The sequence below is a fragment of the Pan paniscus genome, chromosome 15, assembly GCF_029289425.2.
Source record: "Pan paniscus chromosome 15, NHGRI_mPanPan1-v2.0_pri, whole genome shotgun sequence".
In the NCBI taxonomy this organism is placed as follows: Eukaryota; Metazoa; Chordata; class Mammalia; order Primates; family Hominidae; genus Pan; species Pan paniscus.
The window spans coordinates 83751129-83895307 of record NC_073264.2 but is presented as its reverse complement, the minus strand read 5'-3'; the positions used below and the strand labels follow the sequence as shown (position 1 = coordinate 83895307).

Sequence of the window (144179 nt, the reverse complement as noted above, 5' to 3'; positions counted from 1 at the left end):
GATATGTTCCCAGAGGAAATAATTCCTACCTCATGATTAGGAAATCACTGAACTTTTCAAAAAATAATCAAATGTTTATACTTCATTTGCTTTAATTTAATTTAATCTTGGTAACAAATATCTTCATTTTAAATTTTATCCCCTTGGGTATTTATGATTTTCTGGCTTTTCTGCTACAGGAGTAATTATCTGTGATATATTAGAAGGGCACTTTACTATAGTAATAAGACCATCATTATCAAGCCTCATCCAGAGGTATCTTTCAGAAAGAACCAGTAAGCATTTTGCAATCGACACATAAAACTCCAGTGGAATGCAAAGCTGATCATAAACATGATTCACTCTTCCAAACCCAAATTTTTAAACAGAAAACACTTGCCAAAAAATATTATTTGATGTATATGCCTTCTTTGGTAATTTTATACAAATCTCTATTTGAATCTGTACATGTTTACCTCCCATAGACAATTTGGAGACCTCTTTAGGGAAATACTCTTGTCTTCACTTTTTTCTACATACTGCATTAGCTGAAGTAAAGACATAAACTTTCCAGATTGTTTAAACGTGACTTCGGAAAATCTCTTGAGTATGGAAAATAATACCTATATCCTGAAAGTCTGAGTAGCAACATCCAGATTACATTGCTCTTTACTCAAATAGGATATTTCTTTTTTTTACCTCAAGGAAAATGTGAACAGGAGGTAGGAAAGTGTGTTATTTTTGAGATCCCATTACTTCAGATGACAAAGATTTATTTTCAAATTTATAGTGCATAAAAATGAGCTGGGTGCTCGCTCATCCTCTGTACTTCTAGGAAAATCCTTCCCTATACATACTATTTTACTGAGAAATTCAGGCATTCTGAACCCTTTGGTCAACCTAGTATTTAGAAGAAGCCTAGTGAGAACTGTACAAAAATGTGGATGCCTTCATATGTTCAATGGAGGAAAAATCCTCTCTAGAGAAGTGTCAGGTCACCTGAGTCTAAACGGTAACACTGCCACTTACTACTTATACAAAAATCAGTCAAGATACTAAGATTCTCTGAGGCTTACTTTTCTACTATTATATCATTTACAATGCTTTTTGCTGCGTGTAAGAGAACACTTTTCCTGTTTGAAAAGTGGCTCAAACAAGAGTGTTTTCTATTATTTGTTTCATGTAACAAGAAGCCTGAAGAATGAAGCCTCAGAGTGGGTTCAGTACCTGTGTCCAACTTCATCATCCAGTGCCGTGGCTCTTTCCACCTCTCTGCTCTCCATTCCCATTGTGCTGTCATTGTCACCCTTTGTGGTCTGAAACTGGATGCAGCAGTCTATATATCACATTCTCACAGAAAAGCCAGAAATGATGGCTTTCACTTTCTTATTTGACATCTTTGTTCCTCTTTTTTTAATCGGGGAAAAGACTCATTTCCAGGATTCTGAAGGAAAGAATGGGATCACATGGTCATCCCTAGCCACAGGAAGGCTGGGAACAAATCTGCCATTGTTAGCCATGACAATACAAGGTAAGCTCTGCCCACAAGGCCACAGGAGGAAAGAGATGTCTACCCCAAATGCCTGGTCTACATGGTAGAGGGGAGGCTCAAACAGATCACATACTAAATCACTTAGTGTACTGTCTCAAACAGAGCAAATATTATAACTACATAAATAATATGATAATATAAAGTATAAAAATATTTAAAAATCACAAAATCTGAGTGGATTTTGCGGTGATCTGAGATTCAGTTTCAACAACTATTCCACCGGTAATTGTCTTATTCCTAAGCTCGTACATGTGCATGTTATATGCCTCAACTCTGAAGTCATTTGTGCTTGTGACCCACTATAGTAAAATTTCCTGTGTATTTTTAAACAATTTATTAATTTTTATAAAAGAACAGAGGAAGAAGTTACATTGTTTTTGAACTTTAGTTTTATCATTTATAAAATAGCAATAATAATACCACCACCACCTTTAGGTTCACCTGAAGACTATCTGTCTTAGATTAAATTTCCTAGAGACAGAGCCTGACGAGCAAGTTCCTGTGCCAGGGGTTCGTAGAGAGAGAGTTTTCAGAAGGGTCATGGAAATCAAGGATAAAACAGGAAAATATAAGTTAAGTAAGAATACAGTCGCAACTTGAGCTTCAGCCTCGGTCTAATCCCATGGGAAGCTTAAGGGCATGAAATATCCAGAGTTGGTCCCAGCCTGAGGAAGATGGCTGACTTTGGTAACCTAGTCAGTCAGTCATTGGCTGGGGGTAAAATAAGGGGTGGGAGTGAGCAGTGTGTAACCTCAAAAATGAGGTGGCTCCCATTTGATGGAGGACACCTCTCTATTAGCTATTAGCAGCTCACATATCTTTATTAGCTCTCACAGCAACTGGCGGTGGTAACTGGGCCAATAAAGGGATCTGGCTGGGACATCAACAGTGTCCACTATAAGAAATAAGTATTATTATGCATGTAAAGCATAGGCATAGTATCTGAAAGAGGACATATTCAATCAATATTTCTTTTCTTTTTTTTTTTTTTTTTTTTTTTTTTTTTTTTTTTTTTTTGAGACAGAATCTCACTCTGTTGCCCAGGCTGGAGTACAGTGGTGAAATCTTGGCTCACTGCAACCTCCACCCCCTGGGTTCAAATGATTCTCCTGCCTCAGCCTCCTGAGTAGCTGGGACTACAGGCACATGCCACCACACTCGGCTAATTTTTGTAGTTTTAGTAGAGACGGAGTTTCGTGATGTTGGCCAGGCTGGTAACAAACTCCTGACCTCAAGTGATCCACCCGCCTCAACCTCCCAAAGTGCTGGGATTACAGGCATGGGCCACCGCGCCCCATCTCAGTCAATTTTCGATGAAACAGTAAATAGATTAGTGCAGCTACAAGGGAGAGTTACTTGAGCAGGGATAATTGCTGCACCTCAAAGTTTGTTCTTTCTTCTGAGTGGAGTGTTCGGAGTCAGACAGAGAGACAGTCAAATTTTAAGCAGAAGAGTGATATAATTATATTTGAATGTTAAGAAAGAAAACTCCAGCTACAACATGGAGAAATGTTTGAAGAGGAGTGCACTAGGAGCAAGGGGAATGATTAGGAAATGATTATGGAAGTCTGGGAAAGACATAATGTAAGTCTAACTTAAAGTGATGAAAAATGCCAAGAAAAGGGAAAAACATCAAAGCTTACAAGGACCATTTTCTAAGCTAATCTATTTAATATATACTAGTGTGAGAGGTGGCAAATAATCAACATAATCAATGATTATAACAATATGATATTTTGCTAATGGTAAGCACTCTGGATGAAGAAATAATTTTCTAGTGTTTATAACACATTTTAATAGTTTATTTGGTCTCATTTCTTATAAATCTGTTTCATACACTAAGGTCCAGAATCAATACAATGTTGAAGAATGATAAAGATTAGGCCTATCCTACAGAAATCAAGAAGTTCTTTGAAGCTGATATGAACAAGGATACAACATACCAGAATCTAACACAGCTAGGGCAGTGTTAAGAAGGAAATGTATGGCACTAAATGCCCACATCAAATAGTTAGAAAGATCTCAAGTTAACAACCTAACTTCACAACTAATAGAACTAGAGACCTAAGAGCAAAGCTAGCAGAAGAAAAGAAATAACCCAAATCAGTCCTGAACTGAAGGAGATTGAGGCACAAAACACCATTCAAAAGATGAACGGATCCAGGAGCTGTTTTTGAAAAAAATAATAATAAAATAGATAGACCAGTAGCTGGACTAATAAAGAAGAAAAGAGAGAAGATTCAAATAAACATAATCTGAAACAAGGGGGATATTACCACTGACCCATAGAAGTAAAAATTTATTCCATCCGTCCCTTATTTCATCAGAGACTACTGTGAACACCTTTATGCATATAAACTCAAAAATCTAGAAGAAATGGATACATTCCTGACACATACACCCTCCTAAGACTGAAACAGGAAGAAATTTAATCCCTGAATAGACCAAAAATGAGCACTTAAATTTAGTCAGTAATAACTAGCCTACCAACAACAACAAAAAGCCCAGGACCAGATTTACAGATGAATTCTACCAGATGTCCAAAGAAGAGCTGGGACTATTCCTGCTGAAACTACTTCAAAAAATTGAGGAGGAGGGACTCCACCCTAACTTATTCTATGAGGCCAGTATCATCCTGATACCAAATCTGGAAGAGACACACACACAAAAGAAAATTTCAGGCAAATATCCTTGATGAACATGGATGCAAAAGTACATATGCACTATGGAATACTATGCCAAAAACAAAGAACAAGATCATGTCCTTTGCAGGGACATGGATGGAGCTAGAGGCCATTATCCTTAGCAAACTAACACAGGAACAGAAAACCAAATACCACATGTTCTCCCTTAGAAGTAGGAGCTAAGTGATGAGAACATATGGACATGTAGAAGAGAACAACACACACTGGGGCCTTTGGGAAGGGTGGGGGATAGGAGGAGGGAGAGGATCAGGGAAAAGAACTAATTAATACTAGGCTCAATACCTGGATGATGAAATAATCTGTACAACAAAACCCCATGACACAAGTTTACTTATATAACAAACTTTCACATGTACCTCAGAACTTAAAATAAAAGGTAAACATAAATAAATAAAGTATTACTATTAAAAAGAAAGAGAGGTTGAGACTATTCTTCACACTAAAAGAACATAATGACCTCCAGTTCTTACAGGTATCTAATTCATTTAACCAGATGACTGGTTTTAACTTTCTGTCATTCACTGAATTCATTGATATATTGATTAACCATATACCCTCTGTTCTCTATAAAATACATATTCAGTAATGTTTTCTGGACAATAGTAATTATAAGAAAAATTTGATCACTTTTAGTTTATTAATAAAACTATAATCATAGTTTCTGAAACCATTTTCAAGGTCCTCATCCCTGTGTTGTCATTATGGAATATTCAGGTCTCCATTTAGATACACACCCCTCCCTATCACTATATCCCTTCAAGACATCCCTGTCTTGCTCATTTATTTGATTCCGATATCTCTCTAACTTGAATCTTAAAAAAAATCCTAGGCCAGGTGCGGTAATCCCAGTACTTTGGAAGGCCAAGGTGGGCAGATCACAAGGTCATGAGTTCGAGATCAGCCTGGCTAATATGGTGAAACCCCATCTCTACTAAAAATACAAAAATTAGCTGGGTGTGGTGGTGGGCACCTGTAGTCCATCTACTTGGGAGGCCGAGACAGGAGAATCTTTTGAACCTGGGAGGCAGAGGTTGCAGTGAGCCGAGAGATCGCGCCACTGCACTCCAGCCTGTGCGACAGAGCGAGACTCCATCTCAAAATAAAAAAAAAAAAGGATCCTATTGAGAATGATGTGTGTCCCCAACATCTAAAGTTTGAGATAAATCTTGAACACTTTTAAATTTTAGACAAGCTTTTCTTCAACCATTTTTCTGGGTGAAATATTTGATTTAGCTTCATGCTCTGTCTAAAGACCAAGGGAGGGGCTCAATTTTTATTTACCTGTGCATTTGATGTCTAAAAATTAAAAAAAAAGTTTGGTTACACTGCATGTAATTTAACAGGTAAAATGATAAATAAATGGCAGAAGTTTTGTTTTGAAAAAGAATTGCTTCATCTGAGTTGAAATTTCCTTCATAAGTCACCAAGGTATTGAGGCGTTTTGTGGAAATCTAAGTTATTTCATATTTAATAGGTTATAATATCAAATTACATCAACTGGAATGTTCAGTTCTTTTGTTACTAATTTATTGCTTTAAATTTCTAGTATTTTTTTTCCTATTGCTATCAGAACCCAAAAGATAAATGCTTTATTCATAAAGGGAACTATATTTACTAGCCCTGCATTTGTCAACCATAATTGACTCTCTCCAGCTAGTTCTCAAGATCTGACCTTTTTTATACTGCTCCTGGAATTAAAGTCATAGGACATTTGATTCATGAAGATTTACTGAAAATGGCATCCTGAAATCTATGCTGGGTACTACTGGGATGCAAAGATGGATGAAAAACACTACCTGCTCCCAGTTATATTAAAATTTATTACTTGTGACAAATACATAAAACAGAGCTGGACAGAGTAGGAACACTGGAAACACACCTGGTGCTATAAGAACCGAGCAAATGATCATAATCCCTTGGAGGAATTGAGAAAACGCTTCCCACATAGAAATGATAGGGTTTTCAAGAAAGTTTTGAAAGGTAGAGAAGGAATAAAAGAGGAAATCAGAAAGAAAAAAATGAGCAAAGACATAATTTAAAATATCTTTGTAGAGAATGACAAAACAGAATGAAAATAACAGCTTAAATATTTTGATTTTATTTTATTGTTTTGAAAGCTGCTGAAGTTTCATTTCTAAGGATGAGAAAATCAGAGAAGTTTAAAAACATGTTTGATATCTGATATCTATTTGATATTGTTACATCAAATCATCTAAGCATTTAAATAAAGTTTTGTTCATTATCTGGTTATTTGCTAAACTATAAACACAGCTTGAATCATAAACTTTCAATGTATAAGGTAGCAATATTTTTATTACTATTTCCCAACCCTTTTATTCGCCTTTCAAAAATAATACTATTAAGACCTATGTTTTTAAAAGTAATGTTTATGAGTTCAACAATATAAGAATAGGTACTCCTCAGCATTTCATGATTATAAACTCACAAGATAAACACTGTAGTGACCCATATAATGTTGGTAACCCTGTCTTTAAGATAAAGTAAAAACACTTGTTCGAAAACTTTGCAATCTCTAAAACGTGAGGATTGCTTGATTCTCACAAAATTGGCAACCAAGAATAAAAGCACTTTTGTATGCTAGGAATAATGAGACATTGTAAATCTATCATGATTTTATTCAAAAATTTCCAAACCTAAATATTTTCTTTTTCTGTAATATATATGGGCTGTATATTTTTCTTTTACTTTTATATGGAGAGAAATTCATGTTCTCAAGTACATTGCCAGGGCTATGACTATACATATGAAACCATGTGTTCATATGGCAAAATTGGATGGTGACGTAGATTTAAAAATACACCTTCATTTGACTTTGAAGTTTTTGTTTTCGAAAACTGTGTCCTGTTCATTAGAGATTCTATACCCTGTTAAAGACCAAACTATAACACTTCACAATTATATATGAAGCATCTAGGACATGCAAAACGTACTTATTAAAAAACTACTGAGTGATGGGCATGTCTCAGTATACAGGATACACTATGTACAAAATCCAGAATGTGGAGAAAGAAAAAAATGTAAGTACTTAACAGAAAAAAAGCAATTAAGATCACAAATATTAAACAAAATGACAGAGACACAATCATTAAAATGTAGACACAGAAAACACTACAGAGCAATTGATCCACGTTCTTCAATAAATAGTAATATGTTGCAAGAAAATAAAATGAGACAGTTGGAAGAAGACCTGTAGCTTAAGAGATATGTAAGGTATAGCAACCAATCATAATATGTTCATATATTTAGATGTCTATTTAAACCAATAAACTATCAAATAAATTTGAAATAGAAAAAGAAACTAGATGAGTCAAAGACTGCCACTTTGAGGGAGTGATATTTGGATTCCATTGTAAAGGATGAAAAACAACCAATCATTTAAAAAGCAGAAGTTGGAGGCTGGGTTGGGGAGGGAAGGAGTGTTGCCAAGAGATGCAACAGTAAGTGAAAACTCTGGGCTCTGGAGATGTATAGAAACATCTATACATTTGTTCGTTAGTTCAAGAGAAGAATGTGGTCAAGTTAGAACTTGAAGGACGTGGAAAGAAAATTGGAGTTTGCACTAACGGCAGTGAGAAGTTTTGAGAAGAATATATGCAGAGAAATATTATGATTTGGCTTATAGTAGGTACTAAAATAACTTTACTGAAAATGATGAATTAATTCAATGAAAACTTTTTATGTTATACTTGCATTTTACATGATAATTATATTTCATTTATATTTTATCTCTTATTTAAGAGAAATCTGCTTCTGATTATAATATCTATAGTTGGACTAGTTGCTTTTTTTCATACTAACATTTGGTTAGGACTTCTGTCTCAGAAACAACAAACAACTAATCTGAAATAGATATGAAAACATTTTTAATAGCATTTAATCATAAGGTTGGTTTCACTTGAACCCACTTAAGCATTCATGTTAATGTCATAATTTATTTAACAAAAGTTTCCTGTTTAAAAAAAATGATTTCTACTACGTAAGAGTATCATAATTTAGAGATTGCAAAATTTTCAGGCAAGTGACTTTACTTTATCTTAAAGACATGGTTACCAACATTATATAGGTCACTATAATGTTTATATTGTGAGTTTATAATCATGAAATGCTGAGAAAATTGTGTTTTTATTCCAATAGATCAAAGGATCCCACAAAGTCTGGAGATGGCAAAAACTGTCCAGGGCAGAGGAACAACTGAAAAACAACAAGAAATTATACTTATTTCATTGGAACTCATAACACATTACAAGTGAATTTATCTCTCTTTTATATTCTCCTCTTGCATACTTTTTATTCCTAACAGTAATGGAAAACAAGAAAAGAATTTGCCAAAATTTCATGCTGTAGAGGGATGCCAAGTTCAGAATTTCATCCAAATAACTTGTACACCACATTCGAAACATTGTGTTACTACAGTTCATATGAAATATGCCTGCTTTATTGATTAAAGTTGTTTGGTTTCCCTTCACTTGATGAAATCATCCTCATTTCTTACCCAGAATAGTATATGCCTTGCTATTCGAACAGACTAAAAATAACTCTTTGATTCTGCAGACCTAATTCCAGAATGGATATTAGGATGGCTAATCTAAGAGATTATGATGGCCATAGCACACATGGATTATCTTTATTTTACATAAGGAAATATGATTAATCCTAGCCACGGTGGTCCTCCAGTCCCCACAGCTATGGCCACTTGTTACAGGTCAAAAGTTGCCTCAGGCTCTGGGATTAATCCTCTCTTCAGCAATAATTTAAACTCTAATAAATAAAATCTGAGCAGAATGGACCATGTCTTAGCTAGAGACCAAGATCTATTAACTTGATTTTTTTTATACCTATGAATGGATGTTGAGCTTTTACTCAGTTCTATTGGAATAAAAACACAGTTTTTGTTCCAATAAAGCAGTTTATCTTCTTGAAAAATTGCCAGATTCTCAGTCATGCCAACACATCTCTCTGAATATTAAGACTACCAAACTCCCCTTCTCATATTTTTTACTAATAAATTCTGCTAATAAAATAAAGCATCTGAAAATCTAAGTACAATTACCCCTGTAAGCATTGCTTCCTAGGAAAATATGTTTACTCTGACCAAGTTAGCATACTCTCTAGACCTTCTAGGTCATTCTCAGATAAATACTAGGATTGAAAATGATTTTCTATATAAATAGATAGCATTGTCCGTGGCAAGGACTAACCACACACATAGGACATGGAATGAAAACATTCAGACCACTGGGGAGAAGTGCCCCTTGCACTCTCTAAGAGTGGCTACAGTTGCTGCTTGGACAACTGCAAAAAACACGTGAAACAGAGGAGAGAATGATCTAATGTTCAGCCATGTCTCCACGGAAGAGGGCATCGCATTGGACTTGTTCCAAACCACCTGAACAAATAGGCTCCAGTTAGATTTATCTCTTTGCACCGAAGTATAGGAAACAAAACTGAACTTTAAGACTGACAAAAAAGGAGAAGACATTTCTGAAAAGAGTTTGGTAGTGCTAATGTGAGGGAATGAAGGGTTAGAGATACTGGCTCAATGGAAAGTACTGACTTCAAGATGAAGGAATACATGACAAGGGTACACTTCATAAGAGACATTTTTTTTTTTTTTTGAGATGGAGTTTTGCTCTTGTCGCCCAGGCTGGAGTGCAATAGAGCAATCTCTGCTCACTGCAACCTCCACTTCCCAGGTTCAAGTGATTCTCCTGACTCAGACTCCCTAGTAGCTGGGGTTACAGACACTCGCCACCACACCCAGCTAATTTTTGTATTTTTAGTAGAGATAGGATTTCGCCATGTTGGTCAGGCTGGTCTTGAACTCCTGATCTTAGGTGATCTGCCCCCCTTGGCCTCCCAAAGTGCTGGGATTACAGGCATGAGCCACCACGCCTGGCCAAGGGATACTTTTCTTCCTTCCTCTCCACTCTCTTCCTTTCTCTCCCTCCCTCCCTCCCTCCCTCCCTTCCTTCCTTCCTTCCTTCCTTCCTTTTCTTTGTACACTTGTCACTTTTCCTCTAACCTGGCCTCCTTTTCTTTTTCTCTGATGTTCTGAAGATAACGAATAATCCATCTGAAAGGACACATGCAGGAGCCAAATCCTAGCCTGATTTGCTGTACCAGCATTAATGGGATTTCTTAAAGACCCTCATCAGGGCACAGATTCTTTATGCAACCTTTTCTCTCACTGTCCCATATTCTCCTTTTATTCTATTATCCATTCCCAGAATCTTCTAGTTTGATCCACTTCAAGTATCTGCAATTAACCAGGCTATACAGGCTCTTGTTTACAAAGGCACAAACACTAGAAGTCATAGAGGATCATAGTCATTTGTAAACATGACAAGAAACAATGAGTTTTTAAAGACTTTAAAATAAATTATAGGTTAGCATCCATTACTGGTTAATTTGCTTTTTGGAAATTTATATTTACAAAATATTAAATCAGATTCACTGTTACCTTTTTTCCTAATCTCCACCATGAACTTCTTATTTAGCTCTGTATTTCTCATGTCTAGAATAGTACCTGGGCTATAGTAAATACTGAATAAGTATTTAAGAGAATTAAATTGAAATACACGATATTTAAAATATATTTTGTGATTTTATTTCGTATCCCATCTTCAAAAATAGAAATATCCTTAGTAGCAGCTCATAATAGGCAAAGTGAATTATATATTTGAGTTAATTTTCTAAGCAATTTGAGATTTTATCCATCTCCCTCCCTCATAAAATGCAGTAAAAGAATCCTCCTTAAATCCCACTCTATTTTTTTACACAGACTTTAATAAAGAAGAATTTAGTGTCCATACAGCTTGAAACAGATAATACTTTGAATTTAGAAAATTGCAAATATAAGGCAAAGGAAAAGTATGTGTGAAAAAAATCAAATTAAAACTTTCATTCTACAAAAGTTTAAAAACTATATACAGAGGCAATTTTTTGTCAGTAGTGGGGACTCACTCTAGTTGCTAGGGAGACATTTAGGGAATAAATACTTGATGTGAGCACAGAAGAGAGACATTTGATGCTGCCTGATGAGTTCATAGTGAGATGGAGTTTGCTCATGCCCAGCACTTTTCATAAAGGACAATAAAGGGTGGAGTAGGGAGAAGGAAAGAGTAAGGTTATTCCAAAGAGAGGAACAGCATCCACAAAGTCCAGGAGCATTGTATAGTCAGGAAAATGCAACCAGCACTGTGCAATCAGATCTTGAAATTCTTGTAAGAGCCAAGCCTAGAGGAAGGGACAGAGTAGTAAGTCAGAGTCTAATCCAGATGGAGTGATTGTTTGCCATCAAAAAGGAATTAAGGTCACAGGACCCCTTTTTACAACTTGCTCTTTGCATGGGACCACACTTACCCATGCAGGCAGAGTAAAGAGCTGACAACACTGCGTGATGCCAGAAATTAGGGAGATGGTTTCTTGCTTAAATCTTTATCCCTTTGTCACCCTGCTTTTGTGCTTTACTCCGAACACTAGAGACTCATGAAAATCTTCTTTAGGACAAACAGCAACAAAACTTTCCAGAAAGTAAAATATTAAATTCCCTGCCTTTTAAATCTTATCTCTTCCCAACTAATCATGGAATTAAAGAGAGGAATGATTTTAGAGGCTAGGGCACTCTCTGCAAAAGTCATTCTAGGATGCATGGCAGAGAATTGGTAAATTGGAAAGTCCAGGGCTGCAATCACCCAGGCAGGCAGGTACAGGGTCAAATGGACACGAGTAAACAGGAGAGACTCACTAAAAAATAAAGTCAAGGAGGGCTAAAAAGCAAAACTGATTTAATAAGCATCATTAATGTTTATTCTGAATCTTGTGAAAAGTGCTGCTAATTATGCAAAATTGCATGGGGCACAGCCACTGCCCTCAAATCACAGGCTCTCTGTACTCAGAAAAATATCTGGACACCTAGCAACTGGAAGTCTCAATTGTCAGGTGTCTAATTTGGTCTTACGGTTTTATTTCTACATTGTGTGACCATCACTAACTTCTTTAGAGAAAGGCCTGTACTGCTTTCTGCAGAGTCACTTTGGAGCAGGGAATAAGTCGTGGAATCTGGCTGTGTTACTTCTCAGCTGTGTTACTTCTCAGCTGTTTGATCCTAACCAAACAGCTTAACTGTTCTTTGCCTCCGTTTTCTCATTTGTGACATGAGAGATATGGAAGCATCTCCCTCACAATGTTGTTGGAAGAGCTAAAAGTTTTAATGCTTACAAAGTCCTTGGAAGAGTTAGGCCGGGGGCAGTGGCTCAAGCCTGTAATCCCAGCACTTTGGGTAGGCCAAGACAGATCATGAGGTCAGGAGTTCAAGACCAGCCTGGCCAAGATGCTGAAACCCCGTCTATACTAAAAATACAAAAATTAGCCAGGTATGGTGGCATGCACCTGCAATTCCAGCTACTCGGGAGGCTGAGTCAGGAGAATCACTTGAACCCATGTGGCAGAGGTTGCAGTGAGCCGAGATCACGCCATTGGAATCCAGCCTGAGTGACAGAGCAAGACTCTGTCTCAAAAGAAAAAAAAAAAAGAGTTTCTGCCATGTGGTAAGTCTGCAAAAGTGTCAGCTGTTATTACTTCATCCAGGAATTGCAAAAATAAAATGAAGCAACATGATTTTTATTAAAATGTTTTTATTAAAAGTAATGATTTTTATTAAAAATCATTTAATAAAGAAAGATGAGTTCAATTTTTTAAAAAGTCAGCCTCTTGTAAACATTGTACATGATGGAAATTTAATATCTTGCATAATAACTTTTTAAAAGATGATGTTTTACCACTCAGGCCTTGACTTTTGCTGTGGCCATCTAAACAGTAAAACAAAATAATAATAATAATAAAACAGAACAAACAAATATAAAGAGTATGAGCCCCTGACAAACGTCTACTTGGTAAGAAAGTTGAGTTGCTAGAATAATCATAGTTCAATTCCATTAATGTAACAATGTCTTATTATTGATTTTTATTTTATGTTGTGTTGAATTTTGCCCCAGGATAGTCATTACTTCTTATTTTATCAGCAGAAGAACCTTCTTTCCACTTGTAGCTCAGGAGGCCACAAATGAGTCTAGGAACTCTGCCCAGTGATGATTAATTTGCTCAGCTAATTTTGCGTTGTAGTGAGATTCTGATAGAGATAGCTTGGATCAAAGGCCCCTACAACCTATGCAAACTGCATTAATCCACACTCACCATTCTCCAAAAGAACATCTAACAGTTCTCCAGACATGAAGAAGGCTCTGGAGGAAAACATTCCTCTTTATCCTCTCCTTACCCCCTTACCTCTCTGAGCGGACTCAGCTCAACATGCGGTAGTGGGGAGAAGAGGTGCTAACATGTTGCTTGTGTAGCCATTTACATGGATGACTGGAGCTCAGGGTCATTTTGAGTTTGCTCCACATTTGCTGCTCTTTCTTTGGAGATCTGTTGAAAATAACAGCCAATGTTTGTATTGATTCATGATGAATCTTGGTAGCCTCACTGCACTTACATTTGTTTTATTAAAATTAAAAAAATAAAACTCTGCTACATTTCTGGCTTGCTTTGTATGTTTTTTTTTTTTTTGGAAAGTCTGACATCAGTCTAGTTCTTTTCAGTTTTATTTTCTTCTTGTCCCTTCTCCTCTGCCCTCAACCCCCCAGCAAAGGCCTTGAGAATTTATATTTTATCTTTCAAATCAGTAGACCCACTATAATATTTCTCAGAACTGATTTTTTAGAATAAATTTTCCTACATATCCAGTGAAATTTTACAATATGTAAATTTATGTCTTTTTTGATTTCTGAAAGCTTTTCTTGAATTGTAATTTTAAATATCAGTTCTGTTCTATTGTTCCATGTTTCTTTATTTTTAATTTACACTGAGCCCATAATGGGTTTGTGTTTATTTTCATTTGTTTGTCTTGTGTTTTCTACTTCAAAGAGAAAGTATCTTTAACTTAATTCATTGTATACAGAGAAAGAACCCAATAAACAAAGTATTACTTACTCACTAATGGATATTTAAAACTTAGAAACTTTAGAAAAGCATTTGCAGCTCGAAATAAGTTCCTAATTAGAGCACTGTTAGCCCTCATAAAACTAAATCTTTACGTCGGGCGCGGTGGCTCACGCCTGTAATCCCAGCACTTTGGTAGGCTGAGGTGGGCGGATAACGAGGTCAAGAGATCGAGACCATCCTGGCCAACATGGTGAAACCCTGTCTTTACTAAAACTACAAAAATTAGCTGGGCATGATGGTGCATGCCTGCAATCCCAGCTGCTCGGGAGGCTGAGGCAAGAGAATCATTTGAACAAGCATGTTGGAGGTTGCAGTGAGCTGAGATCACGCCACTGCACTCCAGCCTGGTGATAGAGCAAGACTGCATCTCAGAAATAAATAAATAAATAAATAAATCTCGAGTTTCTATACCTGAAATGAATTGGAACACAGTTATTGAGGAGTGTCCTGCTACTGAATGAATATAAACAACTTCCTCTCACTAAAGGTTTCCCAGCAAGAATGACCAGAAAAATACTCAGTCTTCTGGCTAAGATTCTTTGCAGCATTTAACATGGTTTTTCCTGAATACATCAACAGCAGTAGCTAAGAAAGCCTGGACCCCAGTAAAGTTCTTGGATTATATGAAGATGATGAGGCAATGGCAAAAGATGTAATTTTTTTTTTTTTTTAAATAGAGCATGTTCCAGTGCATCTGTGTTCCTTGCCTAACTTGTTTACTAACTTGGGCACAAATCTTCAACTAGTCTTCAACTATTCTCAATAATTTTTCTAAAATAGTCTCTTAATGTTGAATATTTTACCTTTGCATTCTCTAGTCTAACATTCTTCTTCCTGTATCACCATTTCTGGGTTCATGAACACAACCATGGATTCAAGAAAATCACACCGACCAATGATCAAAAGGTATTATCCTACCTTTAATGAAGGACTACACATTCATATTTTATCACTAACGCTGTCAGGCCTCTGAGCCCAAGCCAAGCCAGCACATCCCCTGTGACTTGCACTCATTTGCCCAGATGGCCTGAAGTAACTGAAGAGTCACAAAAGAAGTGAAAATGCCCTGCCCCACCTTAACTGATGACATTCCACCACAAAAGAAGTGTAAATGGCCGGTCCTTGCCTTAGCTGATGACATTCCAGCACAAAAGAAGAGAAAATGGCCGGTCCTTGCCTTAAGTGATGACGTTACCTTGTGAAAGTCCTTTTCCTGGCTCATCCTGGCTCAAAAAGCCCCCCCACTGAGCACCTTGCGACCCCCACTCCTGCCCGCCAGAGAACAAACCCCCTTTGACTGTAATTTTCCTTTACCTACCAAAATCTTATAAAACGGCCCCACCCCTATCTCCCTTCGCTGACTCTCCTTTTGGACTCAGCCCGCCTGCACCCAGGTGATTAAAAGCTTTATTGCTCACACAAAGCCTGTTTGGTGGTCTCTTCACATGGACGTGCATGAAAAACGCCTCTTTCTTTTCTCTCCCACGAGTCAGGGGCTTTTTTTTGTTGCTATTGTTCCACTACAACAATCTGTAGAAATGAGAAACAATCACAGAGAGAATAACATTGAGCAAAATGAGACCTTTCTAACAGCGGTACATGACAGTGCTTATTGTCATTTTCCTCTCAGAAAATTTAGGAGAAGAAAATGCTGTCTATAGTAGATGACTTCAGGGACAACATTGGTGTAGCCCAGATTTATGTCTTAGCCAACCGCCACCGGCACTTCTTTCCACAGAGTTCTGAAGAGGCTCATTAAGTTTCATGATCCTGCTAAACAAGTATCACTGACTTAAATCCCTCACTATATTCCTGTTAACTTCTCTAATCCTTGTGGTATAAAGGCCTCAAAGACTACATGTAAAATAAAACCAAACTAAATAGTACCTATCATTATAAATGGAAAATTACCCTGGGAAACAGCAGCATGTTTTAAGGACAAAGGGTGAATACTCTGGTCACTGGAGACTGTTCTCTTTCTGCTCATATCAGAATCAGGTTGTTATAAAGATCATGCTTCCCTGCAAACCTTTCAGTAGGAAATGTGTCCCGCTCAGGGGAATCTGCGCAGCAGAAGTGTGAAATACTTTTACACTTTCATAGAAACTCCCCGAATGCTTTGCTACCGCTCACACTCTGTTTACTCACACTTGCACTAAACTTTTCTAATTGTATTACACTTCACTTGAATGGATTTATATGAATCCATTCGTATTTAAATTCTTTATACTTACATAACTTTTACAACCTTCCATGTGATTAATCAACGCATGCATACAGATGTCTGTTTTTGTTAAGCTATTTTTCTGTCTTTAGATTTAGTTCTAGCCAAAGATTTCAGCCTATTTGACACAGGTGAAGGGGAAAAAAGGAGTAGAAAGAATAGGAAAAAAGTACTCTGTAAAAGGTAAGGCCAAGAAATATAATATCACAAATTTTCAAGTTGACATTCTTTATCACTCTACTACTGGAAATGTATGAGATAAGCAAGAATGGTTACTAACTTTTCCCAGACTATGTTTCTTAAACGTTACTACAGAGCCAAAATATCTCATCCTTCAATTTATCTCAGAACTGAATACAATTTTGGAGTTCTTACATTAGGACAACTAAAAATTGACAGATGTTTTTAACCATTACAGATCCTTGATGATTTTATAAATGTGCTCCTTGTTAATGAAATAACATATACAAATCAGTCATTGTTCCTGAATTTAGCACTCTCGAACTACAAAGGAATTAGTCTAGTAGGTAAAGGCTTTCCATCGGTGTTCTAAAATAATCATCAATTTTCTTTTTAAATTACAATCCCTGTAACATTATATTTAGAGAATATGTACTCCAAAAGGAAATTGTTCACATTTTAATTTGACACAAAATAAAAACATAAGATCCTATCACTATCAGTAAAAAAATTCCAAAATAAACTATTTATTGCTATTTTGTTTGTATTTCATTTCACAATAAGACTTGAACCAACTATCTTCCAAAGGCTGCTTCTGATAGCTAGAAATGTTCTCTCAGGGGAATAATTATCTACCTTTATTACTTGTTTGCAGTCTTCAGTGAAGACTAGTATATTTTCCATTTGTTTTGAAAAGTAGGATATAAAATTTTCTAGTTGATGTTATCAGTATAATTCAATTCCATGTTAAAATCTCATCCTCTTATGTTCATTAAACAATATGTTATTTTATGCTGGAAAGGGGAATGAGGCGAGGATTACAGTAAAGATCATTAGCTATACCACTGTGTTTTCCAATCCCCAGCCCCCTCAGCTCCCAGAATTCTATCAGAAAATAACACATGCATTTTAGAAAGAAAAGTTATGATTCTATATAGGCTTCTAAACTGAAGAGGAAAGTATGGAATCTTTCAGAATCCCTGGCAGTCTTGATGCCCAAGTTATTCCCACACATAAACAGAGCTTCATTTTGATTGCAATTAGAAAAGTATATTGTTCAGGGTCAGAAAGCACTTTCTGACACTAGCAAATATTTTCAGGGAAAGCTCAACTGATTTTCATCCTAAAAAATATGTAATTGCAAAATAGCAAACCTAGATAAGAGGGTATAGGATGACTGCAGTTGAATGACTTACGCTTTCCTGTCTAAACATTAGTGATGCTTCCCTGGACAGACTTGACAACTGATCATAAAAAGATGCTCACTCTTGGCAGGGGGAGAGGTAAAACATATGGCTGAATAGATTTTGATGCACAAACAGGGAAGTCAATCACCTTCAGACTGGATTGTTTGGATTTGATGCCAAGTGGAAATTTGCAGATCTGATTATTAAAATGGCAAAGCAATCCTTTATGATGACCACAGGGATAAACATCATTTGGAAAATAGGGCACAAGCCAAAGTTTTAGTAATGCATAATTTTTCGGAAACTCAATCCACTTCCTTCAAAGTCAGAGGTTAGTATATACGTAGTCTTGCTTCCCCATAAACCCCACCAAAATTATTCCTGACCCTGAGAAATGTGGCTTTTTAAATACAATGTCCACACTGGTAGCCTCATGACCAAAGCTGGTGTTTGAAGGAGCTTTTTATTTGGAGATCATCTTACAAGGTTCTGAAAGGCAAATAACCACTTTGACATAAGGTAAATTAACATTAAAAGCATTCAGACAAAAGAATGAGAAGAGGTGTAAAATAATAGTGAGAATGAATATTAGGTTAGTGGAAAGTAGAGGTGTGGCAGATTGAAAACTCAAAGTATCTTTAGTTTGTTACTTAACTGCACCTAATTTGTTTTACATACATATAAACATATAAAAAATAATGCACCAAAATAAGTAAAAGCAGTTACATTGGAAAGATCTATTTGAGAATTCCAGCAACATCACTTGTAGAAATACCTCGGGGACAGTTTGTTGAGGTAAATGAACAAATTTTTCCCTCTAATTTAGATTCATGTCTTGCTTTTGATCTAATATAACAATTTTTTGTAGGTTAGGTTTTTAAGAGTAGCTTTAATCTTTAAAGTTGCCTGTATAGGTGTGTATTTCAGAGAATTCTATTACATGTTAAAGGGGAATATAATGTGTTAAGGAGACTTAATTTATAGAACTTCTCTATAAATCAACAGATATATACATTAGCATGTATATTTTCCCATGGAAAAGCAATTCAAAGATGTTAAGCTTCGCTTAATATTGCAAGTGTAAACATTGTCTAAAGACCGTAATTCTGGTGATTCTTTAATAGTTTTCTTCATTTGCTACTGACAAGCATGTTGTCCATTTTGAGTTCTTTATATGGTCCTTATATAAAAGGAATAATTAGATATTTAAACAGATTCTGTTTACATAAATAAAAAAGCTATAAAGGAATTTATACTCCCAACTAGTTGAAAGGTAAAAGTTGAAGGCCTTTTAATAATTAGTCCTTAATGATATAATACTGGATATAGTCTTATACTTTCATCACATACCTTGCCAATTCCTATTCTGATGTATAAAAACGTTAACTATACTATTAATTAACTATTATGACTGGACGCAGTGGCTCACACCTGTAATCTCAGCACTTTGGGAGGCCGAGGCGGGCGAATCACTAGGCCAGGAGTTTGAGACCAGCCTGGCCAACATGGTGAAACCCCATCTCTACTAAAAATACAAAAAGTTAGCTGGGCTAGTGGCAGATGCCTGTAATCTCAACTACTCGAGAGGCTGAGGTAGGAGAATCGCTTGAACCAGGAGATGGAGGTTGCAGTGAGCCGAGATCACGCGGTTGCACTCCAGCCTGGGCGACAGAGCCAGACTCCGTCTCAAAAACAAACTAACAAACAAATGAAAAAAAAACTATTGCATGTGTTTGGATTGAAGCATAAAATATGTTTTAGAACAGGGGTTGGAAAAATTATTTTAACCCAGCAAATAGTAAATATTTTAGGCTTTTCAGGCCACAGGATCTTTGTGGCAGCTGCTCAACTCTGCCGTCATACTTTGCAAACAGTCAAAGGCAACATATAATGAATGAATGTGGCTTTGCTGGAACAGAACTTTATTTACAAAAATTGGTGAGAGGCCAGATTTGGTCTGAGGAGTGTAGTTTGATGACCCATTATTTAGGAAGTGAAAAGAGCAGTTTGCAAATAACTTCTGCTGTGAAAAACTTGCAAATATACAGTACTTCTTTTTAGAGTACGTCTTTTTAGATTCGGTGAATTAAGATTTTCTCTATAGATTTTTTGTATCTGCTCTGGTCATGCTGAAGATAGATTATATTATGACATCATTTCCCACAATTATTCCCCAGGAGTATCTTCAATGTGTCCTTATTTTGTTTTATGTTACAATTATGCTCTTTTTTATTGATACATAATAATTGTACATATTTATGGAGTACCAGTGATGTTTTGAGACATGTGTACAGTAAGTAATGATCAGGTTAAGCTAATTAAGACATCCATCACTTCAAACATTTATCATTTCTTTGTGTTGAAAACAGTCCAAATCTTCTATTCTAGCTATTTTGAAACATACAATGCATCATTGTTAACTGTAGTCACTCTACTGTGTTATTGAACACTAGAATTTATTCAGTCTTTCTAGCTGTGTTTGTACTCATTAAATAACCTCTCTTCCAAACCCGTCCTTCCTTTTCTTTCCAGCTTCTGGTAACCAGCATTCTACTTGCAACGTTTTTACCTCCCATGTATGAGTAAGAACATGCAATATTTGTTTGTCTGTGCTTGGCTTATTTCACTTAACATAATGTCTTCCATCCATGTTGCAGCGAATGACAAGATTTCTTCTTTTTTACAGCTGAATAGTGTCCTATTTTGCATATATACCACATTTTAAAAATCCACTTATCCATTGATAGACACTTACCTTGACTTCATATCTTGGCTATTGTGAATAATGTTGCAATAAATATGGGAGTGCAGATATTTCTTTGATATAAACATTTCTTGTCTTTTAGATATATACCTGGTAGTAGGATTGCTGAGTCATATGTTAGTTTTATTTTTAGTGTTTTGAATAACCTTCATACTGTTTTCCATAGTGGCTAAACTAATTTATACTAATTTACATTCCCATCAACAGTATACCAATGTTCCCTTTCCTCTGCATCTTCATCAGCATTTGTTATGCTTTGTCAGTTTAATAATAGCCATTCTAAGTGGGATGGCATGACATCTCATAGTTGTTCTAATTTGCATTTCCCCGATGATTAGTGATGCTTAACATTTTTTCATATATCTGTTGCCCATTGTATGTCTTCCTTTGAGCAATGTTTAGTCAGATCATTTGCCTATTTTTTAATCTGATTATTATTATTAATTGCTTTTTTGCTATCAAGTTCCTGATATATTTTGCTTATAAATACCCCATCAGCTAAGTAGTTTGCAAATATTTTCTTCCATCCTATGGGTCATCTCTTCATTCTGTTGTTTCCTTTACTGTACAGAAGCTTTTTAACTTGATGTAATTCCATTTTTGCTTTTGTTGCCTGTGCTTTTGAGGTCTTAACCAAAAGGTCTTTGCCTAGACTAATGTCCTGATGTGTTTCCCTAATGTTTTCTTGTAGTAGTTTCATAGTGTCAGGTTTTACATTTAATATTTCAGTCCATATTGACTTGATTTTTGGGAATGCTGAGAGCAGGGGGGTCTAGTTTCATTCTTCTGCACATGAATATCCAGTTTTCCCAACACTATTTATTGAAGTGATTGTCTTTTTCCCAAAGGATGTTCTTGGCTCCATTGACAAAAATGAGTTGGTTGTGAGTGTGTGGATTTATTTCTGGGTTCTCTAATCTGTTCCCTTGCTCTATGTGTCTGTTTTTATCCTAGTACCATACTGTTTTGGTTACTACAGCTTTGCCATATATTTTGAAGTCAAGTAGTGTGATGCTTCCAACTTTGTTCCTTATGCTCAGGATTATGTTGGCTATTTAAGGTCCTTTGTAATTCCATACAAATTTTATAATTATGTTCTATTTCTGTGAAGAATATCATTGGTATTTTGGTATTGAGTCTGCAGATTGCTTTGGATAGTATGGACATTTTAATGTTATTAATTCTTCCAGTCCATGAGCATGAGCAGAAGATATCGTTCCTTTTTTGTGTGTCCTCTTAAATTTCTTTCATCAGTGTTTTACAGTTTTCATTGTAGAGCTTCTTCACTTCTTTGATTAAGTTTATTCCTGTGTATTTTATATTTTTGTCATTATTGCAGATAAAATTACTTTTCTGATTTCTTTTTGATATTGTTTGTTGTTGGTGTATAGAAATGTTGCTGATTTTTGTATGTTGATTTTGTGTCCTGAAATTTTACTGAACTCATTCTTTGGTTCTAACAGTTTTTTTTTTGGTGGAGTCTTTAAGTTTTTCTTAAGATAGGATCATGTCATCTGTAAAAAAGGGTAAGTATCCTTCTTCCTTTCCAGTTTGGCTGTCCTTTATTCTCTCTTTTGCCTAATTGCTCTGGCTGGAACTTCCAGTACTGTTTCGAATAAAAGAAGTGCGAATAGGTATCCTTGTTTTGTTCCAGATCTTAGAAAAAAAGCTCTCATTTTTTTATTGTTCAGTATCATGTTAGTTGTGGGTTTGTTCGACATAAATGACCCTTATTATTCTGAAATATGTTTCTTCTATACTCAGTTTGTTGAAAGTTTTTATCATGAAAGGATGTTGAATTGTATTGAATGCTTTTTCAGCATCTATTGAAATGATCATATGTCTTTTGTTCTTAAATCTGTGTACAATTATCTTACTTTTATTATTGGATTTCTAGCATCTCTATAGCCTTTTAGGTAAAATGCAGGTATCTTTATTGCTTCAGCATTGTTGTGGAGATACAATTTCAATTCCGTACTATATATCTTAAATGTTTTTACCATTTTTGAAATGAGAACCAAATATAATCAAGGTTTTCACTACAATTACAGCATTCAATGACTGCTGCTTTGCATTCTCTTTGTCCTTTGGATATGAGCCAGGACAATTAGCAAGTTGTTTTTCTAGAGATGAAACTGGAATCTAACAAGTTTAGGATGCCTTGCCATGGCCACTCACCCTGTTAGTTCAAAGCTTTCCAGTACTTTTATCCTCTGCTTTATCTAGTGCTGGATCTCCATTATTTTTCACATCTATTTTTACTTATACTCTCTTACTAAAATGCATCTAAGTGTGTAAATGAAAGTAATTACACAGAAGCCCTGGCCCATGTCCAAGCCTTAAGAACTTTCTCAAGCAGAAGATACATTCTACCTCGACCTTATCAATGTACAGCTAAAAAATAAAAAGAATGCCTATAGATACCAAGTTTTTGTTCCTTTTTACAGTATAACACAAATCCTCTTCCCTTATGTTTTCTTTATTTTGGGGTCCAATTGCCTCCCCTCCACCTTGGTCCTCCATAAGAGTAAATAATGCTTCAGCATCTCTAATTTCAATCAGGTAATAGCTTAGAAAGCAGAACTAACATTAAGCTGAAAATTGACTTTTTTGCTTCTCTCACTGATAACTCCACCCTTAAGTATGAAGACCACACATGGATGCTCTACAGGCTCCTCTTATTGCAAAGGAGCTAGAAAAGAGGAGGCAAGGTTGAGGATTTTCCATGACAGGAATTATAACAGTATGTTTCATTTTGTTTTGTATTTTTTGAAACAAGGTCCCACTCTGTTGCCCACACTGGGGTGCAATGGTGCCATCACGGCAGCCTCAACCTCCTGGCCTCAGGTGATCCTCCCTCCTCAGCCTCCTATCTGGGACCACAGGTATATGCCACCATGCCCAGCTAATTTTTGTGGTTTTTGTAGAGACAGGGTTTCATCATGTTGCCCAGTCTGGTCTTGAACTCCTCAACTCAAGCAATCTGCCTGCCTCAGCTTCCCAAAGTGCTGGAATTACAGGTGTGAGCCACTATGCCTGACCTTTCTGTTTGTTTGTTTGTTTTTTAACAAAGAAAGGAGAATATTTGCAACCTAAAGGAAAGTCTTTAGAATTCACAGTTAAAGAATGAGGAATGGAATTAGTGGTGCCTATATGGTCTTTCTTTTACTTAATTGTTGGTTCAAGAAACAGTTTTTGCCCTGATGGTTATAATACACTAGAGCTAATCCCTGGACAACAAAAATAGATCTATAAACATGGCGTCATGGTGTGGCTGACCTCGGCCTTAATTCTCAATTTGTCATCTATCAGTCAGTTGTGTGGCTATAAGGAAAACATAATTTGTTGCATTATAGGCTGCAATTTCTAGAAAGAAATATAACAATATCTACTGTACTTTTATTGTGGTGTTTTATGGGCAAAAATATGATACTTCAATTTAAAGGATAGAGTCAAGGATAAAAAGTTAAATGACTATAAAAATTTATAGCATACAACAGAGTTTTCAGTTTATGCTATTCTAAAAATCTAGGGCTTCTTTGAGGTTCATCAATGCTTGTAGGTGGTATGGGAGAGTTAAGGTCAGGCATCAGGATCCCTAGCCACCACTCAAACAAAGCATCTCAGTATCAGTCTCATTTGGGGGTATTTATTAAGTTTGCTTCCCAAATGGGCATCTATTACATTAAAAAGTTAAAAATCATTTAAGAATCAAAAATTAATTATGAGTCAGCAAATCTATAGTTGAGTAAAAGGTTCAGAACTTACTAGCTATATCACCTCAAATCTATCTAAAAATGGCTCTTTCCCATGCTAACTCTGTAATCTTTGATAGTTTAGCTCAGAATGCATTTTTCCCAACTGTAAAGTGTTTTCCCCTATAGTTTTAGGCTCAAATTTTTACTGGCCATTCTGTCTAATTTTTTTTCCCAGTTTCTTCTTTTTCTAAGGTAAGTCTGCATTTCTGAAGCTCCATGCACTCTTACCTATGAATACACACATACATACACTCATGGAAGAGACAGCTTTAATCTTATTTGTGAACTAGTGATATTTGTAATGAACTTTACCACCTTCTAGAGAAAGTTTTTCAGAAATACTATTAGATTATGTGTAGAGTGTAGGGAGAAGAAAGAGAGATCAGACTGTTACTGTGTCTATGCAGAAAAGGAAGACATAAGAAACTCCATTTTGATCTATCTTTGTATCAATCATATGGATTAATCATATTGATTAAATACAAAAAAAATTGTTGTAAGGAAACAAATATGAAGTCAATTAATTCATGTCGAAAGTAGCTTTACTTCAATATGGGTTATGTAGCTGCTGATATAGACTTTACACCTTAATCTTGAGAGGCAGGGTCAGCAGGCATTTTTATCATAACAAGTTATCTAATCATTTTGAGCTCTATAAAACACAAAAGTGATTAGACCATCATTTCTTTAAAAATATGCATTGTTTCTAAGCAAAATGCATGGCTTTTATCTATAAAGATCAGATTATTTCCTTCTAGGCAGATGGTATTTAATTTTGTCATGAATTTGAAACAAATGCTACAAATAGTGAGGCTAATTACCAGAAAGAATTGCTAACATTGAGTGCTTATTATAGACTGGTTACTATGTCCAGCAACTTACATGGATTATCTCATTTAATCCTTGCAGAAGCTCTTTCAGATGGATATTATTACTATAATTTTACAGAAAGGAAAGAGGTTGGAAGCCGTTAAAAAGTTAACTAACATCTCCCATCTTGAAGTAGGTGGGAGTGGGAAAGCTCAATCACTGTGCTTTCAGAGCTTGTACAAGGACTCCTCTGACATTTAATTGTTTTTATGCCCAGTAGCTTGACACAGTGGGATATGTCACATAGGAAGTTCATTTTATCCAACATCAGGGAGTTACACTTCTCAAAATTAGGTGTCTCATGGCTAAAAGACTGCAATTTCTCTATTGCCGTTGTGAACACTGGTAACGACTGAAGGTTTGCTGGCAAAAATTCCTCCTGCATCCAGCCAGAGCATCAGAGAACTGAGATATATATCTTTGATGTGACTATATTGTCCTCTCAGAGAGCTGATTTCCCTGAAATGGGGTGTTATGTTGTGTCTATAGCTTATAGTTATTTCATGTATTGTATAGATGAACATAGGGATGGAGGATACTTTATCTCAGTGTATCTTTCCTATAAAGGGGAAAAATGTTTTTGAGACCTCAATATCAAGAAAATCTGCATATACTGAGTAGCAACTGTGGGTGGGTATGTTTTTGTGTGTACCTGTGAATATATGTGTGCATGAGAATATAAGTGAATACGTGAAAGTCAGAGAGAATATACGTGTGCGTGAAACGATGTGTGTCTAAATATTAATGGATGTGTTATTAACAGCATGGGGAATCTCAAAACTAATTATGCCTTTTACTTGGATTTGGCTACTAAGATACTCAGAAGTAGATTTTTGTTTAATGTGCAGTAACTGTACACTAACACATGATATAAATTTCATGAACTAGTTTTACCTTTACTTTTTCTCACAGTACTAAAGTTATTTGCCTAATTTATCCTGATTTTCTTATATATTTTTAATTTAATGTGTTGTCTTGATTGCTGTACTGAATCTTACTTTTTTTAATCTCTGGGTGAAAAAGTCAACTTCTAACTGAATAAATAATTTGAGATGCAGCATTCTCTTTAAAATTAAAATAATAAAATATGCTGGGAAGGCAACTGAAACAGCTGAAAAATTTTTGTAAATAATTAAACTTTATTGTATTGTACAGAATCATTGCTTCACAATTCTTGGATACATTGTGACACTCTATTCACAACTTTGGGACACATTCTTGATCTACAGCCTTTATTCAGCATAATAAAAATAAACACTTACTAGTGTTTACCACACCTCAGGTACTGTTCCAAGTGTCCTATATGAATTAACAATCCTACAAGGTAGATATTGCAATTATCCCCATTTTAAAGATAAAGAAACTGAGGCACAAAGACATTCCAATAACTTCTCTAATTTCAAAAAGCCAACACTTGATGAAGCCATAATTCAAGATCAGTACTTTTAGCTTCTTTACATGACTTTGGTACTTGTACTTGTTATTTTTAAAACAAACATTAACTTTCCCTTTTTACTATAATTTTTATTTTACCGTTACAGGATTACAGTTTTTTGAGTTTAATTTCAAGAGTATATTTTAATCATGATATTCAAATCTGTCATCCTAAGGCTTATATTTTAAGTGTCCATCAATTAGATTCAAGCAGAATATTTTTCTCCTTTCACCAAAGACACTTTACTTAGTTTTAGAGGCTGAAATAAAATAGACTCCAAATGGCATGTATAGAATGTAGTAGTACTATTTTTAAGAGCTCAAACTAGAAACAATCCAATGCCCATAAGTCATGTAATTAAAGAACTAAAATATGATATATTCATACATTAGAATTCAATACAATCCATGACCTACAACTACACCCAAAAATACGAATGCATCTAACTTGAGAAAGAAGCCATATCAAAGAGTATGCATAGTTTAATTCTATTTTTTTGAAGGATGAAATAAAGTAATGCCATTAAAGGTCAAAATAATGGATACCTTTGAGTTATTTACTATAAAGTGTCAAGAAGGAGGCATCTGTGGGTGCTGGTAGCATTCTGTTTCTTAGTCACATTACTAGTTAAAAGGGGTCTTCATTTTGCAAAAGTTCTTCAGGCTTTACCTTATGGAATGTATACTTTTATTAGTGCATATTTTAGTTCAATAAAAAATTAAAGAAATAAAGTGACATTTTCTTAAACTCCATTTTATTCAGGCATTTTCTCCTATTTGGAAGTAACTAACTTAAATAGGCATTCAAATCTGTTGTGTTGGGAAGTAAACGCTTTAATGAGTGTGCTGATTGTGAGAGACTTCTGAGAAGGTAAAGACTTGGTAAGCCACTTCTCTAGTTAACAGTCATGAATGCGGCTTGGTTCTAAAGCCAGAGCTAACAGTAGTATCTGGTGAGAGAAGAGAGACGAGGAGTGATTACTGTTGGCCTCCAATGACTTATGTGATGGAGGTACTGAAATCAGGGGCTGAGCAAACATGCTCTTCTGCTTTTTGCCCTTCAAAGGAAAAGATTAAATACATGAGACCTGTGCATCTACATGACACACTCAAATTGCCCCTCCAGCCTGAAGGAGAGGAAGTTGCATTGACTCCCTGACATTAAGTGAGGCTCCGATGGTTACACATCCTCCTTTTCCTCTTTCATTCATAGAGAAAAGTCCTTAAAATGATTTAGTGTGGTACCTGCCATTGCTTTCAACAAGGCCAAATACAGCTAGCTCAGCCATTGCACAAGCGAGAATTTAAACCATTTCATTGCGTGTTGACTTCTGGTGGAGTACTGGGGTGTAAGGGATCAGCTTATTGTGATCAACAGCACATATCAGGCCCTTTGTTTGAGTTCCAAGGCAACAAACAACAGAGGAACACTGACTAGCTGCCAGATCTTTGAGAATGACTTTAAGATTACTAAAAACAAAGTCACATTTTCTTAATAAAAAAGATCTTAAATATTATAAAGAAAGGACCAGCAGCCCAAGAAATAATGAACCAAGAAGATGATCGCAAAATGTTTAAATAATCACTGATTATATAATATTCAAAGAAATTTGAACAAAAGAAACAATAATATATCTATAGATTGGTCCATTTTATACATTTGGTTAAAAAAAATAGAGAGTTATGAACATGTGCTGATACAGAAAAGATATGTCTTGTAAGCAATTAAGTTAAAAAAAAAGAAAAAAAGAGGGGCACGGGGAAGTGAAGGCATTGTATTAAAAAACTAGATTGATCCTGTAATCCCACCACTTTGGGAGGCCAAGGCAGGCAGATCACGAGGTCAAGAGATCGAGACCATCCTGGCCAACATGGTGAAACTCCATCTCTACTAAAAATACAAGAATTAGCTGGGCATGGTGGTGGCTGCCTATAATCCCATTTACTCAGGAGGCTGAGACAGGAGAATCGCTCGAACCCAGGAGGTGGAGGTTGCAGTGAACAGAGATCACACCACTACACTCCAGCCTGGGCGACAGAGTGACACTCTGTCTCAAAAAACAAACAAACAAAAAACTAGATTTATTATATATATATTTCTTACTCTCCCTTTGAGATTCGTTCTGAGGGTGTTATCTTTCCCAGCTAATTTAAAAACTAGTCTACAAACTTGTACTTCTCTGCTCACTTGTAGATAATGCAGGCATTTCTTTTATTTATTTATTTATTTATTTATTTATTTATTTATTTATTTATTTTTTGAGACAGAGTCTCACTCTGTTGCCCAGGCTGGAGTACAGTGGCACGATCTCACTGCAAGCTCCGCCTCCTGGTTTCACGCCATTCTCCTGCCTCAGCCTCCCAAGCAGCTGGGACTACAGGTGCCGGCTACCACGCCTGGCTAATTTTTTGTATTTTTAGTAGACAAGGGGTTTCACCGTGTTAGCCAGGATGGTCTCGATCTCCTGACCTCGTGATCTCCTGCCTCGGCCTCCCAAAGTGCTGGGATTACAGGCGTGAGCCACCGCACCCGCCCGATAATGCAGGCATTTCTACAATCACTTTTAATCAGTCAAACTATCAATTGAAATTCCCAACTTGACTCAGTGTTAAATTCTTCCTTCCTACCCATCTAGGACCCTGTTCGGCCCGGACACCGACAGTGGAGATAGAGGGGGGGTCCTGCTGCTTCTCTGCTCTCTCCTGCGCGCCTTTCACAACTTCTGGCTGCAGTGTGGGGGCCAGCAGGGGATGAGATGTAGTGATATATGCAGCACCGTTGGCCTGGGTGATGGTGTAATTTTACCATTTCTCAGGCCCCTGAGCATCGTTAAATACTCCTGCAGTGTTTATCTGCTGGGTTACCTTTTTATAGGACCCTAGGTGACCCTAAGCTAATTATCTCACTTGAGTGCCCATCATCGCCAAAGAAATCTCTTCTCCAATATCCTGACAATATTCTCTTCACTTTCTCAATCCTTCTGTATTCTCTAGGTGGGTGATGGGGTTCCTGCTTCTAGCCCATATGTAGTGGTAGTTGTGTTTGTATTATATTGACTTGAATATTCTATCTAGCCTCTATTGTATGAACAACTCATCAGAAACAGAGGCAGAGAAAAGCCAATGCTAGTATATCTTGTTGGGTAAAAATAATTGCCTACATGTATTCCACTACAAAGCTTTGTGGTTACACTGTTAATATTGGTTACATGAGTCATGTTGGACAAAGGTTGCAGCACCCAGGATAACTTTTACTCTAATGTAAGTTTGAACTTTTACAATTATTTTTTAACCTTGAGTATCTGTTATTGTAAGCATCATCATCATCATCATCATCGTCTTTATCAACATTTCTAAATAAAAATAAATTAATTAATACAAATATAATACCACAGCATTTCTAGCAATTCTTACACTTTAGGCCTCAAAATTATGCTGATGTTCAGAGCTTCTATCCCGTGCTACTTGGTGAAGGACTGCAGGACTGTATAGTGTGTTTCTCTGATCTTCTTCCAGGTTAGCAATTCTCCTTTCACTCCTCATGAGAACCACCAAGACAACAGATAGTAATAGTATTTCTCTTTTCCCCTCTTGGATGACACATTCCTCTTCCTCTGTTGCATGTCTTGACTTCTTCACCCGACATTCTCATTCAACCAGTTCCAGCAACTGACTTTCACATTTTACTCACTCTTAGGTACATCAAACATTCTATAAACACTTTAAGTTGGTCAAAGATATTGATTGAGATTCCTAACTTGACTCAGTGTTAGCCAGGTTTTGTAACTCTGGAAAATGTATGAAACTCCATGGGACCTGGTGAGATGATACTAGAAATAATATCAATAACATAGTTATATGTGGCAAGCACTGTTCTAAGCACTTTTCTTATACTGCTCATTTAATCCTCATGTCAAACCTATGAGGAAATAAATTATTTTCATTTCTTAGGAGAGACCAAGGAATAGAGTGATGATGCACCTTCCCCAAGATCATAGAGGTTGTAGACAGAAGAGATTCCCAGCAGATACAGGCAGTTCTGCTACAGAACGCTTTCTTTCCACATTGACGTCATACTGTCACTCAACATAGGGACACTGTGAATGTACTTTCCCTAACAATAAGAAGACATGTAATGAGTATTTAATTCAATGCCACCATCGAATGACATACCTTTGTGCTTAATGTTTTTCCTTAAATTATATATGTAAATATATCAAGTCTTTAAAAAGCCAATGCAACAATAATAAGTAGCAGTTTCCTGACTCTAAGTTTATATCTCTTATTGTATAGAATGACTAATTGCAAAGCTTATGAATAGCACGTGTAGATTTAAATCATGGAGACCTATAGTTTCAGTGATAATCTGACATGAAAAATGTTCCCAAAAGTTTGACATAATTACAAATAAGGTATCCTTTAAATCATTGATATTAAAACTATTTTTATGAACTTTGTTTTCCTAGTTGTTTCAATTTTTCATAAATAAGCAAAATTACTGTGATGATTTTTGCATTTATATGTTACTGATTTATTCTTTACTTCATTACTGAGATCAACCCTTTTCAAACAATGTCATTGATCAAATCAATTATTTCATCTTAATCCACTTTTAGTCCTCTTGACTGTTTTACCTATCTGTCCTATGTTGTTCTATCTGACTAATCTGTGGGATAGTTAAAGTCTGGTTTTGAAGCCAGCTGTTTTTCTCCTGTCACCTGTCATGGGGAATTCATTTACTGTCAGTGCTAGTTTCCTCATTCATAAATTTCCTTATTCATAACTACCTTGCAAGATGGTTTTAGTGTTTAGGAATCAACTAGCAGATACTATCACCAACAATGTTAGCCTCACCACAATCACCATCATTTTCATCACTATTATTGGTTGAAACTAATTTGTTTATTATACTACAAATACAAAAGGTTCTGATTTCATGAAAAATAATGATGTAAAAGAGAGCTATTTATTCATTATATTTCTAAATGTGGATTTCAAATCATTTCAAAAGATTAAGAGCAGTAGTGTATGCCTTATTCTAACCTCCTTACTGCAAGAATCAGGGAAGGCCTGATAAAATTATATAAGTTGGTCAAAACATATTGATACTGTGCTGAAAACATCAAACACCCAATTGGGAAACATTTAGCTATCCAACTAAATCTTTTAATTATTTCTGCTTTCAAATTCATATAATGTAAACAAAATATCAGCTGCATGAAAGGTTTTATGTGACTTAAGAACAATTCTTGAGACTACAGCTGAAGGTGAGATTTGATTATATCATTTTAATTGCAGAGAGAACATGAAAATATTGTGCAGGTTAATTTTATACAGATGCAATTGACTTGAATGTTAGAGTTATAAAATACAACCAAGCCAGAATGTTTAACTTAGTATTTTGAAGCTCTTCTGGGGCATATAAGTTTTTCATGTTCATGTACATTCAGTTAATGATTATCTAAGGCTTCAGACTATATTTCCCACTTGGCACCTGCCCTTTAAGTATCTTTTTATGTAAATTACCACTATTGAGAAAATGCTGTTTATATTTTAAAATATTTTCAATAGAGATACATAAGTTTGGCTATAGGGATAAATACCGATATTTTAAAATTTAAAATAAAAACATTATTTTTATTTTATTTGTGTGTTTGTGTGTTATTTTATTGTGTGATTTGGTATTCCTAAAGTCTAAAATGAGTATCGAGGTGGTACTCTATAACTTGCAAAAACCCTTAAAGGATATTGAATCAAAACAAATAAACAGCAAGAAAAATCTTTCTTCACTCCAGAACACACAGATCATTTCTTCCTATTGGCTTTGTTCTGCTGGTCACAGTCCCAGATGACTTCATAAAATGGTTATTCTTATCTTTTCAAAATCTCTTTATAACCATTTAACTCATATTTCTTCTTCTGCAAATTAGTAGATATTTACTGATTGAAAAAGAAACAACCTTGCCTAATGATTGAATTAAAAGGTCATGTGTTTCTAATATAATAAATTGTATGCAAACCCTTACATCTAGAAGAAAGCATAGCCATGATGCAGACAACTGAAAGAGGGATTGCTGGGAATTCATGATTCACTTTTGGAAAAAGTGGGAAAATATTTTCATTGGAACATATCTTATTTAAAAGGAAAGCTAGACTTCTAATTACATATATATCACTATTTACTTAAAACATATCTCCAACTCGGCCGGGCATGATGGCTCAAACCTGTAATCCCAGCAGTTAGGGAGGCTGAGGCAGGTGGATCACCTGAGGTCGGGAGTTTGAGACCAGCTTGACCAACATGGGGAAACCCCGTCTCTACTACTACTACTACTACTACTACTACTACTACTAATAATAATAATAATAATAATAATAATAATAACAAGAATAATACAAAAATTAGCTGGGCATGGTAGCACATGCCTTTAATCCCAGCTACTCAGGAGGCTGAGGCAGGAGAATGGCTTGAACCTGGGAGGCAGAGATTGTGGTGAGCCAAGATTGCACTCCAGCCTGGGCAACAAGAGTGAAACTCCATCTCAAAAAAAAAAAAAAAAAAAAAAAAAATCTACAACTCTATTCTTAAAATGTTTCTGGTTTAAATCTGTTAATTCTATAATGTAATGTAAGTATTGAACCTAATTTAAAATACAACAAAATAAAATTTAGGTGATAGTTATTATCCCCTTTCTAAGAAAAAAAATAGATCATTATCATCTATTTTCAACAATTCCTTTTAAAAATTAAGTATTTTAGGATAATCTCTATTTAAAGGAAATTCTGTGCAATCTCCAATGGGGCTGTATTAATTCTATTATTAGGAACAGCCATAATAATTCCTGTTATTTGACAATATTATAGCATTTTACTTTCTTAAGTCTATATTTCTAAGGTCTGTGTGATTGTAATTACATTTCTATGAAATATGAGTTTACCATACGGGATAATGGCACTGTGTCTTATGAATACAAAGTGCCACATAGACATGCATAGATTGCAAAGCCAATGAAGATAAACGACCAGAAATGAGGGAAGAAGTTTCTTTTCTCATTCTTAATACTACTGTAAAGGAATAAATCTATGAACAGATTTTAAAAATTCATTTTTCCTTCCAAACTTAGAAATTTGGATAAAAACTTAGAGCTAAAATTTAACATAATTACGTGATTGAGAGATATTTCTTGGCCTTTCTTAGTCAGAAATAGTTGGACAATTAACAAATTTTTATAAATCACTGTATGTTTTCAGCATATATATCTTTTTTCCCCTTTTTGAGAGACCTTCTTCTAAACCATGAAGGCATTACTTGTGGCCTATTATTATTATTATTATTTTGGTGTTTTTGGGGGGACTCTAAAAATCCATTTAATTTTAATTTCATGTTCTATTGTTAAGCCTTCATTTTTATTTTTATCAAACTACTTTTTTAATAACACAAGGAAGGCTCCAAGGAGAAAGAGACACACTGGCTCATTACTGCTGATTGAAAGCATTATGATGCATTGATTTCTCAGGGAAGGGCAGATTATTTTCACAAAAGCTTGAACTTTTCATGTCTGACACTCAACTTCCAGAATAGTGGATAGCTAAAAATGTCCACAATGCCCACACAAACAGCAGAGACAAGTTTTTGAGGAAGTACTCATTATTTCCTCTGCCCCTGCTACTTATTGCAATGAAAAGCATGAAAAGCAATTCCATTCATTGTAGAAGAGCTTAGACCTGTATGTAGAACACAGAACTTGCCGAGAGAAGAACTGATGATTTTTCTTGATTGTTAAAAGTCAGTGCTAGGGCAGGATGCATTACCTCAGAAGTTTAAGACCTACCATATTGGGGTTAGAAGTTTGGCCTCTGGATTAGTCGATCAGCTGTTCTTAGTTGTTCTGGAACTACAGAATAAACTTCTAATTTTTGCCAAGAAATATTAACAGTGACATCATTTGGGAGCTTAAAAAGCCTTGAAAATATAGTTCAGCTTTTTTATACTTGCATAAAATACAGGCAGGTTAAGTTACATGCCACATTTCTGAAGTTAATTCATGGCAGGGTGAAGTTTAGAATTATTTTCTGTTATTAATCCATAGAGACTCACTTGTTTGCCCAGAGACCCAGGAAGGGAGAAGTATATGTGCTTTAGGGGTGGGAGGAAAGGGGGAGAGAGAGAGGAAAAGAGAGAGAGATCATTTCAATTCTTTCTTAATATAAAAATCCAGAAAGAGTGCCTGCCAAGTTAGCAGGATAATGATAACTATCTGTTGTTTTATCTATTCATTCCTTGAGATATGTCTGTGAAGCTCCTATAACCGGTTAACCACTATGATAGGTGTTGAAGACAGAGAAATAAATCACATTTACTAACCTTGAGTTGCTAGTATAGATGGAAGGGGTTTTTGCAATAGGTTTACTTTGGGGAAGAGGAATGTTGAGTTTCCTTTGTATAACCGGTTACTGCTGGCACCCAAGTTGAAAACTCTTACTGGCTTGTCCACATGGGACCTGTTGGGGAAAGCATCAACCCATATATGGACTTATAAATCTCTTTACTTTGGGGGAGAAGACAAAAAGAAAGCACCTTATTTTCTATATTTTTCAGACTCCTCAAAAAATTGAATATTTTTACTCCCATTTTACAGATAAATAGTATAGTTTGCCTAAGGCCACAAATGTATAAGTGGTAAATTTCTGAGTGGAACTCAGATAATCTGTCTACTGACTCTGCTATTCCTGAAACTTACTAGTCAGTAGTAGAGTTGAGATTTAAACTTGATTAGTTCAAAATCAAAGTTTATGCTCAAAACAATAACAAAAACAAAAACAACTATGCAATTATTACAGTCCTTTCGCATATAAACCACTGGTGTTGTCTATAAATGTCATATCAGTGTAAAACGTTGCAAAACACTACTCTCCACATTATCTTCCACACAAAAGACTAACCAAGTATAGCAAGTAAGTTATTAAATGAAGCGGACAAAGAACAGAATAGAAGATGAAAAATGAAGTCACAACTTCAGTAGTCAAGAGAACTGTGTCAAAGAAGACAGACAATCGGCAGAGAAGACAGGAAAGATATGTCAGACGGCTGGGGATGCTTTTACATATGTCATGGTGAGAGATTTTAACTACAAACAGTGTTCACTCCAGAGTTTAATATGTCTGGGGAGACATTTAATTTATTTTCACATATTTGACTTATTTCAGTATCTTAGTAGTCAATGATAAAAAATTATTTCCACTAAAACTTGAAAACAAAGAGTGAGCCAATGGAATAATGAGATCGTCTTGAGGGCTTCATTCTTCTATGCAGTGATTCAGGGTAACTCAAGTTCAGTTTTGCTGACATGTTCTGGGGATTAGTTGGGTTTGACAAAAAAGTTTATTTTGATTGTCGTATGCTATCATGAGAAGAGAGCTTATAGAGCAGAAAATCTCCCAAATCATTTTACTTCTTCAAGTCTCTAATCTAGTGTCATTCAGAAAACATAGCCTCTGAGTTACCATTGTTGAAATTTGTAACTTAAATATTCTGTATTCTATCTGAAAAGTAATACTAGGTCTCGGAGAAACATAAGTTTTCTGTTTGCAGTCTTGCTTTTTTTCCAGTAATGGTCCATCTACACTTTATTAGTTGATGGTGCAATAGCACAAGACCTGGTGTAGAAAGAATGGAAGTATTTACAGCATTCACCACCTGCGTAAAGCCAAAGAGAGGCAAGATGCAAGCCATTAGACTCAAAGTTTAAATGTCTACAACACATCAACAGGTATTAATGTTTCTCATTAATGCCCCTCAATTTATCTCATTTTCTAGGGTATCTGGCAATGTGGAAACATGATGACAAGGCTATTTCAATGCAGGTATCTGCTCATTGTGAGAATAAGCAACGGAGAAGGCCATGCTTAGTCCCTGTCTCAGCATTAACTTTTATATGTTGCACAGGTAGAGGCCACTTTTGTACCCAGCCCAACCACTATACATACACACACATACACACACACGCACGCACACACACACACATCAATTGCTAACAAGGACAATTTTAGAGTATAACCAATTAGTAAAGATTTAATTTTACTAAGTAGAACAGGGACCTAAAATACAATAATAACAGAAATAGAAAGCAAAAAACAAAAGTAAACCTCAACAATTATTACTTATGGACCCAAGCACTCTGCTTACCATTTTACAAACATATCTCACATGTTCTTTACAACATTCCCACAAGGGCAATATTTATATCCTTAATTTACAGAAGAGGAAAGTGAGACTTAGAGAAGAAAAGCAATTTTCCAATGTCAAATTTCTGCTTGTGGCAAAGCCAAATTAAAACTTAAATATTATTAGGCCAGGCGCGGTGGCTCATGCCTGTAATCCCAGAACTTTGGGGGGCCGAGGCGGGTGGATCATGAGGTCAGGAGATCGAGACCATCCTGGCTAACACGGTGAAACGCCGTCTCTACTAAAAATACAAAAAATTAGCCGGGCATGGTGGTGGGTGCCTATAGTCCCAGCTACTTGGGAGGCTGAGGCAGGAGAATGGCGTGAACCTGGGAGGCAGAGCTTGCAGTGAGCTGAGATCACGCCACTGCACTCCAGCCTGGGGGACAGAGCAAGACTCTCTCAAAAAAAAAAAAAAAAAAAAACAAAAAAAAAACCTGAAATTCTATTATTTTCAATGCACAAATTTTTTTACCCCACACCATGTGACTGAGTCTACCAATTTGGGTTCTAATGTCACCATCTTAAAAAATGAAGAAAGTCATCAATGGGTCATAGTCACAAAGGGAGCTCACAGGTTCATTACAGACTAAAGAGATGGTGATTTTAAAGATTTGCAAAAAGACCTCAGCTTCAAGCAACTTTGATATATGAAAGAAGCTAGTGGGTCATAGAAGAGGAAGGGGAGAAGTTCTCCTTAATGTTTCTTTCATTTTCTTTGAAAAGATTTCTTGATATCAGGAACAACGCTAAAACAGATCATCAAGAGCAGGGCACGGTGGCTCACGCCTGTAATCCCAGCACTTTGGGTGGCCGAGGCGGGGGGATCATGAGATCAGGAGTTCAAGACCAGCCTGGCCAACATAGTGAAACCCTGTCTGTACAAAAAATACCAAAAAAAAAAAAAAAAAAATTAGGCACGTGGTGTGTACCTGTAGTCCCAGCTACTCAGGAGGCTAAGGCAGGAGAATTGCTGGAACCCAGGAGGTGGAGGTTGAAGTGAGCCGAGACCACACTACTGCACTCCAGCCTGGGTAACAGAGCAAGACTCTACCTCAAAAACAAAAACAAAAAAAGAGTTACCAAAAAGACATATGCATTCTCATGTTTATAGCAGCACTACTGACAATAGCAAATACATGGAATCAACCTAGGCACCCATCAATGGTGGATTGATAAAGAAAATGTGGTACAGATACACCGTGGAATACTATACCAGCCATAAAAAAAGAACAAAATAATATTCTTTGCAGCAACATAGATATAGCTGGAGGACATTATCCTAAACTAATTAATGTAGGCTCAGGAAACCAAATACTGCATGTTCTCACTTACAAGTGGGAGCTAAATATGGATACTCATGGACATAAAGATGGCAAAAATAGAAACTGGGGACTAAGAGAGGGAAGAGTGGGAGTAGGGCAAAGGTTGAAAAACTAACTGTTGGGTACTGTGCTCAGTACTTTGGTGACAGGATCATCAGTACCCCTAACCTCAGCACCATGCAGTATACTCAGGTGACAAGCTTGCACATGTACCTCCTGAATCTAAAATAAATTTGAAAAAATAAAAGAGTTGAATAACACAGCCCAGTTAATGAGATGGAATGCAGAACATTCAATGAAACAACAAACTCACCACATTTAGTGAAAAAAAAATGTTAAAGGATGTGAGGATGTGTGGCTGTCTTCTTACACAAACACATGTCTTACATGTAGCATGATGGGGGTCTAAAACGCAGAATAGATGTCTCAATGGGGCATATAGATTGGGGATTTGATTGCATTATTGTTAACATTTGACACAATGTGAGAGGATTAGAACCCCAGAGGAGAAGGAAAGTACCAGGCTGATAACAGAACAGTGTGCAATATCTGTCTAAATAAGAAAAGGAAGAGATGCTCAGAAATAAGCAGGAGTCAGAGAAGCATCGTGAGATCTAAGAGGAGTTATAGCAGAGGGGTAATGGTGAGCACTGGTGAATAAAGGCGTAGGAAAAATGATATCTTGAGCCCAAGGGCCTTGAGAATTCAGAGGTTGTGCCGATTTATCTCAATAAGAGTCTCAGTGCAAAGACAAGGGCCAGCTTGCAAGATATGGACTGTCGAAATGTAAGGAAAGAGAAATTCTGTGTGCAGGCAACTATTCAGAGAAGTTCAATAAAAATGAATGAGATACATGACAGTAGCTATAGATTATGTGGTATCTGGAGAGAGTAAGGAGGGAGAGAGAAAGAGAGAGAGAGAGAAAGAGAGAAGAGAGAAAGAGAAAGAAGAGAGAAGGAGAATAATTAATAGAGGAAGTTTCCACTGCTAAATTGTGGATCGTAAAAGCATATCTGAACACTTGATATGAGGAACTGAAATGACAGTTACGTCAGCAAGAATCTGAATTCTTCTCAACTTAGTAGATCTTTTTCTTGTTACCTTTCAAGGTAACTCACATGATATTCAAACTGTGAAATTTTGCTGCTAGTATTTGGCATGCCTTTCAGAGTTATCAGACCTTGTGTCTCTGAGCAAGATAAAGGAAGTCTATACAAATGTACCAGATATCCACGTCTCAGGGTTGCATGAAGGAGTAGAAGGAAATTCAAATTTCATAAAAATGCTAATGACTCCCAAATAAGTATCAGCTGAGCTTCAGACATTTCTGGTTGAGTAGCTCAAAGATTTAACATCTACAAAGCTTAATTGGTCATATTTATCCTCATACTATTTTCTCTTCCTGTACTCTCACCACTACTGTCGTCAATTTAATTCCTCCATTTTGACTTCTTTCTCCATCAGGCCCTTTTGCCAATGAATCATAAAAGCCTATTGATTCAATTCTAAATATTGCAGAAATCCATTTCCACTGACTTGCTCTAGACCATCATCACGTCTTTCCTGGATGCCTGCACAACTTGCTCTTCTTTTACTCTTCTTTACCCTTGGTCCATTTCCTACACTAAGATCACAAAAATTAGCTGGAAAATATACACCTTATCAGGCCATTCTTTTACTTGGAAATTTTCAGAGCTTCTTTATTAAACTCCCCATCAATTCAAAGCTGGTCAATGTGGCATGCAATGTTCTTCATGATCCAGTTCTTTTTCTTTCTTTTTTTTTTTTTTTTTTTGAGATGGAGTCTCACTCTGTTGCCTAGGGTGTAGTGCAGTGGCACAACTTTGGGTCACAATCTCCACCTCCCGGGTTTAAGCGATTCTCCTGCAACAGCCTCCTGAGTAACTGGGACTACAAGCGCACGCCACCAAGCCCGGCGAATTTTTTTTTTTTTTTTTTTTTTTTAGTAGAGACAGGGTTTCACTATGTTGGCCAGGCTGGTCTCAAACTCCTGACCTCCTGATCTGCCTGCCTTGGCCTCCCAAAGTGCTGGGATTACAGGCGTGAGCCACCATACCTGGCCTGATGCAATTCTTGCTCACCTCACCAACTTTAGTTTTTTCTACTTGAAACTACTCTCTGTCCCCAACTTCAAAACACTCTAAATTCCATTCCTACCTAAGGACTTGCAGTTCTGTAAACATGTTATGCACTTGGTCACGTCTAAGTTGGGATATCCATTAAGCCGTCAAGGTCACTGTTTCACCATTTTTGTCCTGGGTTAGTAAATGCTATTTACCCTTTGGTAAATGCCATTTCTCCCCCACCTTGAACCCTTCCCCAAGTAGGATTCCTCTACGAAAGTCTTCCATAGCATGTAAGTCTATCATGGGCAGCACTTATACCCTAGAAGCACTCTAATTGTCTTTTTATTTTTCTCTCTTTGAGCTCCTTTGATTTAGGTGGCTTGCCTAAGAAAACAAAGTCAGTAAGCAGCAAAATCAAAATTCAAATCTATTTCTGCCTTCTCTCCATTGGGCCACACTGTCTGAATTTAATCTCATGGTGTTCAGCAATCCAACATGCTTACTTCCTCATAACTTTTATTACAAAATAAGAATGGAGAAATTTTCATGCACGTTCCTTCCACTTACATCAAACATGTTTTCATTACCATGATTACCAAAATGAGTTCAGTAGTTACTCCATGGTATTCTGTTGGTTTCTCCCCATCTGAACTAATACATATATACTTAAAATCCTTAGATTTAAAGGGATGTTAGAACACTGGTTTTCAAACTTGACTGCACACTGAACTTACCTGGGGAGTTTCAAGAAATATTGATGATTGGATTCCACGCCCCAGAAATTCTGATTTACTTGTTACAGGGTATTACCTAAGCACTAGGTTTTTTTTTTAATTTAATTTAATTTAATTTAATTTAATTTAATTTTTTTTAAACCTGTAAGATCATGCTACCATGCAGCAATGTTTGAGAACCACTACATCAAAGAAGGTCTAGCTCACAGTTTCTTTTCAAAGATGAGGCAAGTCAAGTGCAGAAAGATTAAGTGATTTGCCTGAGGTTAAATGATACAGTTCATGTGAGTAATTAGTCACATGTAATTAATTCCTGAATTGAAGATTGGCTGTCTGTGGAGGTGAAAAAAGGTAGGGCTTCAGGATTCTATCCTCACTACAATGCTGCTACAGCAAAATAAAAGAGAAAACCCGTTCATTTCCTTCGATATTACAGCTCTCTCCTGCTGCTCAACAAAATAGCAATATTCTCCATTTATATCATGCTTATGGTAAATACTTTCAGGTCTACTTTAATAAGTATGTTTATTAAGTGCTTTTGTTACATACTTTCAGATCTATTGTATAATTTTTCTACAATTTTGAAATAGCATATTTATTAATGTAACTTTTTAAAAAGTATAACCTGTAGCAAGTAGTGAGTTAGAATTTTAGGCTGATAAATGCTGTTAAGAAAAATATATAGAAAAATTTAGTGTAGACATGTATATAGTGCATGCTATTAAGAGAATGGGCTTTGGGCTGGGCGCGGTGGCTCACGCCTGTAATCCCAGCATTTTGGGAGGCCGCGGCAGGTGGATCACCTGAGGAGTTTGAGACCAGCCTGGCCAACATGGTAAAACCCCGTCTCTACCAAAAATACAAAAATTAGCCAGGTGTGGTGGCAGGTGCCTGTAATTATAGCTACTCTGGAGGCTGAGGCAGAAGAATCCCTTGAACGTGGGAGGCGGAGGTTGCAGTGAGTCAAGGTCGTGCCATTGCACTCCAGCCTGGGCAACAAGAGCAAAACTGTGTCTGAAAAAAACAAACAAAAACAAAAGCCAAAAAAAAAAAAAGAGAGAAGGGGCTTTGAATCAGCCAATGTTAAATTTAAGTATTTACCCATTCGAACATGAGCTGTGTGACATTGAGTGTCACTTCAGTTTTCTGAATGTCAGTTTCCATAGAGAGGATAATAGTCATGCTATCTATCCTGATAAATATTAGCCCTTACAAATGTATGATCCATATGCAAATATTGGTGATACAAAGGTAGGAGTGGCCATTACTATGTACTTAGAAAATGTTTTTTGGAGGAGGAAAAAAATGCAGGTTGAGTTTTAAGACAGGAACTGATATGCATGGGGTTTATATTTCCACACTTTGTAAGTGAAGATGAGGTACAGAAAAACTAAGTCTTATGAATAAAATCAACGTATTCACAGTTTCACAGTAGAGCTCTAATTAGACTTAGTCTTCTCTCTGTAATGCCCTTGCTTATTTAGACTTAACACTCAGAATGTGGTGAAGATTTCACATCCAATCTCCCACTAACTTTAAAATCATTAGCTAGGCTGGGCACCATGCCTCATGCCTGAAATCTCAACACTTTGGGAGGCTGAGGCAAGAAGATTGTTTATGACCAGAAGTTCAAGACCAGCCTGAGCATTGTAGGTAGACTCCCATCACTACAAAAAAAAAAAAAAAAAATTATCTGGGCACAGTGGTGCATACCCATAGTCCCAGCTACTCAGGTGGTTGAGGTTAGAAGATTGCTTGTGCCCAGGATCTTGTGACTCCTGTGAGCTAGGACACAACACTGCACTCCAGCCTGGGTGACAGAGTGAGACCCTGTCTCTAATATATATAACATATATATATTATATATTATATACACACACACACATATATATGTGTATATATACATGCATATACATGTATATATACATATATACACATATATATGTACATATATATATATATATATATATATAAGCTACAAAATAGTCTTTTTGCATCTGGGTGGAAAATTTTCATGAACCAAACCAACCACCTCTACCTCCAAATGGTGTCAAGTCTCCTGGTCAAAACTTCCAGCCCAGAAATGGGGCTCCTAGGAATTGGCATCATCTTCTGGAAACAGAGCAGAAATAAGATTGCAATACCAATTAATAAAAGATACACTTCATAATTCCTTCTCGGAAAGGAACCAAGTGCAGTTTACCCTAGGCACTTGCTTTTAAACTCTAAGAAGAAGTCGACCATTGTCCTCTCCAAAGTCTAAGAGAGAGTGTCCACTGCCTGCATGGTAAAGGGAATGTTGCTAGGTATGTGTGCTCTCCAGTAGATAACCATAGACAATTCTCATAAATCTTCCAGCCATCATTTTTTTAATTGGCAAAATGGATGAATATCATTAATTTTGTAGGGCCTACATGAGGAATGAATACAACAAAGCATGGAAAAGTATTTTGCAAACTACATAGTTCTGGGTTAATATCCATAATCCCGATCTCAGCCAAAGCACAATGACTGATCGTTCCAGGAAAGACTAAGGGCCATAATGTTTCTTCAGGGTGAACATTTCTGCTGCTGTGAAACCCAATGGTGTTGCATTCTTTTCCATTTTTCACGCTACTGTGGTATTGGAAGTAATGATAAATCCTTAGTTGCACGAGGTGATGGATAATTACCTAATTAGAAATTCATTCTCTTTTTTTCCTTCTAAGCTATCTGAAAAAAAAATTATCTGCCTGGTTTTATGAGTAAATTCATTGTTTCAGGTTAAATGGGAAGCTAGAAAAAAAAAAAAAAAAGAAAAACACAGCAGATGGAAAGCAGTGAGGGGGCCAACCAAAAGCATTTTGGAAATCTTTAAAAAGATCTAGGAAGTAGAAGAGATTTCTAATGGGATCTCAAGCTCCAATTTTCTGTTCTCAATTAGTTAATGCATTTCATTCTTTCATCAATTACAATCCATAAAACGTCTGCTTTTGTTTCCCATCAGGCCTGCTTTTCCTCTCATGATATAAGATCCCAGAGGGGAGAATAAAACAAAGAAAAAAAAATACTTCTCGGAATCGTAGGATAGATGTGCTGTGAGAGAAACTACTGGCAGCAAACCTTCCTTTTCTTGAGAGGAAAAAGGATTTTTCCTACATCTTTGGAAGTTGAGAACAACTTGTAAATCACAAGACAGCCGAAGGCCTCATGGCAGGCCAAATATCTTCATCATTCGTTGCCATCTTTTTGGTAGTGTCCATCTCACCACACAGCTCATGATTCCTATTCTTATTTTGATTTTTGGAAACAGTTAAGTTTACAAATAAGAAATCAAAATATGTAACTCCATGTGAAATAAGAGTAAAGCACCAGGGAATGCTTTTTTGAGAAATGGCCTTTCCTGTCTTTTTTTTTTTTTAAGTCAGTACTTCTTAATTTATTTACCTATTTTTTTTAAAAAGTCCATACTTTATTTGAATTTCCTTAGGATTTTCTTTTAAGCTTTTATTTTTAGTTCAGGGTTACAAATGCAGGTTTTTTTACATGGTAAACTTGTGTTATGGGTGTTTGTGGTACAGATTATTTCCTCACCCAGGTATTAGTTATTTTTCCTGATCCTCTCCCTCCTCCATAAAGAAGACACCAAAAGCAATTGTAGCAAAAGCAAAAATTGACAAATGGGACCTAATTAAACTAAGGAGCTTCTGCACAGCAAAAGTAACTATTAATAGAGTAAACAGACAACCTACAGAATGGGAGAAAATATTTGCAAGCTATGCATCCGACAAAGGTCTAATATCCAGCATCTGTAAGAAACATAGACAAATTTACAAGATAAAAACAAACAGCTCCATAAAAAAGTGGCAAAAGGACAGGAATAGACACTTTTCAAAAGAAGCCATACATATGGCAAACAATCGTATAAAAAAAAGCCCAACATCGATAACCAATAGAGGATTTCAAATCAAAACCAGAATGAGATACCATCTAACACCAGTCAGAATGGCTATTATTAAAAAGTCAGAAAATAAGAGATGCTGGTGAAACTGTAGAAAAAAAAAAGGCTTTTTCTATCTTAATATCCAGGTCTTAGGCCAAATACCAGTAGGCAACTAAATATGGACGACTTGAGTCCTTTTATGTTAAGAGCTCACCAGGGAGCTGGGTGTTTTGAGGAATCTAAATGTGTAAATTGTCATAATTTTCCTTGCCTTCATCAATGAAATACACCTCAGAAATTCCTTGCACCTAAATGGAACCAATTTCCTGTGCTGAAAAGAAATTCCCTGTGCCTAATAGAACCTAAGAATGCAAAGGATGTTATATCTTTTTTATTAATAGATGAGAAACCTCAGTTCAAATTAAGTGATCTATCTTGTCTTAAATGACCAGTTAGAGATACTCATTTTGTATTATATTGACTTTCTTTTGGCTTTTCGTCATTTGCATGTCAAATAACTAAAAGATGCTACACTACTTTTTTTTAATGCTTTAAACATGATCCGCAAAAATCATTTGGAACAAAAGAAAAAGAAAATGGTTCCTATTATTGACACAATTCAGTATTTCTTAATTAAGATCCAGATTCTAAAAATGCACGGAAGGGAACAACTGGGATATAAAGGAAATAAAGGACTCCAAAATGTAATTATAGATGGATTGTTGGAAGGTTTTTGCTTTTCCATCTCCACCATTTTTGATTCTAGACTAAACATATTTATGATCAGGTCACGCATGCCCATTGGTAACAATACTTTCTAAACCCAGATGACAGGTATTCTTTTCTATTTCCAGCCCACCTGGAACCTAACTACTGGCCTAAAAATATTAAAGTTCATTCTCTTGATACGTATTTCAAGATAATTAACCTTCGGTCTACCATTTTAAATGTTAAATGGCTTAATTATATTAAATGAATGGGATGAGAAGGAGAGGAACAACTGGGCATTTTTTTCCAGTCAGGCAATGACTCAAGATGAGGGATTCCTTCAAGATATGCTACTTACAACCTTACAACAGATTGTTGTAGATTAGTCAAAAGATCTATTAACAGATTAGTCAAAAGTTCTATTGAAACATCTCACCTGACTATGATTAGTTATTTGTCTTTTACATCCAAGGAGGGGACCCAGATCTGTGTACAGAATGTACATAGAAATTTCTGAAAACATTCTTTACAGTACACGTCATCTGCATAGTTTTCAAATCTACAATGCCTGAGCATTATTTCTCCCCCACTGTCTTCTCTGCCCACCCTCCATACCCCAGTAGGTTCTTCTCACCTTTTAAGCTCTCAATCTCATCACATGGTGCCTTTTTCAGGAGCCACATAGGGCCTCAAGTTCCAATCCTTTAAGTCTCCACCTGGCCTATTTTCTCCCAGCAGAGACAGGAAGGATGAAAGATTTATGGTTTTTTAAAATTTCACTTTATACCATTGCAAATGTTAAATTTCCCAATTTGTTAATATTTTATGTTTCTAACCACGTTTCTTCCTCTCTTCTTCTGGGCACTTGTAGTAGGTTCCATTTCTTCCCACCTCAGATTATAATTCGTGGAGTCCATATTTCTATATAATCTCTTTATGTATTGCTCTGTCTTCTAATAATATAACATTATATTTTTCAAATTTAATCTTCTAGGCTCTATCACTATAAGTACTTGGTTTTCTATGTTGTCTGGTTCTGCTATAATTTTGCTAGGAAATTTTAGACAAGTCATTTAACATGTATGTTTTCATATTGTTTCTTTCATATACAGGTGTTAATGCATATAACAGTGCTTTACACATATCAGTTTAGCTTTATAAATGCTAACTCTGAATCTTCTTACACTCTTCTCTTCTCTTTCTAAGGCAATCTTTCTAACCTCTGGCCCTTTTTGCAGGATGGATGTAAACTGCCATACTTTTATAAATGGCACATCCTCTCTGGCCAGAGGTGAGTGGACTGAAAATAGGACATCTAGGGCTTGGCCAATGACCTATGAGATGGTCAGGAGAATAAAGCTCTATCAAAACAATGAAGATCCGATTCAAAGAGATTCTTCAACTTAGAAAGCAGAATTGGGAAATTGTAAAAAATCAGGCAGTTGTTTACAGGAAATAAAGCAAAATAATCAATCATAAAGTGAACATAACTCATGAATCATGAGTGAGCCAAATAATTAGTAAACCAAAAGTATGAATACATAGACATTATAAAGAAGTACATGGTAAGAAAGTCAAGTAAAATTGAGAACATTTAAAAGACAAATAAAAATGGATCAAGACAGTAGCTCATTTAAATTCTTGGTATTGTGCTGGTAGTTTCTATTTGTCCTTTCAAATACATTTTTCAAACTTAGCTGTTCTGCTTTATCCCAAGGTAAACATCCATGGCTTGCATCATACAGGCTGCCTTGACTTTTGGCTACTAATTGAGTTTATGATGGCAGGTGCTGGTAGGAGATGGGAAGAAATGAGGAGAGATATTGCAGCAATTGCTGCAAGGGCCATAACACCAGATGGGTAGCACACTACTCTAGCCCCAGAGCTTGTAGGACTTCAGCAGTCACACCCTCCCCTTACCCCTTTAGGCCTAAGCCTGGCCATGGCTTCCTCTCTTCTAACCCTGGGATGTGTTCACTATCCTATGCCAGTTTTCTTAACTTTGTGTAAATGGCACCTTCAAAAAAATTTCTTAACTTTTCCTTTTAAGGATATCATCATTTCCTCCCTGAAGCTTGATTGAACCAAAAATGACAGAATAGATTTTCATACTCTTGCTACTAAGGCACCTTGGATCTAGAATGACTATTCAGTTTCAGACTTTGAATATAAATCAAGTCTGATTTACCTCCTTTTACAACCACTCATAATTACAGGACAGTGTGGCTTCTGCCTGCACCCCTCCAATGACTATTGTCTTGTCTAGGTCTCCATGAAAATGTGTTGCCAAGTTCAATGAACAGTTTGCTGTCCTCATATTATTTAACATCTCAGCAGGCTCACATACCACCACTTTTTTTTAATTATCTTTCCCACTCACAGATAGTTCTGTGTTATTATTGTCATCACAACAATAGTGACACACACCAAATGATTTTATAAGGTCTACATATATAGTAGTCTCCTAAAACTATCTTTCCTCATCCTTAATTCTCATTTTTCTAAAAACAACAGCTTGCACCTCTTTCAAATTGCTCTCCCTGCTGCCATACCCTGGTATTTGCCTCTTAATTTCTAAATAATATGTCTTACACTTTTGCATGACTATTCCAGTTTTAGGGAAATCTACTGATTTCCTATTAAAGGAGCTGAGACTACCATGTCTCTTACAATGTCCCCACATAACTTCACACATAGATTATCTTTTTCCTTCCTGTTGTTAAAATTGTATCATCATTTTTAGTAGAACGCTATGATGTGTTTCTATTATTGTGATTAGGTAAACACTCATAAGTAATTCATGCACTGTATAGGTTTTTTGTTATTTTTCTAAACTTTCTTTTTATTTACTTATTTTTCTGTCTGGAACCATCCCTAGTGTACTATCATAAGTAAAATTTTCTCTCACTAATTTTAAGCATTTTTTCCTGGTAATATCCTTTTTGAAGATCCGTTGTTTCCTTCAATATGGCTGTTGAAATGACATTCTCTTGGGATATTTCTATTCCCTTCACCATGGAAATTCTTTTTCTTTCTTTCACATGTGAGATTTTCATTTTCCTAGACCCTATAATTTTTACTTTCTTGGCTTACTTCTCTATGTTAGTGGAGTATATTCTCCTGGAAAAGGGCATAAGTAAGGAAAATTTTCCTAGAACTTTCATATCTGAAAACATCTTTAGTTATAAAATTCTGGGTTAGAAAGTATTTATTCTCAGAGTTTTGATAGCCTTGCCCCATTGTCTTCCAGCTTCCAGTGCTGCTATTGAGCAGTTTGATACCTTTTCTGATTCCTTTGTATACAAGCCTTTTCAGTCATCTCTGAAATTATATAAGACTCTCATCTTGTCCCGTAGGTCTCATGATGGTATATCATTGGGAAGAGTCTTTTATCCGCCATACTGGCATTTGGTTAGTAGGGTAACCAACTCTTCCCAGCATTCCTGGGCCCCTTGTAATTTTAAAACTGAAAGTCCTTCATCCCAAGAATACCTAACCCCAGTCCCAGGCAAACCAGGGCAGATAGTCACTCTACTGAAGAGTCGTCTAAGTTTGAAAAATCATGAACTTTAGTTGTGGGAAGTTTCCTTGAATTTTTTTTTCTTTTTATTTATTTTAATTCCTTCTGATACAGTTATTTTTCAGATACTGAGTTGTTGAACAGAGAAGATTAATCATATTTTTAAATTATCATAATTTTATTTCTTTTCTTTTATAGCTTTTATAAATTGTATTGCCACTACCATTTTTCTATTAAATTTTCATATCTGCTATCTGATTTTTATTTTGCAAGGACTTTTAAAAATCTCCGAATGTTTGCATTTTGTAGAGCAACCCATTGCTGTTTAATGAATATGTCATTTTTCTCTCGTGTCCATATGATTTTCTAATGCCTTTTGCATGATTTCTCCAGTATTTTAAATACTTACTGTTTGAGATCTTCTGCAAATATTTGGTAACCACTTGATGTTTGTCACATTTAAAAGTGATGCACTGAAAATCCATTAGGAAAGTGCCGGTTCTGGATCAAAGAAAATGATTTGGCTGGACTCTCTTGGAGTTCTCTAATTATTCGTGGCTAAAGGTCTTTTCTTATCAAGTAATTGGTAGTCCCAGAAGAATTTTCCAATATATTTCCCAGGCAGTGTAAGCCTGGCATTCATGTTCTTGAAGATGAGTAGAAAAATCTTAAGATTCTCAGTATTTTGTGTGTAGACATTTACCTTAATCCCCTTCGTATGAGTGTAATTTCATCCCCTTTATTTGTGCCCTTGAGTTAGAATCTCTCAGGTTAACAAACCTTGGTAGAGAATAAATCTCTAATGTTCCGTGATAGTGAAGGGAGTCCAATTATTTATCTGAGATTAGTGAGAAAGGAGACTTAGTAGTCTAAGTATTCTTATACAAACTTTCAAACATGCTCCTGTCTACACGACTCGCTATACTTTCATTTAAAGTACAAGTATCTTCAAATTTTGAGGATTCATGGCATCTTTCAATCTAGTTACCTCAACAGCCTTCCACATAATCTCCTTGGTCCAGCTCAATTCAGCATCATTTCTCAAAAAAATGGCCAGTTATTTTTTGAATCAAATCACATCATATCTCATCTCAGAATCCTTCAGTGGCTTCCCAGAATAGTTGGAAGAAAATCCAAATTTATTGCATGACATAATAAATCCTGCATGACCTAGCCCTGGCTTATGGCAAAACCTTACATAACTTCATTGTGTACAACTATTTTTATTACTCAGCCTGACCACATTATCATTTTGCCAAGCCTTTTCCTCATACAGGGTCTTTGCATGTGGTATTTGTATTCCTTGGAAAACTCTTCCCACATACACACACACACACACCACATACATATGCACACACCACACATACACACACCACACACACACACAACCCACACATACAAACATCACACATACACACCACACACACACAAACATATACACACCACACACACACACCACACACACACCCCACACACATACAAACATCACACATACACACCACACACACACAAACATACACACCACACATACACACACACTACATACACACCCCACACATACACATACACACACCACACATACACACACCCCCACACATACACACACATCACACATACACGCCACACTTACACATACACACACAATACACACACACACCACACATATACCACACACTATACACACACACCCCACATACACACCACACATATACACACACACCACACATACACATAAATACACCACACATACACACGCCACACACATCCCCCACACAAACACACGCCACACACATCCCCCACACATACACACACACCCCACACACACACCCCACACACACATACACACACACCACACATACACATACCCCACACACATACACACACACCACACATACACATACCCCACACATACACACACACACACACACACACACACACTTGCACTTTGCAGGCTGGGTCCTGCTCATCTTTCATGTTTTAGCTTTAGTGTCATCTCTTCAGCAAGACCTTCCCTGACCACTTGCTCTGTGTATTCCCCCATCCCTAATTCCTGCTTTATCCTTTTGTTTATTTCCTCTTTAGCACTAACCACCATTTGTAATTATTTTCTTTATTTCTCTCAGGAACACAGTAGAGGGACATTTGCATGACTAATTTAAATGTGCAACGTAATTCTGCATATCCATGCAAACCACATTTATCTTCCTGACCAATATGTACACTAGATTATTTTCAGGAAATTGTGTTGACTCATATTACTCAGATGCCGTTGTTTTCACAGGATATATTGCAGTGCATTTACTGGTTACTGGGAGGCATTTTTATAAATAAAAACTAAACCATACTTGTCAAAATAAAAGAACAAAGTGTGATGAGAGTTGACTGTTTAGATTAGATATTCTCTTCACTCGAGCAGTCAGAATCAGAATACTAACCTCAGGGGGTTAAAACTGGCACAGGAAGATAACTGATAGACATGAAACAATGAGAAGCAGGGTGAACAAAGTGCATTTACTGAATTCAAGTAATTTCAGATATATTTTCCATATACAAAATGAGAGAATGAAATTCATCTAAAATAAAAGGCAACATCAATGAACTAGAATAAAATAACATCACGGTTTTTCTTGCAAAAGAAAGTTTGTGCACTACAATTTAGTAATTGTAGTAATACACTGTGTTAGATGCTGTGATATCAACATGCCCAGGATGCTATAGAACTATCCAGGAGGAACACTCAAGCTAGACTGCAGGTAGAGATGGCTGAGTCAGCAGGACATGATATCATAGTGTTTTGTAAACTAGATTTACAAAGAACCTTAGAAATGATCATGTCGGCCGGGCGCGGTGGCTCACGCCTGTAATCCCAGCACTTTGGGAGGCCGAGGCGGGCGGATCACGAGGTCAGGAGATCGAGACCATCCTGGCTAACATGGTGAAACCCCGTCTCTACTAAAAATACAAAAAATTAGCCGGGCGTGGTAGCGGGCGCCTGTAGTCCCAGTTACTCGGGAGGCTGAGGCAGGAGAATGGCGTGAACCCGGGAGGCGGAGCTTGCAGTGAGCGGAGATCGCGCCACTGCACTCCAGCCTGGGCGACAGAGCGAGACTCCGTCTCAAAAAAAAAAAAAAAAAAAAAGAAATGATCATGTGTCTTTTTTCTTTCTTTTTAAATGAAGCACATGAAGTGCAAAGAGGTGAAATGAGTTGCTCAATTTTTCGGAAGTTAACCGAATTATAGGTGGAAGGAGGACTTGATAGCCTCAGGTATCTAATTTAGGACTCTAGGCACCATGGATTAACCCTTCTATTGCAATCTGTTGCAGGTTGAATTGTGTGACCCCAAATCACATATTCAGGAGCTAATCCCTGATGTCTGTGAATGCAACCTTATTTGGAATGGGGTCTTTGCAGATACAGTCAAGTTAAAAAGAGGTCATACCAGATAAGGGTGGACCCTAAATCCAGTGACTGGTAGCTTCGTAAGAGAAAAGCAAGGAAAATTTGCATACAGACACAGAGAAGAAGGCTATATGAAGAGGAAGGCAGAGATTGGAGTGAAGTTTCTATAAAACAAGGACCACCTAGGATTGCTGGCAAACACCATTAGCTAGGAAGTGGTAAAGAATAATTGTCTTCCCCTGGAGCCTTCAGAGAGAATATGACCTTGTGACATTGTGATTTTAGACTTCTAGGCTTTAGGACTGTGTGAGAATAAATTTCTGGGTTTTTTTAAGCCGCTGAGTTTGTTTAAATGTGTTACAGCAGCCCTAGGGGATGAATACACTGTCCATCAATAACAGACATATCTTCCCACCCTATCATGATGGCCTCTCTTACCACTTCCCAACAAGAAAGAGTCAGGTGACCCACTGATGCACACACCCCCAGCAATCACTAAACTGTGATTTTCTGTTTATTTTTCTGACTATCCAGCCAGTTCATCGGCTCTACAAGAGCAAGAAGTCTGGGAAGTTTTAGTTTGTTTGTTTGTACCATATTTTACCTAGATCCTGTTATGTTCATTATAGGCAATCAATAAACATTTATTCAGTCAAAATAAAAATATATGAGGGCAAAATATATGGATAGATTATTCAACAAGGAAGATATATATGTGGTCAATAGGCCCAAAAAGAAGTGCTAAATATTGCTAGTTATTAGGAAAATTCAAATTAAAACCATACCACTAATTATCTACCAGAACATGAACATTTAAAGAACCTGACAACACCAAATATTGGCCAGAATATAGAGCATTTAGAATGTCCTCTTCTTGGGGGGAGTGTAGAATGGTAAAACCACTTTGTGTGAAAAAGGTCTGGCAGTTTCTTATGAAACTAAATATTGACAATTGTGCTATACAATAATTTCATTTCAAAATATTTACTCCCTCCTCCACACAAAACTATGTCTACTAAATACTTGTACAAGAATCTTCACTGAAACTTCACTAAGAAAAAAAGCCAAAGTCTAGAAATAGACTAGGTGTTCATCAGTAAGAAAATGACAAGCAAACCACAATATACTCATTTATAAAATAATATTCAGCAATGAAAATGAATTTTTAATATACACAATAACATATATAAATCTCAAAAATATTATATCCAATAAAAGCAATTTAAAACTAAAGTGATACCATTTACATAAAGTTACAGCATAGACCAAACTATTCTGTGTTGACATACACCAAAAATATAGTTACTTCTGGGGACGTCGGGCAAGAATTGCTAGAAATGTATATGAGAGAAATTTCTGGGTTTCAAGAGAGAATTGGTTTGTACAAGTGTACATATTTGTTTAAATTCAATAGTGCATTTATGACTTGTGCTTTTCATTGTATATAAATTTTATACGAAGAATAAAGAATCTGTAAGTTTTAAATATTGTTGAAGTATTTAGGTGTATAAAGTACTGAGGTCTTTCTATTTATTTAATTATTTCTGAGATGAAGTCTCACTCACTCTGTTGCCCAGGCTGGAGTCCAGTGGCACAATCTCAGCTCACTGCCACCTCCGTTTCCTGGGTTCAAGTGATTCTCCTGCTTCAGCCTCCTGAGTAGCTGGGACTACAGGCATGCATCACCATGCCTGGTTTATTTTTCCTTTTCCTTTTTCTTTTTTTTCTTTCTTTTTTTTTTTTTTTAGTAGAGACAAGGTTTCACTATGTAGGCCAGGCTGGTCTTGAACCCCTGACCTCAAGTAATCTTTCTGCCTCGGCCTTCCAAAGTGCTGGGACTACAGGTGTGAGCCACCGCACTCAGCCGAAATGTCTGAAACTTAATTTAAAAGATCCCTCCCACCAAAAAAAGAGATTAATTGATTAATGAATAACAATATAGGCAGATAGATAAATAATTTAAAATACAAATGTAGCAAATATAAATTGTTGAATTTAGAGAATATATATATGGGTGTTCTTAGTTCTTCCAACTTTTCTGTAAATTTAAATATTTTTCATAAAATGTTAGAGAGGAATCCATATAACATGAAGGAGTTAAAAAATGAGTCAATCAATGAATTAAATCTCATTTTGGAGATTGGCAAAATAAAACTAAATATAAGATTTATGAAGTTCACTATGTAAGAGTCTTAGAATCAGCCTTCGTAACTGGAAAGCCCCAGGCTGAACAAAAACCCAAGACAAACAACAGTTAGCCTGGAGCTGCAGTGGTGGGGCTTGGGAGGAAAGATCCATGTAGGCTGACTTAAAAATCTTTGCTGGAACTTGAGCTATCTATCCATATTCCTCAGACAACATTCAAAACCAGCAGACAATAATAGATGGTTTTGCCTTAGCTGTGTTAGGTGAGAACAAATCCAGCCAGCAAACAAGATACATCTCTGCCCTGTTAGGCTTCCCTCAAACTCCTGCCGGGAAGAATTTGGCAGTGGTACAGGGAGAACAGTCCTGTGGTTTCAAAGTGTCTGACTGAATGGAAAGATCCCTCTGCCCTTGAAATGAATGCTTACTGCTGCCACCTGCAACGTTAGAGTGAAAGAGGGGTAAAGGACTACTTTGTAAGGAGACAGAGTCTGTGTGAAAATCTGATCACCGGAGGAAAATTCGTGTTTTCTGAAACGCTGCTCACGTTGTTTTATGTTGGGCCTGCAGAGACAGGTTATAGGATTCATGAGGGAGCCCTTATCGAGTCTAAGGTTTTAGCTGTTGAAGTTGGGAACAACAACCTGTTAGGTCACCAAACCATATTTCCTCTCCTACAAAGGCAAATAAGAAAAACAGCCTAATCCCCTATCCTCCAGAAGACACACACACACACACCACTGCAGACCCACACCCGCTCACACTCACACACACCACTGCAGACTCACACCCGCTCACACTCACACACACCACTGCAGACCCACACCCGCTCACACTCACACACATCACTGCAGACTCACACCCGCTCACACTCACACACACCACTGCAGACCCACACCCGCTCGCACTCACACACACCACTGCAGACCCACACCCGCTCGCACTCACACACACCACTGCAGACCCACACCCGCTCGCACTCACACACACCACTGCAGACCCACACCCGCTCGCACTCACACACACCACTGCAGACCCACACCCGCTCGCACTCACACACACCACTGCAGACCCACACCCGCTCGCACTCACACACACCACTGCAGACTCACACCCACTCACACACACACAACTGCCGACTCACACCCACTAAAAAAAACAAGCAACAACAACTACAACAAAAGAACAAATAAAGATAAAACAGCCTTATCTAGTTGCTGTATTCAGCTCTTCCTGGTGGTCAGAAAAGTAGATAATTGTTTGCAAAATTGCTTAGCTACACAATAGAGAAATAACTCATGAGCATTTGCAGGAAAAGTATTTTTAAAACAAACAAAAACTTCTCTCTGAGAGTGATAATAAATTTTCACTTTATTTTTTTTTAAAACTCCAAGTATGCTGAGACAAGCAATCAGCTATGAGAGAGGGGTAATACAGCTTTAGGTTTAGACTCCAAAGTCATAAATAGAATTACTGACTGTAATGTTTACTATTTTTGTTATCTTAGGCAGGTTGTTTCTACTGATGTCAGATTTTTTTAATTTGAAAAAGCCTCATTTTAAAAATTTTATGTCTATCATTTTGGATATTAAATTTGCAAATAATAAAACAACCAATACAAACTGACTTAAAAACAAAAGGAATTACTTTGCTATTAGTATTAAAAAGTCCACAGGGAGGGCTTCACCCGGCAACTCACGTCATAGAAGACATTATTTTACTCTCTCTTTCTCTCTTATGTCCTCTTTTCCCCTTGGGTTTGGCTTCTTTCTCAGTAAAGTTTTACTATCTTCGTCTCTACTCTCTTGGTTTCTTGACAACATGGTTGTCAAGAAAATAATAGAATGAACGAAAGAAAAAATGGCAATAATAACAACCATGTTACTATGGTAATGACACAATCAGAAAATCTAGAAGAAAACATGCAGAAAGTGCAATACCAAACATACTTTTCTCCTGGAACTCCCTCCCTCTCTCTCTCTCTCTCTTTTTTTTTTTTCTGAGACAGGGTCTTGCTCTGTCATTGAGGTTGGAGTGCAGTGGCATGATCATGGCTCACTGTAGCCTCAACCTCCTGGGCTCAAACCATCCTCCCACCTCAGCCTCCCGAGTAGGTAGGACTACAGACATACGCCACGATGCCCTGCTAATTTTTATTTTCTGTAGAGACCACGTTTCACTATGTTGCCCAGGCTAAACTTTAATTTTTCTTTAAACACCTCCAACATGGAAAAGCATCTCTTCAGGTAGTTCGGGAGAAAAGGAATGAAACTACTTTCCTATAACTCTCAGAAAACTTCTACACAGGTGTCATTGTCCCCCAGTGAGCCACATGCAGTGGAGCCCACCGGAATGGGACATTTTAACCACTCTGGGGCATACGGTAGGATTAGCTTCCCCAAAATCAGAGCAACTGAATGTGAGGAGAAGCAATTCAGTACAAGAATTGAAGTGTCACTATTAACAGCAAAGGATACCAGTGGCCCCAAAGATTCAACATTGAGGACAAAGCCAAGTAGTGGTGAAGGTCATGAGATAGTGGGTTTGAACATATTTCATGAAATGAGAGCCATATATAAAGTAATGTGTCCCCATTCTTAAACAGTACAAGTACTAGATACCAGAGATTAAAGAATCTGTGAACAGAGCCCTTCTCCAGTAGTACAAAACTTTGAAATGCTTAAAAACATCACAACAGTGAAGTAAAAAGAAACAACTTAAATTAATGAATCTACGAACAAGTCTTGCTATAGTACAAAAGCAGTGTTCTTGGGTCCCCATTCTTTTTCTAATTAATGATGAAAATATTTAAGGCAATTAGAGCACTTGAGAGTGGATTAATTATATTTGATCTACTTCAAGAGTGTTTTGCAGTTATGTAACATTTAAAAAGTGTTCTGAGGTTTAGGTCGTAAATGATATTCTAATATACATAAATTATAACACTTGCATAGAAAAAGTATTATTCAGACATATATTATTAAGAAGTATAGCTTCAAAAATATTACACAGGATGGTAAAATTACCGTAACACAGGAATACAGGAAAAATGTCTGTGGATAACAGTGCTTTAATTCTATAAGATTGTGTGAAATTTTCAAAGTTGTATCTCTAGTTGGAAAAAATGAGTATTAATCTGAAAAACATGTTTAATGTTTATGGCTAGGTGTAGGGCCTTTAGTCGGTTTTTACTTATGTTTTTCTGTATTTTATAAATTTTCTATAATGAGCTTATTTTAGTGTTACAACGAGACAACATACTATCTTATTTAAGAGAATTCAAATAATAAAATGAGCTCATGCAGGGTTAGCGCTAATCACCATCTTCAAAGCACACCTCTTACCTTTTTGGAGCGTTAAAACAGCTCCATATCCACAGCATACTTTGACAGTAAGGAAGGAGGCAGTATTGTAACTCAGAAATACAACTGTCGGCAAGGATGGCCCTTTTCCATGTCCCCATCATTTGACAGCTCTCACTTTGCCGAGCCCAAAGGTCTTAGATCACATGTGCCTTTCAAAGTCTGGAACAAATGTAATTTCCAAATGCTATCCCTCTTTTGTCACCTACATCTAAAATGAACTTGAGATTTTTTTCATGTAAAATTAAAAGGAAGTAAAACTAGTGAGTAGACAAAAGCTTTAGATTATTCTGTATGTTAAATAAATCTAATTATGGTCTATGAGGGATTCTACATTGTCCTAAATTCCACATTTAAAAATTTTCCAAACCGAGATTTCAAATGAGTAATATGCTTCTTAAAGTGTGGAATCACATTGTTTTTATTCCTGTCCAAGCAATGTTAGTGCACACATTCTAAGAGTGAAAGCAGTCAATGGATGCCTTTTGAATTGATGAACAAATGTGTGAACTAATGAATAACATATCTCAATGAAAGTAGCTAAGTCCTGTTTAGAGAAAATAAGTTTATTTACTTATTTACTTACTTTGGCTATGTAGTATGCATCATAAAATATTTTCTTTAATTTATGAAAGTTTAAACATAATTAACTTAAAATTATCTATTCAAATTTCTAACATAAAAATATATTTTAGGAAGCTGTGCTTTGTATACACTGAGACACTGGGGGGGCAGTTCCCCCTCTCCATTCAAAGGTATCTCCATATCAAAAAACGAATAAATAAGTGAATAAACAAATCTTCAAAGGATTACAAAGAAACGCAAGACATTAAGACATAAATATTAAGCATGTCTAGTAAAATGCCCAAAATAAAGTTAAAGACAATCCCATATCTATTCTTACCTTTCTTAAAATGTTTAGAAACACTTCCTTTGATCCAGTAAATAATACATCATCACCCAATTGAACTTAACAGATGAACTGGATGTTCGATGAATTGTCTCTTGTATATATTAAATAGTAGGAACTCAATAAATATTTGCTACATTAAGTTAAAGTAGCACTTTTATGAGTTATGCTAATTGCAATAATTACTCCAGTTTCTGTGACTAAGCTTAAATTACATTTGTAAAAGATCAGTCTATAGTACCTTAAGCTTTACTTTTTAACTTCTTTCAAAGATAGAATTATATATGTAACAGAAGTATGAGGTTTTTAAAATGTCATTGAAGGAGAGATACACAAGGAAAATAGTCTTCCCTGAAACAGCGTAGGCAGGGCTTGTCGGAATCATTATGGGAATAATGTAATCATTTGTTTTCGATTGGCTGGCTGTCCACAAGACAGACAGTGGGAATGCACTCTATGCTAAAGCCTGGAAGAGAAGCCTGCCCTGACTTCAGAGCTGTCCATGCACTTACGACCCTGAGTGACATAGTTCTGATAAATTCTCCCAAAGCACAATGTCACATCTTCCATAGGAACCCTTGGCAAATCTGTAAAGCAGGCATTGTCTTCTTCAGTCTCTTGCCACCCAACTTAAATATTCTGTTCACTGTATAAAATCCAGGGTCCTTCCTTCTTTTCCGTTTTTCTTTACCTAGGAACAGCAAACTTTCTTTTTTTGAAAAGGCAAACAGTGCTCTTCTAATCCAATACAGAATTTTAAAAAGACAAGAAAAAGCTGGTTTATCTCTCTGGGCCATATAATTTTGGATGGGCTATTACAAAGAATTTTGCTATGAACATTCTTGCACATGTATCATGCACAAGATCCTCAAATGGATATACCAAGAAGTGAACTTGTTGGATCCTAGACTATGATATTGTCCATGAACTAGATAATGGTAAGCAGTTTTCTGAAGCAGTTTCAACACTTCACACATTATTCACACTCTATGAGAATTCCCATTCTCCATACTCCACCAACACTTGGTTCAGGCCTTTCGCTCAACATCCTATATAACACTCGTAGTGTTAGGCTTTATAGTTTTGCCAGGCTGGTAGGTGTGAAACTGTAACACTCTGTAATTTTATGATTAGGTATTCCCTTGGTTGCAATGAGATCGAGCACCCTTTACATGTTTATTGCGCATCTTTATTTCCTCTATTGTAAAATGCTTGGGTAAGCTGTTTGCCCTTTTTACCACTGAGTTCCTCAAGCAAAAAAATATTTAATATATGTTTATTATGTATATATTTTATAGGGTTTATAAATACCATGTGTGAATATATATATGCACACATACATACATACATACATACTGGAGGTAAACTCTTATATACACACACACACATTTACTGATAGTGGTGCAAAAATATTCACATTTGGGTCCACATGATGAATATCAATTTTCTCTTACCTCCATAATTCATTTGCATTATAATGAAAGTTGACATTTTAAACCAGGTGGATAAGCTTCTGTTCAATTCTCCCAACATGAGTATTTTATAAATCTTTTCTCAAGTCAATCCCCAAGATGTTGTGATTAACTTTTCTCATACTCTGCCCATTTTCTCAAGTCAATCCAAGATGCTGTGATTGAGTTTTCTAGTATCCTTCCCATTCCTGTCTTTCTTTTTTCACTCAATAATCTTCTTGACAACACTCACTACTTACAAACCACACTGGACGAAGAACAACTTTATTAGAGGTCATATAAATTACAGAATGTCAGAACTATTATAGAAGGAAACCTTGACTTGCCTCCTTCTTTGATAGAAAAAAACCCAGAAGCCCTGTGCCTCTCTCTCTCTCTCTCTCTCCCCCTCTCTCTCTCTCTCTCTGTGTGTGTGTGTGGGGGGGGGGGTAGTGGAGTGCTCACAGAACCACCTAGGGTGGCAAAGTGAGTTATTTATGGTCACAGACAGGTCAGTCTTTTTTGTTTTTTAACCTCATGCTTCTCAGTCACTTGAAAATATTATGCTCCAAAAGGTTTATGGCAGTGGAAAATAAAAGACAGACAGAGAGACAGAGAGACAGAGAGAGAGAGAGAGAAAGGATGAACTGGATAGTTCAGAAACATGGGAGAACATACATTCATATCTACCATGTGCCAGCCTCCCAAAGGGCACCAAATCCCATCACTATTTTCCAGAAAAGAGGAAAGGACTCAACTAAATGTTCATTAATATTTTTTTTCTGGTTTTCCCATTTGCTAAGCAAATCTAAATAATCCCTATCTGGCTTTTTCTAGTTATAGGCTGAAATCACCTTGGTTTTCTTGTATCTTGGCCCTTGCCATTCAGGCCTCCACCAGAGACGGGAGAGCACTCGGGAGAGGAAAGGGAGGGGATGGCAGGGCGTTCCACTTCCACTTCCCAATTCACAGTGCAGCCTTGCTGTATCATTGTTTTTTTGTTTTTTTTTTTTTTTTAATTTTACTCTGTGTTCTGGGATACATGTGCCATGGTAGTTTGCTGCACCTATCAACCCATCATCTAGGTTTTAAGCCCCACATGCATTAGGTATTTCTCCAAATGCTATCTTTCCCCTTGCCCCCCACCCCCTGACACGCCCCAGTGTGTGATGTTCCCCTCCCTGTGTCCATGTATTCTCATTGTTCAACTCCCACTTATGAGTGAGAACATGTGGTGTTTGGTTTTCTGCTCCTGTGTTAGTTTGCTGAGAATGAAGGTTTTCAGCTTCATCCATGTCCCTGCAAAGGACATGAACTCATTCTTTTTTACAACTGCACAATATTCTATGATGTATGTATGTCTCATGCTGTATCATTGTTAATGTCACTCAGAACTACTGCTTTATTAAAAAAAAATGTGTTGGCGTATTTGTAGAGTAGAACACTCTTTGAACACAAGTGTAATTTTAGAATGTCCAAAAATTTTCACCCCTCCACAAATATCCACTCTTCTGTACCCTGTGGAGTCACATGTTTCAGTCCCTGGAACAATCTTCTTGACTTTCATTGCCTAATGTAAAATTAAAGTAAGTCCTGAGTAGTTGAGAAAATTCTCTAGCCTCTTACCATAGAGCAAACTTCTCTGCTCCAGAATAGTTCACATGTTTTTGCAAAAATAGATAATGTAACTCAAAAAAATGGAAAGAAATGAGCTGTTTGGTGATTAACTGTGATGATTTACAGCAGAGTCTGAAAGCTTTTCTGAAGAAGTAATCTAAATCAGCTCTTGGTCATCTTAAGAGTAAATTTGGTTAAATTAACTTATTTTAAAATCTATAATTATTTGTTAATATCAATAATAGTTATGTGCCAGGCACTGTTTTAAATTGTGCATATATATTATATTTATTATATAAATGTGTATAGGTAATTTAATCTTTCATGTATATACATAATTTAATTTAAATGTATATACATAATTTAATCTTTACACTAACCATATGGTTAGTGTAAAATACGTACCTCATAAAAATATGAGGTACATATTTTTATAATCACAACTTTACAGCTCAAGAAGTAAGGCACAGAGAGGTTAATATATTGCCTAAGGTCACAGAGCAGGTAAATAGAAGCTGACCACAGGGTATTTACTATGAGTTTCTTCTTTATAATACCTATCTAATTAGAAATGAAAGGGAAGTATAAAGTCTTTCCCTATGAGGAAATAAGCCCGCACTAGACACTGAATCTGCCAGCACCTTGACCTTGGACAGTCCAGCCACTAGTACTCTGAGAAATAATTTCTGTTGTTTATAAGCCACATAGTTTATGGCATTTTGTTATAGCCATCCAAATAGGTGGACTAAAATGGGATAATCTTATAAGCCACATAGTTTATGGCATTTTGTTATAGCCATCCAAATAGATGGACTAAAATGGGATAATCTGAGAAAATGGTGTTGGACTTGCATTTTATTCTAAACAAATGGTCAAACTTTTCTTTTGGAACCAAAGGCCTTTAAGAAGATGAGTACCCTAGGTCTTTTTAAAAACATTCATTACAAAGTTTTCATGCTATTCATTCCCAGTAATGCAGTACATATGGCATCTAGGAACTAACAGACTCATTTGAATTTAGAAGACTAAGATTTAAACCCTGACACAAACTGTGTAATCTGGATCATGTTAGTGGTTTGAAGTATTCAATATTGTAGTCCATAAAAATAAAAGTACTTCCCAGTCCTTGAATTTGGGAATGCCTTCTGTGCATAAGGTACTTGCTGTGTGTCAAGCAGAGTGTTAGACACCAGCAGAAAATTTGCAGAAAGTAGAATAAGAAACTCCTTGGTTAATATATTATAACCTCTTTAAAGTTGAATATTTCCTCTCAGAGCTAATTTCACCTTGCTAGTACTGTCCTTGAAGCCACTCAAGACTACTAGATTATTTGGGAAATGTGTTGATGCTCATACATTCATAATGGGAGAAGTGCATACTTGGATGGAACCCTGATTCTGCTTTTCAAAGTCCAGCACTAATTAAAACCCCTGCAGTGGTCTGTGATTCCTCTCCTACTTACTTGCTGGCTCTATCACTTCACCATCCTCATGTATGCCTTCATTTTGTGCATAAAAGTCAATGAGGCTTGAAAGGGTGACCGGAGGTTGTTTCTCTTAATGAACTCTGCTTGTTTCCAGCATGGCAGCTTGGATATTTGGAATAAGCCTGCAGGGCATTTTGTTTGCAAATATTGTCACTTTAGTCTCTTTTTACTTCCCAAAAGTGCTTGAAAATTTCAGCAGAAACTGTGTGCACAGCTGTCATCTCTGGGGCCCCTGCCATGCCCCCATCAAATGTTCCATTTGGCTTTGCAGTCTTTGTCATAGCAGCCACTTGGCTGTCTGCCACAGCATCTGGATATCTGCCCTGGTGTAGTACCTGGGCATCATAGGACTTACTACCACTAAGTATCATGGGGCAAGTTGCACAAGAATCACTAAAGTGGATTCACGGATTAATAATGAATGGTCCATGTCCCCAAAAGGCTCTAACCATCCATTAGGAAAGATGGGCATAAGCATAAATAACAACAGGAAATTAGTAAGATAGAATGCCTAATGATAGGGCAAGCAAACCAACTTCAGTATTTCAAATCGGCTCATTGGAGCTATATAGTCCGACATCCATTGTAAAATCTTAGCGTCTTTGGGTTTAGTTTCCTCATCTGTAAAATAAAGATTGGACTTTATGTATCTAAATTCCCGTTCACTCCTCAAGTCTCATGTCATTGCAAATCAATACACCTTCCAGAGGTTGGATTTCTCCATTTTTAAAATAAAGACTTTAAAAATCACTAGCACAAGATTGGCACATAATAGGTAACCAGTAAATGATGTCTATCTTTGTAGTACTTGCTACTGTTATTTGAGTATAGATGGTCTGGGTGGTAAGATTTGTGGAGCTAACTGTTGGGTTTTTTGAACCCAATAAGTTCCATTGTTCTTAATGTGTTTTGTTTGTTTGTTTGTTTCAGAACGCCAAGGCTTTTGTTTTTAAGAACTTTTCACTGAAATGCTGGCAAAATGAAGGTGTATATTATTGTTTGATGGGAATAGGGATACCTTAAACCTGTAAGCTAGTACCTCTAGTATCAGATATCATTAGGTAGAAAAAAACAAAGTAAAGAGGGAGGGGGAAGTCTTTGAGCAGCAATACAACTCCATCAAGAAACTGAAGAAAATAGGAGCAAAATTTCTTGCAAATGATAGAAGCCAAAACCAGACTTTGTTATCGGTGTCCATCCAAGGATCACTTATAATGCATACAGTGGACAGGAATGGCCATTTAAGAGTGAGAAGTCTACAGCAAGAAGATTCCAGGTGAAACAAGGAGAATGACCCCAAATGGAACAGCATCCCTCAGCTTCGGCAATTGTTTGCTATGTGAGAATGAGTTCCCAGGGCTGTCTGGCATCTGTTCATTTGATTGCTTTTTTTATCAAAAGTCAGAAATCAAGATTCTTATGATAAGCTTCTTAAGCTTTAAATACTAGCAAATTATTAAATGATAAAAAAATCAATGAATATAATCTTAATGAAATGTATATTTGAGGTAATGTTCCCAGAGTGCGGTCAGATAGACATGTCTGAATTTGGCTTTCAGGCAAGTTATGTGGAAGCAACACTTAAGAGAGAGAAAAAAAACAAAGTGGTGGGTAGACAGAGTAGACTTCTCTTCAATCTAATCTAATCTAATCTCTTTATCATTGAAAAATTAATAGCACTTCACTGTCCCTTAGATGCGCTTCCTATGTCACCTATTCAAAGGATATTAAACATGCAATTCTATGCGTTTTCAGAGTGTAATGCGAGGGAGGCTGATGGTGACTCCCCAAATCGGAGATAAAGATCATAGGATATTAGAGCTGGAGTTGCCTTCATAATTGTCTCATGCAGTTCACATTTTAACATTGAAACTGAGTTTCAGAGAAGTTAAGAGATTCATCTAAAATCACACAACTTGTTAATAGCAAAGCTGGCACAATAATCCGTGTATTTTCATCTTGCTTGGAGAGAGTCCATATCTTCTGAATTTAGATCTTCTTTTACAAACTGTCCACTTATCCCAACCAGATATCAAAAAGTCAATCCTCTTTTTGTTATTAAAAATATAAAATCACTTGGGCCTGTCTTCAAAAGTTTCTCCACATGGGCAGAGGTTAGGAGTGTGAGGAAAATGGCCTCTGGAGCAACAATGATTTAGAGCTTGAGCCGTAGCCTTTGATCACTAGCACACTTTGCCCTGCTGTGAATTCCACAGATGTAGTTTTCTCGGGGAGCTATATAACTTTCTTGCTTATGTAGTTGAAATAAATCTCCCTCTAAACCCACTTACTTTGCTCTCCTGCCCAGTCTTTATTAACTACAGGTTGCAAGGCAAGTTTGGAGGCATTCGCTCCAGCCAAGTTTTGTGCATGGTACGCCACTGCCCTCTACTGGTGGTACTATTCAAACCCCTCCTTCTGTCTCCCAGGGATGTGATGTGTTTAGTCCCAGGTTAAGAGGGAAATTTTGTGATGCAGACAGTTCTTTTGGCTCCAAGACATGCAAATAAAGGGCAGTAACAAATGATGTATTACATTAAGGAATTTATTTCAGGTAAATGAGTTTCACCATTTTCTGTGTTAATGTTTCTGTATCCCTGGTGAAATCAAGGATAAATTGTGTGTGTATGTGTGTGTGTGTCTACATATTGGAGACATCAGGCCTGTGGGTTCATAACTGTGGAAGGAGAAATTAAACCAAAGCAAAACACCTGTTAACTTATGCCAGTTGGTCTTCTGCGGTGAAGGTGGAGGGAAGTTCTTTGAAATATTTACTGGTTTATATCAAGCATAGTTTCAAGTATAGTTGAGTTTTGGTCCTAGACCTTACTTAATATGTAGGTAATGAGGTTCATCTGGCTCAAAATATTAAACAGAAACTGCATTTTGCAACTAGTATAATCTATCTTCTTTCTCTCTTTTGAAATAGTGGCTCATAGATAGTCAAATGTATTCTCTTCTGTTTTTCATTAATGCTAAATTGAAGAAGAGTTGAATTTCTTTTTTCTATATTAATAGCACATGGATTCACATACTGAAGAGCCAATGAACAGGAATTTTGCAGGAAAAAAAGAGGATTTCTCTGTCAACATACCCAGGGTCTCAACAGTTTCTAGGTTATTAATGTGCCTCAAAAACCTGTAAGAGCTGCATATGTATTAAGGCAGCTAATCATTTTTCCATCAGCTTTGTGTAATCTTCCAATTCTGGATGCAACCAGTTTTCAACACATTGTGAAAGAAAGGCAAATGCTCTTGCAACTGGCCTCATGCCATGTAGCAAAACACAGACTCGGAACAACTAATTTGAAGCTGAAATTAATGCCTTTTTTAATTCTGGGAAAACTGTTCTCTTGAGAAAGGTGTTTTTCCTTTTTTTAACCTATATGTTACATGGGTGTCAGAATTACATATTTTCTCACAAGATTTTACATCAGCCCTGATATTTCTATGCTGATAAAAGTGAATCCATGTGACAATGGAAATATTTCCTACAGAGCATTTAAAATAAACATATTAAATAAAATTAGAATTCAGAGGGATCTCAAAAATAATACTTTAGGATTGATTACATAGGCACTCCTTTTATTTTGGTTGATCTATCTATGTATCTATCTATCTATCTATCTATCTATCTATCTATCTATCTATCTAACAGTTAAATTGTAAATGCATCCATTTTGAATCCTATGGTATTTAACAGACTTGGACAGTTGGAATGGTCAAGTTATACTTTTGATTTCCACCTGCCTGAAATATACACAGTTATATGACAGTGGCAATGGAAATCAAATTTCTGTTCCACAGATAAGAAAGTAATTACTTATTATTCAACTTTTTAAGTGGTCAAATGTTTATTTCTTAATTGGACAACTATACTAAAAGTACTTGTTTGCTTGAAATAAATCTTGTGCCTAATTTTTTTCTGTGTATTGGTGGCTAACTTAGTCAATTCCATCTTACTCTTCTTCAAAAAATGGCTTTATTGAGCTATCATTCACATACTATACATTTCAGCCATTGAAAGTTGCAGAATTCAGAGGTTTTTAGTATATTCACAGAGATGTGCAGCCATCACCAAAATCTAACTTCAGAAAATGTTTGTCACCCCAAAAAGAAACCCCACTCGCACTGGCAACCACTCCCCCATCTTCTCTCCCATCCCCCTCCCACCACCCTTTCCTATCCCTAGGGAACCATCAATCTACTTTTCTTGTCTATAGATGTGCTTTTCTATATATTTAATTTAATAGAATCATACCATATATAGTCTCTTGTGACAGGCTTCTTTTACTTAGCATAAAGACTTTGAGATTCACCCATGTAGTGGCAGGTATCAGGTACTTCACTGCTTTAATGTCTGAAAAAAGTATTTCTTTGTATGTATACACCACATTGTATTTATCCATTCATCACATAACAGAATAGACATGAGGCTTTTTAAAATTTTTATTTTATTATTATTATTTTTTAGACAAGGTCTTACTCTGTCATCCAGGCTGGAGTGCAGAGGCACGATCATGGCTCACTGCAGCTTCAACCTTCCCAGGCTCAGGTGATCTTCCCACCTCAGCCCCCTGAGCAGCTGAGACCACAGGTGCAAGCCACCATGCTTGGATAATTTTTGGATTTTTTGTAGAGATGAGGTTTTGCCATGTTGCCTAGGCTGGTCTTAAACTCTGGCCTCAAGCGATCGTCCCACCTCAGCTTCCCAAAGTGCTGAGATTATAGGCATGAGCCACCATGCCTGGCCTGACATTTGGCTATTTCACCTTTTGGCAACTATGAATAATGCTGCTGTGAGCATTCATAGATACATTTTTCATTTCTCTTGAGTGTATACCTCAGAGTGAAATAGTTTAGTCATATTATAACTCTTTGTTTAAATTTACGAGAAAATGCCAGCTGTTTTCCAAATAAGCTCCAGTATTTTACATTCCTACCAGTATTATGTGAGAGTTCTACTTTTTCCATATAATCTCCAGCATTGTCATTGTCAATCTTTTTCATTATAACCTTCCTACTGGGTAAAATTGGATTATATATCTCTTAGTTATTGGGTTGTAAGAATATGTATTCTAGATGCTAATCCGTTACCAGACATGTAATTTGCAAATATTTTCTCCCATTCTGTGGGTTTATCTTTTCATTTCTTGATTATACAATTTGCAGCACAAAATATTTTAGTTTTGATCAAGTTCTATATATACATAACATGTGCTTTTAAATATATATATATTTAACGTGCATATATATATATATATATGTATATACACACACATATATATTTTTAACATGTGTTTTTGGTATAGAGAAAACACTGCCTGAACCAAGGTCACAAAGATTTACTCCTCCATTTTCTTCTAAGTGTTTTTCGTTTTAGCACTTACGTTTAGGTCTATAACCCATTTGAGTTAATTTTTGTATTTAGCATAAGGAAGAAGTCCAACTCCATTTTTTGTATGTTGTTATCCAGTTGTCCAGTACCATTTGTTTAAAAGACTATATTACCCCCAAATTAATTCTCATGATGTCCTTGTTAAAACTTCATTCACCAAGAAGACAATGGTTTATTTCTGGACTCTCAAGTCTGCTCCATTGACCAATATGTCTACTTTATGTTAGTGCCATACTGTCTTGATTACTGCAGCTTTGTAGTAAGTGTTGAAATTGGGAACTGTGGGTCTTCCAACTATGTTCTTCTTTTTCAAGTATCAATTATATTTTTCTTAATTGGACAACTTAACTGGAAATATCTCTTTGCTCTAAACTGAATGTTGTAGGTGTTTCTTCCTATACATTGGTATCTGCTTTAGTAATTACCATCTTGTTCTTTTTGGTTAAAGCAAATTACTTGGTTTTAATCTTATGTCTGGCAAAATTTACTATGCAATTTGAAACAAACATGAGGAATTTTAAAAGGATTGTTGCTTTTTAACTCACGTAATTTTGCTTCTAAAGGTTCTTCCAAGAAAGGTACACACTGTGTGGTCTTCTTTGATGCAACTGGGCAAAGAGCCAGGATTGGAACTATTAGCTTTCACTGGGCCCAGGTCAGTTGCAAGTCAGGGGTTCCATAATTGAGAGAAAATAATGAAAGAAACTGTCTAGGAAGAAAATAAGAGTACCAGTGTAACAGGAAACAGAAACCAGCAAAATGAAGTAAGTTAACTTTATATTTTTGCTCATTTTTCTTTCCAAAGAAGCATTAAGTTTGATTGTTAGAACTGTATGATGAGAAGAAAAAAAGTTTTGGTGAATGACCTTGTTCTCTTTATAGCAAGGAGGACACTAGAATTCTAATAAAATCTAGAATAATTTCAACATTTTCAAAAAACACTGTTGACTACTCCAAGATTTTAATTTTGAAGATAAGCAAGAACCCTAGATGAGATAAACAAAATTGTCCAGATGGCAGACACCCAAGCCACTACTGAAACTAAGATCTTTTAGCTCCCAGGTCAGATTTAATAAAGGTTTACCTTCAGCAGAAGTTACAACAAATAAGAGTTTTGTTTTAGAGGAAGAGTTGAGAGGAAAATAGAAAGAAACAACAGGAGACAATACAACCTTGTATAAATTTGGCATTCCTAAATGTTATATATATGGCACAGGAAGTCAGGGGTATCAATGAAAACTTGTGTTTATGTCTCCCAGTGAATCATATTGTCTGCCTAATACCCTATTTTAAGACTGTGCTAGAACCCCCATCCCAGACTGATTGCAATGAGCAATGACTGACCTCCATCTCTCTGGGCTGGAGCCCCCAGGAAATAAACAAAAGACCGTTGGCTACAACCACTACTAAGGTCCTTTCTTCTGCTGCCTCAAAATTGAGAAAAAAGCAAACGACTTGGAAAACATATTTTAGGATCTTATCCAGGAACACAGGCTCAGTGCTTTGTGCTTTTCTCTTTTGCACATGCTCCATTCTTATTCCATAGGATGATAAACATAAACCCTAACGTCACCCCAGAGCTGTGGATGGCAGCTCAGGAGTGCCAAGCCGTAATCTACAGCCAGCAGTCAAGTGGGAGAAGAGCCCATGCTTACAGAGCATTGAGAGGGAACATGACTGCAACTGTGAAGAAATATATGAGAGCCACACGACTGAACAAGAGCCAACTACCTGGCCACTATGCCTAAGTGCTACTTACTGGATCACACCTCTGAGCTTTAAGTCCAAAAATACCTCACTAATATAACCTGTGAAACCAAAGACAAGAAGTCAGCTATAAATAAAAACCCTGCACAAAGGCTCAGCTATGTGAAAACATCCAGAAAAGAAGTCTGTTAACTGTACTTAATCTACATCACAGTTAAAGGAACACCTACATGTAGATATGAAAAAGAACTAACTCAAGAACTCTGGCAACTCCAAGGACCAGAGTGTCTTATGTCCTCCAAATCATTGTACCAGTACTCCAACAAGAGTTCTTAGGTTAAGCTGGCTGAAATGACAAGAATAGAATTCAGAATATGGAATGAAGATCATTAGGATTCAAGAGAACATCAAAACCCAATCTAAGAAACCTAAGAATCACAATAAAATAATACAGGAGCTGACAGATGAAGTAGCCAGGATGAAAAAAGAACCTAACTGATCTGATAAAGCTGAAAAACACACTACAGGATTTTCATAATGCAATTGCAAGTTTTAACAGCAGAATAGGCCAAGCTAAGGTAAGACTCTGATCTTAAAGACTGATTCTCTGAAATAAAACAGTCAGGAAAAAAAAAAAAAAGAAAAGGAAAGGAAAAAGAGAAGAAAAAACATATCCTCTGAGAAATATGGGATCATGTAAAGAGGGAAAAGGTACAAATCACTGGCATCCCCAAAAGGGATAGGCAAAAATCAAACGACATGGAAAACATATTTTAGGATATCATTTATAAAAACTTCCTGAACCTCACTATAGAGGCCGATAGTCAAATTCAGGAAATGCAAGGAACTCCTGCAAGATTCTATGTAAGATTACCCCAAGACACATGATCATCAGATTTTCCAAGGTTGAAATGAAAAAGAGAATGTTAAAGGCAGCTAGAGAGAAAGGGCAGGTTACCTGAAAAGGAACCCCATCAGGCTAACAAAAAACCTCTCAGCAGAAACCCTCCAAGTCAAGAGAGATTGGGGGCCTACACTCAACATTCTTAGAGAAAAAATTTTCAACTAAGAATTTCATATACAACTAAATGAAGCTTTCTACATGAAAAAAAAATAAGATTGTTTTCAGATAAGCAAATTCTTAGGGAACTCATTACAACCAGACCCATTTTACAAAAGATCTTGAAATGAGCACTAAATATGGAAAGAAATGACTAACTAGTCAATAGAAAAAACAGTTAAATACACAGACCAGTGACACTATGAAGCAACTACGCACACTAGCTTGCATAATAACCAGCTAAAAATGCAATCACAGGATTAAATCCACACATATCAACACTAACCTTGAATGTAAATGAGCTAAATGCTCATTTAAACAGCAAAGAGTGGCAATCTGAACAAAAACGAAAGATCCAATGATATGCAGTCATCAAAAGACCCATCTCACATGCAGTGACACCAATACACTCAAAATAAAGGGATGGAGGAAAATCTACCAAGCAAATGAAGAAAACAGAAAAAAAAACAGGGGTTGCAACCCTAATTTCAGACAAAACAGACTTTAAACCAACTAAGATCAAAAAAGACACAGAAGACCATTACATAATGGTAAAAGTTTCAATTCAATGAGAAGACCTAACTACCCTACATATACAGCACTCAACACAGGAGAACCTAGATTTATAAAGCAAGATCTAAAAGGAGACTTAGACTCCCACACAGTGATGTGGGAGACTTCAATGCTCCACTGACAGTATCAGACAGATCATTGCAGCAGAAAATTAACAAAGATATTCAGGACCTTAACTAAACATTGGACCAAATGGCTCTAATAGACCTCTGCAGAACACTCCACTCCCAAAACAACAGAATAGACATTCTTCTCATTGCCACATAGCACATACTGTAAAATCAAGAACACGGTCAGAAATGAAACAATCCTCAGCAAGTGCAAAAGAACCAAAATCATATCAAATACACTCTCAGACCACAGCACAATAAAAACAGAAGTCAAGACTAGGAAAATCACTCAAAACCATACGACCACATGGATATTAAACAATGTGCTCCTGAATGACTTCTTGGAAAATAATGAAATAAATGCAGAAATCAAGAGGCTATTTGAAACTAATGAGAACAAAGATACAACATACCAATGTATCTGAAACACGGCTAAGGCAGTGCACAGAGGGAAATTTATGGCAATAAATGCCCACATCAAAAAATTAGAAAGATCACAAATTGGCAGCCTAACATCACAACTGAAAGAATTAGAGAAGCAAGAGCAAATCAACCCCGAATCTAGCAGAAGACAACAAATAATAAATATCAGAGCTGAACTGAAGGAAATTGAGACACAAAAAACCATTCAAATGATCAATCTTTCACTGGTTTTTTTGAAAGAAATTAATGAAATAGTCCACTAGCTAGACTAATAAAAATAGAGAGAGAAGATCCAAACAAACACAGTTTGAAACAGCAAAGAAGATGTTACCACCCACCCCACAGAAACACAAATAACTCTCAGAAACTACTACGTACAACTTTATGCACACAAACTAGAAAGCCTAGAAGAGATGGATAAATTCCTGGACACATATACACTCCCAAGACTAAACCAGAAAGAAATTGATTCCCTGAGCAGATCAATAATAAGCTCCAAAATTGAATCAGTAATAAGTACCCTACCAACCAAAGAAATCCCAGGACCACATGGATTTACAGCTGAATTCTATCAGATGTACAAAGGAAAGCTAGTACCATTGCTATTGAAACTATTACAGAAAATTGAGGAGGAGGGACTCCTCCAAAGCTCATTCTTTGAGGCCAGCATCATCTTCATAGTAAAACCTTGCAGAGACACAAGAAAAGAAAAAAAGAAAACTTCAGGCCAATATCTTTGATGTATTTTGATGCAAAAATCCTCAATAAAATATTTGCAAGCCAAATCTGGCAGCATATCAAAAAGTTAATCCACCATGAAGAAGTAGGCTTTATCTCTGGGATGCAAGGTTGGTTCAACATATGCAAATCAATAAATGTGATTAATCACATAAACAGAACTAAAACCAAAAACCACAGGATTATCTCAATAGATGCAGAAAGGCTTTCAATAAAATTCAATATCATTTCATGTTAAAACTCTCAATGAATTACATATTGAAGGAACTACCTCAAAATAATAAGAGCCATACATGACAAACCCACAGCCAACATCATACTGAATGTGTAAAAGATAGAAATGTTCCCCTTGAAAACTGGCACAAGGCAAGGACACCCTCTCTCACTACTTTCATTCAATGTAGTATTGGCAGTCCTGGCCAGAGTGACCAGGCAAGAGAAAGACATAAAGGGCACCCAAACTGAAAGAGAGAAAGTCAAACTTTCTCTGTTTGCAGAAGACATGATTCTATATCTAGAAAAACCCATGGCTGGGCATGGTGGCTCACACTGTAATCCTAGCACTTTGGGAGGCTGAGGCAGGAGGATCACTTGAGGTCAGGGGTTCGAGACCAGCCTGGCCAACATGTTGAAACCCCGTCTCTACTAAAAATACAAAAATTAGGCAGGAGAATCGCCTGAATCCAGGAGGCGGAGGGTGCAGTGAGCTGAGATTGGCCACTGCACTCCAGCCTGGGCAACAGAGTGAGACTCTGTCAAAAAAAAAAAAAAAAAAAACCCATAGTCTCAGCCCAAAAGCTCCTTCAGCTGATAAACAACTTCAGCAAAGATTCTGAATACAAAATCAACATTAAAAACTCAATAGCATTCCTATACACCAATAACAGCCAAGCCAAGAGCCAAATCAGGAGTGCAATCCCATTCACATATGCCACAAAAAGAATAAAATACCTAGGAATACAGCTAACTAGGGAGGTGGAAGATCTCTAGAAGGAGAACCACAAAACAGTGCTCAAGGATATCAGAGAAGACACAAACAAGTGGAAAAACATTCTATGTTCATGGATAGGAGGAATCAATATCATTAAAATTCCCATACTGTCCAAAGCAATTTACATATTCAATGCTATTCTTATCAAACTAACAATGACATTCTTCATATAATTAGAAAGAAAACTATACATATACATATACATAACATACATATGAAGCCAAAAAAGAGCCCAAATACACAAGGCAATCCTAAGCAAAAGGATCAAAGTTGGAGGCATCATGCAACCCAACTTCAAACTATACTACAGGGTTACAGTGACCAAAACAGCATGGTACAGGTACAAAAATAGACTTATAGATAGACAATAGAGCAGAACTGAGATCCCAGAAATAAGGCTGCACGCTTACAAGCACCTGCTCTTCAGCAAAGCTGAGAAAAACCAACAATGGGGAAATACTCCCCTGTTCAATAAATAGTGCTGGGATAATGGGCTAGCCATATGCAGAAGATTGAAACTGGACCCCTTCCTTACACCATATAAAAAATCAACTTAAGATAAATTAAAAAGTTAAATGTAAAACCCCAAACTATACAAAAGCTGGAAAACAACCTAGGCAATACCATTCTGGTCTAGAAATGGGCAAAGATTTCAGGATGAAGATGCCAAAAGCAATAGCACCAAAAGCAAAAACTGACAAATGGGATCTAATTAAACTAAGGAGCTTCTGCACAGCAAAAGAAACTATCAACAGAATGAACAGACAACCTACAGAATGGGAGAAAATATTTGCACCCTATGCATCTGACAAAGGCCTATTATCTATAAGGAAATTAAACAAATTTACAAGAGAAACCCAAAGACCCCTGTAAAAAAGTGGGCAAAGGACCTGAGCAGACACTTTGTAAAAGAAAACATACATGCAACTAACAGTCATATAAGAAAACCCTCAATATGACTGATCATTAAAGAAAGGCAAATCAAAACCACAGTGAGATATCATCTTACACCAGTCAGAATGGCTATTATTAAAAAGTCAAAAATAACAGATGCTGGCAAGCCTGCAGAAAAAAAAGGAATACTTGTTCACTGTTGATGGGAGATAAATTAGTTCAACCATTGTGGAAGATAGTGTGGTGATTCCTCAAAGACCTACAGGCAAAAATATCATTGACTCAGCAATCCCATTAGTGGGTATATACCCAAAGGAATATAAATTATTCTACCACAAAGACACATGCATGCGTATGTTCATTCTAGCAACATTCACAATAGCAAGAACATGAAATCAACATAAATGTCCATCAGTGCTAGACTGGACAAAGAAAATGTGGTGTACATATGCTGTGGAATACTACACAGACATGAAGAATAATAAGATCATGTCCTTTTCAGGGACATGGATGGAGCTGGAAGCCATCATCCTTAGCAAACTAACGCAGAAACAGAAAACCATAATTTCCTGTTATTTTGTGTGGGTATAAATATTCCTTGCCTCCTGGAGATTAGTAGAAAAGAAAAAATAAGAACATAAAGAGCTTAGTTAAATCTCTTTGACAAACTAGCTCAATAAAAAAGGTTACATTGATTTTCCTATCATTCAGTCTTCATGCACATTGTTGCATTTTTGAAGGAAAAAGAGAGTATGCATCTTCTATTTTTTTTAAATATCTGAATTTACTGGCTTCCACTTTCCAAGCCTGAAATCTCTGAGATGTTTTGAGAAGGAGAAAGTAACAAAGGCCACCATGTTCTTCCTCTCTCAAAATTATCCTCCAGGGAGAGTTTTGCCACTTCACATTTTCTCAAGTATGGCTCATGAAGCAGCCTCTTAGGAAGAGGGAAAAGAAAAGAAATGAAGTTCATTAATAGTATTAAGTTACAACTAGGAAATATGTTTCAGAAAGTCCAATAGCATCAGCCTTAACAGCACTTTTCTCTCAGTGTCTGCCTTTGTACCAAGCTGTCAGATTGCCAAAATGGCACTACAAAGAAAGCATAATTACTTGGTGGCATCTGACAAATTTCTTGTTCTTTTTTGAGATTTTAAGTATTTCTCCACATTATATGTTAGCAATTGATCCTGGCCTGAGGATGTTCCTATGTCTGTCCACTGGGTCTTCTCAATTCTCACTCCTACTGCCAGGCGTTTCCCTCCTCATATTACTTGAGATGGTCTGTTTTCTTTCTTTGAACCTAGGTCCTTCTACGTCCTTCTCCTGTAATGCACATCTTCCATCTTTCCTAGTGCTTACATACAATTTCTTTTCAATGAGTAAAAATTGCTTCTTTTAGCCAAGACCTTTTCTATGTGTAACCATTACAGAAGAGGGAAAGTCAATGTTAGGGAGGAAGTACAATGCATGCTATGCTTGTACAATTAAGAGAGAAACATGAAAATTATAGAAAAAGACCAATGGCTATAAAAGCAAACAGAAACATGATTGGATGTTTATGTAAAGTTGCAGGCACTGGCGGTAGCTTTTCCTATTTCAAGGATCCTTTTCTTCTGATGTAACAAAATATTAATTTTGTTTGGGTTGCCAATGGGCTTTTTACAAGGATTCAACCCCCAAGACTTGCTTGTAACTATATGTAATCATGTGACACAGATCTGCCTGATGGGATTTGAAAAAAAAGTAAATCTGTTTGACATTTTGCCTTTTGTCTTTCTTCTTCTTTCTTTCTTGGAATAAAGATATGATTCCCAAAATGAGAGAAATTGTCTTGCGACCTTAAGGAAGAAACCACAGAATATTGTTGGCTGATAAAAGATACCAAGACTATCAACCACACACCTCTTGACACATTAGAAAAATTAACTACCTTGCTTGTGTGTGTTATTGAGTATTTGGAAGCATCTAAGTAAAATCCCAATATGTTTGTGCATGAGTATATGTGTCTCTGTATGTGTATTATAAATTATAATACCAACTATACTCTTAAGTCTAGAAATAACCTTTTAAAACACATTATAAGTGTTTCATAAATGAATATACCAACATTTATTTAACTAATGCCCCATTACACATGTTTAGACTACAGCTTCTCAAACAAGGCTAATATTATTCTCCTAAGGGGATAGAAATATGTGTCGGTGGAGTGTTCCTGGTTGTTACAAAGGTTGATGTAGGCACATTTCTGGAATTTCATGGATGAATGAAAGGAATGTAAAATCTCCTGATACACAGGCCAGGCACACAAATGAAGAACTGCTCACCTAAAGTGCCAATACAGCCCGATTGATAGCCATCAATTTAGGGGTTTTATACTTTTTTAACATTATAAACAATATAAAAATGTTTTGATTAAAATTTGTGTACAAGCAGCTAATTATTTCTTAGTGGAAATGACCTAGAGATAAAAATACTGGGTCCAAATTCAGTTACTTTAAGATTTTAGGATTCTGTACACATGCATGTATGTATATACAATGTTTTCCAAGTTGTTTTTCAGAAAACCTGTGCTAATATGTTTTGAAATTATTTACATCTTGCCAATTTAAGGAAATTAGTCTTTTAACAGCAGCAGTTGCTTAAAGCAAGGGTTAACTTAATGGTGGTAGAGATGATGGTAAATAATGATGGTTAACTGATAGTATAGAGTTCATTTCATCCCTACCATCAGGTTCCATGCCATCGCTGCTGTGTAAACCATTGTGGGGCTTTCAAACTAGGTGTGCGGGCTACATCTGAGGTCTCCTGAACCAGGTGCCCATAGGTAGCATTCCCATGCTGTCCTGGGCAAACCTCACAGGAGTGTGCACCGTGATGCGTGCAAGTGACTCCAGGACATGTAAATGAACTGGTCTTGTGTCCTCAGGGGTGGAGCAGGTATCAAGAAAGGCTTCATTTTTCCTTTTTTAAAAATAGCATATTAGTAGTGTCCCATAAGTTCAAATAAAAGAATATCATTTCTCCTTTGGGGTTAAAGAGCCAGGGAATGCTTCTTTGAGATGCTCTGAACGATTGCTTGCTGAAAGCTGACTCTCCCTTAGCAAAGGCTGCGATGTGCAACCTCTCATCTGGTGTCCAGTGCCCTGGGTGAGACCACCCCAACTTCCATTCAATCTTTATTTTCCACTATTGGCTTCCATAACACCCATGCCCTCCTGATCGAGGTAAAATTCAAATGCCATTTTCTGCATGAAGACTTCACATAAAGAAAAATACATATACCTTTTCCTAATCTTCTCTTAGAAACAATGAAGTCACTCTCTCAATAATAGTAACAATGAAAACAGAAGAACAAACATTTGCATAGAACTTTGTGGACTACAAGCTGCCCTAGGAGGTACTTTTATTTTTTTAATTTTAAAGATGAGGAAATAAAATATTGACTTGTTTGTGATAGGAAGGAAAAAAGAATGAGGCTTCTTAGAAATTCCTGTTGTAAAAATGAGTTCAAATATGCTGTGAATTTCTTTGTGACATAAAATTATCCTAGTAAATTATTAATAAATTATAATTATTTTGTTTAGTGTGATTCTAAAACTTAAAACGAGGCACGCATATTATATAAAATTTAGGAAATAAAGCCTGAACAAAGAAGTTTAACATCACCATGATGACTGTTAATATTTTGGGGTGTTATGCATGAGTGCAAATATTTGTATTTGTGTATTTGCATATATACATTCTTTTGTACATATCAGATAATAAAGTATATACTGCAATGTGTGACATATTCATCCTTTTATTTCTAGTGTTCAGCATGTATCACAGCAGTCAGGGGACCCTCAATATCTGTTGAATGCTGTGCCTGGAGGAAAAATGTCAGAATTGTTTTAGACTGTGATTTTTTTCATGTGTACAACGTTAGAGTTTGTTTTCTCAAGTACTAAACATCTGCTCGCATGACAATACAAAATATGAGTTCTCTTTTATGGATGAAAGTACTGAAGTTCAGAAAAAAATGATTCGTCTCACATTGTGCAGTTAATAAACTAGAATGCAATCGGAGTCTAGGTCTTCATATTTTAAATTCCGTGTCTTCACATTTTGAGTTCAGGATTTCTAGCACAGTTTCCTCAAGTTCCTTTGATTTCCTGGTTAAGATTACATTAAAAAGTGAAATACAACTTACTTTCATGAATTTAAGAATGCTGCAATAAAAATGAATGTGTGTGTGCTTTAGTTTTAGAATCACACTAAACATACATACATAAATATATAAATTTATAGAAGGATTAGACTAAACTGTTATTTATCACATCAAATTTAACAATCTCTTTATAAATGTACACACTGAAATTGCCTGGTTACCTGAAACTCTGTGGGTTTCTGCCTATAGCCATCCATATCCCTGCGTGGCTAGCTATATCATGTGCAGACAGGAGGAGTCTGACTTTAAGATGGCATCTTGTACGTGAGAAAATGTTAATGGCAACGCTTATACACAAACTGTCAATGCTATTCATATTTGGGGAAAAAAAGACTAATCGTGCCCTTTGAAGTAATACTATGATATTGTGGTTTACTGGGGTACAAATCAGGAGCTCTGATTATATCATGTTCCTGTAATTTGTATGTCTCATTGCCAGAATTATTTTTCTGTTTGCAGTTTTTTTTTAATACTTGCTGTTAATGGCACAATTGCTGACGTGAAAGACAGTAATAGAGTATAAATCTTTTTTCGCATACCACTCCTCATTGACCTAAATACTTCTACTCTTACTCCTCACCACCATTATTTCAGCCTTTTAATTTGGATTCCCTGATGCTACAACTGATTTGTATGTCAGTATCTCAATTTTTTAAACATAAATTTAAAGTATGTGCATTTGACTGCTCTTTCTTGCCCAAGAATAATAAGATAATATTAAAGAGGGCTAATGAAAAAGAAATGACCCTTATTTACTTTGGGAAAATAAGAAGGAATCAAAATCCAAGACTTCTCAAAGGAAACAATTCAACTTCAAAGGTGGTAGAAAGTAAATGAAGCACCAACTCTGCATTTAACTGGATGATAGAAGAAATGTCCGCCATCCACATTTTACTCACAGGAGCTTTTGGGTTTCATCCAGAAACAACAAATACAATGAAAGATACAAAATAGACTACATAGAAAATATAATTATATTATATAAAATATATAATATATACATCTTTATCTATAAAGATAGAATTGTAAGTGCTTAAATAAGTGATACAGGGGCCCGGTGCAGGGGCTCATGCCTGTAATCCCAGCACTTTGGGGGGCCGAGGCAGGCAGATTGCCTGAACTCAGGAGTTCCAGACCAGCCTGGCCAACATGATGAAACCCTGTCTCTACTAAAATACAAAAAATTACCCAGAAGTGGCGGCGTGGACTGTAATCCCAGCTACTCGGGAGGCTGAGACAGGAGAATCGCTTGAACCCAGGAGGTGGACATTGCAGTAAGCCGAGATCGCACAATGGCACTTTAGCCAGGGTGACAGAGCAAGACTCCGTCTCGAAAAAAAAGAAAAAAGAAAAAAAAGTGATACAGGTATGATGTATAAGAGTTTGAGGGAGCAATCAATTTAATTTGGAAAGATATATAATTCTGATTAAATCTTAAAGGTGTTTTGTATACCACACATGTGTCTCATACGGACACTCTCCAAGGTCGAAACCATCCCACATCAGAAATTCTATATTCTTTTCTTTTTTTTTCCCTGTGAACAAGAAAAAAAATCAGGCCGTGCTTTATTCTCATGTAATCACCTCTGCGGAACACACTGAGAATTTTCTTCTCTGAATCACGTTGGGTGGCATCACACATGAATACTGACATGAGGAATTCGAGCCAGAGCTTCCTTTTACCCATGAAGGTAGGTGAGCATCACCTTTAGGGGTGGGGAAGGTCTCCTGCCATTGGCTGGTCACTGGTTTGCTTGTAAAAAACACAAGTCCACTTTCCCAACTGTGTAAACATGAACAGATTTGCTGCCTTCAGCTTTGAGTAATATAATTTTCAGTACCTCGGGCCTTGCCTTTCAGAACTTGTTGATAACCATTGGACTCTTTCTCATCTAGGGTAGCATCTAGACCCTGTGACCCCTGTAAGAAATGTTGAGTGAAAGAAAATTCAATGAATACCCAATAAAAGATGAACTCTATTTTCTCATTCTATGTAGTTCTGGAAATGCATATTTTTATTGGGTTATAAGTTAGGAGGTGTATTTAGAATGGTCCTTGAACTGAAGTAGACTCACATTCAGGTAAGGGTAGTATTCCTACAGTTACAATCTTGTTATCCTCATGCTTGTGTTGGAGATCCTACAGAAGAACAATTTGGTTTGTGTAAACGTGGTATATTTATTGGCCAATAAAATAAAATTAAAACTTCCTTTAGTCAAATGGAAACAGTTTAGATTGACTATTAGGAACCCAAACCTCCATAGTAAATGTAGCAAAAAAATTAAGGAAATACAAATTACATAGCTTGATGGGGACATGGAAAATATAATTATATAAAATATATAATATGTACATGATTTTTTATATATATCATATATAAATCATATATATAAATCATATATCAAATATATATCATATATATTTTTATATATCATATATAAATATATTATATATACATATTATAGATTTTATATATCATATATATTAAAATATATAGGATGTATATAATACATAAAAATATAAGAATCACTTGGAATTAAAAATTCCTTAGTTGACTTTTTTTTTTTTTTCCAACATGTGGCTATACTATTCATGATCTTTAATAAGAGACTTCTCTCTCTCATGGGAAGCAACACACTGTAAGAGTCCTCCCATCAGCTGACTGTGGAAAATGAATCTGTATCAGTCCCCCAATGCCAGATCAAAGGACTGGCAAAAAATGTCAGTACTTGACAATGATAACCAACCGTTATTATGTACTTCCTATTTTCTAAGTGTGGTCAGCTGTTATTCTACATATATTCTATAGATGTAGATGTTAATCTACATCTATACTCACTTAATGTGAATAACACCTATTACCATGAAGTCAGAAAATATCTGAGGATAGAAACCAGACTACATGAGAGTTCACTCTACTCGAGAAAGAATACAACATTTTTACTGAAGAAATGAGAGAAATGAGGTTGAAATATTTGTTACAGGAAAATATTTTGTAACAATGATCTATTTTAATATTAAGAAAAAAAAAACCAGCCAATTTAACACTGAACTAGGGGATTAGGGTGATTGCTACAATCAAGAAGATTAATGTGACTTTCAAAGTCCTCATGAATGCCCAACCTACAAAGCTATGGTGCCCATAATCACTGTTTATATAAGGAAAAGTGGACAGTTTAGGAATTCACAGTGTTGGAATACTGAATAAGTGCTAGGTTGGATATAGAGGTATCCTGGTAAATTAGAAGACACTCTAGTTTGTAGAAAATATTAATCTGGTTGAAATCCAAATGAGATATATTTTTCTATATTACATAAGAGGTTAGTACAAAATGGAGTCCATAAAGTTAAAAATTAAATTCATTAAATGAATTCCAAAGCAACTATATTGACCAAATTAATAAATTTAAAAATATGCTCTGAATCCACTAGGGGTTAAACCAACCATGCCAACTGCTCTTGGACTGTTATTGCTGCTGTGTCATTGCCATTATTTTACTAAACCTATACTGTTGAAAAGCCAGAACAGGGGCAAAGGCCGCCATTTTGACTGAGCAACCCTAGTGATAGGAGCCGAAGCAGCAGCGCAGGTTGTCCCCGTTTCCTCTCCCCCTTCCCTTCTCCGGTTGCCTTCCCGGGCCCCTTACACTCCACAGTCCCGGTCCCGCCATGTCCCAGAAGCAAGAAGAAGATAACCCTGCAGAGGACACCGGCGAGGAGAAGCAGGACACGCAGGAGAAAGAAGGTATTCTCCCTGAGAGAGCTTAAGAGGCAAAGCTAAAGGCCAAATACCCAAGCCTAGGACAAAAGCCTGGAGGCTCCGACTTCCTCATGAAGAGACTCCAGAAAGGGCAAAAGTACTTTGACTCAGGAGACTACAACATGGCCAAAGCCAAGATGAAGAATAAGCAGCAGCCAAGTGCAGGACCAGACAAGAACCTGGTGACTGGTGATCACATCCCACCCCACAGGATCTGCCCCAGAGAAAGTCCTCGCTCGTCACCAGCAAGCTTGCGGGGTAACCTGAGACCCCCCTCTCCTCCCCTTCCTCAACCATTGGACTTTTATATATTATAGGCAGGGATGAAATGGGCACCTAGTCAGATCTTCTCAGCTTGCTAGCCAGAAATGACTGTGATTCTGCTGGGGGCTGCTCAGAAGGTAATGTAGGTTGAAAAGGGGCTCTAAGTTTATTTCTTTCGTTAGATTGACACTTCCACACACTCCCTGTAGTCCAGGTAGGGCCCAGAAATAGGAAAGGCTAGGATTGGACAATGCTGCAAATGCTTTTTTTGTGTGAGAAACTGGAGAGATGTGATTTCTCCTTTTGGGAGAGAATGTCCCCAAATTGATTAGGCTGAGCCTTGGGAATAATTTGGCAGGTTTAACATCCCAAGGCTAACCTAACATAGTTGGGAAAGGTAGATTGAATGAGACATGTTTTCTGTGCTTCTAAGTGTTCTGTCCCTTCGGCTGCTATTGCTTCATGTTTCCATTATGGCGGGTTTAGAGAATCCTTAAAAAGAAAAATTGACTTGCTTGCCTAAAACTACAGTGCCCCCTTAGCCTCCATTACTTAGTATCTCTTACAGTTTGCTCTGGCTTTCAAGTAATGTAAAGATTGATGAACATTATTCACAGAAAATGGGCACCTTCTCTCTCTTTTCCAGCATGTTGCTTTTGAAAGTATCATGGGATAGTGGGAAGAGCACTGGTTTAGGAGTCAAGATGTCTGGGTTCTCACTCTACTCAGTCCCAGCAGAGCTGTTGTATAACCTTGGTTAAGTCATTTAGCCTCTCTGGATTTCTATTTCCTCATCTGTAAAACAGAGTTAAATGTATGTAAGATTGATTCTGATTCTGAAGTCATAACTGCCAGCAGAAAAACTCCTACTGTTCATTGTAAAACTAAAAGTGAGGAAGGCTCGTGGGTGGTTAACCTCTGCTCTGCAATATTGGGAAAGTACTACAGAGGGGAACCATTTGAGGGATGCATGAGGAGAGAGTAAATTGAGGTTTGGGGATTATAAATTCAGGCAAGAGAATCATCGATATCACAGTCTTGAGGGTCAAAAAAAAAAAGAAAAAATTACTTAGGAAGCTAGCCATGGAAGCTTCTTGCCTCTGACCCAGCCCACTTTCCCAGCCTACCTCTGGGCCTTAGCTGCTAAAAAGCTTCTCTGTCAGCAGAGCTGCAGGCCTGAGGAAACATGCTCAGTCATGCACATATGTTGACCCATGTTTCAGATGCAGTCTGATGCCAGGTATATTGTTAGGGAAAGAGGAAGAAGGGTAAACTGAGCTAGCCCCTGGGGCTGAGTACTCCTGCAGGGCTGGAGGAGCAGGTTCTTAGAAGATGATTCACCTTGGAGGAAGCTGGGGAAAGTGGTTAGGGAGGGAGAGGAGGAAGACTGTGAAATCTCTGCATTCCCAGAACTCAGCAACCCAGCTCTTTTATGATGAGGAGAGGTAGCCATGCTGACTCATGAACAGGTGGAGGAAAGGGGTTGCAGGTGACCAGCATCTTCAATCTAGTTATCACCAGCTTGGCTAGAATCTTATTGAACGCAACTTGCTAGTTATGACAGAGAGGGCCAGGGTGAGAACTAATGTTCAAGAGAGTGAGATTTTGTAATCCTCTTGCCCTCTCACATCACAAATTCTGATATGCCAAACATTTGGCCCACTGAGAATGATAGACTTAATGATGTGCATGTGCGGGGATGAGGTGTGTATATACTTTCCTCCTGACTGGCCATTCAGTGTTCAGGCTGTCATTCAATTTGGATAGGAAAAAGTTGGTGAGGAAGGAATGGAGAGAGCAGGATCCCTGGACTCCTTGGTCCCCAAACTCCTTGACTGTCACTTGTAATTGTATATAATTTTTGTGTTTCTTGCTCCATTTCCTCTTGCTGTCATCCTTAAAGTCCAAGTGGGAAGGGGAAAATGCTGAACACCATTGTATAGTTTCTTCAACTGTCCCAGCCATGTTGTACATAGATATGTCATGTTATTATATATATAAATATATATATAATTTTGTACGTTTTCTTCATCTCCGATCTTCTCGAATTCTGTACTTTTTTAATTTTCTGTCTGAGCTGACTTCTCTATCATTCAGCTTGAGTCCTCAAGACTACTGGTCACAATGAGTCTGATTTTTAGGAAGGAATAGGAGGAGCAGGGAAATCAGAAAAACTGTTGGTCTCACTCTGTCTCTCTACCTGGTCATCTTCAAGGCTAAGAAAACAAAGAAACAAGCTACATTCTGTATTTGCCAGTTTCCACAGCATGAAGTACATAGCTTCCTTAGCAAGGAGGGATCACTCCAAAATCCAAATGCAAATTGCTTTGATTAAAACTAGATTATTACATCCAAAAAAAAAAAAAAAAAAGAAAAGCCAGAACAAAAAAGACCTCTTTCTTCTCATTTTGCCTTGGATAATGCCCAAATGCAAAAATTTACAATAACAGTAACTAACTTATTTAGTTCTTTCTATGAGTCAGCCTCTACTCTACATGCCACGCAAAAATAAACTCATTTCATATTTAAGTCATTAGTTTTCCTTTAGATGATGGGATATGCTAGGGACTTTCAGTAGTATTGCATCAGCCAGTGGGGTTGCCCATTAGCCATTTTCTTTTTGGTGATGCTTTCTTCATTTATGAGAAAACAGAATTGATATACCATTACTAGGCAAACATAGTTCTGTAAGGCTTAATTTATTCCATTGTGAGATAATGTTTATCATTTTGAACCAGAAGAGAAAAGAAAAGCATGATGCTACTTCAGATAAATATATCTGCTGCTTTATAATATTAATTAAAATAATTTGCCCCATTTAGTAAGGGAAAGTTATAATCATATATCCTCACTTTCAATCATCTTGGGAATAAAAGAAAAAGATGGGTTTACTTCCAGGGAGATCATGTCCATAGGTTAGACAATGAATGATCCTCTCTTCCACTCTTTCCAAATGGTAAAGTCATTAAGGGACTTCAGTTTTGCTTTGAAATAGAGCAAAGATACTTCATTTAATTAATTGTGAAAAATAATTATGGGCAATAACTATTATTATTTCAGTAATGAAATGAAAGTATTTTTGTTGTATATTTATTTGAATAATGCCTTTTGTAGATTTCTGAACAATTCTTCCACTGCCTTATAAAAAGCATCATGTAATATAGTAACCGATAAGGAATTGGGAGTTCCTCCAAATCTTTATTATATTCTGCTAGGATATAGCTTTAGGCAGCTGGACTAAATGATAATTCCCAGGATGAAACACAGTGGTTTGTTCCTCCAAAGAGCAAACTAATTTCAAACTAACCACGCTTGTTCTAATGAACAAAAATTCCATACTACTCCCCTAGCACCTCAGGGGATGTAGACTTTCCAGAACATTAATATTAAAAAATAAAAGATGATCATATCAGTTGTTCATAATCATGATAGAAAGTCTTAATATATATTTTATCAATGGAAGACCTTTTACTGATTACAGAATATTTCTTCCACTGCATCCTACAAGTATTCACACAGAGGAGTCATCCCTTTCATCTTTGCTTAGATGGAATATAGTGATGAAATATTCACTAATAAAAGCAAATCCTACATTTTGATAATGTTAACATACTAGCTTAAAGTGAAAAAAGTTGCAAAGATAACCTGATGAGCCTTATCTCAACAGACTTCTGGTGCCTATAGAAAAATGAAGAAATGGGGAAAATATCTAGCAGGAATAATTTTTTTTTTGCAATAGAAGAGGAAGATAATTTCCAAACACAAATATATTGGCAGATTCTTATTTAAAATTCAACTGTCATTAAGGTGAAGGTCCTAGTTAGCAATTGAGTGTTTCAACTAGGAAGCCATCAGGATATTTTAAAAGTGTTTGCTAGAAGATGCTCATGTTTAATGAGGAAAGAGAATTGATTGTGTATTTAAGGAGGAAAGAGAACTGATTGCTCAGGCGCCTCTTCTACTGCTCACAGACAAAACATATAATGAAAAAGGGTAAAGTCAGCTTTGTGAGACAGAGAATCAAATGGAAGCAAATATCATTTGTTTATCTGAAATATCCAAATACTTATGAATACGGGAAAGCAGAGCCTAAATCATGGAGATTTTGACTCAGCTTGTCACTCGTTTGCCTAATGTCAGCAAACACTTCAGCTACGTATTTAGTACAAAAATTCCCAAAAAGTCACTGTCATGGTTTGAATTCCTCCAGAAGCTAATCCCAAGGCAAGCATTTGAGTTCAAGTAATTTATTTAAAAAGTGATATTATAAGACATAATTAGGAGAATAAAGAAGTGAGAGAGAGACACAAGGATAAAGGTTGAATTGCCCAGACAGCATTCATTCTGAGCAATTGGATCTCATTCTCATTACAGAGCTTCGAGGAGACATAAGAAATAAGAGCGCTCTCAACTGAGAGCTGAGGAAGCTGGTGCACTAATCCACTCATGCCCCTATGTCACTAGTGGGCATGAGTGAGAAAAATAATGCTGTGGGTGGAGACCTATAACTTCAGTATTTTTCCACCTTCTTCATTCTGTCTCACCAGTTCACCTGAATATATCCCTGTTTAATAACCTTGTCTGTTAGTTCTAAATCTGTTATAGCTTCAGTTTGGTTTTGGGTGATATCTTCCTGCTTCTCTGAATGTCTAGTATTTTTCTTTAGATGCTAGTCATTTTGAATTTTATCTTATTGGGAGCTAGATTTTTTTTCTTTTTAAATTCCTATTAGTATTTTTTAGCTTTCTTCTAGGGCATAATTCAAGGCTCAAAGCTTTCTTCTGGAGTACAAACTTGGAAAGAGTTTGATTTTGGAGGTAGAAAGAGAAGATCTTACTTTTAAGATTTGTTAGGAGGAAACAGGACTATGCTTCCTTTAGGGCTATTTTTCCCCACTTCTGAGACAAAAGCCTCTGTGTGTTCTACTCAACAAATGCCCCCTAAATAATGAGGTTTTCTAGTCTGGTTGGTTGAATCAGTACAGTTCTAAACTCTATGTCAGTACCACAAACTGTTCCCTCCAATCTTTTTTGAGTGTTTTTCCCCCTCACTTTGGCATGGTTCCTCACATGCAAGTGTTGAGTAGTATTGGTTGAATAATCAAGTGAAACACTATAAAGTTTTAAATTTCTCTCGTTTAGCTTTGTGTGCTATGGTTGGATACAGGTTTATCAACAGTCAGAGGGTTTTTTTTGTGTTTTTGTTTTTTAAGTACAGGATGATTCCTACGTAGCAACTTGTTTAGGCATTATTGTATAGTTAGAAAATAACAACAGTATTTTAAATATGCTACAGCATTTATAGCACTGAAATTATCTCAAAACTTTACAGCAATGTTACGTACCTGGTTCTTCCACGAACTGCGTAGCTCACCTGTCCACCATCATCTTCATGTTTCACCTTAAAAAAGAGACACCAATTTTCCCCCTTTAATCATCTTGCTCAAATTTTCATGAAAAACTCAAGTAAAGCCAAGCACTAATTTTAGAAATATCTTTAGTACTGTTATCTTTGCACTGTTATCTGTAACAACAATAGAAAAATTCCTGGTAGTCCTGTGATCGAGCCTCCCTTCTGCAACCAGATCGTTTCTATGTCTAATGAGTACATTTTGATCTGACTACCCAAAATGTGGAGATAGAAACATACAGGTGGTACTCCAGTTCTTATCTACTCTGTAAATGTAGTACCTTTGCACTGTTTACAATAGCCAAGATTTGGAAGCAAACTAAGTTGCCATCAACTGATGAATGGATAAAGAAAATGTTTTATATATATATATACACATACATATATACATATACACATATATATGTACATATATGTGTGTGTATATATATATACACACATACACATATATATATATATTTATATATATAAAATGAAGTACTATTTGGTCATAAAAGATAATGAGATCCAGTCATTTGTAACAACACAGATGGAACTAGAGATCATTATGTTAAGTGAAATAAGCCAGCCACCGAAAGACAAACATTGCATGTTCTCACTTGTTTGTGGGATCTAAAAATCAAAACAGTTGAACTCATGGACATAGAGCATAAAGGGATGGTTACCAGAGTCTGGGAGGGGTAGTGGGGAGGAGGTGCAGATGAGGTGGGGATGGTTAAGGTACAGCAAAATAGAAAGAATGAATGAGAGCTACTATTTGATGATAGTACGAGAGGGTGACTACTGTCAATAATAACTTAAGTGTACATTTAAAAATAATTCAAAGAGTGTAATTAGATTGTTTGTAACTAGGTGGATAAATGCTTGAGGGGGTAGAAACAATGTGGTAGCTTTGGTAAGAAATCCTGCCTTAATTGAGATAAAGAAAATTTTCTCGCAAATGAGCCATTAAAATTCTAGCCATAGATATTTTTAAAAGTTGAACTTAATTTAGAAAGCTGTGTTTGCAAATTATAAATATTGCAGAAGGTCTTAAATGGTTTCCATTTTGAGATGTGAAAGAGTTCCCTGGTAATAATTCCTGAGTTAAATGAGAATGAGTGATTCATCAGTGCTTTTTAAGTTTAGAGAAAAAGGTGAATAAAATGAAATGGGAAAAATTTTAGGGAAAAATAAATACTCACAAATTAAATCTCTTCAGATCTATAAACACTCTGTAACTCTGCGGAACATAATATTTTCTTCTTTTTGGTTCTCTATTCAAGGATAACTGCTATCTCTTTTTACAAATAAAAAGCCACAATGTTCACTGCCTGACTTGAGAATGAAAATTAAGCCCAATGATCTTTTTGCAATAATCCGGGTCTTTCTTGGTGATATTTCCATTTTCAAGAATGTTATTTTTAATATAGCAGCCATCACAAAATAATTCGTACCAGTATGTCTCAAAAATATAATATGTCCCATAAATTATGTATTAAAATGTTTCCTGAAAAAACAAAAGATTTCATTGTCAAAAATGTTTTGGATAATCTAAATATTAGATAATTTTCTCAGAGACTTAAAATGCACATTGTCACATATTGAAGAGTTCTGTAGTAAGTCAACCTATATGATTGTTTAACTTTGCAATTCTTGAGCATATTTAATCAAAACTGTATATTTTCTATAATGTATAAATACTATTATTGAACATTCAGAGAATGTTGACACAAGTTGTCTTCAAAAAATCTTTTATTTTTATTGTTTTTCTAACTTTTTTTGTTTTCAGTTAAGAGCAAGCTTAGACAGGAGAGAGGCATAGCCCTGGAGATGGTGGCTGGGCTTGAAAGACAATATTGATCACCTTCCTTATTAGACCCAAGGATACCACTTCTTGACTCACCCACGATCCCACTCGTAGATCCTTCTGGCCAGAAAGCCCAGGATTTCAGCCCCTGCAATAGCATTGCCTGAACTCAGTAAAATTTATTCATCTCAATAGCTTGAAAAGTCACTGGCCCTGATTTATCTCATATCTGCCCCATCCAATTTCTGAGTTATAAAGTCAAATATCTCTCTGACAATAATATTGTGAATTCCTATATGTTTTGTCAGGGAAATTGGAGGAAATTTCATCTTCTCCTTATTTATGTGTATAGCCATAAAAGTTAAAATTTTTTAAATATGATTTTCTGTGGCTTCTAAATGAGAAAGTATAACCTCATATTTCAAAACATGTAGAAGAGGAGGTAATCTATATTCTTAGATTTGTGATTTTTAAGAAAAAAAGCTCTGGAGGGAAAGAGAAATGGGAAAGAAAAAAAGTACTAAAATGTCATACTGAACTTCAACTTTTGGATTTGAATATCTTTACTAGAACTTGTGCAGATTTTACTCAGGTGATTTAGGGCTCCGTGTCTTCACTTAGATTTTCCAAAGCAACTAAACCTCAACTTGTTCAAAATTAAAATCATATTCGTCCTGCAGATCCTTTGTCCCAAGCTGGATATTCTCCCTTGGGGAATAGAATCACTATTTAACTAATTGTAAGATAGAATCATAAAGCAGATTCTTGCAACTTCTTCTTAATGCCTTAAATCTAATCTATTGCAAATGTTTTTCAGTTTAGCCTACTAACTATCTCATGAATACTTTCATGTTTCAGTTTATCAACACATGTCTATAGAGGCCCTACTAAGAGTCTGTTATTGTAATAATAGACACAGAACACACAGCTCTGAAGATAACAGAGTTCCTGCACTCATGAGTGTTTATTCTAGTGGGGCAAGGGTGCAGGGTGTAAACAAATAAGTAAATATCTGATACATCAGATGAAAATAAGTGTTATTACAAACAATAAAGCAGAATAAATCCAATAAATAATTACCATTGGACACATACCATTTTATGTGGCAGCTTTTTTTAAACTGAAAATTAGAGTCATATAATCCATTCAGTGAGTGAAGGCCAGCATTTGTAATAAATTGTATAAAAAAGTAGAATCCAGAAAGAAAATTTCAAGTGAGTATTTCACAAAGTAAAAATGACACTACACCTTGTTTTGTAGTTTTTTGTTGTAATTTATTAGGGTTTATGTATGTGTATTTATGTAACTAATTTATAAGTCTCTCCTAAAATACCTTTTAAATATGTCTTACCATGAAGCATCACTAAAAGAAAACCAAAAATTCAAGAAAAAGAAAGAAAAAAATATATCATATTGAACCATTGTAAGAGAAAAACACAGCTATGTGGTGGAAGAATATTCAGAAAATAAAACAACTTGTATATGGACTCCAAGGTAAAAGATGTGTTCAAGGAGCATCAAAGATCCCTGCATAGCTGCAGTTCAGTGAGAGAGGGGAAGTGTGATAGGATATGTGGCTAGACCATTTAGGGCCTGGTAGACTAGGGTTAGATCTTTCTAATTTACTCAAAGATAGAAAATCACTTGAGGGTTTGAACAAAAATGTCATTTTCTCATTCACTTTTTCAGAGATGTTCCTGTCTGGTATGTGGAGAAATGTAGGGAGTCAAAGACAGAAGCTAAGAGAACAGTTCGAGGGTAGAGCATGTAGTCTAGAAAGATATGAGAATTGACTTGAGACCAGGAGGTAATTGTGGAGAAACAGAAAAGTCATTTGATTCTGGTCCCATTTTGAAAGTATGGCCTAAAGTATTTCCTACTGAATTGGATGTGGATGGGAGAGACATAGAGGAATGAAGAGCACCAAGAGGTTTTGGTCTGAAATAGAGGAAATAGAGCTTGCATGTACTGAGAAATTCTATGAGAAGGGCACTTTTATAATCTGTAGGGAAGATAAGTGATCAATTGAGATTGAATTTTGAACAAGCAGTAGGGCATATCGGTTTGGTATTTGGGGATGTGATTTAAATTGGAAGTTAACAGAAAATAAATGATATGTGAAGTCTTGAGAGTTAATGAAAATAGCAAGGAAGTTTATTCAGACAGAGAAGGAATGCAAACAAAAAAACAGAAAGGAAGGAAAGGGAAAGGAAATGAAGGAAAGTTAAAAAAAAAAAGAGATGTAAGGACTCAGCCTTGGGGCATTCTAATTTTTAAAAGTTTGGATATTGAAGCAGAAAGATCAGCCAATAATATAGAGGAGAGAAGAAGAGGAAGTAGAATCCTAGGTAGAAACTAAGAGAGAAAAGTGTTTCATGAAGGTGGTAGTGATCAAATATTTCAAATACTGATAGGTCAAATAGGATTGAATTTTTTAAAGCAGATATTGGTGACTTTCATAAAAGCGGTTAGATTGATAGAAATTAAAGCATCACTGGAGTTTTCTACAGAAAACTGGAGCAGTAAAAGTGGTTAGTAAGTAAAGTTAACTTCTAAAGCTTTGATAATAAAGGGAGCAGATAAATGGAAAAGCTGATGATTGGTGGGGTATGTGGGAATGAGATCTAATTAACAGATAGTGGAGTTAGTCTTAAATAGAAGGATAAACCTTTTCTCCATAGTTTCAAAGAGAGAGGAACAGAATATAGATAGAGACACAGGCAATTTAATAGAGGTGTGTGAACGTTTTCAGCTGATTTCTTTCATCTTCTCAGTAAAATATAAAACAAGACCATCAAGCAATGTTAAGAGGAACAAAAAGGTGATGGGGGCTTAAGGATTATTCATTAGGCCTTTGAATCTTCAATAGCCATCTACTTTTGCTCCTAATTAAACTCTATTTGTCCAAGTATCTAGAGTATTTCTTCAATTCGATCTGAGAATGGTACTATCTAGAACCATTTAAAAACTTAAAACTTCAATAGCTCCCCATTGCTCTTTAAATAACACCTGGAATATTTAAGTGGCGTATAAGCACCTCCAAGAACTGGCTCCTTCTGCATCTTCACCATCATCTCTCACCTCTTATCTCTATCCAACTTTTAGGCAAAACTGACCATGAAATATGATTTTGTTGTTGTTGTTATCAGAGCCTTTTTGCATGCTATTTTCAATACTCAGAAAGCCATCTAGCCTTATTCTTGCCTATTTAGCCTATTCATCCTTTGCAGCTTAACTCAAATGTTTCTTCCTCATAGAGTCTGTTTCTGACAACTCTCACTACCTTCCCACTCACAAGACTAGACAACATCCATTTGTTATATTCCCTGTTGGCTATTTTGATTTCCACCATTAGGTTCTTATCAGTTTATAATTCCTTATTTTTCTCAATAAATACCTGTGCCCCTCTGTGGTTTCTTTGGGAACACTGTCCGTGATTGTTTTGATCAATTCTGAGGTCTCTAAAGCAGCCCACTATAGAGTATCCTTCTTTCTTGACGGAGTTCCAAAGTGATTAAGAAACAAGACAAAGGGTAAACCTTATGGGCACCAAAATATCACCCTTATGATTGATAAAGTTTAAATAGTAAGATATACCTTGTATCTGAAGGCATATGAGCTAAAACTTATCCCCCAAACCAGGCAGACTCACATAATTGTGGCAGATCCTCCCTCCCTCTCCAGAAGCAAAGAGTATTAGTTTTCTGGAGCAACTCACTTCCAAACATAATGCAAGAGAAAGGTGTTAAACTATACATGCCCATTATTTTATTTCAAAATCACTAATCATATTAAACCACTGTTCTACTCTTGGGAAGAATGAATGAGAGGAAAGAAAGAGGAAAGAGCTCTTTCATTATAGGAGAAAACACCATGAGTAGCAAATAAATATCCCATGCTAACATGGATATAATGCAGCACTGGAGTTTATTCAAATCAGTGTTTTGTTTATAGCATACAAGCAATGCAATTTGTAAGAATGAGTGAATTAATGAGAATTAGTCATTGGCTTCTTGGCTTTCAATTCTTGTGGCACTATTCACAATAGCAAAGACTTGGAACCAACCCAAATGTCCATCAATGATGGACTGGATTAAGAAAATGTGTCACATATACACCATGGAACACTATGCAGCCATAAAAAAGGGTGAATTCATGTCCTTTATAGAAATGTGAAGCTGGAAAACATCATTCTCAGCAAACTATCACAAGGACAAAAAACAAAACACCACATGTTCTCACTCATAGGTGGGAACTGAACAATGAGAACACTTGGACACAGGAAGGGGAGCATCACACACCAGGGCCTGTCATGGGGTGAGGCGAGGGGGGAGGGATAGCATTAGGAGATATACCTAATGCAAATGACGAGTTAATGGGTGCAGCACACCAACATGGCACATGTATACATATGTAACAAACCTGCACGTTGTGCACATGTACCCTAGAACTTAAAAGTATGATAAAAAAATAAATAAAATAAAATTGCTTTAATACCCTCAAACCCTAAGTCCATTTGGGTAGTCATATCACTCATTTAGATTCTCTTTTTTACCTTATAACGGGGGTTGGCAAACTATGACCCATGGGCCTAGTCCAAACAACTGCCTGGTTTTGTCAATAAGTCTTTGCTGGAAGAGCATTCATGTTTATATTGTCTATGGCTGCTTTTGTATAGTGGTGGCAGAGCTGGAGTAGTTGCAACAGAGACTGTGTGGCCCACAGAGCCTGAAATATTTAACCTCCTACACTTTACAAAAATAGTTTGCTGACTCTTGCTTTAGAAAGTCAAGAAAAGGACATGGTATGGGATGAGCAAGAGCATAAGCGACCACATATTCTAGATGTAAATCTGGAGAGCAAAGAGGACATTTAAGAAAATTCAGCAGGATGAGGAAAAGAGAGGTCTTGGTGGACAGTTACACTTTGGCACTGTCTTTTTATTTGATTGATAAATACATGGAAACAGCTGCAAAGAGAACACATTTTAGCAGGAGGCAGTGGTTTGGCTCTGGCTTGGAGAGTTCTTTATGGTTACCCTTATTGACCTCTCCCACCTGGAAGTAAGCTTGAATATCAACTCAGCTTCTCCACTTCCACCTGCTTTATTCACTCTCAGGAAAGGATTTCAAGCAGGCAGTTGCTTTTACCTGAGGCTGAAGCAAAATGCTGTCATACTAATGGCGTCCTGCCTGCCGATTCCATAAAGCTATAGCTATACGTATTTTTAGTCTTCCTTGTTAAGCATCACTGACCATGTAGCTGAGAGATTCAGACAAATAGAGAAGCTGTCTTTTTATAGCTTTGTTCATAATATATTTCTATCCAGCTGTGTTCTTAGCAGCACCTCTGCCAGTTTCTGTAAAACTACCTTTTCAAAATAAAATGGAAAATGACAAAACAAGAAAAATGTAGTCTAATGCATCCATTCATCTAATTATCTCATCCTATAACAGGTAGGGGGGGTACCTATAGTTTCTATTAGAATATACTTATATTTTTAATAGATTGAGGTTTTTTTGTTTTTGTTTTTGTTTTTGTTTGTTTGTTTGTTTTGACTGAGTCTCACTCTGTCACCCAGGCTGGAGTGCAGTGGCATGACTTCTGCTCACTGCAAGCTCCACCTCCCAGGTTCATGCCATTCTCCTGCCTCAGCCACCCAAGTAGCTGGGACTACAGGTGCCCACCACCACGCCCAGCTAATTTTTTGTATTTTTAGTAGAGATGGGGTTTCACCATGATAGACAGGATGGTCTCGATCTCCTGACCTCGTGATCCACCCTCCTTGGCCTCCCAAAGTGCTGGGAGTACAGGCGTGAGCCACCACACCCCACCGATTGAGGGATTTTTTTAAGCCACAAAACATTAGCAGTGATACTGGGTTTCTGAAGTACCTTGGTGCCTTGAAAATATGTGAGGTGGAGTTGAAAACAAAAAATAATAATAGCTAACATTTATTGAGAGCTTGCTATATACCAGACAATGATCTAAGAATTATTTTACTTAATCCTTATAGAAAACCTTGGGGGTAGATAATACGAGAAGCCCTATTTGATAAAAAAATGGCCATGCCCTTGCAATCATTAAGCAATAAAGGAGGGATTTAAAGATCTTATACAAGAGACTCCCTGATTTTCTTGGTTTATGGCATCCTTACTATTCAACTAATTTTTTACAATGCCCCAGTCCAGAAGAAATACCACACCACACAGTTTCACTCACTAAGTAGTTATGTCCAAGAATGTTAGTTAGCATTTATGTCCTCTGAACTTAGTAGCCATTTAAAAAAAAATAAATTCAATGAAAAAATATTTTTATTTCATGTTTACACAACCACAATCACATACCACAATGAGATGTGTATACCTGTTGGGCACTACACAGCTTCTCAAAGCTTGGAATCAGATTGGATCCTATCAGCATAATTTTTGTTCCACATTGATTTTCACATGGTCCTTAATTTGTATCTTAGCAACCTCCACAGATTTTTGCATAGTTATGGCATCACCAAAAGGAAAGCAGTGTGATCTCATTTTGAAACCATAAGCTACTTAGACCTAATAGTTTCTGAGGTGTCTGACAGTTGTTGTTGTACTTCCCTGGGGTATTTAAACTTTCCCATAGTGACCTTATAAATTTATCATGGCTTAGTGGAATGAATTTGGTACACAGTTCGGGAACTCCAGCCTTTCACTTTTCATAGCCTTCCATGTTGACTGTCTGCAAGGAATAGTAATCTGCGGTATGGGGAATTCAAAGGACTGAACAAGTAGTTCTTACCTTCTGGTAAGTGAGGAAGATAAGAGAGAGAGACATAAACAGGAACAATGGAGAAATGTTGGAACTGGTGTGAGGTGAGGGAGTATGACAGTCCTAAATTACCATTGAGACCCTATACTACTGCTAGTCTAAGCACAAATGTGTGCTAATTCCTGCCACATCTTACAGGCACACAAAGAGATTCTTATTTAGGATAAACTTAAATGATAAAAATCCAATAAATATTAGAGGCAGAATTAGGTACCCTCCATTTCTACCTCAGTAATAATTCCTAAATTCATTCTGTATTTTGCCTTTCTGCTATGGTTTCTTAACTCAAACATCTGTTACTGTTGTTTATTTTTCAATGAAATTCTGGAGTCCTAGGATCCTAAACATAGTTTTTGCTACAGTGCTACTCAAATGCAGTCTACAAACTACTGTCAGTTTGTGGAAAGTTTGTTATTGTTCTGCAACGATATAAGGGCAGGAATTGATGTAAGGATGTAGAAACTTTGATAGCAATTTGGCAAAATAATTTAATTTTTGTTGGATCTAACAATAAAAAATTAGATGTTGCATTTTACGAATGCAACCTTTAAGGTTTCATTTCTCTAGTAATTAATTTTTATCATATTTTACAAAAGTTTTGTAAACAGCAGATTGGAAATTACAGGACAAAATAAAATTGGTTCTTCACCATAGACAATTTGAGAAGCCCTGGTCTAGAAGGGGCAACTGGGTGGGCATGTTTCTTGGCCCTGTAGACTACTGACCCCATGGGGAGGGGCATGGCTTGGAGAGAGACAGGAGCTCTTTCTCTAAGGCATAGGATTCAGGATAAAGCCCGAGGTGCCCTGATCTAAGTGCTGCACTGATTCTGCTCAACACCCCAGCATAATTCTCTAGGATAGAAAGATAACTCATTTCTGTCTTCACAGCATCTAGCCTTATAGTTGGTGTATTAAAGGCACTAAATAAATAATATTTGAATGAGCAGGGGATTCAATACAATAATAATAATGATGATCATGGCGATGATGATTTCTATCATTTATTTTAATTGTGCTGTGGCAGGTGCTATGCAGAAAAGTTTATATAAATCATCTCTAATCTTCACCAGAACTGCCATAACACCAAAATAGGTGTTATGCTCTTTACTGAGAGAGGATGTTATAATTTTACAATTTCAAAGAGAGAATGTTCTCTTGAGGTTATGCTTGGGGGGATGGAGTGGTGGTTTTATTGAAAAAAATGAGATTTTACTGAGTTTTAAAGGTGGAGCAGAGCTGTTGGAGTAGAGATAAAGAAACACCAGGGTGTATTTGGGCAGAATTATACAAACCAAAACATTCTAGACAAAAGGCACCTTCAGAACCAGAAGAATAAAAAAATATATGAAGTGTCTAGACGTAAGATACTAGGGCCTGGGAAAGATTATCATCTACATTAAGAGGGAATGTTTTAGTTAAAAGTATTCACATTTATTAAAAGCAAAACAACAGAAACAAAATTAAAACATTATGCCACTGAATGAAAAGGCTTGTATGGGCCTGACTTAGTGCTGGTTTCCTGATTTATTACATCAGAACGTGTTTTCCATGCCTTCTTTCTATCTCTTTTACATATCCTCTTTAAATTTCCCATGCAAAAATGTATCACTACTTGAAATGCTTATTTATGGTGTTTTAGTCCATTTTTTATTTATATATATCCTTATTCTCTTTCTAGGCTTTAAGCTCTATGAAATGAGGGTCCTTGTCTACCTCTTATTAATGAATACCTAGCACTTTGAAATGCTTCTAGCACATGCCTGATGCATCAACTACTTTTCCTTGTAAGAAACTACCAGTACTTACCAACAAATACTTCATGGCTTAAAACAACTTTATATTGTTATTGTCATCACAATTTTGGGGGCAGGAGGGGCAGTTTTGCTTCTGGTTTCACCTAGGTTTACTCCTGTGGCTGTGCTTAGGTGGAGGGTCAGCTCATCTGGCAATTTGTACTGGCCATCCGCAAGGATGCTTCATCTGTCCTCCACATGGCCTCTCCTCCTGCATTAGGTTAGACTGCCTTCCTTATGGAGCATTCTCAGGGTCATATCTTAAGAGGATAAACACAGAATCTTCGAAGGCCCTAAAGCCCAGCCTTAGAAGTTGTGCAATATCACTTCTACTGTATGTATTGATGAAAGCAGGTTATGTCAGCAGTCCAGATTCAAGGAGTGGGGAAACGATGCTACTTCTTAATAGAAGAAGATGTAAAACATTGTGGCCATGATTCTTAATCAACCCCAATTGAGGTTCAATAAAAAAGTATGATAAGAATGAATAGATAGTGTGATTAAAGGTATGACCAGGTAAGATTTATAATTACTTATAAATATTTTAATTTATAAGTAATGATTCGTGTATTAGAGTTCTCTAGAGGGACCGAACTAATGGAATATATATATATATATGTAGGAATATATATATAGGAATATATATATGTAGGAATATATATATAGGAATATATATATGTAGGAATATATATATAGGAATATATATATGTAGGAATATATATATAGGAATATATATATAGGAATATATATATAGGAATATATATATATAGGAATATATATATAGGAATATATATATATAGGAATATATATATAGGAATATATATATATAGGAATATATATATAGGAATATATATATATAGGAATATATATATAGGAATATATATATATAGGAATATATATATAGGAATATATATATAGGAATATATATATAGGAATATATATATATAGGAATATATATATAGGAATATATATATATAGGAATATATATATAGGAATATATATATAGGAATATATATATAGGAATATATATATAGGAATATATATAGGAATATATATATAGGAATATATATATAGGAATATATATATGTAGGAATATATATAGGAATATATATAGGAATATATATATATAGGAATATATATATAGGAATATATATATATAGGAATATATATATAGGAATATATATATATAGGAATATATATATAGGAATATATATATACAGGAATATATATACAGGAATATATATATAGGAATATATATACATAGGAATATATATACATAGGAATATATATACATAGGAATATATACATAGGAATATATACATAGGTATACATAGGAATATATATGTAGGAATATATATGTAGGAATATATATATAGGAATATATATGTAGGAATATATATGTAGGAATATATATAGGAATATATATAGGAATATATATAGGAATATATATATAGGAATATATATAGGAATATATATAGGAATATATATACAGGAATATATATACAGGAATATATATAGGAATATATATGTAGGAATATATACAGGAATATATACAGGAATATATATACAGGAATATATATAGGAATACATATAAATATATATAGGAATATATATAGGAATATAGGAATATACATATGGAAATATATATATAGGAATATATATATGGATATATATATATAAGAATATATATATATATATGGGAGTTTATTAAGTATTAACTCACATGATCACAAGGTCCCACAATAGACCATCTGCAGGCTGAGGAGCAAGGAGAGCCTGCCCAAGTTCCAAGACTGAAGAACTTGGAGTCCAATGTTCGAGGGCAGGAAGCATCCAGCACAGGAGAAGGATGGAGGCTGGGAGGCTAGGCCAGTCTCTCTTTTCACATTTTTCTGCCTGCTTATATTCTAGTCGTCATAGCCACTGATTAGATGGTGCCTACCCGGATTAAGGGTGGGTCTGCCTTTCCTAGCCCACTGACTCAAATGTTAATCTCCTTTGGCAACACCCTCACAGACACACCCAGGATCAATACTTTGCATCCTTCAAGCCAATCAAGTTGACACTCAGTATTAACCATCACAATTAGTTATATGGATTCTTGAATATAAGGTGACATGATCAAAGTGGAGTTTTAGGAAGATTAATTTGCCTGTAGCTACAAGAGGAAATAAAATAGAAAAGAACTAGATGCAGGAAAGTCATTTGAAATCTGACTTGATAAACCAAAAGTAGTAAAATGAGTTACTGAGAAAGCCATCATAAATTATATTCCTATTTCCCATTTACTTATTTGGGATATTACAGCAATGTATGATGGTGGTATATTGCTAAATGATTGTTTGCCTTGGGAAAGATGTATGGAACCTGCCCGTGTATTGCAGGAGAATAAATAAAAAACATCTGGAAAGGGATTTGGATAATACTCATATCTGAGTGGCTCCAGCCAGTTATCCACATATTTATCAATTCGCTTCAATTTATTGGCAACTCAAGGTAGTTCAAGTAATGCAAGGGGAAATATGAGATCTGTTCTTTTGAGAAAATAACAACTTCCTTGGGGTATTTTTTTTAAACTCCCAAAGACATTACATTTAGAGGTAGTGCTTTGTGTACTTTAAAGTACTTAAAGTCTCATAGCCATTGACTAAGAACTGGCTGATACAAAGAACTAGAAATATTAACACATATAGCATTTCAATTTTCCCTAGAGATATCCTAATTTCGTGTCTTCCCATGTTGCTAAAAACAGAGTCTAATAAATCTCTATGTGTTTTCACTCTGGGTGCTTATGCTTGTCAGTTCTTCTCTGGTTCAAAGATAGATTTGAAGAACACCCAGTTTTTAGGAATGTTTTCCTCTAGAAAAAACTATTGTTTTATTTCTTAGAAAAGCAATAGGAAGACAATTCAAGCTTAACAGGAATCAAGTCATAAATTTATCTGGGGAGTTCTGACATTTGTGCTTCACCATAAGAAAAAGAAATTGATGGATATAGTCCTTATTCTTATGTATAAAGCCAATCTTTCAGAGTTTGGAACATTAAATCATTTTTAAAAAAATTATCTCATTGTGAAATTAGTGAAAATTAAAATTTTAACTCTAATGCATGGGGCCTAGATATTAAAATCCTTTATATAATCATAAATTTTTGATGGCTAAAAACAATAACAATGGAAAATATCAATACATTTTGGCTAATTGAACTTTTTCAAATTAAAGCCCTTGAATTTGTAGGTATAAGAATGTAAAATTGGTATATCTTTTATGTATTACTCACATGCAATTCTATTTTAGCTCTTTTTAAAAGCATTTTTGTTGTAAGTACTTTTTGACCTTTTATAATAAAAATAATAATTCAGGTTTCAGATCTTCCTTTCATCTTTAGACTTCCAACTGCCAATTATACTACTTTACTTGGCTAGATGGAGTTTTTTTGCTTTTTAGTTTCTCTGAGAATTGTAAGCCAGTGAGTCTATAAGTTTAGTCCATCAAAAATCTGCATCAAAATAATCAGAGGCCCCATTTCAAAATACAAAATCAGAATCTCTAGAAATGTAGTTCATTGACATTTTTAAAAAATTAATTACGTATGTAATTATTTTGAACAATTACACCTGCTCTGTATTTGACTCCCAAGAAATTTGTCCAACACAATCTAAAGTAGTAAGTAATCTTTCCTTTAAAAACAAAATTGGAGTCACCTATGTATTTTACAAATATGTATTAGGTGCTTTCTTTGTATCAGGAAATGCCCAAGGTAGCGGAGATTTAGGCACTAGTCAGATCAATTGGCTGCCCTCAGGAAGCTCTAGATCCAGTGAGATAATTCAATCACAATACAATCAGAAAAATGCCATGAAACATGTCAGTATCCCCAACCCTAAGAACTTCAGAAAAGACTGAACATAGAGATGTTAGGAAAGGTTTTCTGGAAGAATAAAAATCACAGCATAGTTTTGAAGGTAGATTGTAAGGAATGAGGAATTTTGCATAAAGTTGAAAGATATCATGGTCTTTTCAATTAATACTATCTGTTCTGTATTACTGGAACAGAAAACATAAGTAGAAAACTAATAAGAGATAAAGAAGTCTCCTGGAGTCATTTGTGAATTTCTTTTCTTATTCTGTTTTCTAAAATATTTCAAAATTTATTTGGCCAATAGACCCAGTATATGAGGGTATCTGATATCAGCCAACTGGTTTGTACAGACTATTACTAGAGAATATGATTAGTATTATTGTCAAATATTTTGCTGAAGTAAAAATCTCATTCTATAGGAACATAGAATGTCTTGTTTCTAAGATGAATCTTTTGGTACATAAAAGCAGCTTCCTGCCAAAAAATCTAGTCCTCAACTTGTTCCCATTTTAGAAAACAATCATTCACAACTCTGATCTTCATCTTATAACTCACACCCATTCTATCAACAAATTCGTTGGCTCTGCCATCAGAAAGTATACAGAATTTGACTACCTTTCACCATTTGTATTACAACCACCTGGGCCTAAGCACCCATGTTATTCTCTGTATTTGAATAGTCAACCATTCCAGCTTTCATCCTTGTCTGCCTGTAATTTGTTCTCTACACATAATCTAGGATGAAACTAAAGTGAGTTTTCTATTATATAATGGGGTCAAAGAGAAAATTGGCTTTCAGCGGATCCACTTGAGGGCCTTGTGTCATTCCCTTCCCCAGTTTTGTTGGTAAATGTGCAAATGTAGCAGGCATGGCCTGAGGAGAACATGGTGACAAGGGCTCAGATCATTGTCAGTGAAGCTCTGCATCACCCCCCACTAGGTAAGTCCCCCAGATCAATAGAGGGACAGCACAAAGCTAAATCTAGAAATGGCACTAAAGGAGGAAATACTGAATATCAGTTGTGGCCTTATGACCAGCTCCATCTTTGGAGTTACAGTTTTTTGCACAAACTTTCCTCTCATATTGTTTTCCCTCAAAAATCACTCAAGAGGCCTGGAGAAACTATTGCTAGAAATTATACAAATAGATCTAGGCAACATGAAGGGTGAGCTGTAGTGGGCAATGTGCTGTGTCATCTAGATCTGCTTTCAGACTGAAACATTATTCTCCTTGGAAATTGTTGTTGGCTAAAGCCCTCAGCCATCAACATTCTGGGGTTTTATCTTGTCTGAAGACTACCATCTTTCCCAAGGTCATGCTTCCTTTCCATTAATTGTGTGTAACCAATGAATGAAGGATGCAATGATGACAAAACCTGGCTCTCCTGTCCCAATTTCAATGACTCTGGAGTAACACTCTGGCTTCAGAGTGCCCCATAAAACCAGCTGAAGCTATAACTTTTTTGCAGCCCTACTTTGTTCTCTTCTCAACTGGTTTCTTTCTCCTTATCACATGTGTTCATTCTAAAAGCACTCACAATAAATACTTTGTATGTGAATCTATCTCATATTCTTTTTTCCAATGAATCCCATCTGTAACAATACACTACATAACTGCACAATAAAGATCTATTTAGGCATAAATTGAAATGGCCCCCTCGGCCTGAAATTACATTTCTTGTTTCATCCTCATAGACAACTTCAATAATAGTAATATTCATTATTATCATTACTATAATGGTAATGTTTACTAATGACTTAAGTGCTGACTTTGTTAAATACTTTATGTACACTTATTTATCCCCCTGCCCCCCACCTACCAGTTGAAAATAAGTTTTTTGGCGGCAGGGACATATTCTAAATGGTCACCACTGAATCTTCAGCACCTATTAGAGTAAATAGCACAACATAGTTTCTCAATAAACTTACCCTGAGTGAATTATTTTAAAATAAATTAACTTTTGTAACTAATATGTGAGAATTTTTTTATCAGCAGAATTTCATTATATCAAACATATTTAGCATAAGCTACCCTCAAATGTATGCATTTATACAAGGCAGATTGTTTCTTCTTCTCTTTTAATATATAATTTTCTCAATACATATTTAAAAGCCTTAGTGAGTTTTATAAAACAATATCTGGTCTATTTTTTCTCATAAGTTTTAGATTATTCCTAGAATGTTCACCATAAAGTATATTGAATAAGGCAACTGGTTTACATTTTGAATCTCAACTGAATCTCACCAAATACTAATGATCTCAACATTTTTAATTTGCTTACTGCCAATCAGAAGGGAATATGGAATTAAAAGAGTTTTTAATACAAGCTTAGGTTGTTTTCCTTTGAGAACCCTTAGAAAATGCTTTTGGAGTAGCTTGACAGGTGCTTAGGTCTTAGACATATTAAATTTCTTCCTCTCAGATGAGAGAATCTAGTCTCTGAAAAGAGTAAACAGAATTATCCAGCAGGAAGGAGGAGACACTCACACATTTTTCTACTACTGCTCTTGTCCTTGAAAATATAAATGTATCAGGCAAGCCACTGTTCCCTTCTCTCTATTAATGTGATAATCTTTCCTAAGTCACATGCTTTAAATAAAACATATTTTGTCATGACCTGTACTTCCAAGATGTAATTTTGTTTCTGGCCTGACAAAAAATGGCAATATGCCTCATTTCATTTTCTTGTTTTTTAAGATCACTTCCTTCTGGTTTCAAAAATACAGATAGTTAAAACTCAAAACTGAAGAAAGAATGTTTAAGGCAATAGTCAACCTCATTAACCTCATCAAACCTCATCAAAATACTTCCTATGCAAGAAGGTTAATGCCCACCTTTTCTAAAAGCTCCAACTTTCCCATGACATTTTGACTCCACACATATGGACAAACATATGGTTTTTTATTTGATTTTTCCTGAATGTTGTAACACTCTCCTAAGCCGAGGTGAATTTGAAATTATGATCATAAACATTAAATAAAAGATTTTTTGATTCAGAAACAATGAAGAACTTCATTCTTCACTGCTTTATTTATTTATTGTTTTGATAATTCTTTGGCCACTAACTATTTAATAGTCATTGGACAAATATTAATAGTAAAAATAATATACTTTGAGACTTAGGGGCACCAAACACCACTATATTTTGATTTACTGGTTTATATGCTTGCATGTTACCTATCTTTTTATATTCTAAATTTGGAATATAAACTCAGAACATTTAGAAAAATTCAAGACATTCAGGTTTACACAGTAAAAATAAGTCACAATATAAAAGTATAAAAGTCCTCAGCTTGCACATTCAGAAGATCAACAAGTGTTTATGTGATTTTGATTAACTCACTCTTTGGATCTCATTTCTGTCGTGTATGAAAATATGTCACCTAAAAGAAATTCCAATTTTGGGATTTGGATCTTATGATTATTAAAGTTTTTTATACTAACTCAGTAAACATATCTGAAGCATCCCCAGGCAAAATCTGTTCAAATCCAAGGGACTTGAAAAGCAAATAAGATTAGATTAAAGTGAACATTATGGTGCATTCTATTATTTCTTTAGAATTTATAAGTCACATATCACAGTAAAAATATATTTACCTATTTATTCTCTGATGGAATATTAATAAATATGTCGGATTGTTGTTTGTGCTGGTCATGCTTGTTGATTTTGTTGGATTGTTAAAGAGAAAAATATGGATTGCTGTCACAGGCTTCCAAACAAGACGTATTATGGGATAGACAGATAATTATTTATTCTGCAATGTGCCCTTCTTCTATAATAATAGAATTTAAGACACCTAGAATAATGAACAAATTTGTCAGCCTTCTTTGCAGCAAGACTAAGAGCTTGTCAATAGCACATAAATGGGAATTTTTTATGTCATCCTCTCAAATCATCTTTAAGGTCCTCTTGTTGCTTGTTCTTTGCTGCTGCTTCTTTTTCTTCTTCTTTTCCTCTATCTTTGTTTAGCAGAGTAAGGCCCAGATTACACAATCTAGGATAAGATCAATACCTAAGGGATTGTGAAGTGGTCAGCTGGAAACTATGTCTCTGAGAACTTCACCGTCAGCTCTTACATGCAATAGGGAATTGCTTACTTTCACTGATGTAGGCAATAAATATACTCCTTTTCTGTTTTGGCCATAACAACTCTGGGTGTCTCTTACACCCCACTGAATGGAATCTTAACTAATACATCTATTTTAGAAGTTTAGCAAAGGAGCAAAGTTAATTTGCACTTAATGTTTTCGATATAATATTTTTATGCAACATTAATGAAAAACAGAATAATGAAAACAATAAAACCCAAAAGAAACAAATAAAGTAAATATCCTGTCCTCTCACCCACATCCAATTTCTTTGTGACTAAACTTTACTTTTTTAAAAATATGGAATTCATTGATAGATTGTGCCCTATTTAAAAATTAATTAACTGAGTTCAAATAAGCCCTTTGGCCCAACTCCTATTAAGAATATTTATGATGATTTATACCCTCCATTTAACAGATAAATTCATGTGAGTGTTAAGACAGTATTGGCTGAATTAAATCTAAAATCACTAAGTGAATGACTTTATGTGGGGACTGCAGAAAGACTTAATGTTTTTTTTTTCTTGGTACAATGTTATTTTCTACAACTCAGAGAAAGTCTCAAACAGCAATCTTAAATTTCTTCCCCAAATGTGTGCAAATATAACTTGGATATTTTGAAAAGAAAAATGGGGAAAGGGTGGTATATATATTTTTCTTAGTCTTGGTAACATTAGTAACTGACTTTCTAAATCAAAAGTAATGTTCCAAATTAGAAAGATCTTGCATGAAGCCAAACCTCTGTCTTAACTCTCAGGAGTTCTTGACGAATGTCCAAAGACTGGCTACACCCAAGGTATTTCCTGCTTCTTTGGTCGGGACTTTCAATAAACACGTATCTTTCTTCTCACATTAATATTATTTATTAGGGAGCTTGTCAGTGAAAGGAGGCAGCCAAATGCCTTCAGGAAATAAAAGACCAGTATCATCGTGTCTAAACATTCAATGTCTTTGAGTCCTGCCTTTCCCACACCTGCAACCCCAATTGTATGTTTTATCAAGGTGAATCTTAACAAAAGTTCATTTACATTCCAAGTTTTCTCAATTCTTAAATTTTTAGTGTGGCTCATCGTGCATATGAATGGAATTTAGGTGAGGTGGGAAATTAATTCTACCCTACTTCCTATTCTTCTCCCCTACAATATTTTTCCTTTGACCGAGTTCCCGTATTTATGACTCAGCTATTTGAGCAATGATGTGGGTTATCTTTCATGAGTATCACCATCCAGACCTTCACATCTTCCATCTTTCTTGGGCTAATGCTCTGCCCTATTACTCTGTTCAAAGCCCTTTGTGTCTACATGTGTTCACACAAGGGTTTGCGCACTCAAGTCGAATGATCTGTTTATTCTGGAACCAGTCAGAGTACCATATTTGCCAATGTGAGATCACTGGAATAACTTTTGCTGATGTCTTCCACATGTTGGCTAACCATTTGAATTCTAGTTTAACCAATGTGTGCAGTGTCTCATTTCCCACATATGCTGAGCAAGGCTCTTATTCAGAAGGTGGAGGAATTGCCAAGTGTCTGATAAAAGAATTCTGTGAAAATGTTGCCTTATCTAAAAGAAAATGTGTCCTTAAACAATCTGAGATCTCCTGTTGTTAAGCTAGTCATACGTGAAAGCAACTTGGAACAGTAATATCTTTTCCAGATTTCTTGGATTAATAATAATGAAAATGGAATAGGCAAAAAATTGAATAAATCCTATGATGTAAATGATTGTATCATCCTTCCTTAGAGAGAAAGCTTAATGAGACTCATAAGGCATTGATGGGAATAATTTATACGCAGTATCTTGTTTCAAATTTGATTCTATCTTGTCTCTATTTCTTGAGGAACATGGTTGTTTTGTGCTGGTAAATGACAAAGAGGTGATAATTCTGATTTTTCATGCATTCTTGCTGTTGAATTTACCTAGGTCTTGTATGAAATGTAATTGGTCATGCTATTAAAATGGTCTATTTTTTGCCCATTGTCATGTTATTTGCTAATCTACTTCAGGTCTTTGTCATAGCTATAAGGTGACGTATTTCAGAGTAAAATGGTAACAGTATGTACATATTTTTAATAATGTTGAGTTGGAATGTTTTGCACTTTTTTGGTTAAGAATAACACTGTAGGAATGTAGATATATCGTGACTAACTCTATTTAACTTTCTCTTCAGATTTTCACTGAACTTTATTGATTTTTTTACTCATATTCAATTTATTTCTGCCTTATAATATCTCCTCATAACTCAGCTCATTAAACTTTTTAACCTTTGATCATATCACTGATAAATATATTCTCGTCATATATTCTTGACCTTTATCTGTTAAGGTTACGCCAAGTTCCACTTGAATAAATTAATTGGTAGAAAGTCACTATTTGAAGCAATATAATCCTAATATTTGAGAACTGGTATCATTTGTTTGTTGTGACACAACAAACAATAACAATTCCACTAAAAAGACACACAAATTTTGGACCTTCTGGGAAATATCAAGAATAAAAAGGTTGATATAGTTAGGGCTACTGTGATCTTGGGCTGTGAATTTGCCAATTTACTGCCTGTCACTTGAAATAACAATATAGAAATTTTCCGTATATGAGGAAGTAAAGTGAAATTTATACTTTATGTTGAATACAGAAGTTGACTTTGCAGGAACCTTCTGAGAACAGAAATGTCTAAACCTGGAAATCACTGAAAATAAATCCATGATGTACAGTTATTTGTGGGCTTAAAAGAGTCACACATTTTCCCTAAGTCACTAAAATTAGACTAAAGTATCTTCAGGCCCACAACAGAGAGTCAATATTTATGTCTACTAATATGCCCCTAATTATAAAGATGTCTTTTTACCTCTCTTGTGGTTTCAATAATACTGGTGATAGAATGATGTGATTAAAGGGTATGCAACTTTGGCTGCATAGGTAACAAATAAATCCTGTGCTTTTCCGAGTAATCTTGTGGATAGGTAGCTATTTGATCTGGTATGCACCTCTTGTTTATCTATTAACCCTATTAACATCAAAAAAGTAATCACTATAATACAAAGATAGCAGAATCCATGTCAATGGGCATCCAGTATTGGAAATGGAAGAGTATTATGGTATGTAACTAGGAATACTATTGAATTCTTAGTCTAACTCCATAGCATTGTTGATAAAGAAAACAACCAGTTTCTACTAGCTCTGGCTGCAGTGCGTACCGAAGCAATATATGCCACTACCGCAGCCCGTTTGGGAGCATGAGGGAACAGATATATCTGTGTCAGCATATCTGAGTTGACATCAATTTCTTCCAGTAAGAGGTCAATCTACTACAAAGGCAATATACTGAAGATCATCATATGAAAGGTACAATAAAACCAGGGATCTGGATGCCTGGATGCTTAAGTCTTACTATTGTTATTTGAAGATGAAAGTAACCTGACCCATAAGTCTATTTTCAGCTTCATGTTTCATATAGTAATAGCAGATTTAAATGCAAACAGTCTAGATGTCCACTGTAAAATTTTGATTCCCCAGCACACTCCTACTAATCCAAGTAAATATTAAGTATATAGTACAGAATATATAGGAGGCTTAAGGGAAATATGATAACATAAAGCTTTCATGGGCTTTTACAAATTATGATACAGACTTGGTGTGATAGTTAATTTCATGTGTCAAATTGACTAGGTCATGGAAATCAGATAGCTGATTAAACATTATTTCTGGGTGCACTTGAAGGTGTTTCTGGAAGATACTAACATTTGAATTGGTGGACTCAATAGATTGCCTTCCCCAATTTGGGTGGTCATCACCCAGTCCATTTAGATCCTGAATAGAAAAAAAATGTACAGGAAAAGATGATTGGCTGGTTATCTGACTGACTGCTGGATCTGGAATATCAATCTTCTTTTGCCCTTGGAGCTCCTGTTCTCAGGTCTTCATACTTACACTGAAACCTACACCATCAGCTGTCTGGCTCTCAGGCCTTAGAACTCTATCACTGACTTTCCTTCTTCTCCAGCTTGCTGATAACAGATCATGAGACTCAGACTGCCTTATCTATTTATTTTTATTTTTTATTTTTTGAGATGGGGTCTCGTTCTGTCGCCAGGCTGGGTGCAGTGGCGATCTTGGCTCACTGCAACCTCCGACTCCCAGGTTCAAGCGATTCTTCTGCCTCAGCCTCCCAAGTAGCTGGGATTACAGGCACGTGCCACCACGCCCGGCTAATTTTTGTATTTTTTTAGTACAGACGGGGTTTCACCGTGTTGGCCAGGATGGTCTTGATCTCCTGACCTCGTGATCTGCCCACCTGGGCCTCCCAAAGTGCTGGGATTACAGGCGTGAGCCACCGCGCCCGGCCTAGACTGCATTATCATGTGAGCCAATACATTAAAATAACTTTTTGCATATATATATGTGTGTATGTGTGTGTATATGTGTGTGTATAATGTGTCTATATATAAAACATGTATGTGCTTATAAATAAAAAATATATATGGCCGGGTGTGGTGGATAATGCCTGTAATCCCAGCACTTTGGGAGGCTGAGGTGGGCAGATCATGAGTTCAGGAGTTCAAGACCAGCTTGGCCAATATAGTGAAACCCCGTCTCTACTAAAAAATACAAAAATTAGCCAGGTGTGCTGGTGCACGCCTGTATTCCCAGCTGCTCAGGAGGCTGAGGCAGGAGAATTGCTGGAACCTGGGAGGCAGAGATTGCAGTGAGCCGAGATCGCACCACTGCACTGCAGCTTGGGCGACAGAGTGAGACTCCATCTCAAAAAAGTAAAGAAAAGAAAATATATATATATATATAACATATATATTATATACGTATCTATTTATCTGTGTGTGTGTATATATATATATCCTATTGGTTCTGTTTCTCCGGAGAACCCTAGTACACTTGAGAATGTGGGAAGAGGTATGGTACAGGATGAAAAAGCTGAGATGCTGTGGTAAATCTTACTTCTTCCAGGTAATGCCCTCTCTCCGTCACTATGGTGAAACAGGGTTAGTGAAATTTGTTTTCCTCTTAATGTCTGTATGCTTACCCTGTACTTTATACAAGAAAACACATAAAATCCAGGTCATGGAACCTCCAGTAAAACGTAATGAATTTTGGTGGTTTAGGGAAGTAGTGTGTGGTGGGCTTGGCCTCTGTTTTTTGTTATTTGCTTATTTTAATACCAACTGCTTTAATTACAGATTTTACAGATAGGGAAGGATAATAAAGAGTTTCAGAACAGACACTCAAGTTTACTGCCAGTACCTGATAAACTAAATTATAAATGGTGAAAAAGGTTTCAATATTATCAATTAACTCATTTTTATCACATTTATTTTCTGTTGTCCAATACTGTCATATTTACTGTTATCTATTTACAAGGAGAATGGAAAAGATGGTGCTGTCTTAGGTTTGTTCCATTATATGGGATTTATGCATAAATATGATTTAAAATTTACATGGCTTAGGTTGAGTTTTCTTTATTTTCCCTGATAATTAGCTATTGAAAAGAATGCTATCTCTGTATGATTCTAAAAATGTTATCATTAAAAAGCTAGTAAGTGATTCTTGCTCATGAGTCCCCAACAGAACAAAATGATTTAACTTATAACTTTATTTCTCAGCGTATGCTTAAGTTTGTCTGGCATCCTGTCTGAATTTTAGCAACAAGACAATCCAGGGAAGGACAAGTCATCAAGCTACATGAATGACTGGTTAGAGTGTTTATTGAACCTGTAAGAGAGAGGGTTAGAGCCTTTGCTTAGATTCCCTCTGTATTCTAAGTAGCCACTGGGAAAGCCAAATAAAATTTCTGAAGAGTGAGTTATAGGCAAGAAAGAAAATGCATTCCATGTTAGCATTGACAAGTAGGGGTTGCTAATGGGGGCTGGTTCAATGAGTGGGCTTGTTTCTTCATATGCAGAATAATCAATGACTGTGGATACCAATGACCTTCCTTTGAATGCAGTTATTATCCTGGCAATAACATTTATAATTTTTTCTTTTAACAAACTTTTTTCAGACTGGGGTAAATGTTAGTAATGTATACAGACACATACATACAAACACTGGCGTGCACACATACACTCATACCCATGCCTTTCTAGCACATATATGTTAATCACCTTTCCCTCTAATTCTTTTAAACAGAAAAGGAAAGAAAGTTGGAAAAAGAATGAGAAATGGTGCTAAAGTTCTTCCTCACAGGCTTGACATTAGGTTCCCTGGAATTTCTCCACTCTCCTCGCACCTGTACACACTTCTGGTATAGCACTTATGACACTGCATTCTATTTGCTTATTTATGTATCTATCTCTCTTTTGAAATTATGAGATTTTTGAAAGTCAGGACTGTATGCTGTATAATGGGTTGGTAAAATTCCATAAAATGAATATATTGAAGGTACATGAATGGCTCCACCTACAATAATCCTTCATTCAGAAATGAGGATTGTTTCACTACTGAATGACTTACTCCCATACAGTATGGAAAAACACGGTTGGCTTCATTTTTTTTTTCATTTGCCTTATTCATTAAAAAAAAAAGCTTTGGCTGAGTTTTCCAAATTATCAGATAAGCAAAAAGAAGACTGATAAAAATTGATTTCACTACTCTAAGTGACTTTGAATATAAGGAATTCTAAGACTATTTTGTTTGATTTCTTAGAGGACAGGGCAAATGAAAAAAGCAGAAATTTAAAATGAAACTGGAGGTTTGACATGACATCTGGTGGTATAGGTGAAACTGCTTATCTAATTTAAGTCTTGGGAACTGAGACAAATATTTGACTTTATGCTTTATGGAAACTTCACTGGAAAAGCACTACATACCATTCATTATGGAGGACAATCAATCTCTTTCAGCATGATTTAGTTACTAACATACCAAAAACTGTCATTATTAAAGACGGAAACCCTTCAAGTGACTGTAGCTGTCTACCAAATCTGAGGATAATTTTCTGATAAGTGCTAGTATGTTTGGGAAAAAAATACTTAATTTACAGTTACAGAATAATGATTAATGAACACAGGGTGACCAAGGAGATGAGACAGCATATATATCTATGTCAGCATATCTGAGTTGACATCAATTTCTGCCAGTAAGAGCGTAATCTTAGACAAGATGTTTAACCATTCAGTTCCTCTGTTCCTTTATACCTAAACAAAGAGGTTGGGTTAGATTAGATTTTGTAAATTGTTTTCTGAAAAACATGAGTATGATAGGAGGCTAAAGATTTAATACAACATAGTTTCTCTGGCTAAGAAAGTTAAACACTTGCATTTTCTGCAGGATCATCCACAGCCTTTATATGTTAATGTGCACTGTGGCTCTTTAAGACAGAGAATACAGTAGGTAGCTGCAAAGTTATATGATTCTACCTGGTAGTAAGCCAGGCTTGGTCACTTCTCAACCCTAAAGAGATGAATTGTTTTGAATTGTAGAAGTCTTCTGCATAAAGAAGTACTAGGCTTTTAAAGTACCAGGTCTTGGAGGCCTCAAAATATTGCATGAATGGAAATCACATTTTACATTCACTTTTAAAACTACTAATGATAAGGCTATATCTCCATCCATTAATGGTAATCTAAAAGACAAAATACTTTCTCATTAGCTAATGCCCAGCCCATTATTAATTGATATTAATATGTTAGTGGTAACATTAGGGTGAGGTTATTTCTTGAAAGTACCAAAAATTAGAGTATTGTTTTTATGTGATACAATTGGATGAGTTTTTTTTCTTTTTGATAGTTCTCCAAGACACTCTAATAGATATCAATCATTTTATTATAATATGCAACCGAATGCCTTTGTTCTCTAATCACATTATGAACTATAGGAAATGAAAAACGCCACAGTCAGTAATTCAAGCTATGGGAAACATCTAAGAAGAGGCAAACACATTGACAGGTTAGTTTGTGATTTAAGAAGATACAATTTTGCCTAGTCTAATACTCAAAAAGTGTCTTTCTTCATGCACATATAGCAATAAATAATGGTTGAAAAATGAAATTTAAATTCTGGGTGCACAGATAAAAGATTCAGAAAAAGCCTCCTAAATTTTATTAATAAAAATATAAATAATACTTTACCTTTTATGCCATGACTTTAGTGCAGGGGAATATTTTGTAGCCAATAGATTCCAATGATGTTTTACTGGCATTGATTTCATGGAAGATGGAGTGACGATGGACTAAAAATAGAGACTATCAGTAAATATTTAAAGCCCAGAGAAAACAGTGGCCGTGATATGACTTTGTACATGAGAAGCAACAGTCTAAGAAGGCCATTCGTCATTCTCAGTTTTTAATGTTCCATTTACAACAAATATAGAATAGGTTAAAATTTGTTGTGAAAAAAAATTTTAGACTGAAAACTGAAAGGATTATAGGGCAGGACAATATTTCACTGAAGATACAGAACCATTACTACTAATAAATATGTATTGAATGTTCACAAAATCCATGGCCATCTGACCAAAGTCATAGGGAGAAAAAACTAACTCTGGTCCACTTTACATTTAACAGAAATATTTAGTTCACAATCCGTGAATGAATAACAATCCTCTGGAGCTTGAAGAACGATCTAGATGAATTATACTTCTTCCCAGTTATGACTCTACAATCCTTTTTCTGTTCAATGATTGGTGGTGTTAGCCTCTGCTGTACTGCTTTTTTTCCAAGTGGATAAGTCCTTTCTAATAAAAACTCCCCAGCTCATAGAGCATTTCTTCTCTCCGCATTCTCTGATTCTGCTGAGGGGTGTTAAGGATGTTGTTCAGCAGAAGACATTTCTCCCCTAGTGCTGACTAATATGACCTCCAGTGTTATGTAGTTTTAGGATTGCATTAGAAACATTAGTTACAATAAATTCTGCCATACAATAACCGCAAGGACAGTTTTGTAGGATGATCCTTTAATAAGAGCATCTCCTCTTGCTCCTGCTTTCCTGTCAGCAAGGATGGTCTTAGTCCTTGCCACTCACTTTTCCATCTTTGGTACCATTAAATCCATCCCATCTATCTGTCTTTCATTGCATTGCAAAACATTGCAGACTTAAAGATTTGCCTGAAGTGCGGAATTAACTAGATTCTTAAAATATAATAGTTCCAAAATTGTAACAAGAAAATTTAATATTAAATTAAATAATTCCTCATTTCCTCAAATTATACGTAGTAACCCAGTGTCCTGAAAACAAAATAGAAATCCAGAGTTTTGGTGAAGAAAATTTCCTAAACTTCCAGCATATTGACAAGTCATTACACTTAGTAATGATATGGTTTTTTAATGATATATTTTTATTTTTTAATTTTTAAAACATTTAAAAAATAACCATAGCACTATATAGATCCGTTGTAAAATATATAGCATCAAAAGAAAATGGCAATAACCCAAAACAAAACCGCCATCAAATATGGACATTTTAGATCATTTCCTTTTCTCTATTTATGGTGCACGTTTTTTATAATTGAGATCAATAATGTATATACACTGCATAGCCTCCTTTCTCACTTATAATTATATCATAATATTTTTGTCTATTTGTTTAAAAAATTATAAGCATTAGTTTAAAAGCTTCATAGTATTTTACAGTATGCATATGCCCACTTTATTTAAATATTTCCTGTAAAAATGAACATTTATATTGTGTGTAGTTTTGGTTTATCTAAGTATAAATCTTTGAAAAGAATAATCAGACCTCTAAGATTTTATTCTTAGAAATTGAATTATTGAAATAAAAAATATAAACATTGTGTTCTTTATTCAGTTCTCTTTATTCATAGAGAATGTTTATTACTGAAAGAGTGTTAATGGTTTATCTAATTCGTGGAAGTTTACCAACTGAATTATTAAGATGTCCTGCTCTTTCACCAGTTAGTATTTTGTAAATAACTATTTCTCAAGAATTGCATATGCAAGATGTTTTCTAAGTTATTTTATTACTGTTGATGTCTTTAAACTTTTATGAGTAAAATATTTTTAATATGGTTAGATAATAGCAAATGAGTTCATACTTTTTTCCGTTGTTGTGGTTTAATGTCATGCAACAAATGTTATCATGAACCTGAAACATTTAATGTATCTTAAAAGAATGATCTCTTTATTTACTTATTAAACTCAGTTATATAGGTAGATAGTAACACTTTTTTCCTTGGCACATGGAGAGACTAACATCCAAATAGCTAACTTTATTGAATAGATTACACTACTTTAAAAATCTAGTAGATTTTTGGAGACATGCTGTAGGCAAAATATTACCTGAAGCTCATGTCAATCAATACCTATCTTTCTCTTTAGTAATATATTTGAAGAAGGCTTTAATGTCAGTGAATATACAAGTACTCTTCCTATTTGCTTTTCATGCTATAACTGTTTTTTTAATTATCGAAAATTTCCAAATTGTAGGAAAGTAAATTCCTCAATTTTGAGATGTTTTCCTTTTGAGATAATTTCATATTTTGGTGTTTCGTTTTAGTCTAGATGTACAGAACTGTAAAGGAATTTAACGGAGTCTTCTATTATTTACAGAAGAATCAATACTTAAAACTTTTCAATTTAATGGGATGGATATTTGAGTAACAGACATCCCTCATACTTTTAAGCATAAATTATCTGTAAATCTCTTAAATTGCCAAGTTCCATTGTGAGGTTTATATTTAAATATTAACAAACTAAACATTAAAACCCAGTCTAATTACAGCTCATATATTCTAAGACTTTTAATTAATTTCTACCACTTTAATGCTTTCTACATCTCTATGTAACTTTCAACTGCTTTCTAAACTTTTCAAGTACTGGGTATTCTTTGATCTGAATGATAGATAAAAACACATTACACCAAAACTTTAGTTTCCACTACTGTTAAAATACACTGCAGGGACCTATGAAAGTGCTGTCTACTATATAAATATATGTTGATGTTTCATGTATAATTGCTTCCACAGGGACACTAAATATATTCCATAGATTGTAAGGCAATCATAAGTCAGAAGAGACATTGAGTGTGTAAATAATGTAAATGCTTGTCTTGAGTCATGGGGGAAAACCCCTGAACCATTTTTCTTACCATATTTCAACAGCTGCTGGCTTTGTCTGAGAGGCAAATAATTGGAGGTACTTATGTATGTCATGGTTATTTCAGAATCCCTGTGTTCCTCTCCAGGCAGAATCCCTATGAATTTTGGCTCTTACTTATGTGTTCTCATGATACTGAAATTCCAGAGAGCGAGGGTGCAATGATAGCCCCAGAGAAACATTTCCGTCCTTAGAAGTTAGTGCACTTTGGATTATCAGCTTGATCGTATCCTTACTTCAAAATCAGTGGTATGGATCTTATAAATCCTGGATCTCCATATATAAATGGCTCCATCTGACTCAGTATCTTCCTTCTCAGGCTAGTTTCAGTTTCTGGGCATATTTAAAACAAATGTATTTTATAATATAGCCAAATAATCCTGAATAAACTCTTATCCACAATTCTTGAAGTAACATTTAGAAAGAGAAATAAATTTAAGCAGAGAAAAGCAGAGAAAGTATTTAGAAGCTTAAAATTAGAAAATTCTTTATAGAAATAAAGTACCTATTTGTGTTGATAAAAAGCAATAAAATAAAATCAACATTTTTCAGTACACGATTTTTGTAGACATTTGCATAAGGGTCAGTAATTATGTATGATATAGTACAAGGAAAATGATGGAGCAAACTAGTTTATTTTGTAACAACTTGCCCAATAAACTGAAATATAAAATAATAGCACATCACCAAAAAAATTCTCTTCCGAAGTATCTCATCTAAATATTTACAAGTCATATATCTTCTTTGTAGTTTGGTTATGTCATCTGTAAAGTGTGGGAGAAAAACTAGATAATATTCTAATTTTGTTTTTCACTTTAACTTTGATTTTAAGATCTCATATTGATAATTTGTTAATATTTTATATCATCCTTGAAAGATTTGACGTGCTTCATGAAAGTAAACACAGCAAAATCACGTTTTCTAAGTGAGAGTTGAAAAAGGTAAGGGTAAGTTGAAAATAAGACAAAATAAGAGAGTTAATGCACATACCTACATTTTCTCCTAATACTGTATCTGTTTACCTGCAAGAGTAATTTGCAACCTCAAAATAATTACAATTGACACTAACTACATGATAGGGTAACTAATCATTTTAACTACAGAGTGATTGAAAGACTTAACCTAAATTATAGAAAGTATTATGGGAAACCATTTTCCTGCTATTTTTGTTCAATATGGCTGCTGATAGGTTTGATTTTTTCCTATGGTAGGTTACATAAAAGGCCACAACCCTTCACCACTTCCTATAAAGCTGACCTTTGCAATGTAACTTTGTATTACCTGCCACTAAAGAGGTATAGTGGTATTGCTTTATCACTTGAGTCTAGACTTAACCATATAATTTGTTCTATGTAATACAATGTTAGCAGGCATAATATTACTAGGAAAAAAATACTCTTATGGAAAGTACTTGTACAGTCAAACTCACTCTTGTGCTTCTGCCATGGCCAAGAGATAGGCATGCCTAGGCTAGCCTACTGGGCCCAGGAGAAGAATAATGGACATATGACTTAGAGCTGCCTAGTTGTACACAGGCTAGATAAGACAGCCTTGTGGTGACATGTGTGACAAATGAATTTTGCTATATATCACTGGGATTTGTGGACTATGCAGCATTAGTATTCCAATAATTCCGAGTCTGGCATTATTATCTCCAAGGGGTCATGGTACTCTATGGCTTAGACACACAGATGAGAAGTATGTCTTCCTAAAACAACAGCACATGGGAACACTACAGGGTCAAGAATGGCCTGGGTCTCCTACCCAGGACTCATGTTCTGTATTGGAACTGAGTATCTTAGAGATTGAAGGCATGAAGGATGTGCCGTTCTAAAATATGCCTAATTAGTATATTGATTCTTTCAAGTTGAAAACAGTACAGAAATTGCAGTTTTAGAAAGGGCTATCTAGCTTGTTTCTTGCTGTGTGCACAAGCCATAAAGATTTCTCTGGGAGGGATACTTTTCCTGTGCCAGAAGAAGAAAGTAGCCTTTATCATCAGAGACTGGGAATTGGAGGCTTCAGAGGACCTGAATAATTATGCTTACCAAAGTAACGCTTATCTTCAACTAGTTTTACAGCCCCCTCCCTTGCATATATCTCCTAGTGACTTTCCTAGAAATTTACTTCTAGGCAGATCACCTTTGTTATGTCATTTCTTCTTGAATTTATTATTCTTTGTCTAAAAAGTATAAAAACATCCGACTTCATGCTCTTGTAAACATCCCCGTGTACATGTAAAACTAATACAACCTGTATGCTTTTCTCTTGTTAGCTTGCCTGCTGTCAGTTTGGTTTCTAGATCCAGCTGAAGAGCCCACATGAGAGTTAAAGGGAGGTTGGAGGTGATCTCTGGCTTCCCTATGGGATCTAGACAGCCAAGCTAACACACAAGCCATTCTGTGAATAAGCTGACTTGTGATAGAACTTAGGCTTGAGAGAACACCACTGTCTAACATCTGCTTGTTTTTATTTCCATGATTCTTGCTAGGATTTCTTACATTCTATTAATAACATTTTTGTTTTTGTAATTCAGTATATTGCTCTTTTCCTCTCTTTTTAAATAACGTGTTTCTTCTTGTAGTATTAATTCATTCTCATCGTCTTCCTTTTCTGCAAAGTTTATTTTTTATTAGATTCTTCATAAGCTTGATTTTTAGCCAGGAAGAAAATATGTTCGTTGGCATATTTCATCATTCTCCAACACCTTGAGTTAGTATTAATGAAAATGTCTGTTTTTTAAAAAATATTTAGTTTGGTAAGCAATTCATTTTGGTTCCATAGCATCCATATTTGGAATGTGTACCTCACACTAATCAGAAAGAATGATGCCATTATCTGTTATAGTGGCAATAAGATAATTAATATCTAGTGATAGACACACTCAAAATTTCACTAATTATATTATTTAAGCTTTTAATTACACTCCAATATACTTCCCCATTTACAAAACAAACTGAAAGGATTCCCCAGCTCACTGTCTCTTGCTGCTATTTATTTCCCAGAAAGATTTATCAAACGCTATGAAAGCTATGAATTGAAATTACCTTGAGCCTTGTTTTCTTAACTGCTTTTCCTTTCTCTGTTCCACCAATAAAATCTAAATAACAAAATAATTGGATGCATTATTTCCAGCTACCTTTTTTCATTTTCTGGTCTTGTATTGAGACCAGGATGCAACCCAAGGAATTAAAAGCACACAGCTAGCTATCACCTTCTTCCTGATCTCTTAAAAAAATAAAGGCAACCTCATTCACAAGAGTTTTCATTTGATATTATAATAATAAGGATCAAATTATTGAGGCACTCCTTCTGTCACTTGGGAAAGAAAACAGAAACACTCTTTGCTAGTTAGATTTACGTGACTTCCTTTGGAAGCAAGATAATAATTTATATTTAAATGAAATGATGATTAGCATAAGGGTTTATCATGGCAGCCAGCCCACAGCAAGCTTTATTTGTACTTACCTGATGCAACAGAGATAAGAAATGTAAGTGCAGTCCTAGCTCCTTCCCCACAATTAAAGCATTTTGAGGCTTTACTCCCCAAATGACAGGTTAACCAAAATGATTTTAAAAGAAATGTTAATCTACAATTTTTGTAATGTTCTTATAGAAAATAATGATGTCATTAAAAACAACACTAGCTCAGAGACTTATGGCAGCTGTTAACCCAAGTTTGTATCAATTCTGGAAAGACAATGTATGTTTCCGGCTTCCAAGTCCTCTTTTTATAAAATGGAAATTTCAGAATGTTTTCCTAGGTTTCTTCCAGATCTAAAATTCTGGATGTCTGTAACCACAAAGAGGTGAGTTTTTATCATACCTATTTAACTCACTGTGAAGAATTTGTATTCTTTCAAGAGATGGTACAATTTCATTTTACAGAAAAGTCTCACTTTTTATTATCTTTCTCAGCTTTTCCTATTGACTTGTAATAGGACAAGTTGTGTAAGATAGGTGATAGGCTGGGGTGATTAAAAAGCCAGATTCTATGGCCATATAGCCTGATTTTAAATCTCGGATTTGTCACACATTGCTGTGGACTTCGGATAATATATTTAGGTTGTCTATTTCTTAGCTTTTGTTAAAAAAAAAAGAAGATAATCGTGGGGCCTGTCTAACAGGGTCTCTTGGTATTTTTGCCTGTATTAATACATCTATGAGAAGGGTGAATCTTAGCACTGAGCACTTAGCCTCAGTAGAAATACTGTAGCAATATGGAGTTCTTTTTTGAGAAAGAGCCTTTCTTAACTACCCAAATATAACTTTGGGGAACTATCCTTGGGTATCCTTCTCAAATTACTAAAACTGAGTCATCCATCACAATAAAAACAGAATAAAATTTATCTTTTTTTCCATCTATGAGAACTTTACCCAAGTAAAGTTTGAAATATGCAAAATTTCGGTTGCATTCTTTTATATATAACTTACTTTCCTACCTTCACAGATGCTACAGGGTAATTCTAAATCCTAAAGTTTATTACTATTAGTTATTATACATTAATCATTGCTTTGGTATCACTCTATTTTTACAAATGTTTTCTTTAAAATATCTATTAAAACTCTGCTTTTCTAGGCATATCATAAAATGTTCAATATGATTTATCCTCAGAAAATTGCAAATCAAAGCAAAAATGAGCTATTGATATATAAGTATTAGAATGGCTTTAAAAAAACTGAATAGGCTATAGGACAGTAGAAACCTTCTTTCATCGCTAATGAGAATTCAAAATGGTACCATCGTTCTGTAAGATATTTTGGCAGTTTTTTACAAACTTAAATGTAGTTTTAATATACAATCCAGCAGTTGTGTCCCTGGCTATTTATCCATTTCAGTTACAATTTTATGCCCACACAAAATCCTGCATATGAATATTTATAGCACTTTCATTCATAATCACAAAAAACTGGAAGCAACCAGGATATCTTCCAATATGAATGGATACACAAACTGGGATTCAGTCATGCTATGGAATATTATATAGTGGTAAAAATGAAATGAGCTATCAAGCCACAAAAAAGACATAGAGGAATCTTAAATACATATTGCTAAGTTTAAGAAAAGGCTATATACTATATATTCCCAATTATACAATGTCTCAAAAAAGGCAAAACTATCGAGACATTAAAATGATTATTGACTCCCAGGTATTAAGGAAAGGGAAGGCATGAATAGGGGAAGCACAGTATTGTTTTAGGGCATTGAAACTATTTTGCCTGATACTATAAAGGTGGATACATGACATTATGCATTTGTCAAAACCCATGTAACTTTTTTTAATTTTTTTTTTATACTTTAAGTTTTAGGGTACATGTGCACATTGTGCGGGTAGTTACATATGTATACATGTGCCATGCTGGTGCGCTGCACCCACTAACTCGTCATCTAGCATTAGGTATATCTCCCAATGCTATCCCTCCCCCCTCCCCCCACCCCACCACAGTCCCCAGAGTGTGATATTCCCCTTCCTGTGTCCATGTGATCTCATTGTTAAGAAAAAAACAAACAACCCCATCAAAAAGTGGGTGAAGGACATGAACAGACACTTCTCAAAAGAAGACATTTATGCAGCCAAAAAACACATGAAAAAATGCTCATCATCACTGGCCATCAGAGAAATGCAAATCAAAACCACAATGAGATACCGTCTCACGCCAGTTAGAATGGCAATCATTAAAAAGTCAGGAAACAACAGGTGCTGGAGAGGATGTGGAGAAATAGGAACACTTTTACACTGTTGGTGGGACTGTAAACTAGTTCAACCATTGTGGAAGTCAGTGTGGAGATTCCTCAGGGATCTAGAACTAGAAATACCATTTGACCCAAAACCCATGTAACTTTAAAGCATAAGGGGGTAAACTTTAAAATTAAAAGGTAAGAAAAAAGAAACATTTAGAAGGTCCAGGGATTCCAAAATAACACATGCGCAACAGGAACATTTAATTGTATGGCAAATAATGGTGAAATTACACCTGTGTCTCTAGTAGATTATTGAAACAATCTCACCGAAGATGGTGAGGAGAGGAAGATGCTGAGCTGAGTAACTTTGTAAATGAGTAAAGTCTGTAAGAGTAAGGGCAAAAGAAACTGCCCGTAAGCACTGTACTCTATTTGGTAAAGTAGCCTCCTGGCAAGCACTAGTTACCAACTTTGAAACTACTGCATATATGCCCTGGAACTGAACAATTAAATAAAGGAACAGTGGACGGTGAGAGCCAAACTTCTCACTGTTGGAATAGGAATTTACAGATAAAGCAAGGGAAGGAGATAAGCATTATCCAAGCAATCATAGATTGGCTTTGGAGAAATCAGTATAAACTCAAATTTAGCTTAATCTAGAGGCAAGTGGTTATATACAGAAGTTCTCTGTGAATCTAAAACTGCTCTAAAAATAAAGCCTAATATTGAAAACAAAATTTATTTCTATATTACCTTCATATTCCTTCTCAAATTATTTTACTTCTTCTCCTCCTTATTTTGTTTCTCCTACTTCTTCTTCTTATACCTGTAGGGAAATATTTTAATTCAGCTTTTCTAAGCATATTAAAAGTTGCTCAGTAAAAATAAAATCAATATTATACACACTATATATTTCACCTATTGGGTTAATTTCTATAATTTCCAATAGAAAAGAACATTATTTGTTTGTTTTGTTCACTGCTAATTCCCCAGGACCTTGAATATTGTCAGACAAACAATGTTTCATTTTTTAGCATAAATATTTATCAAATATTGCATGGAAAATATTTCATGGGACATACTTATACTAAAAACAATATTTTTGTCTATCTGAAATTCAAATTTAACTTAATGTTCTGAATTTTTGTTTATTATGTGTTTGTTTGTTTTAACTAAATCTGTCAACCCTACCTGAAACTTACACAATTTCGGACACCTACTTTATTAAAAATGGAAAATTACAAATTAAAATTATATTGCCCAGAATGAGGTCCATGTAAATGAAGATTCCCAAAATTTAAGCTTCATCAGCTTCATGGAAAAATCCATCTATAGGAAAACAGCTGTAATTTTTTACCCAGATGGGGTTTGCAGAATCATGTCAATAGAGTAGCAGTTTTGCCACACCCACGTGCTGCTGCCATTAGCATTGACAAAAATTCTAAAGATCCTCAGAAAGTCAATGTTTGAGTTACTCTTTAGAAGACTCTTTTGCCATGTTATAAATTGAGTTCAGCAGCCCTTACCATGGAGTCTATTATCTCGTTGATGATCACTTAACTCCATGAACATTAATGTCAAATAATATGCCACATCCTCCAAGGGACAAACCTTTTTAGAGGTCTGTGAAACATGAAATGAGTGCTTTTTACAGAGCAGAGCCAAATTGTGATCTCATTGGTACCTAACAAGATTTCAAACACTGAGAAACAGCAATACAAACTTTGTGATGGGGAACTTCAAAAGAAACACTCTAAGTAAAGGGATAAAGAGGCAAACCATTAACTTTGCAAAAGGATTAACATCAAGGATGAAACCTCAGTCTTCCTGGGAACAAACAGCAACCCACACATCCTTCAGGAAGAGACAATGGCAGCTCAGAATGGAAAGCAAGACTCAGGAACAGACTAACATGGAGGTGAACCCTCGGGGATAAAGATAATGCTTCCCTGGCCCAGTGTCTAAAGAACCTGCCGTCTTCAGAGTAGAACTACGTCTTCCTTTTAGTGTTAAGCCCTCCTCTTGGAGCAACTTTTATTATAATATTAAATCTTGCTTCCATGGCTAACACACATTTTACAGTCCAGAGATTTGCCTAGTAACCCATATAATTCTAACTCCAGTGTGAGTAAAGATTACCTGAAGAAAATAGAAGACTGCCTCACTGTGTGTGTGTGTGTGTTCATGTATGTATTTTTGAATTGCTTAATATGGGAGACTATTTAAACTCTAAGTACGGACAGAAGTAAGTTTAAAGACATCCTTAGGTGTAGAGACATCCTCGTGGTCCCCTACAATGGGCTCACTACAAATGACTACTTGTCTGAAATTCAGAGTTTATGTTCTAGTATAAATATTCCTGCTTTTTACTAAAGCACTTTTCTCCTTTTTCTCTTCTCCCTCTGTTTACCTCTTCCACCTCTTTCTTTTTTAAATTAACTTTGAGGAGTTGACCTGAAGTCTTAGCATTAAAACTATAAATCAATCAGTTAAAAATGCTTCATCTTTATATGGAATGCTGGATTGGTTAATAAAAACAAAAGAATGAGTAGTGGTTTAGAAGTCCACTCTATTTAGTTCTTCAAGATGCTTAAATCATCATATAGTAAATCATGAAGTTTCACATTTCTTTCACTTGTTCACTCTGCTTTTTGTACTGTCTCTTCCTTCCTCATCCTCCTCCAGCCTCTTTTTTCCACTATTGCTTTGGACTTTTCGTCACCTCCAAGGAGCTATTTACAGTTCCCTTTCTTTATTTCTATTTTAACCAATTAGACTGATAGTGGAAAAGTTAAAGTTTGTGGTCATGAAAAATGTTTCCATTTGCTGAAGCCTCCTGATTTGGGGCTTATTGGCTGGTTCATCCTCCAGAACTGGTACTCAAAATTTGTGTTTCAGTGACATTTAGAGACATCCATTTCTCAAATTTTAAGAAAATTAAGAAACAGGACTATATAAAGTCCAAATCAGATAAGGAAAAGAATGAGGACAAAGCAAAATACCCAAAAGGAAATGGTTTTTTTTTAAAGTTTGCACCCCTAATATTTGTGAATATATGATTATTTTGTCTCTAACTTGGTGTGGTCCTGTGAGGTCCTATCCATTCAAAGGCAGAGGCTGCACCCAAGGCTCCGTATGGTTGAACTGACTTTTATTGATCAGTGAGGCTGGTGAGTTTTGCAAACTCTACAGCATGCAAAATTATACTTTGCTTTTCCATGTTTTAGTCTCATCTTTGTCAACTGCACAAGTTTGATTACCTGTGCACATCACAGCAATCTTAGTCCAGGCATCGTCACCTAGATTATCCTCAAGACAACCACACTAATGACTGAGTACTTTAAGCAGCTGTGATGAAATTAACTGCAGCCAACTATTTACCAACATCACATAAACAGATTCTTATTCATTTCTCCCTCTCTCTCTCTTTTTTTTTTCTTTTTTGAGACAGAGTCTTGCTCTGTCACCCAGGCTGCAGTTCAGTGGCGCAATCTCAGCTCACTGCAACCTCCACCTCCTGGGTTCAAGCGATTCTCCTGCCTCAGCCTCCCGAGCAGCTGGGACTACAGATGTGGGCCCCCACACTGGGCTAATTTTTTGTATTTTTAGTTTTTAGTAGAGATGGGGTTTCACCGTGTTAGCCAGGATGGTCTCGATCTCCTAACCTCATGATCTGCCCAGCTCGGCCTCCCAAAGTGCTGGGATTACAGGCGTGAGCCACCGCGCCCGGCCTGTCTCTTTTACGTATATTTTTTCCTTCCTCCCACAAATAAAAAATATCACAGTGTATTTAAACAAAACAAAAACCTATGCATGTACTTTGAAGCAGGTAGCTCTGTGAGCAGTAGCAAATTCATATGGGTCTGTAGCAACCTCAATTCTTGCCTCCTCAGAAGAAAGAATTCCACCGAGGGGCATAAGGCAGAGTGAGACAGCAAGGCAAGTTTTAGAGCAGGAGTGAAAGTTTATTAAAAACCTTTAGAGCAGGAATAGAAAGAAGTAATAGAAAGAAGTAAGAATGGAAGAGGGCCAAGTGGGTGACTTGAGAGATGAAGTGCCCTGTTTGACCTTTGACTAGGGGTATTACATGTTGGCATACTTCCGAGGGGAGAGGGTTGCATCCCTTCTCCCCTGATTCTTCCCTAGGGGTGGGCTGTTTGCATACGCAGGGGCTTGCCAGCACTTGGCAGAGGAGCATGTGCAGTGTGTGTACTGAAATTGTACACATGCTCACTCGAGGTGCTCAAGAATGATCTTATACCTGTTAAACGCCACCATTCTGCCTCTTAGTGAGCATGCTTGAGCCCACTCGTCCAACTCCTGAAATCTTATCGAGAAGCAGTTGATCACTAGTTTCAGGTGTTTCTATCCTTTGGGAGACTGCCTTTTCCTGGCGCTGGCTGCAACCAATTGTTATTTTAGAGAGATACTGTAACAATCACCTGAGATATCTTGGTAAGTGAGTAGGGAGTGCTCAGCCCTCCCCTACCCTGCTCATGTCTGACTAGCTACCTACTGTAACAGCTCTGGATTTAACTACTGTTTTTTACAATTAGGTAAGTGGATTTCTGGTAAATAATTTATATTGATAAGGCCCTATTTAGCTCTTGCTAAGTGTTTTAAAGTTAAAAGTGCCTAGAACTGAGTTGATGCTTAAAAATAACAGCTATGATTAATTCTCTTCTAATAACTGCTCCTATGTTATTCTTCTTCCAACCTGCTTTATATTTTATTCCTAGCATTCTTATTCCTCAATGGGAGGGGATTAACTTTCTCAAACATTGGATAAATCAGTAAAAATAAAACAGCCATGCTGCAAAACTGTCTGCAATATTGTGACATAATATGAAATATGTATTTTATCTTTTCCCCCAGTTCCTAGCACAAGCACAAGAGCTTTCTAAAGCCTTAGGAATTTCCCGAGTGATAGGGGTAAGAGAAGCATCTTTAGTCATTCGTAATAAGCCTCTTTCAACCATACCTGAGTTTATGCCAAGGAAATCACTCTGGTGGCAGCCTGGATAGCTTAAATATACACCTGGTTGCCAGAGAAACAAACCAGATTAGAGGCTTGGAACGATCCCTTATTCCCTACTTCAAGGGAGACAGGGGACAGGGGATAGAGATTGAGTTAAATGCCAATGTCCAGTGATTTAATCAATCATACCTAAGTAATGGAATCTCCTTAAAACCCTGAACGACAGGGCTCAGAGAGCTCCTGGGTTGGTGCACACATAGTAGTGTTGGGTGAGCAGCATACCTGGAGAGGATGTAGAAGCTCTGCCCTCCTGCCCTATACCTTGCCTTATGCATTGCTTTCATTTGGCCGTTCCTGAGTTGTATTCTTTATAATAAAGTGATAAATGTAAGGAAAGTGTTTTCTTGACTTCTATGATCTTTTATAGCAAACTGTTAAACCTGAGGAGTGGGTTGTGGGACACTTCCAACTTTACAGGCAGTAGGTCAAAAGTAGGAGGGGCCCAGAATTGCCAAGTGAGGGCAGTTTTGTGGGACTGAGCCCTTACTTGACATGTAGAGTCTGACACTGACTCTGGGTAGATAGGGTCAGAATTGAATTAAATTGTAGACACTTGGTTACAGTCTGGAGAATTGGTTGGTGTAAGAAAAACCATACATTTGGTGTCAGAAGTGTAGTAAGTGAAAACATAAAATAGACTTTTGAAGAAGGGCATTAGCACAGTGATGAGACTCCCAGGCTCTGTCGCTAATCAGCTGTTTTGTTAGCTTTATAACTGTTTATTCACTACACCATTTTCTAAAGCTTCTCACACATAGTCACCCCTCTGGGGAGCTTGATCTGACAGGGTTGAAACTGAGATGATAAAAGTTTAATTATTATCAGTGATGATGGTATTTAATAATTGTGCTCTCACTGGGAACAATTTCCAGGAGAAATCATCTTGCTTCATTACAATATGTGAATGATAAGTCTAATAAAATCTCACATGAGAAATTTTAAACTCTAAGATAAAACTTTTCCTAATAAATGTTTATTACATTTACATAAGTCCCAAGAGCCTTTTGTTCAGGTCAAAAGAAGATGGCAGAATTTTTGATTTTCTTTGTTTCTAAAGGTCACAAAATATAATACTGATTTCCAATGAGGGGTGTGTGTGTGTGTGTGTGTGTGTGTGTGTGTGTGTGTGTGTGTGTGTAGGGAAGGAAGATAAGGAAGATGAGGGATAGGGAAAATGGAATTCACTTCACCAGGACATGAAGCTTAGACAGGATGGGCTTGGAGACAAACTAGTCTCGACTTTGGAAAACAAATTGTCTTCAGTCTTTGAATTTTTTACAGATTAAATAGTATTGATCTTTTTTTCTGTCCTCATTTGAATGAATTTTAGCAATACATGGTAAGAAGTTGGCTGCTCCAATTTAACATGAAGGTGAAAAGGGTGCCAACCAAGGAGAATGTCAGTGAACCAGGATTTTGAAGTTTACCTTATTTCTCAGTAACAGCATTAATGCTCAAGTCTCCTTTAGGAAGATCCAATTCTATTATCCCAGCTCATTCTAGGTTCCTTGTAACCCAGAAAACTCTAGTATGGACTAAGGATGATTCTAAGTGAATGTTACTATGGAATGTGTGTGTGTGTGTGTGTGTGTGTGTGTGTGTGTGTGTGTGTGTGTGAATGTGGTATTAAAGACCATTTGTAAAAAGCAGCATTTCAAATTTTGGTTGAGCTCTTTTTATTGTGTTATGTATCATCCTTGGTACATTTGGAAACTGTATTATGTTGTGGGACTGAGAAGCAGGACAGCCTGATGCCAGAGTTTTAGTTAAGATTCACTACGTGATGAAAACATTATCTGAGACCATTACACTTAGGCAGATGATAAAAAAGGATCATACTTTTAGGTATCATCGCATGATTCTTGTTTATTTCATCTTTTCTCTTCAAACTAAGACAAGTAATAAAACAATGTTGACAGAATGACAAGGGAACAATAAATATTTTCTGATCTTGGGAAATCAAGCTCTGCCCTGCAGTGTCATGCTTGAGAAGTGAAGTGCTTCTTAAATAGAAAAAAAAAAAAGAACAAACAACCAAACAACAACCCGCACAACAGAAACCTGGAAATCAAAATCAAGTCACATCTCTAGAAAGATGATGACCTTCACTTCCAGGAAGGTCTTTGTGTGATTGTGAATTCGATGTTCTTTAAATGACACCCTGTAACTGCTTAGTGAGAGCCAAGCCATTTTCACTCTCTTTTTGTGCCCAATTGCTGCAGCTGGTTTGACAGAAGTAGCTGGTGCAGATTTTTCTCATGATTGCTTTAGCAGTGTTTCAACCAAAGGTCTCACTTTTTAAGGCATGCAGTTCTTCACTTTAGATTGGCATGCTTCATTGTTAAACTGTTTTATTTGAGGAGAAAGTTTGAAAGGAATAGTACTACAATTAGAAATGAATATTTAATAAATGATAAAAAAATGAAGTAATTGCATGGCCAGTATTCTCTATTTACAATGGAGCAAAATTAGAAATTATTAACAGAGCTGGAAACAAAAATCAAAAAGAAAATATCTAAGATGTTATCAACTGGTACTTTAATACTTTCATTACAAAAAATCAATCACCAGAATCACTGGATTCAAATAAAAATAAAAACCAATAGTGCCCAATATGGATAAAATGACAATAATAAAAGACATTATAAATCAGAATATATGGAAAGAATAAACATGGCCAAAAAGAAAATTTAGTCTTAAATTCACGTACCAGTAAGCTTAAAAGAATGTAAATAAGTTAAGCAGCATACTCCAAGCATTACCAAAAATAACCAACTAAAGAATAAAAAATAGAGAAATGAATACAAATAAAAGCAGAATAAAATGCAAAAAAAAATTTAGAACTAAAATATCCAAAATTTGGTCCATTGAGGGAAAAGTAACAGATGACTCAATAGTTTAATAATAAAGGGAAAAAAGGGAAGGAAGCATAAATATGTAAAATAAGAAATTGCAATGCGGAATTTACCAAAGACAGGAGAGAAAATAAAAGACCATAAGAAACAATTCTCTCAGTTTTATGTGATTTAATTTTAGAACCTAGATGAAATATATGATTTTTTAGAATATGAATTACCAGAATTTACCCCATGAAAGTTGGAAATTTTAAACAGACAAATCATTACCAAAGAAGAAAGAGAAAAAAAACAAATAAGATGCTCACTGGCTTAATCATTCTCCAACCTTCTGAGGAACAAATGACTTAAAATGTTAGATTATTTCAAAGAGTAAAAAAAGTAGGAAAATATCCAGCATAACATTGATACTCAAAACCAGCAAAGATAACACAAACCACCACCCCCCCCAAATATTAGAAACCAATTTTACCTGTGAATCTGACATAGAAATCCTTTATAAATACTAAAACAAGGTCTAGAGGCACATTAAAAGAATGATACACTCTATCTAAGTGTGGCATGTTTCAGTAATTAAAGATATCTACTGACAAAATATTCATATTCATAGATTTGAAATCTTTGATTATCTTTATAGATGCAGAAAAGTTACAGATAAAATTCAGTATCTTTTCATTTAAACAATATTTTAAAATTTTAAATATATGTATATTTTCTTAATATGTACATATATTACATATTTACTCATGTAGTTTTTATGGCTATATGATTATATATGCACACTAAAGATAAGTAAATATATGTATTTATTTATAAAACTATGCATTATTTAAAAGATTAGCATTATCTGTATATATATATACACAAATATATGTATATATAACTAAAATATGTTCCTATATCAACCATATTAAGTATAACGTGCAATGGGAGAAAATAGTAGAGGCACTCCAGTGAGAGTTAAAACCAAAAGTGAATTTTTATTCTTCTATTATCCTGGAGATACCTGTTGACACATTTAGAAACAGCAATGGAAGGTAAAAACTTGAAGGAAGATAAACTGTATATTCTTGCAAATTATATTGTAGGAAAATCCTGGTTCTTGTCATATGGCCAGAAAAGATTAGACTCGCGGACACACAGAAGGGTAGGAAAAACGGAACTTCTTGGGTGAAAAGGGAGAAAGAGAAAAACTTACAGCAGAGCGAGAAGGAAGCCTGTTTACTGGCTCCGGCCCCATCACACAGGAACGCCAAGAGGCTGGGCTCCTCCCCTCTGCAAATGGCGCGAACTTCCGTGGCTCCACCCCATTCTCCCAGTGCGCAGGCCCGTCCGAGGTTCACCGGGAAACCCTTTTCACCTGGCGGTCTCAATATGGTTGGAAAAGCAAAGAAAAACAACTGAAAATCTGTAAATATAATACATAATTTTGAGAAATGGCTGAGTAAACAATAGTATACAGAAAGAAATTGCTTTCATATAGTCAAATGTTAGGCAGCCAGAAGAAATAATTGAAATTAAAAATCACATTTTCAATAGCAACTTTAAAAGAAATAGCAGGAGAAATTTGAAGAACTATACAAAATCCCTAGAAAGAAAACTAACATGACACTGAAGGACAAAAGAAAATTTGGACAAATAAAAAGCAGATCATGTTTTGATATCAAAATTAAACAGTCTAACTATGCCAATTATCCTGTATAAATGCATCAATTTAGCAAGGTCCTTCCCAAAATTACCAAAGGAGGATTTCAAACTCTCTAAATGATCTTAAAGGTGATGTCACAAAATAAACATCCGAGAAGGGTCAAGAAAACATTTAAAAGAAGGTTAATGGGAATGAGATGGAGACAAGATAAAATAAATACTAATCCAAATTCTAAATTTTCAATGACTAAAATAATTAAATAATGTCTAAATGGAAAAAAAGGTAAAATTTAGAGATATACCCAAATGAATACAAAAATGAAGTATAAAAGTTAATTTTAAAATAGAGAGTTTTTTTTTAATTGTGGAGACAAATGAGTAGATATCGGGAAAAATATAAATTAAATTACTACTTCTCATCTTGAAGTAATATCTTTGTGTTACAATCTAGGTAGTATTCACATTGATATTCACATAAAATCATTTCAGCTTTTCTTCATATTTGAAAATGTTAAAATACATGGAACCATTTTTTCAGCTTTCATTTGGCAAAACGATAAAAATAATCTGACAACAGTAAGAGAGGGTATTAGGGAATAGGCATATTCATATATCTTTATGGAGAACAACTTGACAATATCAATATTTAAGTCACGTTCTCTACTGTGTTTAATTTTTAGTATTTATCCTATAGTCCAGCTATTTATCCTATTAGTTGATAAACTATGCATGTGTAATAATACCCACTGGGTCACTGCATAAAATAACCAAAGCTTCTAGACATTTACGTTATGGTCAGTTGATGAATGCTTAAAAACAAAATCTATGGTAAAACCATACATGAGATATCATGTAATTATTAAGTAGTATGCTGCATATGTGTTTTTATGGGCCAAAATCCAAACTGCACAACACTATTCAGGGTATGGCAATGTTTACTTAAAAAATAAGAATAAGAAAGAACACATGCATATAAACCTATAAGACAGAAAAACACATGTATATAAAATTGTATAAGACAAAATATTTCTACAGTAGCTTTGGAAAATAAAAATTTTTTAAATGTGGACAAAAGTAGTTTTTCTCTAAGGAACACTTGTGAAGAAATCCCAGGAATTTTACCACAAAATATGGCATCCTGGTATGCTCATTATTTCAAATTTTAAGTACTTGAATGTCAGCAGATTCTGGAAGAGGCTCTCTTTCCCTTATCTATCTTAAGACTAGACCCACCGTAGAAGACAATTGCTTTTCATCCCTCTCTGCAATCTCATTATTTACCACAGAAAAGAAGACCAAGAAATGCAACCACACCTGGATAGAGTTTTTCATGAGATACTGTCTGCCTCTCTGGCTCATTCAAATTCTAAAATGAAACACTTACAACTTAATTTCTGTCCCCTGGGTTCATTCATTCTCCCTAATAATCATTTACTATCCCTCAAAAGAACTGCCTACTTTTCCCCATCTCCCCTCTCCCCTATGAAGAAGGATATATAAGTATCTCTATCTTATGGGTTATTTGGTAATCGCTCTCTTGTGACTCCCCCTTGCTTATGCGTATTAATAAAAATGTATGCCTTTTTTTCCTGTTAATCTGTCTGTCGTTAATTCAATTCAGGGAAAGGTTGAAATTCCTTCATTTAGATGAGAGAGCTGCTGTGCACAACTGCATTAGATAAGTTTATTGTCTGGGTTTTAAAGAGACGTTACAGAAAGAGAAAAAAATTAGAAATTGAGAGTTTGAGAGTTTATTCCTGTAAATTTTACATCATATACAAAATGTTTGCTTCCCCAAATTATAGTATTAGCCCATATTATTACTTATCAAGATGTTAAATCAAAACAAAAGTTATTTTAGTGTAAATTTCAAACCACTATAATTTAGCTTAACAAGTTAATCCTCATAAATCCTCACATGTAATTTATTATGAGTTTTTTTGAAGGCTTGAAAAGACCTATTGGGAATGTTTCATCATAATTTGACTGGGTAAGAAGACAAAAGATGCCTAACACTCATGTGTAGTTCTAGGTTTTGTACAGACAAGACCACACAGTACACAAGATTATATAATCTGATGTCTGTCACTACTTCCTTTCCACTCATGATGACTTTTATTTCTTTCTCTTGCCTACTTGTCTTGCTAGGATCTTTAGTACAACGTTAAATAGAAGAGGTGAGAGTGGAAATCCTTGTCTCCTTCCTCATCTTAAGGGGAAAGAATTGAGTCTTTCACTATTGAGTATGATGTTAGCTGGATTTTTCAGATGACTTTTATTGGTTTGTAGGTGTTTTTCTATCGTTTGCTGGGCATTTTTATTATAAAAGAGTATTTGACCATATTATGTCATATTATGTTTTACTACATGTTTCCTCATATTTCATCCCTTACTTGGCTTAAAATATTGTTATTACTATTTGATATTTAATGTAATTTTATGTCACAAAGTTATTAATGTCTTTGCCACTAGAATGTAAGCACTTTGAGAATAGGGACTCTATTTTGTTCTCTATTGCAGGCTCTTAGAATAGTGGCTGGCACACAATAAGTACTCATATATTTCTGAATAATTAAATAAGAGTAGGTAAATATGATTTTTATCCTTTTATGAGTGACACTGAGAAATGTTAAGTTTGGAGAAGTTAAATAACTTTTACGAGGGAGACCTATGATTAAATCTGAGGAGTTTGATTCTAAACCCAAATTTGTAAACACTATATTTAATGATTATAATTATAGATACAGATATGCCTTCTTTATATGCTATTCCTTCATTTTACATATAAACTTCTCAGGGGTAAAAGGAAATTTTTAAATTAAAGAAAGAAAAAGTTATTTCTTTTATTTATAAAAGAAATGATTAAAATAAAGGATTGATCAAAGTGTCATTTTTTTTTTTTACTTTCTCTGTGTATTTATAGGTCCCTTTAAAAACAAATATAGCAATTCTTACTTCCAAACAACAGAAATATGTTTTGGGGTCTGGAGAGTATCCCAAGATTTCTTAAATCCAAGAATGAAGAAGCATTATGGAGACTATAGTATAAATAAAAATGCCATCTCATATTTGGACATAGTTGACATTTTGGTACCTACCTCAACTTTAGTCTTACTGACATTCTAATAACCCTCTGAAGTCTCCAATGGTTTGGGATACTCACTAATTGAAAAAAATGTTGGATATGATTTTCATGTCTTTTCTAATGAAAGAATAGATCATTTAGAAACCTCCTTCTAGTGCTCATAAACCTTTTAGTTGAAGGTATACAAAAAGTTATCGTAGAATTTGCTGTGAGATACTGATAGAATTAGCAAGTACAGAGTCACCTGCTTTGCAGACAGCTACCATAACTTTTCCAAATATTCTGTTCATGAACATGAAATTTACAAAGATGGCATATTGACATTTTCTTTCAAATTCATTGTAAATACTGTGTAGACCTTTGATTTAACCTGACAAAAAGCGCTTTTCTATAGAGTGGAACTTTCTCTTTTTCCTGATCATAGGACTCATTTGCTTGTTTTTGAATATAATATTTAGAAGCACTGATGAGCTAGTTTGCTCTAAGGAAATCAGTAAATAATCACACATTATGTTAAGGAATAGAAATTTTACTACATCTAATTTAAATAAGATGATGACATTAAACTCACAAAAATGCTTTGGAATGCAGTTGCTGAATAAATGGAGAATTCCTCCTTTTTTATTTGTGAAAATTTAGAATTGATATTGAATAATGGCAAATGCTATCATAGAGTCAACAGGCGATAGTAATTTAAAATAATGGATTTTCAGTTGTAAAAGTTTTAGACTCCTGAAAATTTCTTGCAGAACCTTGCACCAAATTTATCACCATTTGACACTTTACTAAACTTTTTGGTAGCTCGACTTAATAGCTCCTATTCCTTCTCTGTATTGTTGCTTTTCATTTTTTTTTTCTTTTTTGAGATGGAGTCTCACTCTATCACCCAAGCCGGAGTGCAGTGGTGCGATCTCGGCTCACTGCAACCTCCATCTCCTGGGTTGAAGCCATTTTCCTGCCTCAGCCTCCCAAGTAGCTGGGATTACAGGTGTACACCTGTATTTTTGTATTTTTAGTGGAGACGAGATTTCACCATGTCAGCCAGGCTGGTCTCAAACTCCAGACCTCAGGTGATCCACCCACCTCAGCCTCCTAAAGTGCTGGGATTACAGGCAGAAGCCACAGCACCCAACCTATTATTGCTTTTCAATGTAGGTCACGCAAATCATTGATTTCCTCAACACATGTTCTTCAGTTGTTCTTCGGCCTGCTGTCTTTTTATCTTAAGTGAAATTCTTTAACTGTGTGTTCATCATTGTGGTACCTGTGGGCATTTCAAAAAATAGCAAGGGAAGAACACATTTATTTGTGAGAACACATAACAATGAACATTTATGCTACTTTTCTAATTAAAGACTATAAAGGGAAGAAAATGAAAGATGAATCAGAGTAGATGAGGGGTATCTTAGTGTATTCAGATTGATTTAACAAAATACTATACTAGGTAGGTTATAAACCACAGAAATTTATTCTCAGAATTCTGGAGGGTGAGAAATCCCAGATCAAGGCAAATTGTGTGTCTAATGAGGGGCCCACTTTCTGACCCATAGGTGGTGGATTCTCATTGCATACTCACATGGTGGAAGCGATGAGAGGTCTTCTTGGGCCTTTTCCACAAGGGCTCTGCTCTCATGATCTAATTACCACTTAAAAGTCCTACCTCTTACTACAGTTACCTTGGGAGTTAGAATTTCAACATGAATTTTGGGGGGACACAAATATGCAGGCCATAGCAAGTGGTATATTAAATTTAGAATCTGATTTCAGAACAAATTGATCAATAAAGAGTTTATCTTTACCTACCTTTAATCTGGCACATTTCTTCATTAATGTGAACCATAGAAAGAAGCAGTGCTCCTGATTTATGAGGAAAAGATCAACATTTTTGTTTAGAACAAAATAATTTTCCCCATTTTCAGTACATAATGCAGTTATAAAGAACAAGTTTAAGCATGAATTACTGGTGGTCAAGTAAACAGCAAGGAAAAATATCCCTTTGGTTGTCATGCATACCCTTTGCTTTCAGCCTCAAAATATGATTCTACATATATTTCTATATCTGTATCTATCTCTATATATACATCTACCTACATATCATTCCTCTTTACTTTTCCATCCTTCTTACTCCTAAATTTCCCAACTTCATATCAAGAAGGTTACAGCTCCAGAGTCATGGTGCCTGGCTGAGAACCCTAGCTACACAATATGTAGTACTATGGAAGTCAGATCTGCAAAAGTAGCCCCCACACACCTTGCCTACCCAAATTCATTCTCTTGCATATTCCCCTCACAAACTGAATTGAGTCTGGCCCCATAATGCATTTTAGCTGATAAAATGCAGTAGGCATGAAGCTTTTTCAGTTCTATGCCTAAGCCTTAAGAAAGTCTGACAGCTTCTGCTTCTATGCTTTCAAGAGCCCTAAGTTGCCATGAAAAAGATCTAGTTACCCTGCTCAAGAGGCCAGAAGGAAATATCCACCATATGGAGAGTCCACCTAAAGATGAATAAGCTCTGAGGCTACATGGAGAGTAAGGATCAGTCTTTCCGCCATCTCCACAAAGGCACCAGGTGTGTCAGTGAGCCATTTTGAATATCCCAACGCATTCATGCCCAAAGAGCTTCCCAGGTGAACCAAGTAATCCCACAGAATTATGAAAAACAATGCTTTTTTGTCACTGAGATTTAGTTTGGTTTGTTTTATAGCAATAGATTAATAAAACACATACCAACTCTGAAATCTTGGCAGCGACTTGATCTTATCACGAGTTTGTTTTCTCATATGTAAAATCAGAATTTCAATAATAATACTTAATTCATTATGTTGGTATAAGTATTAAATGAACAAGACATGGAAAGCTTTTAAATCCATATCTAGCCTATATTAAGCCTCAATAAAATTGTTTTGTTATGGTTATTTCACTGGCTTCTTATAATTCTCTAAATTTCCCAGGCCATTTTATATGAATACTGAGCTTGGCCTTGTTTTCACTTTTTTCTCTTATTCTGTATGGTGGTTAGAAGACAAAGAAAATGTATAAAAGCCTGAGTTTACATGACTCAGACATTTATTAATTGTTTAACTTTGCAGAAGTCTCTTTCATCACTAGCTACAGAATGGCCTTAGCAACATCTGTCTCTGATTGCTGGTTGGAGGCTTGAAAATTTTAACAAATGTAAAGAATTTACATATATCCATAAGCTAAGAACAATAGCAATTATTAAATAGGCACATTCTTTGAACAAATAGCAATCTTCCCAGATTACAATATGCAGAATGCTTTGCTCCTATATCTGTCCTCCCAAAGTAATCTATTTATCTGTGAAACATCTTATGATATATATTAAAACACTATGTTTTAATTTGTTGATGTTCTGTCCAAATTAACTGTCCAAAAGAATTTCTCAAGGACAGAAACAATGGCAACAATCAAGTCATTTCTGTATAATGTGCCTATGTTGTAGACTATTTCCAATACAGTTGGCCCTTCTTATCTATGGGTTCATCATCCATGGATTAAACCAACTGCAGATCAAAAATATGTGAAAAGAAAAATATGTGAAAAGAAAAAATATACATGATTGTGTCTGTACTGAATATGTACAGACTTTCTTGTCATTATTCTTTAAACAATAAAGTATAACAAATATTTACATAACATCCATGTTGTGGGAGGTATTATGAGTGATCTAGATATGATTTAAAGTATACAGAAGAATGTGTGTAGGGTATATACAAATACTATACCATTTTATGTAAGGGACTTGAGCATCCAAAGATTTTGGGGTCTGTGGGAGTCAGGATACCGATCCCTCATGGTTACAGAGGGATGACTGTTGTAATTTGGATGTCCTTTTTTTTCAGGGAGGTCAGGGATGCTCAGGAGGATATTATACTTTTATGAATCTGGAGAGTCAGCCATGGTAACGATCTTGGTGGAAGGCAGAACCTCACTTGCAGCTTTAAAAACTACAAATGCCCACTATTTAATCTTCTTGGCCCTTGGCAACTAGATAATGGGCATAGTTTGGCCAGTTAAATACTTACAGTCATGATTTTGACTGTAGAGTAAGTGACCCAAGGAGAAATGGAGAAATCATGTCACTACTGGCAACAGTGGTAACCACAGCTGACCAGACACAGAGTTGGTGATGGCAGTGGCATCTAGTGAATTTTGTGTCCAAGCAGAAGTGACAACAATGTCCCAACTTGACTCTTCATGTAGGATTTTTGTCACTTCCACATCCTGATTCTCCACACTTCCCTTAGTGTATGTGAGATTTTTGTTATTCTTTCCTAAATTCTTTTTCTTCTTAAGAGCCCTGGCTTTTGCTGTTTACAGTGAAGAACCTGGACCAGTATAACATCTTTGACAAGAAAATCTGTGGGACACAGGCTGTAATGAGATCCCTAAAGGAGACAGCTAGTGACATTTTGGCTGATAAGAAAAATTGAGAAAGAAAAAGAATAAAAAAGATAGTTATAATAGGAAAAAGAGCCAAGGGCTTTTGCCTGTTACAAATCTTAAAAAAAAATAAAGGTTTTTATACTAATACATGAGTTTTCTGGAAAACAAGTAATTCAGCTATTTTTTAATGTAGTCTTCAAATTCTTTGCATGTGAGTAATGGAACAAATAACAGTATAGATACTAGAAAGGTAATCCTAGCAAAGAAGGAAAAGTCTCATGAGTAAAGAACTTTTCTCATATTCAAATATCATAAAGAAGACCAGGATGATGTCATTAGAAGAACTAGATAAACAAACTGGCCAGATTCTCATAGATAGATAGATGATAGATAGATAGATAGATAGATAGATAGATAGATAGATAGATAGATAGATAGATAGAGATATAGAGTGTGAATGCACACTTTTGGGGGAACCAGCCCCCAATATTTCAATGTAGGTTCTTTTCTATTTTCCCTAAGTGTCGGCCAGTCTGAGAAATAAAGGGAAAGAGTACAAAAGAGAGAAATGTTAAAGCTGGGTGTCCGGGGGAGACATCACATGTCAGCAGATTCCGTGATGCCCCCTCAGCCATGAAACCAGCAAATTTTTATTAGCAGTTTTCAAAGGTGAGGGAGTGTACTAACAGGGTGTGGGTCACAGAGATCACATGCTTCAAGGGCAACAAAAGATCACAAGGCAGAAGGTCAGGGCAAGATCACAAGGTCAGGGTGAAACTAGAGTTACTAATGAAGTTCCATGTCCCTCTGTGCATGCACTGTCATTGATAAACATCTTAACAGGGTTCAAGAGCAGAGAACCAGAATTTCCTAATCCTAGCAACCCTGGGGGCGCTGCAGAGGGCCAGGGCGTGTTTCATCCCTTATCTGCAACTGCATAAGGCAGACACCACCAGAGCGGCCATTTTAGAGGCTCCCCTGGGAATGCATTCTTTTCCCAGGGCTGTTAATTATTAATATTCCTTACTGGGGAAAGAATTCAGCGATATTTCTCTTACCTGTTTTTGGCAATAAGAGAAGTATGGCTCTGTTCTGCCTGGCTCCCAGGCAGTCAGACCTAATGGTTATCTCCCTTGTACCTGGAACATCACTGTTATCCTGTTCTTTTTTCAAGGTGCCCAGATTTCATATTGTTCAAACACACATGCTTTATGAACAATTTGTGCAGTTAATGCAAACATCACAGGGTCCTGAGGCGACATACATCCTCAGTTTACGAAGATGACAGGATTAAGAGATTAAAGTAAAGACAAGCATAGGAAATTATAAGAGTATTGATTGGGGAAGTGATAAATGTCCATGAAATCTTCACAATTTATTTTCTTCTGTCACGGCTTCAGCAGGTACCTCCATTGGGTTCCCTGACTTCCTGCAACACACACTCTATCAGTAAGTGCTTTCATTGCTTCTCTACTAATGGTCTGGAATAAACAATAGAGAAATGAAGATAATTAGTTGTTGGGGAGATCTTGGTTTGTCTAGCTTTGAATCACAGCTTATAGGAACTGTCACATTTTTAGCTGTATTTTAAGAGAATCATGTGAATAAGATTTAATAAAAGTCATGGGAGTGAATAATAACAACTCATGATTTTTCAAAGTGGAGTGTTCAGATCCACTGAGAGGGAAAAAATGATGTATAAGAACTGTGCTCACAAATATTCCACTTTTTTTTCCTCCAAGACTCGGTGTTCCCAGGGGAGTGGGTGAGAGGGCAATGAGGACCAATGATACTGAGCAACATACATCTAGTTCTCATAACATCAGGGAGGACCTTCTCTACTCTGATAAGATTATCTGGCATAATATCCTTCTCTTCTAACTTCCTAGAGCCCCTGTTACTCTTATTAATACAGAAGACAACATTTGCTATTATGGCTGTTTGTTTGTGTTTTATATCTCCAATTAATTTTAAGGGGAAGGACTTGAGTTAAAATGATTTTATCACTCAATAACAGAGGTAAGGACAAAAATTACATGATAAAGGTGCTATTTTATTAATTGATCAATTTCCCAAATCAGAAACATTGTTTTTAAACTCAAGTTATATACTCACATCTCAGAGTTTGAAAGTTCTTGAAAAATAATAGGCAATTTGGAGAGAAATAATAAAATCAAAGGAAAATTGTTGCTTTTACTTGAAATATTTAGAAATGCCTCTACCATGTTTAAATTTTATTTCAAGAACTCCAATTAACAGCAGGAATTATCTGTCCACACGGTCTTTCTTTAGTTTAATAAAATATCGTTTGGCCACATTTGTTTCTCCTTGCCTTTAAAGCAGTTGTCTGTATTACTTGTGATGTACTGCTTAACACTGACATTACAGAGTACAAAAAAATTGAAACAATCTTGAGCTGAGATCTTTTAGCTTTGGTATTCCAGGGCCAAGTACATCAATTTGAACACAGTAGGGACTCAATAAATACTTGTTAGTTTGATTTATAGCAAATATTACTTTAGACACAGGCTATATACACTGTTTCTAAAAATAAAAAGAAAGTATAAACATAAAGACAGAAAAAGCAATGAATTACCTCACTCTTTTTAAGTGACGCCCTTTTTTTCCCAAATAACATTATAGTCCAATATTACTAATGAGCAATTTTTGCACTTAATTGAATTTTAGTAAATGAGAACGTTCTCCTGGCAACAGGATGTCTCCAACTTATTCTTAATTTGATCCCTGTCTGTTTCATCCTGATGTAAAAGACAAACGGAGATTGTGCAGAACCCTGGGTTCTCTACTGCTTTTTTCTGTAAAAATGCTTCTCATGCCCAAAGTTTGAAAAGCGATGGTGCATAACCACTCTTTCATTTTTTTTAGTGGTCAAACTTAGTCCTTTTTAGTATGGCTCAGATTAAACAGAGCAACTTCTTTTTCCATTATTT

The 144179-nt window shown here is 35.8% G+C and overlaps 1 long non-coding RNA gene and 1 pseudogene across 1 annotated transcript; one reads left to right on the top strand and one right to left on the bottom strand.

Annotated features, from left to right (window-relative positions):
- Positions 1-36247: 36247 nt before the first annotated feature.
- LOC129393843 (uncharacterized) lies at positions 36248-138588 on the bottom strand. Its single transcript, XR_008620941.2, has 5 exons — positions 137905-138588; positions 133288-133457; positions 124950-125022; positions 89041-89096; positions 36248-36373 (listed from the first exon to the last, which is right to left on the bottom strand). It is a non-coding gene; the product is annotated as an uncharacterized LOC129393843 (long non-coding RNA).
- Positions 83205-85721, top strand: LOC100978636 (alpha-endosulfine-like; annotated as a pseudogene).
- Positions 138589-144179: the final 5591 nt, after the last annotated feature.